This window comes from Neoarius graeffei, chromosome 18 (genome assembly GCF_027579695.1).
Source record: "Neoarius graeffei isolate fNeoGra1 chromosome 18, fNeoGra1.pri, whole genome shotgun sequence".
Lineage (NCBI taxonomy): Eukaryota > Metazoa > Chordata > Actinopteri > Siluriformes > Ariidae > Neoarius > Neoarius graeffei.
This window is the reverse complement of record NC_083586.1, coordinates 50,392,056-50,526,195: the sequence shown is the minus strand read 5'-3', so window position 1 is coordinate 50,526,195 and position 134,140 is coordinate 50,392,056. Positions and strand designations below refer to the sequence as shown.

General features: G+C 41.8%; 1 protein-coding gene, 1 long non-coding RNA gene and 1 pseudogene across 3 annotated transcripts; 2 read left to right on the top strand and 1 right to left on the bottom strand.

The window, feature by feature from the left end:
* The first annotated feature begins 1,574 nt into the window (after positions 1-1,574).
* LOC132865791 (neoverrucotoxin subunit beta-like) lies at positions 1,575-9,694 on the top strand (annotated as a pseudogene).
* Positions 9,695-36,785: 27,091 nt separating this feature from the next.
* LOC132865789 (verrucotoxin subunit beta-like) lies at positions 36,786-76,947 on the bottom strand. Its single transcript, XM_060898297.1, has 10 exons — positions 76,857-76,947; positions 56,248-58,007; positions 54,185-54,273; positions 53,844-54,033; positions 53,648-53,761; positions 45,582-45,683; positions 45,385-45,473; positions 45,070-45,265; positions 44,874-44,987; positions 36,786-37,077 (listed from the first exon to the last, which is right to left on the bottom strand). Exons 1-10 carry the CDS (start codon positions 76,945-76,947, stop codon positions 37,033-37,035), a joined length of 2,790 nt encoding a protein of 929 aa, XP_060754280.1. The 3' UTR covers positions 36,786-37,032.
* Positions 76,948-115,650: 38,703 nt separating this feature from the next.
* Positions 115,651-128,829, top strand: LOC132866287 (uncharacterized). 2 transcript variants are annotated; one of them, XR_009650556.1, is made up of 4 exons: positions 115,651-115,754; positions 117,248-117,300; positions 117,605-127,817; positions 127,953-128,829. It is a non-coding gene; the product is annotated as an uncharacterized LOC132866287 (long non-coding RNA). The 2 variants fall into 2 exon arrangements; XR_009650557.1 differs by having other exon boundaries at positions 117,245-117,300.
* The last annotated feature ends 5,311 nt before the right edge of the window (positions 128,830-134,140 follow it).

Below are 134,140 nucleotides of genomic sequence, written 5' to 3'. Positions count from 1 at the left end.
GGCTATCCCAATACGTAGGGGTTGAATTTCAAGCCCTATCCCTTGTAGCTCAGTTTCAAGGGGAAGGGCCAAGGGGAAGGGGGAGGCGAAGGGGAAGGGGGAGGGGTAGAAATTAGAATTGGGATTGGGCCTAAGCCTGCTAACCTCAATTTTTGCAAATACCTCTCCCTCTGCTCGCCCTGTAAATGCCCTATGTCGCTGGATAGTGAAGGTGTTTTCTGCATCTCGCTCCGTTTTCTTTTATGTTTTTCGTTTGTCGCCTTCCTCCCATTCAAACTGATTCGAGCCGTGCCGTCCAAAATGGCAGCATCACATGACTTGGTCACGTGAGTGAAATACCTCAATACATACACTAAGTAGCTCAGCAGAAATCGCATAATCTAGGTCGTGTAGCTCGATTCCGAGAAATCAAGTTCGATTCGATTTCAGCCGAATTAAGGTGTATACATGGCATTTTGAACTTCGATTTCAGTTGAGCAACGGCAGAAATTCGATTCTTGCCCAAATGAGGATGGGTTCCCTTTTGAGTCTGGTTCCTCTCGAGGTTTCTTCCTCATGTCATCTGAGGGAGTTTTTCCTTGCCACCGTCGCCACAGGCTTGCTCATTGGGGATAGATTAGGGATAAAATTAGCTCATGTTTTAAGTCGTTCAAATTCTGTAAAGCTGCTTTGCGACAATATTTATTGTTAAAAGCCCTATACAAATAAACTTGATTTGATTTGATTCTCTCTATGTGCATGTAAACGCACTGAATGTCTGAATACTCCTGGATGTTGATCTGGTGGTTGTAAGTGGCTGCCTGCTTAAACATGTCCCAGTCTGTGATGTTAAAGCAGTCCTGAAGTGCTGAGGAAGCACCCTCTGGCCACACCCATACCTGCTTCTGGACCGGTCTGGTGACTTTGACCTTTGGCCTGTATGCTGGCATTAGCATAACAGTGATGTGGTCTGAAGCACCGAGATGGGGGAGGGGTGAGGCCTTGTATGCTCTTCTCAGTGTTGTGTAAACCAGGTCCAGTGTGTTGTTTCCCCGTGTTGCAAAGTCAATGTGTTGATGTAACTGAGGAAACACTGTTTTGAGATTTGCATGGTTGAAATCTCCAGCTACGATGAGAAGTCCCTCTGGATGGGCTGTCTGTTGGTCACTGATGGCACAGTACAGTTCACTCAGTGCCTTGTCCCTATCGTTGTTGTTGCAGCTGGGAGGAATATAAACGGCAACAAGCAGGATGGCAGAAAACTCCCTCGGTAGATAGAAGGGCCGGCACTTGATGATTATAAACTCCACAAGAGGTGAACAGTGTCTGCAAAACTACCACAGTGTCCTGACACGAAGCATCCCTGATGTAAACACAGACCCCATCGCAGCGGGTCTCGCCTACTTCAATTACGGCTCTGTCTGCTCGGTAGCATGTTAGCCGGTCAAGCTGGATGGCGGAGTCTGGTATGCTGTCGTTGAGCCATGTTTCTGTGAACACAAAAAAACAGCACTCTCTCACAGCCTGCTGGGTCGCTCTCAGAAAGGTGTATATAGTCCAGTTTGTTATCCAAGGAGCGTACATTGGCGAGTACGATGGACGGTATAGCCAGCTTGTGTGGATTAGCCACTAGCCTGGCCCGGACACCCCCGCGCTTTCCCCACTTCTGCCTCCTCTCGCACCGCCTACGACGCTTCCTCTGCAGGTGTGCAGCAGTAGTGGGGGTCGATGTCAAAGCGGGCCGCAGGAGTAGGCCAAGGTCATGTAGCTCCTTAGCGTGTGCCAGGTTTAACTTACAGAAAAAAGTGTTGCCAATGTCAAAGAGTCCCACGGCTGTATGTGCGCCTAGGGACGGACAAACGCGACGAAAACATACAAATCACTCGAACACACCGACGAAGACAAACAAGTAAACACCACATTATCAGGACAGAGAGGGGCCGCTGCGTCCGCACGCGCCGCCATCATTTTTTACTTTTAATATGAAGTTAAAGATGAAAAAATTCAACTTACCATATTACCAAAAGCTAAAATGCACTCCATCCTGAAGACTTTCCCCATTACGTCTGACTGTTACAAACCGCTGACACTACAGACACCTTCCATAAAATTAAAGCATCTCTTCACAGAAAACATCAAAATATGAACATTTGTTCATGTGGAGCATTATTCAATACAAGTCCATGCGTGAGTTGTTGCGACACAAGCAGTACTATACAAGAACAAGCATGTTAATACAAACATGTGATTTGCAGCTGTACTACTGTCAGAGCTGCTGCTATTAGAAAATTAATCAAAACATTCTGACCGATCAGAATTCATCAGTGCTGTGGTATAAAAATAGAGCATCACAAATATCAGCAATCATTTGTCATCTCTTTCTTGTTTCAGGTGTTACTTTATGGGATGCAGAAGCAGTGCGTGAGCACATTGATGTGCATCAGACACCTAAAACACATCTGAAGTTTACTGCCTCTGACACCCTCAGCGAAAAGGCCAAGCTCCTGGATACAAGTGCTTCCCTTAAAGCCAGTTTCTTCTGTGGTTTGGTGGAGGTTGGAGGATCAGCCAAGTACCTGAATGATACCAAGTCCTCAACATGTCAGTGCAGAGTTACTATGCAGTACAGCCAGACAACAGAATTTAAACAACTCACCATGAAGGACCTTGGCAATATCACCTATCCACAAGAATTTGACCAGAAAACAGCCACTCGTGTAGTTACAGCTGTATTGTATGGTGCTCAGGCTTTCATGGTGTTTGATCATACAGCTGCAGAAAATGAGAGTAAACAGGCTGTTGAAGGAAACCTTCATGCAGTGGTCAAGAAGATCCTGACCATTTCCATTGAGGTCTCCCAAAGTCCAACCCCTCGTCCTTGTCGCGGGAGACGGAAACAGGCAAAGTAAGGGTTTGCCAGGCCGGGTGAAGTATGGTGGGTAGTTCTCCACCCGGGCCGTTACGGTTGCCATGAAGGCCGGCCTGGAATAACTCTGAAATGCGCTGGCTAAAGGGGCTCTGGTGAAGCTGGGCAGGCCAATCCCCCACTCAGTGGTAAAATTTCGATTACCGAAACATCGACTAGAAGAAGAAATCGGATCAAAGATGGGATGAAGGAGCCTTCTTTTGGAAGGGCAAGTATGACACAGTAGACAAAGCCGAAAGGAATCTATACTGCCCAGTCTTCTATCACCAGGATAGGAACGTGGAATGTAAGAATGTATGAAGGAGGTAAAGCAATTACAATCGCTAAGGAGATGAGAGAGTATAATTTGCAGGTGAAACATGATGGACTAAAGCGGGACAAACAAGGCTTGCATCAGGGGAGCCAATTCTATACTCTGGCCATATGAAGGAGAATGCACACCATACAGAGGGGGTAGGATTTATGTTATCTAGAGAGGCACAGAAAGCCCTTACCAGCTGGGAACCAATCAGTTCCAGATTCATCACAGCTCAGTTCAAGACTAAACATCGTAGGATCAAGTTAAGGGTTGTGCAGTGCTACGCCCCGACAAACGATGCCGAGGATACAGCAAAGGAAGATTTCGATAATAGATTGCAGGACATTTCAGACCGGAAGAGGGAGAGAGAAGTTACAGTACTCATGGGAGACTTTAACGCCAAAATTGGTTCCAACAACATAGGGTATGAGGAGATAATGGGTAAGCATGGGCTTGGACAGATTAACGAGAATGGGGAATTGTTTGCAGACCTTTGCGCGGATAACAGAATAGTGATCGATGGGTCCATTTTTCCCCATAAAGACGTCCACAAGGCTACATGGGTGTCCCCCGACCACAGAACAGAAAACCAGATAGATCATATTGGAATCAACAGTAAATTTCGGAGAACAATGCTGGATGTTAGAGTGAAAAGGGGAGCAGATGCAGGATCAGATCATCACTTAGTGATGGCAAAATTAAGGCTTAAGCTCAAAAGATGCAAACTGACAGCGAACACCAGGACCAAGTACAACGTCCGACTACTGCAGGAGAAAGACTATGCAGATGCCTTCCGAGTAACTTTGCGAAATAGGTTTCAAGCGCTACAGGATTTACAGGATGACGAAGAAGACAATGACAGTAACATTATAGAGAGAGACTGGAAAAACATCAAACAGGTATGGACCAAATCTTGTGAAGAGATTGTTGGAAAGAAGAAACATGACAAACCTTGGATAACACCAGAAACATTGTAGAAGATTGGGGATAGAAAGATGAAGAAAGACACACGTAACAGAAGTCGCACAAGAGCAGTGAAGTCCCAGGCCCAACAGCAATATTTGGAGTGCCATAAAGAAGTTAAAAGTTGTGTCTGACAGGATAAGAGGAGATACATCGAGGATCTTGCCAAGCATGCACAGGAGGCAGCAACACAAAAAAAACATGAAGGAGCTCTATGACACCACCAAGAAACTAGCTGGAAAATACAAACAGGATAGTGGGCCAGTGCGAGACAAGAACGGAAATATGCTGACAAATAAGGAGGATCAGCTCAAGAGATGGGCCGAACATTTTGAGGAGTTACTAAATAGACCCGCTCCTGAAGACACTGCAGAGATACTACCTGCGGAAAGCCCACTCCCGGTAAACTGTGATACACCAACCAGACAGGAAGTGCGAAGGGCCATCTTGGCGCTGAAAAATGGGAAGGCAGCTGGTCCAGATGAAATTCCAGGAGAAGCCCTGAAAGCTGCACCAGACACATCATCGCTAATGCTGGGGCATTTAATAGGAAAGATTTGGGAGGAGGAAGAGGTCCCAGATGATTGGAAGGAAGGCTCTCTTGTTAAGGTATCCAAGAAGGGCGATCAAAGTGTATGTGGCAATCATAGAGGTATTATGTTACTATCAGTGCCCGGTAAAGTACTAAACAGGATAATGTTGGAACATTTGAAAGATGCAGTGGATAAGAAGCTCAGAGATCATCAAGCAGGCTTCAGAAAGGAAAGATCATGTATTGACCAAATAGCAACACTCAGAATTATAATCGAGCAGTCAATGGAGTGGAACTCATCCTTGTATGTAGCATTTATTGACTTCCAGAAGGCTTTTGACAGCCTTGACAGAGAGACTTTGTGGAACTTATTGAGGCATTACGGAATTCCAGAAAAATTCATCAGGCTTATTAGGAACACAGACAATGGGATGTCCTGTAGGGTTATACATGAGGATAAATTAACAGATAAGTTTCAAGTAAATACAGGTGTTTGGCAGGGTTGTTTATTATCCCCCTTCTTATTTTTGCTAGCTTTGGATTGGATAATGAGGGAATGCACTGTAGGAAGGAAAAATGGCATACAGTGGACTCTGTGGAATCAGCTCGACGACCTTGACTATGCTGATGACATGGCCCTACTGTCACATAGTCGTAGTCAGATGCAAGAGATCAGGTGCTTGGAGGAGACAGCAAAAAGACTGGGGTTATATGTCAGTAAGGATAAGACAAAGTTTATGAGGATTAACAACAGCAACAAGGACCCTCTACTGCTGGAGAAAGGAAATATAGAGGAAGTTCCAACTTTTACTTATCTGGGAAGCATAGTTAGTACAAGCGGGGGCACTGAGGATGATGCTTTATGGATCAGAAACGTGGCGGACCACCAAAGCCATGCTCGGAAAAGTTCAAGCATTCATCAATAGATGTCTGAGAAGGATTCTTAGGATATGGTGGCCAGAAAAGATCAGCAATGAGGACCTATGGAGGATGACCGACCAGGAACCAGTGGGGAGGCTAATTAGCAGAAGGAAGTGGACATGGATTGGGCACACGCTTAGGATTGATTGAAACCTTTATTTAAACAACAGGGTAGTCCAGTCAGTGGCAAAATGCCTCTGCTATCAAATGGAGCCCTGTTATACACACACATACATCTTACAAAAAAAAAAACCCACAAATAATAACATTTGACTACATTATTTACAATATATATATTCAATATTCAATCTAAACAAATACAAACAAGCTAAAATATAAAAGGATTATTAAATGTATAAAAATATAATTATATTGGAATAGACCCCTCCCGAATACGCCTGGACGCCACGAAACAAAGGCCAAAAGCCGAAAGCAGAAAGACCACATTACCAGGCAGGCACTAACATGGAACCCGTCTGGTAAGCGCCGGCGTGGTAGACCCAGGAACACATGGAGGAGGAGTATAGAGACAGAGATGAGGAAGGAAGGTCTAAGTTGGGCGAAATTGGAGAAAGCTGCCCTAAATCGAAAAAGATGGAGGCTTGTGGTAGATGGCCTATGCTCCGCCAGTGAGTAACAAGGCGATAAGTAAGTAAATTTACATTGAGGGGGAAGCATCCCTAAAGATGACTGAAGAGGAAAAAACACTGAGAACATCAGTGTCACATTTTATAGCGACGTAGCACTTGAAAACCCAACCACATACAAGAAAGCCCTGGAGGTGTACAAGAAGTTACCCACTTTGATGAAGAAAGAAAACTATAAAAGGTGTACCACTGACTGTGTGGCTGTATCCTCTCATGCTTTTGGATGATAAGGCTGCAAAGTTGGTGAGAGAAATCAGCATGAACCTGGTGAATAAAACAGAGAATTTGCTGGAGGAGCTTGGAGAAGTGGAGAGAAGAGGCAATGATTTGATCAAAAAACAAATGACAGATTATTTCTCCAATGTAAAAGACAGGTTGTTGAAATTTGGGGACTTACACAATTGTTATAAGATAATGTTCCAGAAGGCATTGTCCAGAGTTTTGCCAGCTATTCGGGGTGGGACACAAGAGGGCAAGGCACTAGAGGACATCCTGAACTTCCATGACACATCACCCTTCAATGCTAGGAATGTGAACAAATGGCATTACAACTGAATTAAATATATTGAGTTCTTATACCAGTGGGCTGAAGAACCTGACAGTTGTGAACTCCCCAGCGACACTCCGTTCCATCTTCTTCGATCCTGATAATGATGTGGTGGTATGTTTGTCTTCTACATCTCTAAAGTATGAAGACTCCTACCTTGCAACTCTCCTAGACTTTGAGAGCTCTGAAGGATTTGCAAAGTTTGAGCAAACAAGTGAGAAAATTCTCTCTTGCCAAGTACCACAACCTTGGTTCACTTCTCCTGACGTTTCTGAGAGCATGAGGCAGAATCTTTCTCGCTTTACAAGTTTTTCAAAGGCCAATAAAAATTAGAAGGGAATCAAGTTCATCATTGCCTCCATCTCTGACCCCAGCAATCTAGGAAACTCCAGCCGACTTTATCAGAAAGGCTGTCTGACAGATCCTAAGTTCCAGCATGTATCCAAACCTCCTCTACCTGTGGTGGAGACCAGTGATGGGAAAGTGATCCTAAAGCTTTCAAAATCCCCAACCGGAGAGACAGTTCAACTCTCAACTGAATGCAGGATGACCTTTCCAACTGATTCAGCAGATGATGCTGATGAATCGACAGTAATAGCCACTTCAGATGCACAGCCCAGCTTTACAATGACTGGATTAAAGCCGGCAAACCAATAGTGGGTTCGATACAGAGCTGTTAGTGATGTGGAAGTGAGTGAAGCCAGCATCTCTGTCTCCTTCACCTTTCATGGCAATCTTGGTCACAGTGAGTCCAGGGCTGCCAACTTTTCAAAATTCCTTGGAGTGAGATTTTGGATTTAGTAGATGTGATTTCCTGTAGAGGTCTGCGTGGGTCGGATTTTTCAGTCCCGCTCCCGCCCGCATTGTGCAGTCCCGCTCCCACCCGCGCCCACAAAGAATTATGATTTTCAGTCCCGCTCCCGCCCGCAAATCCCGCATGATGCAGATGTTCGCGTTATTTCTCAGGAAAGTTCTTGTCTTGACACAGCGTGATGGTGCCCCGCCCCCTACTTTGAGTGGATTTGAGCATAAATATCTACAGCTCATGTTCACGTTTGTTATTATTTACCTTGTTTCTGAATTCAGCATGTAGTGTCTCTAATAATAATTAGTGCTGTCAAGCGATTAAAATATTTAATAGCGACTCGCACATTTTTGTCACATGAGAAACCATTGTAATTCTCTGATCAACATAAAGTGAATGGGCTTGCTTTGTACCAATGTTTTTTTTTTTTTTTTATTGCAAAGCAGAGCTAGCAAGAGAACCATGAGTGAACAACTCTAATCAGAGAGACAGGTTACACAGTGACGGTAGGCTTGACTCAATGCTATCCCAGAAATCCTTCCTGTAATATGCAAATTTGGCCGCCTCTGATTGGACAGCCAAATTTGCATATTACAGGAAGGATTTCTGGGATAGCATTGAGTCAAGCCTACAGTCACTGTGTAACCTGTCTCTCTGATTAGAGTTGTAGACTAACTCAAGCAGTAAATCACTTCACTCATGGTTCTCTTGCTAGCTGGGCGTGAACGGCGAGTCATTAAAGGATTTCCCGTTAGGGTGATCAATGGCAAATTTAAGATGCCATTTCTCACTCAATCTGACTCTCTCTGCAAATTTAGGCATCTTAAAATGTTTTTATTAATGCCAAATAAAATATCCAGCACAAATTATATATGATAGACATAAGTTAATAATTTATAAATTTTATTTCAAACACGTTTTTAGTTAGCGGGACTGCAGTTTATCACTGCTCGCACCCGCATATGTGCACTTCCGGTCCCGCCCGTGCCTGCAATGAGCTTTCAAAATTTGTCCCGCGCCGCACTGCTTTGCGGCGGGTCCCACGGGACTCCCGCGGGAGTGCAGGGCTCTAATTTCCTGCATTCTGGTGGATTTTTGGAGTGGCCTGCTGGAGATGTGCCATACCTACATTCCTACACACCCTGACTTGCCAGGCCTTCAGCTTGTGGCCAACAAAAGCACCAAGTTTTGGCTTAAAAGCCCCCACACTAGAAAACTACAGATGACTGCCAATGTTCCTGTAGGCCTATAGACCTGTGTTTCAGATTTAAAGGCAAGTTCATGTTTGAAAATATTTCATCAGCTAAGCCTAAACACCTTCTGAATTGAAACTAAATGTTATGTTTTTAATAACTCTTGCAAAAATAAGATTGTCCCTCACTGACTATTCATTATGCATTTAAGGGCTTTCCCCACCACTGGGTTCAGCAGAAAATTGGCATGGGAAAAAATATCAACAGCAAAAGAACATAAAATGCTTAAACAGTAAGCAAAATGTGCATGTGCTACAAGAAACATTAAAATGATCAAGTTTGAACAGTATTGAAACACAAAAAGCTGGACCTTGGCCATAGGTGGGAATATGCACACAAAGTTGGGCTTAAAAATTTTGGTCATACTTAAATAAGCTATATTAATATATTTCTTATTAATTTATTTCTTATTAGTAATAGAGCATTCATCAGGGCCTGTTATCTGACAAATGTTCTCTACCTGTCTTGCCCTCTCTGAAACCCTGTCTCCTCAGTATATTGTTCTCTGTCTTTTTTTTTTTTTTTTTTAATTATTCACAACAGCCTATACAAGTCAATGACTTAATAACCTACACGTTTTTGGTCATGTTCATGAAAAAGACACTAGCAAATATGTCCATTAATGCATTTAGGACAAATTGAGCGTGGCATATAATTTGTGCAAACTTATGTTTCTTAACTGACACCTCAATCTTTTTGGATTGACTTGAATTGAAGGAGACTATGCAATGTCGATTTCTGGCTGAATTAGACCACTTATTTGTACCAAAATGTGTTTCCCTGCGTTTTCACAGCCTTTGTGCCTATTGCATACTGTCCTTGATTGATGTTTTGAATAACTGTTGCATTCTGAAGAGCATTAGGTTGTGTCAAAAAAATTATACAAGATTAGTATTTCAGAGACATCCATTCTTCGTTCAAGGCATTTTCACACCACTGGGTTTAGCAGAACATAAAGTGCTTAAACAGTGAGCAGATGTGCTGCAAAAAACTGAATTTGAACAGTGTTTCAACAGCATGTTCACAAAAAGCTAGAGAAGTCCTAAGTTTTGTGCGCTTGATTGTACAGGCCTGTGGCCTTCTTGGAGGCCTTGATGATCATGGGCGAGGGCTCCCACTTAAAGCATGGCTCCAAGTCTGCCATCTTTACAGTCATGATTGAGGAGAGGGTACCATCTAAGGCCAAACTGTTTCTTGTCTTTGTTTTGTTGAGGCCCACCACAGAAAACACCCTTTCTGCATCTGCATTGGAATGTGGGAGGACGAGGACCAGCTTTGAAATCGCAGCAAGACTCTGAAATTGGTTTACTCCTGTCACCTGTGCCAAATGAACCAAGAACACAATGGAAATATGCCCTAATGTGATGTTTCCTTTTATCTCTTGACAAATGAGCATAGGTTGATGCACAGACCTTATCTTTTCGTGTAGCCATTTCAGCCCAGAAGCTTTCGATTTCAAATTCCCATGGGTGCTGCAGTGGTGGCAACGGCATTGTCTGGTACTCCAGAAACTCCTCTGCCAGTAGATCATGCTCCGCTGGTCCATGGTATGGGAGCAGGTGGGGAAACCTATTTATGAAAGTACAGTTACAAGTTACTTGTTTTTGATATATGGTCATCAACCAACAGCAGTAAATACATACAAACATTTAAAAAGAGATGCCACTTAGGGACAGCTCATTCTAAGAGGCAAAATTCTATGGTTAAAATGCCTTTTCATTAGCCTGGCCACAAATTCAAGATATTTTAGATAACAAGTAGTAATTACTGAAAGATCCTAACCTCTCAACAAAGTAAAGGACATCTATGTCACATTCAGACCTCTGTCGGAAATCTACAAATTTGGCATGCTTGAGCAGTGGCTCTTGGAGGGGCAGCTTCTTCAAAGCGTAGTCCACAGCGTTGATCAGAAATGCCAAAGCAGCCTCATGGAATTTCTCCATCTGCTGTGGTTTGATGTCTCCATCATCCAGTAACCTGTTGAGCTTAGCCCTGGTGGTGAAGCCAATGTTCAGCTTTCTTCCTGCCAAAGATACAACAAATCAGGTTAACAGAAATGCTGAGTTATGCTGATGATCTGCAAGAAGCTCAGTGGCTTTGAGCTAACCAGAAGCTCATTGTCGTCAATACAAGGACTAGGACAACCTTACCAGGTTTCTCCTTATGAGGCGAAAAACGCCTAGGTTCAAGGCAAAGCATCACATGAGGTTCCCCTATAGTCTGGCCTCATCACTTTGATATTAGAAATTTCAATTTTATTAATAAGAAATAATAATAATGATTAATAATCAAACACTGACCTGGTAAATGGTTGGCCTTTTCTTTATAGGGAATTTCATGAGCTGGTTCACAGCCCTGATGACACCATGTACTTCGCACACAGCTTGCAAATGAATTTTAGCATCTACAACACATGTTTATAGCTGTAAAACACTGGGTGAAACCTGCTGTACAAGCTCCCAGCAGATAGCAGCAACAAAACCCAGAATGGAAAAAAAAGACAGCAGAATCATATCCCGCTCTCCCATTGTACCTCAACATGTAACAAAAATATTGATGACTGCTCTCACTGGAGGAGGAGGTTAAATGTGGTGAAAGTTGGTATGCTGGCCTGGAAGAACAGTAGGTACACCTCAGTCATGGGGTCAGTGAACACTGCCTGAAGTCTCCTGAACCTCGCCTGCTTTTCATCTTGAATAGAACAAGCAACAAAAAACAAGGTTGTCAGTAACACAAGTGTACAGTTAACTATTCAGTAGCATTTGTAACTGCATAACAAAATGATGTAAGGCACCATACTAGCAGATTTGAAGTAGCTGGCCAGTGGTTCATAAAATCTCAGGATCCGTGTTACACAGTGCTCAAGACTTAACCAACGAACGGAGACGCGCATGAGGATCTCCATGTACTCTGTTTCATGGAGCTCACAAAACTCTGTTATAGACATTTCATTATAAATCTTATGCATCCTAATGCTCTGTATTTTCAATATTATAATTTGGTACTACCAAATGCACACCTGTCAAGTACCCTTTTCGATTTGTACTACCCTTGAACCAGTATCCGATATCGACTACCAGGTCCTCCAAATCAAAACTGGACACCTGCAATACATGAATTAAACTGTAAAAACATTGCATGTCAATGCATGTAATCAGTACAGTGAAATAAAGTTACATCCAAAGTTCCATCAGGCCAATACTCACATCAAACAAGCCTGCCCCTGCTGATTTTGCAGTGTTATGAACTACATGACACGGGCAGCCATGGATGTAAATGCCTGGGTGCTTCTCTCGGACTCTGGAGGCGATGGAGTTGTGTGGACCAATGTTCACAGCAGCATTGTCTACCGACAGACCCACACAGTACCGCCAAGGAATATCCTTCTCTTCTAGGGTGGCATTTATTTTTGAGAAAAATCACGTCAGCTGTCCCACAGCTCTTCCCGCTGGTTGTGCACATACTGAGAAAGCGATGGACAACTTTGTTGTTCATAAATATACGGACAGTTAATGGGTTCATCTTCTCTACTCCTGTAATGACAGCATGAAAGCATAAAATGCTTGCATTTTTATAGGTTTAAAAACTAAAATCAGGCAAGATCATTATGGAAGAAAAAAATATATAATATCCAATAGTTTGGGAAATACCTGTGTCATTAGTGCCATCTGTTATCAAGGTGTCGGGTGCTTCCTTCATTTTTGCCACTAACTCCTCTGTAAAGTATGGGGCCAGTGCTTCATTGACTATACACGAAGCTTTTGTTTGAGCACACCTATATTCTTGAGCTGTTTTGGAGTCTTTGAAACACTCTCTCAGTGCAGGCCCCCAGTGGTCGGAAAATGCCAGTGGGACATTGTGCTCAACTAAAGTTGCAGTCATTTTGACCTCAGCCCTCCTTGTCTGTAAGAAAAGAAGTTATTAGCACTCCTAAAAGAACATAGTTAAGTTTAAAGAGACACCAGAAAAAATAGAGCACAGGTACCCTATTGAGCTCTTAAGACGTAGAACTAAGAAAACACAACTGTAAAACATAATGCAGAGATTAAAAAAAAAAAAAAAAAAACACCCAGAATTAGTCAAAACTATCAATCATGACGATACCATGATCAACCTGACACAAACTTTTTAACCTTGACAGGACCATGACACATAGCATACCTTAACCTCTTGGTCGGACATCCCCCCAATAGAGGGAGCAGACACTGCATATTGGGATATTGAGGCTGTGGACTGAAGAGCCCGTTGCTTGTCCTGATGGCTTTTGCTTTTTATGTGGTGCACTACATCTGCCACACCCTGGTGGCAATACGTGTTCTCCACACGGCATACTGCACACCAGCAGTGCGTGTTGAGGCTCCTTCTGATAATGAATGGCCATGTAGAGGTCCACTCATTTTTAAAAGCACACTGATATGATGCTGCCCCAGACAATGCGCGACTCTTCGGGCCATGTCTGGGCTGCTGTTCTGGGGGAGATGCTGTCTGTTGCTGCTCTTCTGTCTGTCCTATCTCCTGCTCTTCTGTCTGTCCTGTTTGATGGTCTTCTGTCTGTCCTGTCTGTTCTGAATGCTGCTCTTCTGCCTGTTGCCCTTCTGTCTGTCCTGTCTGCCTTTTCTGGCTTGGCTCGACTGTCAAATAAAATAAAATATTCCGCTTTTGTCCTGCCAGTGGTCTTACCCTTCGGGACATCTTACCTTTGAAAGAATTCAAATAGTCATGTTGGTTTAATAAATCTACTCGGTCACAACAACATGCCTTTTCCTGGAGGACAAGTTTCTTGTGTTTATTCTGAATCTTACCTGATCTGAGTGGTAGGCAGACCTACAGCAAAACGGTCAAGATCTTTGATATTACAGGTGACTACGCTTTATTTACTTTAACTGAGCAATTACATACATCATAAATAATTAAAAATAAATACCCTGTAAATAAACAATAGGCATGGTGGCTAATGGCTCTTCTTGCATTTGTAATATTATCTCTTACAAAAAAGCCCAACAGCGTCTGTACTTCCTCCGCAAACTGAGGAGAGCAAGAGCCCCGGCCCCCATCATGTACACTTTCTACAGAGGCACCATCGAGAACATCCTGACCAGCTGCATCACCGTGTGGTACGGCGCCTGCACCCTGTCCTGCTGCAAGTCTCCGCAGCGCATCGTGAGAGCAGCTGAGAGGATCATTGGTGTCTCTCTCCCTTCTCTAATGGATATTTATAACTCCTGCCTCACCCGCAAAGCCATCAGGATTGCAGGTGACCCCACCCATCTCACAGCCTCTTCAGCCTGCTGCTGTCGGTGAGGAGACTGCGGAGTCTCCGGGCCAAAACCAGCAGGCTCAAGAACAGTTTCTTTCACCAGGCAGTCAGGAGGCTCAACTCCCTCCCTCCTCTGCCCCCTGCCACAGAGGGGAGGGAGTTGAGCCTCCTGACTGCCTGGTGAAAGAAACTGTTCTTGAGCCTGCTGGTTTTGGCGCGGAGTCTCCGGGCCAAAACCAGCAGGCTCAAGAACAGTTTCTTTCACCAGGCAATATCATAGTCGCCACTGAAGTCCACTCCATCCTTGTTTACCGTCAATGGATCGGTCACTCGTCAAACAGTCCGCCAGAATCCGAGTAGGGAATGGCTGAGCGTAGCTGTCAGTCAAACACAAGTTAGCCAATGGGAATGCATTCCTGGACAGCCCACCCATACGTGAAGTTTGTGCCAAAACTGCAAGCAAAAAGTCAGGGAGCGCAAACCATAGATATACATAGAAGACTAGATGCCTCGTCCCCGTTGCCCGTCAACGAAGTCGAACGTCCGCATATGGCGGCCATCTTACCTCAGACAGCTGGCTTACCCATTACATTGTGTTGGTAGCGATATGTACTTTTCAGATGACCGTAACTTCCTCAAATTTCAATCGATATTCAAACAGTTTGGTTTGTTACATTAAAATAAAAAAATGGAAGTATGTATTTATGATATTAATGATGAATAATCATTTTATGTTTAAAAAAAAATATGCTGAAATTCCTATGCTGTGAGAAGCCTAACACTGCACACTTATGGATAACTGCGGCCTTAGGACAAATAACCATACAATTTATTTCCAATTTTTAGTGAAAATATTTTTATATGTGGGCGGCACGGTGGTGTAGTGGTTAGCGCTGTCGCCTCACAGCAAGAAGGTCCTGGGTTCGAGCCCCGGGGCCGGCGAGGGCCTTTCTGTGTGGAGTTTGCATGTTCTCCCCGTGTCCGCGTGGGTTTCCTCCGGGTGCTCCGGTTTCCCCCACAGTCCAAAGACATGCAGGTTAGGTTAACTGGTGACTCTAAATTGACCATAGGTGTGAATGTGAGTGTGAATGGTTGTCTGTGTCTATGTGTCAGCCCTGTGATGACCTGGCGACTTGTCCAGGGTGTACCCCGCCTTTCGCCCGTAGTCAGCTGGGATAGGCTCCAGCTTGCCTGCGACCCTGTAGAAGGATAAAGCGGCTAGAGATAATGAGATGAGATGAGATTTTTATATGTGATAGGGCCGTAGGGGAAGCTAAAGTTAAATAAACAGCTTACTCACTTCTGAAACTTCAGAAATACTTCATCCACCTCAAAAACCTAATGCACTCACATCATAGCATAATAACAAATGCAAACTCACATCATAGCATAATAACAAATGCAAACTCACATCATAGCATAATAACAAATGCACTGCCCGAGTCAGTAATAGTATAAAACAGTGACAGCGACTCACGGTAGTTTATGACAAAAAAAGCATTTAATTAAAATCACATGTGGTTATACTTCCAAGGATAAAAAGATATCTTTACATTTACAAAAAGAACATTCAAAGCTGATTATCATGTCAAAGTCAATATATGTTAGCACAGAAGATTGAAATTTCATTTGACTAGGCTCCAGTCTGCAGTTAAAATAAAACTAAACATACTGATATAAACATCTACAATTAAAACACACACAGACACACACATCATCTTGTCATCAAAGTCAGTACTTTGATTTCCTCTAGAAATCATAATGTAAGTTGTTTTAAATTAACCAACCCGAAAATGAAAACCATGTGCAAGTGCAACTTCAGTTATTGAAAATATTATCTCATGACCTTCCATGTAAAATCACTTGGTGCTACGAGCTAGCCTAGCATGAAACACAACTTTGACAAAGCTGCAGTAAGTCGTTTTTGAAGAGAAAAGGTGCAATTTTAGCATGTTCAAGCACCCAGAATTACAACCACATTAATAATGTTTTAATAAATCAAACCATTTGTATATACATCAAAATTTCAGCGAGATAAGAGTATAAACATTTAAGCATCTCAATGGTCTTACCTCAGTGTACCGCAAATTCTGTGGAAAAGCTTGCCTGTGGTAAGATGGCCGCCCTATGCGGACGTTCTGGAATACGCGGTGAGGCATCTAGTCTTCTATGTATATCTATGGCGCAAACGAGAAAGCTGGAATCGCAACCAAAATAAATTACGTCAAACAAAACTGAGAAAGACGCGGAACAAAAATAAAAGGTTTCTGAAGAGTAATAGACTGATATTTTGCACGATTACACGAATAATTTGTTTGCCAGTCTAAAAAAATATACTTTTATTTCTTGTATTTTGATTTGTCATTTTTGTTTGATATTTTAAAAGTATTGTATGAACATTTTGGCACAAAATTGATTCCATAGTGCTCTCCCATGCTGCTTGTTGGGGAAGATAGAGGCTGTGGCACGGCAGTAGGCCGATAATGATTTAGCACGCCGAGTACACAGCTCTCGATGTGGCATTAAATATTCTCACAACACACATAGGCTAAACCGATTAAGAAACTTTATACAAGTTCATTACGCCAGTAACGCCACACATTGGTGTGCATATGTACAAACCTGTCTGAGACACCCGTGTTCAACTCGGATACCTTCTTCTCCCTCTACTGTAAGTTGACGGTAGGCAATTATCCAACTTCCGGCGGGTGCAACATCATTAGGTGCGCCACCTACCATAGGGGAGTGTGTACAGAGGGAACACCTCTCTGCCTGTTTAGCCGTGCGTAAGGCATAATTGATCGATCGCAAGTGGTTGGCGCGACGCAATGGGTAGCCTAGATCAGATAGATAAACTAGATTTTTTTTTCCAGCGTGAGAAATCGGAGGTATGGCGTGTGAAGACAGTCAAATGCGTGCGTCTCGCGACTTGGCAACCCAGCTATTAACCAGCATCCTCGCTTCCCCGTGATCGCTGATTTTTTTTTCCCCCGATTTGTAACGGGGATTCTGATTGGCTCGTGTCACACGCGCGTGCACATTTGTGCTTTTCGTCACGATAAGTGGTCCGAAGCCAAGGGAAGATGTCCGGTTTTCTATTGCTGTTGTCTGAAGAAAACTACAGCTAAAAAAAAAAAGCCTCTACTACCGGATTGCTTAGTCAGAAAGAAGCGCAGGATAGATCTACGCGGCACTTAGTTTATTAGCGGCTATGATCCGTACAAAATTCCTCAGAACGACCGGAGTGACGGTGCAGATTTGTGGCTTAGCGTTAGCATTAGCTATATGTTGGAATATACCTTCTTTTTCCCGAAGAGTCCCAACACGGAAGAACAGCTTAAAGAAAAGAGAAAAAATTACAAAAAGCAAGAAAACCTTATTTGTGTAAACACTTTCCCCCTGACATGAGCTTTTGGGAGCATCAGCCTCCTAAACGCAATGGCAAACTGAATGATAAGAAAACACTGCAGTACAGACTCCTGTTTTATAATTCATCTTTGCAATATTGCTCACCGCCTAGTGGCCAGTGTTAATTACTAACACTGGCCACTAGGCGGTGTGTATGACTGGTAATTACTAACACTGGCCACTAGGCGGAGTGTATGACTGGTAATTACTAACACTGGCCACTAGGCGGAGTGTATGACTGGTAATTACTAACACTGGCCACTAGGCGGAGTGTATGACTGGTAATTACTAACACTGACCACTAGGCGGAGTGTATGACTGGTAATTACTAACACTGGCCACTAGGCGGTGTGTATGACTGGTAATTACTAACACTAGCCACTAGGCGGTGTGTATGACTGGTGGTACACGTACACGGACAAACCACAAAAAATCGACTCGATGGGTTTACCATTTTTTCTTAGGTATGGTGCTCCACTCGGAGCTCTGGTATAATCATCCATAAACTCCTCAATAGTGCTCCCATTTTTATCCACCTTAGTACCTCCCCACAGAGTGTTATGTGCATTAAAATCTCCACACAATACTAATTTTCCATTTATCCCCCCACCACGGGCGATTGCTCTAAGACAACGAGGGAGGTTCAGCCTCCTCTAAAAATGACGAATATCATGTAGGATGAATTGCGCTAGGCTTATGTTATAGCCGACCTTATAACATTGCTATTTCAGATCCAGAATCATAGAAATATATGTGCTCAACCCAACTACAGTGCGAAATCATTCCGTTATAACTTTGTGTGCGTGAGTTTTTCCCCCTCATGACAGCGCAATGCAGCCCAGCCTCAGTGCACTTCAATGGCATTTGGGAGCTCTGCGCTTTTCAATCTCAAAATGCAAGACGATTATTGGACAAATACTGCGAAAACGCCCGCCCACGGAGTCTCACGGACTCCCAGCCTCAGTGGACTTCAATGGCATTTGGGAGCTATGCGCGTTTCAATCTCAAAATGCAAGACGGTTATTGGACAAATACTGCGAAAATGCCCGCCTACGGACTCCCAGCCTCACATGGGAGGGACATGGCCACTGGCGCCATCTGCGGGGGGCACGGACCTTTTTGACCCCCCAAAGATAAAGTTGGGGGGGCAAAAACACCCCAATAATGAAACGTGAAAAAGTAGTAAACAGTACAGATGAATTCATGTTAACTGACGATTGAAACCAACTAAACAAATAATAGCCTAGCTTTGAATGCAAAATAAGTAATCTATAGAAACGTCACCTAAAATGTTATGATCGGACATGACCCGCCCCCTTTTCCGCTTGCAATATTCCAATGGTTGGCAGTGAGTGATTGACAGGTTGCACTCCGCAAAATTTACACTTTGTAGCACTAGGCCTACGCGGCCCAGGCAAAAAAAAAAAAAACATAAATAAAATATTTCTTTGCGTAGCAACCAAGGCAGCACTACTGAGGCGAAAAGTTCTGTGTGGCCTCCCGCAGCCATTTTCACTGAACAGTGAACATAGAAATGAAGCAAAATGGACAAGTGGATTATCCGAACCAATAGGCCGGCAGCCACCAGCAATGAAGGTGATCATGTTGCGCAGAATTTGGACACTGAAGTCTGTGTTAAAGCCGATGCGGATATATGAGTTTAACGCGCTTAAGCCTTTTTATGGAGTATGGTGCACGTTTTTTTTTTTTTGCACTATTCTTGTCAGTTGTCTGCCGAATTCATCTCAAAGAAAATTGCATTAAACTAAATTTGTTTATTGAATAAATTGTGTTTCATACAATGTTTAAAGTCATGAGATTTTTTTAATGCATCATAATAAGTTATCGTTAAAATGGGCGCTTCCCACTTGCAACGGTGAATAGTAATGAATGAAAATGACTTACAACTGAGTCTTTGATATTCAACTACATACACTGCCGACGTCATGACGTCACGGTGCAAGAACATAATTCTGACCCCCCAATGTTGACATGAAGTTGGCGCCTATGGACATGGCAGTTTCCGCGAGGAGACTGGTGATTGGTGAAAGCGGCCAGATATTTTCTTTGATTGACAGCTCGTTTCAACTATAGACAGGCAGCGGTGAATCTCAGTTCAGTCCCATGCGGATTCGCAAGTGCTGTGGTGTATTGTAAGAGATCAGCTTACATTTCGATTTCATTCATTACATATGGTTTCTACCAGCTTTTTTAGTTTGTATATATTTTCATTGTAAATAAAGTGTAAATATAGTGTTGTCAAGTTTGCTATCTTAGTTCCAGAAATTTCGTTTATTTGAGTGACTGAACTTGAGCTTGAGGGGGCTAGTCAGCTAGCAAGAAAGCTGCGCACGGATGCCAAGCATTGCTGATTTAATTTTGGCGAAGCCATTTGCCAGTCTTCCTTTCGAGGAAAAAAATAAAATTAAAGAGCAGGGTAGACCAACGCCTCAAATTGACTTGGTGAAAAAGGTAGGGAATAATACTCGTTCCTTTCAGCTCTCCTGGTACGAGAAAGTGAATTGGCTAACAGCAAGTGACCCACATCAACAACAGTAAATAGGCTACTTTAGTAATATGTCATGGATGGACCAAAAATATAGAATCTATTTAAAATGTTTATGCTGAGTATATTATATTGGAATATATATTTTTCTGGATATGAATTAAACACAGCTACAATTTGGAAAACATTTTTAAACAAAAACACAGCCGAGAACATTTCACACTACAGACCTAGGTTAAAAGTTAAGGGTTATCAAAATTGTCAATAAAACATTTCTCAGTCAAAATAAGTAAAATATAGGGAAAGTGTCATTGAATGAAATGTGTGGCACCCAGCTCTACTGCTGAGGTTCCTGACAAAGAGCTGCTTTCAATAATGATCAATTTTTAAACAACATGCCACAATTTTAAAATATAAAATGTTAAAATATACCCCTCCCCCCCAACACCACCATCATGTATATTGGACAGTAGGCTAATGGGCCAAAAGAACCTGTTATTTCACAGTTTGTGATGCTGCCAACAATCAGCCAGATCAGAGGCAAGAGTATGGGCAAAATTGATGTTTTTTCTTTTAAAATCTGGAAATATCGTAACCGACCAGCCTCCCCTGTTTGAAAGACTACCAGCTGCCACTGCCCCCCACACATACCATCTAGCATCTCTCTCAAAATTCTTTTACCAGGGTTATAAGTTGACAATTTTAATCTTAGTTTTACCTACCCAAATCTCAACCAGAACTGCTTCAACCTTTTTATCTATGTTTAAAGCTCTGTAATTAATCCCTTGCTGAATAAATGTGGCCACTCCACCTCCTGCAGTATCCCTGTCTTTACGCACTGCTATGTATCCATATATTATAAAATCAAGTGATGGTTTTAACCAGGTTTCCTGTATACAGATAATGTTTGGTTTAACAACTTGTTCCTCAATCAAGTGTTTTAGTTCCTGACCATTAGCAATTAAGCTCCTGGCGTTCCACTGTAGAATAGATAAAGTCATTATTTACTGCCACATGGTGCTTGATTATCAAATACCCCAATTGTGAATGGAATCAACTGACAATTCATGAATCTCTAGATACCTTTCCACTGCTTTTTAAATTATTTTTATTCTATCAATTCTACTTGCTACTTGGGCTGAGCAATTAACCACTTCCACCATAAAAGCAATGAAATTTCTCTTATCCACAAAGTCTCTTCAGTTACTTTACAGCATTTCTGAGTCATTTGAGTTTGATTAGGGGGTAAAACTACAGGAGTCATGCTTACTTTAACCCTTGATTTTGCTTGGTTTTCTTTGTCAACCTTTTTAATAGCTTCAGCATAAGTAACGCTCTCTTTCATCTTAACATTTTGCACTTGAATTGCTCTTTTATACATCTCGCACCCTTTATAGGCCGCACTGTGTTCACCACAGTTACAGCACTTGATTTTTGTTCCTTCCTCACACTTACCATATTCATGTTCGCCTCCACATTTAGCACACCTAAGTTTTGACTTGCACACAGAAGAAATGTGTCCATATTGCTGACATTTAAAGCATCTAATTGGTGGGGGGATGCAAGGCCTCGTCATATAACTTATATATCCAATCATGATCCGCTCAGGCATCTTAACCTCATCCAACACTAACAAAACAGACGAACTTGATCCTTTAATTCCATTCCTAATTATTGGCAAACGCTTGACTTTGTTGATTTTAACTCCTTTTACATTGCTTTTAATATCGTCCTCTAACAAGTCAGTCGATACACCTGATATCACCGCCATTACTTTACCTCTTTCTTCCCAGTCTTGGGCTTTAATGTGTTTCCCCAGTAAAGTTTTAAGCTTCATTAATCCCATTCTCTGATCTCTATCTTGACAAACAACTAACAGGTTACCATCTTTTAACGTTCTGATGGAGCGAACTTCACCTACTTGCCTATAAATGGCTTCACTGACTTTCAATGGGTTTAATATACAAGGGGTTTGAAATCGGATCACAACTTTAACATCAGTCCTCAATCTTTTCGCTTCATCTTGTTGAGCTTTCACCTTTCTTTTCTTCGATGCTCTTTGAACCAAATTCCATTTACCTGACTTATCTTCACCTTCATTTATATTACTCTCACTGTCATTCTCTTCTGAAAATTCCTCCAAATCATTAGTTTCACACTTATCTAGAACTCCTTTCAATCCATGATCGCACCCCAGTCCACCAAACGCCAGTTGCACTGAATCTGGCAGCTCTTTCGCATTTCCGGAAGCACTCATCGCCCCCTACACCTTGACCTCCGAGGAGTTCACTCGGACTTCACCCAACTTTTTGTAGCACTTTCCCGAGAACAGACAGACGCTTCTGATTGGCTATCCCAAATAACAGTCCTCATACACGAATCTTCCAGAGCGGAGTTCTCAACCTCTGCATTCTTTTAATACTACTGTTCAAAGTGCAAAGACAGCACCAAGTAAACTGAACAATAATGGAAGACCATGAATGCTAAATGGTGCTACAAAGGGTTTATAATAATTTAAACACAATCCCAAAAGATGCATCACAATTCAAGTTATTTTCAATTACAAATACATTAGTTTTAACTGATTTGAGTCATGTTTTCAACATGCATGTTAGTTACTTTTAGTGATTAGTTCACACTACTGCCTACTACAGCATATCATCAATCACGACAATAGTTGTATACGATATTATATGGGAAGAGAGTTGTCTTGGTCATGCAATTTTCACACTGGCTAAACTGGTCATACAGCCTGTTGCAACTAGAGGATCTAAGACCTTTCATAATCAGTTACTACTGAAACCTCTTCCTCTCCAAAACTCAGGTGTGTTAGTGGCATTTATAGAAGGGAACACTTTTTAAGCCGATTTTAATTTGAAACAATCTTTATTCACAGAATTTTAATCTTTAGATTGGGGACAAGTAATTTTAACATCACTTTTAAACTGTACACAAACCGATAAGTCACCTGTGGGTGCCTTACTTTCCCATTGATTAGATTAGATTCAATTAGATCCAACTTTATTGTCATTGCACGTCACAGGTACAAGGCAACGAAATGCAGACTGCATCTAACCAAAAGTGCATAGCAGTAAATAACATAAGTGTAATATACATAAATATAAATGTACAGAAATTACAGGGTATGGAATGGTATGATATAGATATTTACAGTATGTACAAATGTGCGGTATGAATGTACTATAATGCAATGGTATGATATGATATAGATATTTGCAGTATATATAAAATGCGGTATGAATAAACAGTAGTGCAAATGGTGATAAGTGCAGTGATAGTAATAGTGCAATGAAGTCAGTTCAAGTCAATTCAGTTTGGTCAGGGGGGGTTGGTGAGTGTGTGTGTGTGTGTGGGGGGGGGCATCGGGGAGCGGAGTTTAGCAGTGAGACAGCAGAAGGAAAAAAACTGTTCCTGAACCTGGTGGTTTTGGTCTGAAGGCTCCTGTAGCAACTTCCAGAGGGCAGGAGAGTGAACAGTTTGTGTGCTGGGTGGCAGGAGTCTTTGTTGATGTTTATGGCTCTCCTGAGACATCGCTTCCTGTAGATATCCTCAATAGCAGGAAGTGAGGCTCCCACAACACGCTGGGCGATTTTCACCACCTTCTGCAGTGCCTTACGATCCGAGACAGAGCAGTTCCCATACCAGACTGTAATACAGTTAGTTAGGATGCTCTCAATGATACAGCAGTAGAAGTTCACCAGGATGTCTGAAGAGAGGTGGTTTTTCTTCGGAGTCCTCAAGAAAAAGAGACGCTGGTGAGCCTTCTTGACTAGGTTGGAGCAGTTGGTTGTCAAGGTGAGGTCCTGCGAGATGTGGATCCCTGGGAATTTGAAGCTGGTCACACGCTCCACTGCTGCACCATTGATGTGGATGGGTGTGGGTGTGTGTCAGCATTCCTCCTGAAGTCCACGATGAGCTCCTTGGTGGTGATGCAGAGTCGTAGTTCGTCTATTTTGTTCGCCAGAGACCGGACATTAGCAAGGAAAATGCTGGGTAAAGGGAGCCGATCCGGTGTTAGCCTTAGCTTGGCTCGTAGCCCCCCCACCTTGCTTACCCCGCCTTTGTTTACGGTCCCGACGCTGTCTATGAGCACTTCCGCCTGCCTGGAAAAAAGTGAGCAGCCTCCGGTGTTCTGGAGGTCTCTGGGGTAAGTCGAAGATTGGTGATAAAGCTGTCGGAGTTTCGTGATCCAATGTCCAAGAGCTCCTGTCTGCTGTAAGATGTTAAAGCAGTGCTGTACTGAATGAACAGTCCAGTAAGGAGCAGGTAAAACACTACTAATTTGCAAAATCTGGAGAGATGCTGAGCCTCACATTTTAAGTTTAAAATAATTAATTTCTATAACCCCTGCCAAACAATAACAAGAGAGATGCTTGAAAACATCTGTGAGGAGGGAAATCTCATCTCGTTATCTCTATCCACTTTATCCTGTTCTACAGGGTCGCAGGCAAGCTGGAGCCTATCCCAGCTGACTATGGGCGAAAGGCGGGGTACACCCTGGACAAGTCGCCAGGTCATCACAGGGCTAGGAGGGAAATCGTAGAATTATTTTTTGTGGAGACTTCAATGCACATAATGCACTATGGGGAAGCATACGAACAGATGAAAATGGGAGTACAATTGAGGAATTTATGGATGATCATGAACTAGTCTGTTTAAATGATGGAAGAGGCACCAGATTTGATGTAGTTCATGGAGCAGAATCAGCCATTGACCTTACTATATTATCAGAACAAATAGCAGGAATCAGTCAGTGGGAAGTTTATAACAATACTCTATTAGGAAGCGATCACTACCCTATTTGGACCAAGATACAAAAACAAGATGCAAGTTTGGAAGAAAATTGGTACCCTCGATGGAAAATGAGAGAAGCCAACTGGGGACTTTATAATATGAGAGCAAGTGGTAAATTTATGGAGATTATGTCAAATTTAAGTGATGATATTGAAGAGTTAAACTCCATAATTACAAATATAATGTATGAATCAGCAGAGGAGACTATAGGCAAATCTTCTGGGATAAGCGAAAAGAAAATGGTTTCATGGTGGACAGACGAACGTAAAGAAGCAGTCAAAGCCAGAAATAAAGCATTTAGAATGGTGAAAACAAATCATTATTTTAATAACTTGATATCATATAAAAAAGCACAGTCTAAAGTTAAAAGAATCATAAGAGAAACCAAAAAGAAATACTGGAGGAATTTCTGTAGTACCATTGGGGCAGAAATAAAGGTTAGTGAGGTATGGGGAATGATTAGAAAGATGGGAGGAATAAGAAGAGATCTCTCTTTACCAGTAATTAAAGACAATGATGACGAAGCAGTAACTAATGAAGAAAAAGCAGAGATGCTTGCTAGGGCTTTTGTTAAGGTGCATAGCTCTCAAAACTTATCAAATGAAGAGTTATTATGGAGAACAAAAAAGATTGAGGATAATGGTAACATACTGGGAAGGAAAGAAGTGAGAGTGCCCTTGATAAAAACTCTACATTGTTTGAACTGAAGCGAGCAATCATAGGTGTTAAGAATACATCTCCAGGTAAAGACAGAATATGCTATAAGATGATTGACCAGTTATCTGATGTGGCTAAAAAAGTGGTTATAAAGTTTGGGAGCAAGGTAAGCTGCCCGCTAGTTGGAAACACTCAATAGTTGTACCAATAGCTAAACCAGGTAAGGATAAGGTAGAGGTCAAAAGCTATAGGCCTATAGCTTTAACATCCAACTTCTCATTATCTCTAGCCGCTTTATCCTGTTCTACAGGGTCGCAGGCAAGCTGGAGCCTATCCCAGCTGACTACGGGCGAAAGGCGGGGTACACCCTGGACAAGTCGCCAGGTCATCACAGGGCTGACACATAGACACAAACAACCATTCACACTCACATTCACACCTACGGTCAATTTAGAGTCACCAGTAAACCTAACCTGCATGTCTTTGGACTGTGGGGGAAACCGGAGCACCCAGAGGAAACCCACGCGGACATGGGGAGAACATGCAAACTCCACACAGAAAGGCCCTCGCCGGCCACGGGGCTCGAACCCGGACCTTCTTGCTGTGAGGCGACAGCGCTAACCACTACACCACCATGCCGCCAACATCCAACTTATGCAAGTTAATGGAAAGGATGATAACTAAGCGATTGGTATATGAGATGAGAAAGAAGACCTCTTTTTTCTCTCGTCAGAGTGGATTTAGAAATGGTCATACAACTATGGACCCAATAGTCTGTCTGGAAAATGAAATTAGGAAAGCTCAAGTAAACAAGGAGTCAGTCTTAGCAACGTTTTTCGACATTGAAAAAGCATATGATATGCTCTGGAAAGAGGGTATTTTATTTAAATTGAATAAAATGGGAATAAACGGTAAAATGTTGAATTGGATTAGAGATTTTTTTAAAGAATAGAACAATAGAGGTAAGAGTTGGAGTAAACCATTCAAATATTTACACTGTAGAGAATGGTACCCCGCAGGGAAGTGTATGCAGCCCCACACTGTTTAATATAATGATAATGATTAATGATGTTTTTAACAACATAGACTCCAGAATCAGGAGAGCACTTTATGCAGACGATGGGGCACTGTGGGTGAGAGGCCGAAATACTAATAATCTGAGGAACAGAATACAAGCAGCAATAAACAAGGTCGAAAGATGGTGACATGAGTGGGGGTTTCATTTGTCTGTTGAGAAGACACAAGTTATCTGTTTTTCAAAAAAAAGGACTAACCCTACAGTGGACCTCAGACTACCGGTATATGGGCAGCCACCATTGAATGTGAAGGGGGCGTGTCCCCTTCACATTTCATAATTCTTCGTTTGGACCCCCCCACATTTAACATAAAATATTAGTTCACCCAGTGCCATTTCTATTGCTTCATGAAAGAATCCATTCCACTTGATTGATAAGAGAATACACATACCACTGAAAATCCACTCCGGGTTTTCCGGGCGTTACCTACAACAACTCACCGTACGCAGGTGAAGTGAATCTCAGTGTGAGCAGAGACATGTTGGTGCAGCTGCTCAAAAGTGGAGGAGGTGACGTCAGCCCCATTGCCACCTCACAATGTCTAGCTTTTGCGAAAACCTTATTCTTTTGTTATATGCCCTCAAAATAACCCTAGGCCACGTTAAATTAATGTTCAACTAAACAATAAAATAAGCTTAGCCTAATGGGGTATTCTTAGTTGATGATGAATTGTTTGCAATATTTGCTCCCTTCCCAGACACAATGGACATAAGGACATTCTTTACAAAGAAGCAGACAGTCAGTCAAAATGTCCCCACAGGACAGGTTTCTTTTGTCCCAATGGAAATGTTAGTGCAGTTAGCTGGCTAGTCAATGTTAGGAGATATATCAGCTAGCTTAATGTTAGCTATCATTTAATTCAAACCCAGTAGGCCTGCCTTACTGTAATGCCAAGAATGAGGTCAAGTCTGCTCTGAGGATATTTACTGATTCCCTGTTGTGATTTGACGAACTTGTTTTGTCTGGTCTTTGCCAGTTTTCTGGAAAGTAACATGGGAAATCAGTGTATGGGGAAGGAATAGTAGAAAGGAAAACAGTGGAGAGAGATGGATGTTATTCCACTGTGGAATTTCCACAGACATCCCAAATCTCCCGGAAGTTCCGGGAGTGTCTCCCGCATATTGATAGCGGCTCCCGGATGCCCACAAATTACATAAAATCTCACGGAATCTACAGCAAGCGAGCAATCTCCATCCCGAACCTATCGACCAGTCAGTGAGTGCATAGAGCATGAAAAAGAGCAGCACCTGCTCCAGCTGTTTTCTGGAACCCAGGAAATTAATGCATGGTACAAATCATCGGGGTTTTTTTGTTTGTTTTTTTGTAACTGATTTGGTGTTCAACTTTCACAGTTATGATAAAGCAGTGTCTCTTTGTAATCGTCGTCTTTGTAAGCTCACTTGCTCGGCAGAAGGCTCAGTAATGGCAATAAATTACTTTCACTTTCAGTGCTGGAGCTGCAGAAGCAGGTGGTGCGCAACCGTCAGGAATTTGTTCGGATTCACCTCCAAAACTAAGTCGCTCATAAAACTACAACCTTTTCTGGTTCAAACAGAACCAATTAGGACCATGCACACCCTTTCTATTTTGTGCTACAATGTTAAGTAGAGGTGTGTGTGTGTGTGTGTGGGGGGGGGGGGGGGGGTGTCAACGCGTAATTACCGTTACTTATTTATTAATTTATTTATTTTGACTAAAATCATCGTGTCTCTGCAACCATACAAGATTTTTTTTTCAAAATTCCAAATCCTATGATCTTATTGCGGTGTCCCTTTACAGAGAGCTGATTTTAAGGTGAATTGAACCTGTTTGAAATTTTAAGGTAAAGTCTCTACAATAATCATGGAACTGGAGTGAAGGAAAAAGCCATTGCAAGATTAATTTATAATTTATAAACTTCCCTGTGTATTTCTGAATCTTGTCCTTGCCTTTTTGTACAACCCCGATTCCAAAAAAGTTGGGACAAAGTACAAATTGTAAATAAAAATGGAATGCAATAATTTACAAATCTCAAAAACTGGTATTGTATTCACAATAGAACATAGACAACATATCAAATGTCGAAAGTGAGACATTTTGAAATTTCATGCCAAATATTGGCTCATTTAAAATTTCATGACAGCAACACATCTCAAAAAAGTTGGGACAGGGGCAATAAGAGGCTGGAAAAGTTAAAGGTACAAAAAAGGAACAGCTGGAGGACCAAATTGCAACTCATTAGGTCAACTGGCAATAGTCATTAACATGACTGGGTATAAAAAGCATCTTGGAGTGGCAGCAGCTCTCAGAAGTAAAGATGGGAAGAGGATCACCAATCCCCCTAATTCTGTGCTGACAAATAGTGGAGCAATATCAGAAAGGAGTTCGACAGTGTAAAATTGCAAAGAGTTTGAACATATCATCATCTACAGTGCATAATATCATCAAAAGATTCAGAGAATCTGGAAGAATCTCTGTGCATAAGGGTCAAGGCCAGAAAACCATACTGGGTGCCCGTGATCTTCGGGCCCTTAGACGGCACTGCATCACATACAGGCATGCTTCTGTATTAGAAATCACAAAATGGGCTCAGGAATATTTCCAGAGAACATTATCTGTGAACACAATTCACCGTGCCATCCGCCGTTGCCAGCTAAAGCTCTATAGTTCAAAGAAGAAGCCATATCTAAACATGATCCAGAAGCGCAGACGTCTTCTCTGGGCCATGGCTCATTTAAAATGGACTGTGGCAAAGTGGAAAACTGTTCTGTGGTCAGAGGAATCAAAATTTGAAGTTCTTTATGGAAATCAGGGACGCCATGTCATTCGGACTGAAGAGGAGAAGGACGACCCAAGTTGTTTTCAGCGCTCAGTTCAGAAGCCTGCATCTCTGATGGTATGGGGTTGCATTAGTGCGTGTGGCATGGGCAGCTTACACATCTGGAAAGACACCATCAATGCTGAAAGGTATATCCAGGTTCTAGAGCAACATATGCTCCCATCCAGACGACGTCTCTTTCAGGGAAGACCTTGCATTTTCCAACATGACGATGCCAAACCACATACTGCATTAATTACAGCATCATGGCTGCATAGAAGAAGGGTCCGGGTACTGAACTGGCCAGCCTGCGGTCCAGATCTTTCACCCATAGAAAACATTTGGCGCATCATAAAACGGAAGATACGACAAAAAAGACCTAAGACAGTTGCGCAACTAGAATCCTACATTAGGCAAGAACGGGTTAACATTCCTATCCCTAAACTTGAGCAACTTGTCTCCTCAGTCCCCAGACGTTTACAGACTGTTGTAAAGAGAAAAGGGGATGTCTCACAGTGGTAAACATGGCCTTGTCCCAACTTTTTTGATATGTGGTGTTGTCATGAAATTTAAAATCACCTAATTTTTCTCTTTAAATGATACATTTTCTCAGTTGAAACATTTGATATGTCATTTATGTTCTATTCTGAATAAAATATGAAATTTTGAAACTTCCACATCATTGCATTCCGTTTTTATTTACAATTTGTACTTTGTCCCAACTTTTTTGGAATTGGGGTTGTACACTGAAACACATGTGATGTTATATTGCATCTAAAAACACGATTTCAATATCAAATGAATGGACACGCCATCCTGTTATCTCTCTCAACTAACTCATCTGAGTTTTCTGTGTTTATAGGCTCTGAAAGAGATTCTCTCACAACATGAGCAAAATTTACGCTGTTCAATTAATACTGTATCTTCAGGTACTATTAACACATCCATCTTCCATCAAATATGTGATTTTCCGATGTGAAAATCAGCACTCTCCAGGCACAAGACAAAGCAATTCTACAGAGATGCGAGAGCATTCTACGTCAGAAGTTTTTTTTTTTAAAAAAAAAAGGAAAAATTCCCAATGAGAGATCAAATCTTGATGAATCTGTCAGTGGTCAATCCTGAGAACCATGATGATGTGAAACCAGAGCAGATTGTGACTTTGGCAGAGAGATTTCCAAATGTAATGAAGGCAGATGCCAGAGAACAACTCCATTTAGAAGTCCTGGATTATGTCTTATCTAACCTGGAAGCACTGGTGCCAAATTATAAGAATTTACCAGTTGATGAGTTCTGGGGGGGGGGATCCAGATTCAATCAGTAAGGAGCTTAATATATGGTACATTGTAGTTATCATAGTTTATGGGTTGGGGGCAGCTAAATCCCGAAGTCAGGGTGTCAGCTATGAATCTGAGTGAACTGAGTGAATTCAGGTATTGTTCATCTCCAAAAGGCCACCCCAAAATCCACCAGAATGCAGGAAATCACATCAACCAAATCCAAATTTTCTGGGGGAGTACCCCCCCCCCCCCCCCAAAAAAAATCCTTCCCCAAAGAGGGGGACCTCCCTGAAATTCATTTTGTCAGGTTGGGATGTCTGTATTCCAGGTGGATTGTGAAGGAAAGGGGGATAAAAGTTATGAAGTGGTAGAAATTGTGGTGGCACCAATGTAAGAAGGAGTTATATCTATATATCTGTTTGTTATACTAATCTGTAAATCAGTGGCGGCTGGTAGTCTTTCAAACAGGGGAGGCTGGTCGGTTACGATATTTCCAGATTTTAAAAGAAAAAAGAAAAAAACACATCAATTTTGCCCATACTCTTGCCTCTGATCTGACTGATTGTTGGCAGGGTCAGAGGTTCTTTTGGCCCATTAGCCTACTGTCCAATATACATGATGGTGTTGGGGGGGTATATTTTAACATTTTATATTTTAAAATTGTGGCATGTTGTTTAAAAATTGATCATTATTGAAAGCAGCTCTTTGTCAGGAACCTCAGCAGTAACAGCAGAGTGTTCTGGAATAGGCACAAAGACTGACCTTGGGGAGCCAAACATAGAGCTGGGTGCCACACATTTCATTCAGTGACACTTTCCCTATATTTTACTTATTTTGACTGAGAAATGTTTTATTGACAATTTTGATAACCCTTCACTTTTAATCCAGGTCTGTAGTGTGAAATGTTCTTGGCTGTGTTTTTGTTTAAAAATGTTTTCCAAATTGTAGCTGTGTTTAATTCATATCCAGAAAAATATATATTCCAATATAATATACTCAGCATAAACATTTTAAATAGATTCTATATTTTTGGTCCATCCATGACATATTACGAAAGTAGCCTATTTACTGTTGTTGATGTGGGTCACTTGCTGTTAGCCAATTCACTTTCTCGTACCAGGAGAGCTGAAAGGAACGAGTATTATTCCCTACCTTTTTCACCAAGTCAATTTGAGGCATTGGTCTACCCTGCTCTTGAATTTTAATTTTTTCCTCGAAAGGAAGACTGGCAAATGGCTTCGCCAAAATTAAATCAGCAATGCTTGGCATCCGTGCGCAGCTTTCTTGCTAGCTGACTAGCCCCCTCAAGTTCAGTCACTCAAATAAACGAAATTTCTGGAACTAAGATAGCAAACTTGACAACACTTTATTTACAATGAAAATATATACAAACTAAAAAAGCTGGTAGAAACCGTATGTAATGAATGAAATCGAAATGTAAGCCGATCTCTTACAATACACCACACCACTTGCGAATCCGCATGGGACTGAACTGAAATTCACCACTGCCTGTCTATATTTGAAACGAGCTGTCAATCAAAGAAAATATCCGGCCGCTTTCACCAATCACCAGTCTCCTCGCGGAAACTGCCATGTCCCTCCCACTGTGAGGCTCGGAGTCTATAGGCGGGCATTTTCGCAGTATTTGTCCAATAATCGTCTTGCATTTTGAGATTGAAAAGCGCATAGCTCCCAAATGCCATTGAAGTCCACTGAGGCTGGGCTGCATCGCGCTGTCACGAGGGGGAAAAACTCACGCACACATTAGGCGAACTGGGGAAAGTTATAACGGAATGATTTCGCACTGTAGTTGGGTTGAGCACATATAGTTCTATGATTCTGGATCTGAAATAGCAATGTTATAAGGTTGGCTATAACATAAGCCTAGCGCAATTCATCCTACACGATGTTCGTCATTTTTAGAGGAGGCTGAGCCTCCCTCGTTGTCTTAGAGCAACCGCCCATGCTGTAAATGTTACTGTAGTACCACCATTGCATGTAGGTTGACAAAACTGCACTTGTTCATTGTATGAAGTTCTCTTTTGTGTGTCGTTGCTTGACACGGTGTACGTAATTTTGTGCTATGAAGACTGCATGATGTCATGTCATTTTTGTTATGAGCATCACTAAATCGGAAAAAAGTAAAATGCACCCACTAAAGTCACAGTTGGTTAACAAAATTGCACCTGTTCATTGTGTGAAGTTATTTGTGTGTCACCGTTGCTTGACACAGTGTGATTTTGTGTTATGAAGTTTGCGTGATGCCATGTCATGCCTGTTCATTGTGTGAAATTATGAATATTCTTATTTTTAAATGGACAGTTGAGTGTCACTATTGCTTGGCACAGTGGCATGTTGTGTTACATCTAAAACTAAATAAAAAAGAAAACACAAAATAAAAAGTAAAATGCACCCATAAAGTCATTGTTGGTGATAAATTGTGTCACATTCATCTCATTATCTTAGGCAGAGCAGTGGGTTTAAAAACAGGCTGATGAATATATGGACTAGTTGAATGAGGACTTATTGTTGAGTCTCTAAAATAGTCATTGAATTAAGTGACTTTTGTAGGTAAAATTAGGTGTTTAACAACCTGTTAAAAATACACCAGAATACAGGAAATGGCATCTAATTAATTAAACATTTTCTGGGGGCGGACCCCCAGACCCCCTGCCAGTGTAGAACCCCCCCAATTAAAAATGCTTCTGACGCCCCTGGCAGCCACTCAAGCAAGTGGATAATTTTAAGATCCCTAGGGGTATGGTTTGATGTTAAACTTTCTTTTAAAGTACACATACAGAAGATTATTGATAAGTGTAAGAAGAGTATTAACATTTTGAAATGCTTAACAGGAAATGAATGGGGGGCATCAAGCATAAGCCTCTGCTCTTCATTTTACTCTTGATTTTTATATTTAACATTCCGTCCTTATTGCACTGCAGAAAATGGGACTGTAATTTAGTATGTACAGTGGGACCGCCATATCTTTGCACACCTGCTTTCAGTTTGGAAGTTTATTACTCGCTTTATTTAAACCCCAACTTCTGTCAGTTTCTTTGTCTTGTGTTTGTCTTTATTTTCCATGCTGATGCTGGCTGTGTTCCTCACTTCTTCTGTTGTGTTTTCATGCGTGATAGTTTTTTGTTGTTTTGACTACCCTGTGTAAATAAAATGTTTCTGCATTTGCATCCATCTCCACACCTCAACCATGATTTAAAATATTCAGTGGAAATGTCAGAATCAGTTCATGAGAGAGAGAGAGATTGATTCACATAACTTATTACAGTATATTGTTATAATTGCTTTATTTTATTATTAGTTATTGAAGTCATAGTGTGGAATTTATAAATGAAACTTTATCATATGTACATGAAAAACAAGCTTTAGATACAGTTCACTCCTATCAGCAGTTTTGGCTATCCGTGTTAGAACTTAGAACTGATCCCCTGCTGATACAGAGCTCCCATTTTAGACATTGAATTTACTGTAGGCCTAACATTGCCTTTGGTAAAATGTCATGTTTAGATATTGTGTATCCTAGTGCAAGAATGATAGTATACTGTAGTATAATTTGTGTATACTATAGTACATTACAGTAAAATTACTATAGGATGGTTCAAAGACACTACAGTATGTACGACTGTAAAATGATTCGAGAAAGACTTAAGTTCACTCTTGCACCAGCACGCTGTCTGGGTAATTCTCCTGTTGATTTGACTTGTGTAACCATGTGATCACGATCAGCTTTCAGTTCATTTGCTCTCTCTTGGCATTTTATGCAATGAAATTATGATACCTTTAAGAGAGAAGACATTCATTTTAATATCGAACATAATGTATTTATTTTGGCCAAGAAAATAAAGTTCAGACAATGCGTCAAACCTTGAGTCTATGATTATTTATTCAAAGTTTATAATCAGTACATTCTTAAAATGATGCGATCAAGAAGTAAATAATTCCCAAGTCATAATAAAAAGAACAACAAATCCTACCATCACACATTTGTGCAAGAGTAATAATTAGCCAATTCAGTGAAGCATTACAATACTGCACATGGATCATGTTTTTTTTTAGAAATGAGCAATGAGTGCTCTCTACAGGTGCAATATTGTATTTGCATCAGTATTTCACATGGAACTGACAACTTAAATAAGAATCTGTGTCAACTTCAGCCTTGTTTCTGGTGTTAGTATGAAGGGATGTGCAGAAACTTGTTTGGATTTGGCAGTATGTTTAGCCAGATTTGCATAGTGCAGACTTTGAGGGCTTTTAATCATTTTTTTAAAGAACCATCAAAACATATGAACGAGTGAACACTTGTGACAATAGCTAATTACCAGACCTTGATTGTTTTGAATTTTTGTCTGAAACCTCTATTATTGGGAAATGGGTTGATTATAAAAAAGATGTCTTTTGACAGAGTACACAGCTTATCCATTGAAACAGTAAATCTACATTCACTTACTGTGTGTGTTCGCCAAGGACTGCTCTAATTTCTGGTTCAAAGGTGTCTAGATACAGTGGGGCAAAAAAGTATTTAGTCAGCCACCAATTGTGCAAGTTCTCCCACTTAAAAAGATGAGAGGCCTGTAATTTTCATCATAGGTATACCTCAACTATGAGAGACAGAATGGGGGGAAAGAATCCAGGAAATCACATTGTAGGATTTTTAATGAATTAATTGGTAAATTCCTTGGTAAAATAAGTATTTGGTTACCGACAAACAAGCAAGATTTCTGGCTCTCACAGACCTGTAACAACTTCTTTAAGAGGCTCCTCTGTCCTCCACTCGTTACCTGTATTAATGGCACCTGTTTGAACTCGTTATCAGTATAAAAGACACCTGTCCACAACCTCAAACAGTCACACTCCAAACTCCACTATGGCCAAGACCAAAGAGCTGTCAAAGGACACCAGAAACAAAATTATAGACCTGCACCAGGCTGGGAAGACTGAATCTGCAATAGGTAAGCAGCTTGGTGTGAAGAAATCAACTGTGGGAGCAATTATTAGAAAATGGAAGACATACAAGACCACTGATAATCTCCCTTGATCTGGGGCTCCACGCAAGATCTCACCCCGTGGAGTCAAAATGATCACAAGAACAGTGAGCAAAAATCCCAAAACCCCACGGGGGGACCTAGTGAATGACCTGCAGAGAGCTGGGACCAAAGTAACAAAGGCTACCATCAGTAACACACTACGCCGCCAGGGACTCAAATCCTGCAGTGCCAGACGTGTCCCCCTGCTTAAGCCAGTACATGTCCAGGCCCGTCTGAAGTTTGCTAGAGAGCATTTGGATGATCCAGAAGAGGATTGGGAGAATGTCAGATGAAACCAAAATAGAACTTTTTGGTAAAAACTCAACTTGTTGTGTTTGGAGGAGAAAGAATGCTGAGTTGCATCCAAAGAACACCATACCTACTGTGAAGCATGGGGGTGGAAACATCATGCTTTGGGACTGTTTTTCTGCAAAGGGACCAGGACGACTGATCCGTGTAAAGGAAAGAATGAATGGGGCCATGTATCGTGAGATTTTGAGTGAAAACCTCCTTCCATCAGCAAGGGCATTGAAGATGAAATGTGGCTGGGTCTTTCAGCATGACAATGATCCCAAACACACTGCCCGGGCAACGAAGGAGTGGCTTTGTAAGAAGCATTTCAAGGTCCTGGAGTGGCCTAGCCAGTCTCCAGATCTCAACCCCATAGAAAATCTTTGGAGGGAGTTGAAAGTCCGTGTTGCCCAGCGACAGCCCCAAAACATCACTGCTCTAGAGGAGATCTGCATGGAGGAATGGGCCAAAATACCAGCAACAGTGTGTGAAAACCTTGTGAAGACTTACAGAAAACATTTGACCTCTGTCATTGCCAACAAAGGGTATATAACCAAGTATTGAGATGAACTTTTTGTTATTGACCAAATACTTATTTTCCACCACAATTTGCAAATAAGTTCTTTAAAAATCAGACAATGTGATTTTTCTGGATTTTTTTTTTCCTCATTTTGTCTCTCATAGTTGAGGCATACCTATGGTATGATGAAAATTACAGGCCTCTCATCTTTTTAAGTGGGAGAACTCGCACAATTGGTGAGTGACTAAATACTTTTTTGCCCCACTGTATAGTCTAACACAAGTCATTTTCTATCATTAAGATACAATCAAACTGTTGTAAAGAATATATAGCATTAATTTCTAACAATAAACAAATATCTCAAATCTAAGAAAGCTCAAGAGGAAAAACAATAACTGATTAATAAAAATAAACCATGCTCATGAACTGTTGTAATTCTGAAATACTTGAGCAGAATCGAATAAAAAAAATCTCTTGAATGATGTCAATGCTTTTGGGGATGATTTGAATCCTCAAATATTTGCAGGAACGGTGAATTTCAGCTTAACATCATCCACCTATTAAAAAAGGAAAGCATCTCTTAATATTATTGTTTGTTTTGATACAAATAGAACTTTTTTTTAAATTATATATTTTGTAAATTGTGACTTGCTAGATTTTATAAAAGTTGCATTTACAGTAGTATGTCCAACAGATGGGTTTCCCAAAATGTAGAATTAGTTTAGTTTATTAGTTTATTTAACAGGGGCCATGTACAGAACAAGTCCCATACCAGAGTTACCTGTACAGCTAATTTTCATCTGTGGTCCCTGGGCAGAGGGCTTAAAACAAAAAAACAATACGGACAATACATATACTACTATTGCCATTACGACTAGATATACACTAAAAACAGCAACATCATAGTAGGACAACACAACATGTAACGATGGCACAAGGACAACACACCTACACAGGACACTACCATCAATACACAAATGACAACACGTAAGGCAGCACACATCACAAAATAATAAATTAATGATCACATCTTTGATAAGCCTTCAGCCATATCTTCAAGGATTTTTTAAATTGGCTGAAACTTGTACAGTCTCTAATATGAGCTGGAATTGAGTTCCATTTTTCTACTGCACTGATAGAGAAAGCTGATCGGCCAAATGAAGTCTTCCTGAAACTCCCATAACAATCACCTCTCACTGAAGACCTAGAGACCCTTAATTTATCTCTGCAAAGTGATATGTATTGCTTGAGAGGTGGCGTTGCAAGATCATGGATAAGTTTATACATCAAGCACATATCAGCAAAACAGATAAAACTCTCAGAGGTTAGTAAGTTGTTTTGTTATGATGGCACAATGATGGTAATTTCTTGTTTTGTTTTTTTTATCAATAACTTTTATAGCCTGTTTGTAGAGGGTGGCTAAAGGTTGTAAGATAGTCACCCCTACCTGGGACCAACTTGTAGAGCAATAAGATAGATGAGAAAAAAAATCACAGAATGTAAAAACAGTTTAGCAGCAGGTAAGGGCAATTGGTGCCTGATATGCCTAAAATTAGCTAGACTAGCTCTGATACTTTTGGATATCTTTATGTGCTTTTTAAAAGTTAAGTTAGAATCAATGATAACACCCAGATACTTAAAGTTATCAACAGTATTTATCACCTCTCCTTTAACAAGGATATTGGGTTGTTGTTTTGGGTCATGCCTCTTGATGGAAAAATACATGGCTACTGTTTTGCTCACATGAAGAGTAAGACAGTTAACTGTCAGCCAATCAGACACTTTATTTAATGCTGCAGTGAGTTGTGTTGCAGCTTGTTCACTCGTTTTGGTATGTGTGTAAATAACTGTCATCTGCATACATCTGAATGTAAACTTCTGGGCATATCAAAGGTAAGTCATTGATATATAGACTAAATAAAATCAGTCCTAAAATCGACCCCTGGGGGACTCCAATGGTGCTATTAGATAGGGGAGAGCATGTGTCCATAATTCTTGTATACTGCTTTCTTGAATCTAAGTAAGATTCCATCCATGTCAGAGCGTTAGAAGAAAGATTGAACTTTGAGAGTTTGTTTCATAGAACATTGTGATTAACTGTGTCAAACGCCTTTTTAAAATCAAGGAAGACAGCACTAACAACACCTCCCCTGTCAAGTCTGGATTTAATTTGCTCAATAAAATAGTGCTGTTTCTGTTGAATGATTCTTCCTAAATCCAAACTGCATGGGGTGTAGTGGAAAATTACCATCTACAGTGCCTTGAAAAAGTATTCATACCCCTTGAACTTTTTCACATTTTTCCACCTTACAACCACAAACTTAAAAGATTTTATTGAGATTTTATGTGATCGACCAACACAGAGTAGCACATAATTGTGAAGTGAAATGAAAATGATAAATGGTCTTCAAAATTTTAAACAAATAAAAATCTGAAAAATGCGATGTGCATTAGTATTCAGCCCCCTGCGTCAATACTTTGTAGAGCCACCTTTTGCTGCAATTACAGCTGCAAGTCTTTTGTGGTATGTCTCTACCAGCTTTGCACATCTAGACACTGAAATTTTTGCCCATTCTTCCTTGCAAAATAGCTCAAGCTCAGCCAGATTGGATGGAGAGCATCTGTGAACAGCAGTTTTCAAGTCTTGCCACAGATGCTCAATGGGATTTAGGTCTGGACTTTGACTGGGCCATTCTAACACATGAATATTCTTTGATCTAAACCATTCCATTGTAGCTCTGGCTGTATGTTTAGGGCCATTGTCTTGCTGGAAGGTGAATCTCCTTCCCAGTTTCAAGTCTTTTGCAGCCTCCAACAGATTTTCTTCCAGGATTGCCCTGTATTTAGTTCCATCCATCTTCCCATCAACTCTGACCAGCTTCCCTGTCCCTGCTGAAGAAAAGCATCCCCATAGCATGATGCTGCCACCACCATGTTTCATAGTGGGGATGGTGTGTGCAGGGTGATGAACAGTGTTAGTTTTCCGCCACACACAGCGCTTTGCATTTAGGCCAAAAAGTTCAACTTTGGTCTCATCTGACCAAAGCACCTTCTTCCACATGTTTGCTGTGTCCCCTACATGGCTTCTTATGCCTGTCTTTCAACAATGGCTTTCTTCTTGCCACTCTTCCAAAAAGGCCAGATTTGTGGAGTGTACGACTTATAGTTGTCCTGTGCACAGATTCTCCCACCTGAGCTGTGGATTTCTGCAGCTCCTCCAGAGTGATCATGGGCCTCTTGGCTGCTTCTCTGACCAGTGTTCTCCTTGCTCGCTCTGTCAGTTTAGGTGGACGGCCATGTCTTGGTAGGTTTGCAGTTGTGCCTGTCAGGTTCTGTGGACATTTTAGCCTGCTGTTCATTTACCTGGCCACTAGATGTCACCATTCAGCAGTTTATTTTCTTTTACCCTTGTTTTTCTTGGGTTACACTTGGCTTCATGCTATTGGCTAATTGACTCATGGATGGCAAGTAGTTGATTGGTTGGCCTATAGAGATCTTGCGTGTGACGTCACAGCCGAGCCAGATTGTGACAGACGCCATCGTGTCGGTCAAACGCCATATTCCGCCTTCTACTTCTGCTTTTACTTCTACCTTTTCTTCTGAAAAACCCTACTATATATAATTCTACTACAACGGCTGCAAGCTCTCCCTACCTGTGCATGTTTTTTGTGTGTATTTTTGCGTGTTGTTCGTCTGTACCAGACTTCAATATCCACTACAACCGTATGGACTTACTGGACATTGGTTTCCAGCAGAAAATGACGGTTTGTAGCGATTTCCATCGCATGCACAACATTCCGGACGAGAAAAAAAAAAACACATTCCGGACGAGACAGCGAGGTCTCCGTGGATTGTTATTGGAAGCAAAGCGAAGGAGGCGGCGCCGGGAGCAGAAGCGAGGCTACAGGCAGAGCCGGCCTGTTGACTAAGCTCAGAAAACAGCTACTCAAACCTCCACCTCTCCAACGCCAGATCCATGTAAACAAGACGGACGATTTGGAATTACCTTATTCTATTCAGTAATCGGCTGGTCAGTGCTATACTCAATACTTAAGTGACTTACCCATCCAATGAGGATAGTTATTTTCTTGTTTACAAGATGCCACATCTGAGTCGCTGACAAATCCTGAATTTCTGTAAAGATAACTGTGCAGAGATTTATAAGCACGCAGTGCTTCACCACTGAACAGCGAGGGAAAGTTGATGAGGTAATCATACACGTCCGGGTATTCCGCTGGCAGTTCAAAATCCGGTCGTGAAAACTCCGTCCGGAAAGCCATAAGGGTCACAAATCTGTAGGTCGTTTATTTTAGACATATATCTAGTTATCTGTTCATTAGAAAAATGAGCCGTGTAGTCCGTCGGTTGAAATTGATCCATTCTGTACACGAGTGCAGCAGTATTCAGCGGTGTTTCTGACCGACAAGATGGGGGTTGTGTACTTTCCGGTCACGTGACTGGAAGATTTCTATATATAGGAGTCTGTTTTCTTTTCACTCTGCTGAGTTCTCCTGTGAGCCACCATGTGAGTACTTGTCCTGGTTTTTCACGATAGCTGTTTGCTCCACTGTTCTAAACTGCCTTTTTGACCTCTGCATCTGTTTTTTCTAAGAAGAGGATTGTTTTGCTTTGGACTTTCTTGATTGGACATTAACTTTGAACTCTGTCTTATTTTTTGTGGACACTTAAAAGCCTGTGACTTTTTTTCTGTTGGATGTTGTAACCTGGGACTTGATCTTTAGATTCCATGGTCTGCTGATTATAAGTTATTTTTGAACTTTTGTGCTAAAGATTTATTTTTGATCTGTTGCTCTCAGTAAAGACTTCCTTTTTTGACAACACTAATTCTCTGCATCTCTGTCCTGAATCTGTCTCCTTCCGAGGGTGGCCTTGAGGGTTAAGATGTTCAATCCCCATCTCAACCCAAACTGTGACGGTGCCATACTTTTTTCCATTTTTGAATGGATTGAACAGTGCTTCTTGAGATGTTCAGAGCTTGGGATATTTTTTTTTTATAACCTAACCCTGCTTTAAACTTCTCCAGAACTTTATCCCTCTGTCTGGTGAGTTCTTTGGTCTTCATGATGCTGTTTGTTCTTCAGTGTTCTCTAACAAACCACTGAGGCCTTCACAGAACAAGTGTATTTATGCTGAGAGTAAATTACACACAGTAAGACTCTATCTAATTAGATGACTTCTGAAGGCAATTGATTGCACTGGATTGTATTTAGAGGTATCAGAGTACAGGGGGCTGAATACTAATGCACACCACATTTTTCAGGTTTTTATTTGTTTAAAATTTTGAAGACCATTTATCATTTTCGTTTCACTTCACAATTGTGCTACGGTGTTGGTCTATCACATAAAATCTCAATAAAAAACAAGTTTGTGGTTGTAAGGTGGAAAAATGTGAAAGTTCAAAGGGTATGAATACTTTTTCAAGGCACTGTAAATAGGCTATCAACTGGTCACAGACCACTCTTTCAGCTACCTTGGAGATGGCTGGAAGAATGCTAATGGGCCTATAATTTGTAACATCAGTTACATCACCTGCTTTAAAGATGGGGGTTATTACTGCTGTCTCCCAGGCATTAGGAAAATAACTTTTTGTTTAATGGACAGATTGACCAAGTGAGTAACTGGAGAAGAGAAAACGTTTGCGTACTTCCTAACAAATGCACAATCACAGTCAAAAATATCTTTTGCCTTAGAGTTCTTAAACTGGTTTAAGATTTTAGTTAGATGATTCTGGTACTTCTACAACCCCAATTCCAAAACAGTTGGGACAAAGTACAAATTGTAAATAAAAATGGAATGCAATAATTTACAAATCTCAAAAACTGATAGTATTCACAATAGAACATAGACAATGTATCAAATGTTGAAAGTGAGACATTTTGAAACTTCATGCCAAATATTGGCTCATTTGAAATTTCATGACAGCAACACATCTCAAAAAAGTTGGGACGGGGCAATAAGAGGCTGGAAAAGTTAAAGGTACAAGAAAGGAACAGCTGGAGGACCAAATTGCAACTCAATAGGTCATTAACATGACTGGGTATAAAAAGAGCATCTTGGAGTGGCAGTGGCTCTCAGAAGTAAAGATAAGAGGATCACCAATCCCCCTAATTCTGCGCCGACAAATAGTGGAGCAATATCAGAAAGGAGTTCGGCAGTGTAAAATTGCAAAGAGTTTGAACATATCATCTACAGTGCATAATATCAAAAGATTCAGAGAATCTGGAAGAATCTCTGTGCGTAAGGGTCAAGGCCGGAAAACCATACTGGGTGCCCGTGATCTTCGGGCCCTTAGACAGCACTGCATCACATACAGGCATGCTTCTGTATTGGAAATCACAAAATGGGCTCAGGAATATTTCCAGAGAACATTATCTGTGAACACAATTCACCGTGCCATCCGCCATTGCCAGCTAAAACTCTATAGTTCAAAGAAGCCGCCGTATCTAAACATGATCCAGAAGCGCAGACGTCTTCTCTGGGACAAGGCTCATTTAAAATGGACTGTGGCAAAGTGGAAAACTGTTCTGTAGTCAGACGAATCAAAATTTGAAATTCTTCATGGAAGTCAGGGACGCCATGTCATTCGGACTAAAGAGGAGAAGGACGACCCAAGTTATCAGCGCTCAGTTCAGAAGCCTGCATCTCTGATGGTATGGGGTTGCATTAGTGTGTGTGGCATGGGCAGCTTGCACATCTGGAAAGACACCATCAATGCTGAAAGGTATATCCAGGTTCTAGAGCAACATATGCTCCCATCCATACGACGTCTCTTTCAGGGAAGACCTTGCATTTTCCAACATGACAATGCCAAACCACATACTGCATCAATTAGAGCATCATGGCTGCATAGAAGAAGGGTCTGGGTACTGAACTGGCCAGCCTGCAGTCCAGATCTTTCACCCATAGAAAACATTTGGCGCATCATAAAACGGAAGATACGACAAAAAAGACCTAAGACAGTTGAGCAACTAGAATCCTACATTAGATAAGAATGGGTTAACATTCCTATCCCTAAACTTGAGCAACTTGTCTCCTCAGTCCCCAGACGTTTACAGACTGTTGTAAAGAGAAAAGGGGATGTCTCACAGTGGTAAACATGGCCTTGTCCCAACTTTTTTGAGATGTGTTGTTGTCATGAAATTTAAAATGACCTAATTTTTCTCTTTAAATGATACATTTTCTCAGTTTAAACATTTGTCATCTATGTTCTATTCTGAATAAAATATGGAATTTTGAAACTTCCACATCATTGCATTCTGTTTTTATTTACAATTTGTACTTTGTCCCAACTTTTTTGGAATCGGGGTTGTAAGATGTTAAACAATGGTAGGTCATTATTTGGTAATATAATGACCTTCTCTCTTGGACCAAAGCCTAGTGCTAGATTTTGAACTGAATCAATAAAGTAACTATTAAACACAGAAGAAATTTAGACTTTATTTTGAACTATAGTCCCCTGCACTTGTAATTCATACCCTTTATCTCTTATTATTGTCTTTTTCTTTAAAACTCTAATACTTTGCCAAATTTTCTTGCAATTACCCTTTTATTCATTTATAATGTTAATTAAAAAATGTGCTTTAGCCTTTCTCAACTCATGTACCACTTCATTGCGCAACTGCTGAAAAATTCTCCTATCATTGGGTAATCCAGACTTAAGTGCAGTTTTCAATACATGATCCCTTCGTTTCATGAAGTTCCAAACTTGTCCACCAAGCCAAGGTAAGTGGGTTTTTTTTTTTTTTTTTTTTTTTGCTTTTTTCTGGAGTATGTAATATTTTTACTAAATTCACTTAATCAATCATGGTCATTAATCTCTCAGAAGCATCATCTAGGTCCCTAATGGAACCAATCTCGTTCCAATTCAGTTGCTTAAGCTGGTGTTCAAATTCACCAATGAGCCTCTTTGGTACAATTTTTAAGGTCCTTCTGCTTTCCTGCCGGTACAGAAACCTTTGTTTTGTTAATTTCCTTGATATCAATGTCAAATTATGATCTGATAATCCGGTCAAGAAACTGTGTTTTTAATTTAATTGAATTAAGAGTAGGACACAGCTAAACACATCGTTCTTGGTTAATAACTCGCGTTACTAAGCCTTTATGATTGAGCCCATGCTATTCTGAGGTTGACAGTTTTTGTTTTGTTCAATGTATCAAATCTGACTTAAAAAAACCTTATATATTTATCATAAAGCTCTGTTGTACATCCTGAGCAGTATCATGGTTCAATATGTGAAAACAGTTACCATAAAGTACAATAGTGAAACAATGCCATGACACGACCACAGATTTGAGAAACTACTTCATTGTAACCATGATAAAAATGACCTACTTCAATAATGCCAAATGTGTTCATGAAGACGTCTCCCCTAATGTCAAGTGTAGTCACTTTGTCGAGTGGGAAACGGTGATTGAATGTGCAGAATCCCAGGCCATTCACTATCACCTGAACAAACAAAATGTAATGGGATTTAATCCATTTGCTTAAAGTCTTGACCCTCTCACTTAATTTCTCCATAATACCACACCTCATAGCCTTCTGGCTTAATAACCATGATTATATCAAAGGCTCCTCCTTTGACAAACGGGCCTCCTGGTGTCTCAATGTAATTCTCCCATGTCCCATTCCTGCAGCTGTTAAGGACCACAGAGTGCATGCGGGGGTTGAAGTGGAGAGCGATATCATGAAGGTACTTCAGCCCGGTCTGCAAATTTATTTCAAAGCTGAAAGACATTGTTCAAACATTTTATTGACTATTCCGGATTCTAATGAGAGATGTTTAACTGACCTAGTCCCTGTTGGTTTTCATTGAAACTGTGCAGTGAAAAAACATGAAGCATACCGATTACAATCTGAAGGAACAACCCCTTGGAAGAACAATGCCACACCAGGTCTCAAGCCTCCAGGAATCGGTCCCAAATATGGTTTGCTCTGTTGTGGTTCAGCATCATTCATTTTTAATGATACATCTCAAATCATGTGATTCTCATAAAAATGTAATCGTTTGGCTTCTTCAGTTATTCTGAAAATGTTACTCACAGGGCTGCAGACTGGATGTGGCACATCAGACTGGATGCGAGAGGACTTTTTGTGTGAGACGCCAGAGTTTAGTTCCTTACCAAAGGTAGATGTGCTCCAGTTCTGAAGAGAGCAATGACAATGTTTATGAAGCTTTTCCACAATGTCTTAACGATTCTTAGGTGGGGTTTACATTAGACCGTATCAGCGGATCATCAGATTAACGTTTTTAAAACGATTAGTGTGCACACAGCAACACCAATACACGATTCGCGTGCACATAGCAACACCAATACACGGATACGCTCGGCTCCGCAGGCATCCTGCGCTCCAAATCACTCCGCCCTGAACAGCGAGTGCCCTCTGGAGGGTGCGCACTCCGGCCCTGCGCAGCTCACAGAGCGCGCGAGTGAAGTGCACAAGCAGTGATTCGGGACTGAGCCGCTGTGTGTGAGATCCCAGCGCATATCACTTACCACTTGCAAGTGGAAGGATGGCAAGCCTAAAGACAATCATAACTACACAATGGGCAGTATTTGCATCAGTATTTGCAGCATTTTCATACTTTTTATACTCTTTAATGAAAGGTGATACAAGGCGGAAGTCCGCGCCGTTTTTCAGCAGTTGCGTCACATGACCAACGCCAGCGAATCAGGAAGGTGGATGTCACAGTGACGTTGTCCAATGACGACGCCAGCTAGAGCTCAGCACAGCGTATCCGCGTATCTCAATGTTTACACAGCACCGGATCAGACACGATCTAGATTGAATACGTGGACGCTGGCGGATTCCCGTTTCTAGGCGGTTTAATGTAAACGGACAGTGCATCCACGAAGAAAACGAGACAGATACGGTCTAATGTAAACTTGGCCTTAGTGTTTTTTCCATTGCTGATGGCAGTCAAGATAGGAAAAACTAATATATGGCCCATTCTATAATTGCGGGTACATTTCAAGTGTTGATTCTGTTATCGTTAAACTGGGCAATCCATTAACAGAATTGATGATAGCAGAGTCGACATATTCCACCATTTTGTCTCTTAACTCCACATACCAACCTCAAACTAGCTACCACATGGCATGTATATGAACAATTTTATGGATTTTAATCACATGATTGTTTTTAAAAAATGAGTAAGAGATTCACTCCAATTTCACAATTACAGATTTGACAAATAATTCATCAGCTGTTGGTGTATCCTCAACATTTTGTTCAAATTAACAGGAGAAGAAACATACCTCACTGCCTTTCTGAAATTTCCCGCCAGAGGATGTGACATCTCTCGGTGCAGGTGTGATGCGTATTATTAAAAGTCTTTGTGGATTTTATGTGGTTTTATAACACGAGTTAAGATTTGACAATAAGATTGGGATGGATAAATTTTTTTTTTTGACTGAAATTTCACATAAAAAAAAGACATGTAATTTATTTTATAACAGTTAATAGAATAAGCCCCCAAAAAACGTTAGACTGAAATCACTTCATGTTTATTCGAGTTGAATGGATGAATCAGGAGTTGAAGACAGCCAATAATGTGGGGGGAGGGGTGGGAGTCATTTAGTTAATGTTTTATGGATAAATTGCATCTAAAATATACATCAAGCATTGCTCGTGGTCAGAGTTTGTCATAATTTGCATTCTCGTTTTAAAATGATTCAGTAAAGATTTCTTGTGGAAAATGACAAAGGTTTATCTCAGATGTGAAGCGTACCCCGGATTCTAGAATGACCCATCTCTCTGTCTCTCTCTGCTTTACTCATAGAGGGATATAGTGAGTGTCAGGTTGCTTCTGTCTTCAAAATTTCAAAGACGACAGTTCACAAGAACAAGGTCAAGCAGCAGACATTGAGCAAAACAAAGTTACAGGCTGGCGGAGGGTGAAAAATGACTCTCCACTGACCAGGATGATTGTCAAATCCTTCGAATTTCACTCAACATCCATAAGATGACGCCAAGTGACCAACAAAAATCATGGCAGCTGGGGTTAAGTGCACGGCAAGGACGGTTCGAAGCAGACTCCTCTGGGCAGGGTTGAAGTCATGCAGAATGAGAAAAACACCCTTCATTAATGAGAAGCAAAGAAGAGCCAGGCTGAGACTAGAGGACTGAAGTCAGGTCGTCATCTCTGAGTCCAATTTTCAGCTTTTTCCCCATCACCTGGTCATCTAATGGTTAGACGGAGTCCTGGAGAGGCTGACAAGCCACAGTGTCTTGCACCCATTGTGAAATTTGGTTGAGGATTAATGAAGATCTAGGGGTGCTTCAGCAAAGCTGGAATGGGGCAGATTTTTATTTGTGAAGGACACATGAATCACACCAGGTACAACATTATCCTGGAAGAAAACTTGCTTCCTTCTGCTCTGTTCCCTAACTCTGAGGATTGGGTTATCTAGCAGGACAATGCTCCATGCCACACAGCCAGGTCAATCAAGGTGTGGATGGAGGACCACGAGATCAAGACCTTGTCATGGCCAGCCCAATCTCCAGACCTGAACCCCACTGAAAAACCTCTGCAATGTGATGAAGAGGAAGATCAAGCCCTCAGACAGAGCTGTGCTGAGTGAATTTTTGCACCAAGAATGGCAGAAAGTCACCCAAGAGCAACGTGAAAGACTGGTGGAGAGCATGCAAAGACACATGAAAGGTGTGATTAAAATGTCAGGGTTATTCCACCAAATATTGATTTCTGAACTCATCCTAAGTTCATACATTAGTATTGTGTTTAAAATTGAAGATCTTGATTTCTATGCATTATTCAAGGTCTGAACACTTTTTTAAAATTAAGTCATTTTCAAAATAAGTGTAATTTTTCTGCAATTAAATGCTCCACGTGACAATATTTTTATGTGGAATTTGAGGGAAATGTCAGTAGTTAATGGAATAAAACAAAATTGTTCATGCTCCTCAAACACATACTGTACCTCTAAATAGTAAAACTAGAGAAACTGATAATTTTCCAGTGGTCTCCTAAAATTTTTTTTTTTTTTTTTTTTCTCCCAGAGTTCTACACTAACCCCATTTCCAGAAAAGTTGGGATATTTTCCAAAATGCAATCAAAACAGAAATTTGTGGTTTGTCAATTCACATAGCTCTTTATTGAACCAACAAAAGTACAATGAAAAGATTTTCAGTGGTCGTATTGACCAGATTAATTGCATTTTGGAAATATAAGGTTAGAATTTGATAAGTGCAGCACACTCAAAAAAAAAAAGTTGAGACGGAGGCAAAATAAGACTGAATAGTTTCTAAGATATTCCAGTCACACCTGTCAGTGACTGTGTGAGTTTGACAGCCTTCAAGCATGGCCACCACGGCCTATACCTCACAAGTGCCACAGCGCATTCCCTCTCCCGAGAACTGATTGGGAGCACACCTGTTCCATATCAAACTCCCGAAATACGGTAAGCATGCCAAACACTCCAGTACATTGCAAAATATCATTCTCCGTCTGTGTACCTGATCATACCAATCTGTTGTTGTTTTGACCTGATTCTTAGTGTTTCTGACCCCCGCTACCTTATTCTCATGACCCTGAGACTGTTATTTACCTCTGACATCCTGTTTGATGATCGACCGACCCTTAGTACGAACTTGACTGATTCTCGTCTCAAGATTTGGATTTGTTTACCAGTTTGCGGCGCACCTGATTTCCCCTGCTATTGCGTCCATAAGTGCCTGCACTTTGACAACACCATTTTAGAAGATTCCACAATAAGCAGGTTAATTGGAAACATGATTAGGTACAAAAGGAGCATGTGCCAAAGGTTCAGTCTCTGCAAACAAGGAGGGGTTGTGGCTCACTCCTTTGTGCCAAAATTCATGAGAGAATTGTTAGTCAATTCATAAAGAACATTTCTCCATGTAAGGTTTTAGGTCTTTCAAAATCTGCAGTACAGAATATTATGAAAAGATTCATGGAATTCAGAGACATCTTAGTGCGTAAAGGGTAAGGTTGGAAACCACTGTTGAATGTGCATGACTTTCGAGCCCTCACCCGGCACTGCCTGACAAACCATCATGCTAATATGACAAATATAGCCACATGGGCTCAGGAGTACTTCGGAAAACTGTACTGAACACCATCTGCCGCAGCATCCAGAAATGCAACATGAAACTGTATTATGCAAAGAGGAAGCCATTCATCAATTCCATGCAGAAACACCACTGATTTCTCTGGGCCTGAACTCATGTCAGATGGTCCAAAAGACAATGGAAACATACGGTATGCTCTGGTCAGAGGAGTACACATTTCAGCTTGTTTTTGGGAAAACCTGATGTTGAATTCTCAGAGCCAAAGGTGAACCTAGCTATCCAGTTTATCAGAGAAAGGTACAAAATCCAGCATCTATGATGGTATGGGGGCATCAGTGCCCATGGCATGGGTGAGATGCACATGTGTGAAGGTACCACTGATATTTTGGGGCACGTATTGGGACTTTAGAGAGACATTCATCAAGTCAAAGTGTCTTCCTTGGAAGTCCATGCTTATTTCATCAGGACAATGCCAGGCCTCATTCTGCATGGGCTACAACAGCGTGGCTTCATATACACAGAGTGCGTGTGCTTGACTGGCCTGCTGCCAGTCCAGATCTGTCTCTGACTGAGAATGTATGGCGCATCTTGAAGAGGAGAATCCTACAACAGTGACCACGGACTGTTGAGCAGCTAAAGGCTTGTATGAAGGAAGAATGGAAAAAAATCCAATTGCAAAACTGCAACAACGAATATCCTCAGATCCCATATGATTAAAAAGTGTTATTTAAGGGAAAGGTAATGTAACACAAATGGTAATAATGTCTCTGTCCCAACCTTTTTTGAGTGTATTGCAGATGTGAAATCCTAACTTGTTTACAAAACACAATTAAGTTGATCAGTAAAACTACTGAAAATCTTTATGTACTTTTGTCAGTTAAAGGGATAGTTCGGGATTTTTGACATGAATCTATATGGTATCCCCGTCAGCAGTGTCGTGCATCCACACTGACTTACCCCCGACAGTGTTCTGTGAGCCTAGATATTGTCCAGTGTTGGTCAGTGCACAAGTAGTTCCGGCAGGTTTCCTGGGGTCTGCAAAGTAACACCTTTTTCTTCTCAAAACAGCTCGTGTTCGAATGAGTGATTTATTAGTATAACAAAACCCTTGTAGTCCAAAAAGTCACACCTTGTAATTGCTTGGGGCTACTTTCTCTCAATAGCGATCAGTGCGCGCTGTCACTGTTAACAGTTGTGTGCGAGCTAGCCAACAACTTTCATTAGTTGTTCGACAGTGTTTAGCAGCGAGCTCAGACCAGACGCAAACGAGCTAGTTAGAGAGCTAGAAGGAGAAGTTCATCAGCTTCTACAGAAATATTCTACTGCAGGGCTCAGACTAATAAAATATTACGCCATACAATATAATTGAGCACTTGTACAGTAGGGTAATAACACTCACTCTGCAGACAACTGGCCATCGGGTCCAGCTGGTCTGGGGCGCTTCTTCCAGTTGATTTTCGGGATGTGGAAAAATGTCTCCAGGACACCCGCAGTCAGGAGCGCAGGTAAATCCTTATTGTTGGTGATGCAGACAGATGCTGACGCGTCGGCCTCCTCGTCAATCGAAACGTCTTGCATCCGTGGCATAACGAGGTCCCATTCTTGGCAACAGTAGCATTCAACCTCGGTCTGCATTACTTCGCACTTGAAACAAGTACACCACCAATTGTCCGTCACTCGAGGTCTCGCGGCTGCGGCTTCACCTTCCACCTCTCTGCTCACCATCTCTCTCTCTCTCTCTCTCTCTCTCTCTCTCTCTCTCTCTCTGCCCGTTCTACTTCCATCTGTTGAATTTCAGCATCCGTATATTTGGGTTCATAAAGATACCCCCTTGGCTGTGTGCTGAAATCAATGTCTTCATTGTCGCTGCTGTAGTCAGACATGATGCAGTCAACTTCCCAAGCACTAAACTAAGTGAATGAAACAGATAGCCTAGCTACCTGTCAACTAGCGACTGTAGCGTGCACTGATCGCTATTGAGAGAAAGTAGCCCCAAGCAATTACAAGGTGTGACTTTTTGGACTACGAGGGTTTTGATATGCTAATAAATCACTCATTTGAACACCTGCTGTTTTGAGAAGAAAAACGTGTTACTTTGCAGACCCCAGGAAACCTGCCGGAACTACTTGTGCACTGACCAACACTGGACAATATCTAGGCTCACAGAACACTGTCGGGGGTAAGTCAGTGTGGATGCACGACACTGCTGACGGGGATACCATATAGATTCATGTCAAAAATCCCGAACTATCCCTTTAAATAAAGGTTCACGTGAATGAACAAATCACAGGTTTTTGTTTTTATTGCATTTTGGAAAATATCCCAACATTTTTGGAAATGGAGTTAATTTACACACACACACACACACACACACACACACCAAAAGGTTGGACACACCTAATTCAATGTTTTTTTTTTCTTTATTTTTATTAATTAAAAGCACTTCATGTCGAAAATTAATGATGGATGTTGTGTGTCTTTACTTAGTTGAGCGGTTCTTGACATAATATGGATTACTCCAGTTGCAGAATAGGGCTATTTACTTTGTTTTTATTATTTGCTATTTACTGTTTGATCTCAAATGCATTAAGAAGGCAAAAAATTCCACTAATTAACTTTTGAAAAGGTACACCTGTTAACAAGTCGGCCCCCATCACTGACAGGTTCGCTTTACTGCACCAACCTTTAAGATAAAGAATTGGTGCTTAAATTTGTCTCACTTTCATTTTTATCTTTCATGTTTATTTACAACACTAGAAAAGCACTTGGAGAGCGCAGACCTCCGCCAAGAATCCTTTAAAAAAATCCGGGATCCAGAAGGTGATCCGGATCACCGCCAAAATTTAATGGATTGTTACTTGTGCCCAGTCACACCTCTGGGAAAAATTTTAGAGCAATCCGTTCATAACCTTTTCCGTAATGTTGCTAACAGACAAACAAACAAACCAACACTACCGAAAACATAACCTCCTTGGCGGAGGTAATAAAGAATATTTGTAGCTTTCTGTAGTGCACACACACACACACACACACACACACACTTCGCATCCACAAGTGCTGATCTGCGAGAAAATGAAATAAAGGCACAAAACAATGCAGACAAGAGTAAAGAGAGGATGTGAGATGTGAAATATCTGCTCATTTCCACCCTGTGACTTATGTATCTCTCCCTTGTTGTGACTCAGGTCCTATCTGAATTATCGTTACCAGGGGTTAACCCGTGTTGACTCACTCGGTTTGTATTGGCAAAGAAGGGTTGAACTTTGGTCACATAACCCTGGTCCAACCCCAGTCTGTTTGAAAGAAGCATCAGTTTGCATCTGAATGCCTGTTAGAATGTGGCTTGATGAGACTGTTTGCTCACTGTAGCATCAGGGACGAAGCTCGAGCTGACCACCGAGCTCACTGCTAAGTGCTTTGTGTTGTTGCAGCATTATTGTGATCGTAAGTACAGCTGTATTCACTTTGTCTTCACATACTACTTGGAAGGTCTTACTTCCCAAAGCATTATTGCTGCCTTCATGTGCTATTGGAATTATGGTAAATACGGGTTACCGACTTGGAAGTTGAACATGAATGACCCCTCAACTTGTAATCTCAAATGGTAACTTCAGAACTATTTTGGATACCCGAGTTCCTGAGTTGTGATGACCTTCAACCTTTCAGTATATTGTAGAACAGGACATTTTGCTCTTAAACATGACATAATTCAGACTTAAGTGGGAAGGAGGACCTTATGACGCATGTGAAGGCAGCATCTGTTCAAATTGTGCTATGCACAGTGACATATGGAGTCAAGGGGTATCAGAGTGCAAATTCTGTGTTAATTCTTTTGACGCGTTATTTTGGCAACTCTTGAGGAAAATGTGTTTTCATATCTACTTATAAACTAGGTTGGGAGAAACTTTAAGCTTGTTACATGGCAATGCACTTCCATATTAATGTACTGTATGCAGCCTCAAATGAAACAGCATGAGAATATACACACACCTGTAATAATTACTGTTTTTTTTCCCCTAAGCACATAACTGAAGCCATTCAGTAAAATAACTTACTCCAACAATACCAGTGGTGTTCAAGATGATGTCCCCAGAAATATGAAGTTCAGTCACTCTTTCAATTGGCATGCGGTGATTGAACTGGCAAAACCACTGTCCGTTTATATATACCTGTAAAGAACAGATATGTAAGTGTTTTAAACTTATTTACTTTATATTATTTACAAGTGTCAAATTATTTTATTCACTGTACCTCATAGCCTTCTGCTTTGGTCACAACAAAGATATCAAAGGCTGATCCTTCAGAAACAGGACACCCTGATGTCCGTTCTTCATTCTCCCACTTCCCATTCCTGAAGCTGTTACGAACCACTGAGTCACCGATAGAAAACTTGAGGTGAAAAGCGACGTCATGTGGCTTGATTTGGAGATTAATATTAAAGCTGTTTATAAAGAAACAATGAAATATAGAAATTCTGTCTTATCATACTTTTTATAAGATCCATGGTTCCATTCGTTTAAAAAAAAAAAAAAACAACCACCACAATGTCAGTTTATTTTGTGTGTCATGAAGTCAATAACATGAATACATACACCTTTCCTGTTGCAAAAACAACCCCTTGGAAGTACAAAGCCATTTCTGCTTTCAGCCCTCCAGGAATTGTGCCAATATAAGGGATGCTCTGTGATGGATATAAGCACATAACATACCTCAAATGATAGTGTTTTTACAGAAACCAAATAACACTGATTTTGCTGAAGCAATTCAATAAATTCTACTCTGCATATTCAATAAACTGTAAAGTGACAATTTAGGATATGAAGCAGAATTTTTTAGTTCATTTGACTAACTGACTCTTTCTGCATCACAATTTTTGTTTTTTCTTTAAAAAAAAAAGAAATTAATAAACTGTGTACTTGTTTTATTTCACATGTTTATGACTTTGGGCTTCATTTGTAACTTCTGCTACTCACAGGGCTGTTGTGAATATTTGTAACCTCTGACTTAATAGTCGAGGCAGACCATCGTGATAGTCCCATGCTGGTCATTAGATTTGTCCTTAGTTTCTTATAGAGGGAAGGCATGGCGAAGTCCTGTAGGAAACAAAGACTTTGTGCATCATACACTAACCGTCCACTTTATTAGCAACACCTGTACAACTGCACATTCAGGCAGTGATCTAATCAGCCAAGCAGGTGGCAGCAGCACAATTATAATAAACAAAAAAAAAAAAGCAGATACAGATCAAGAGCTTCTCATCCACAAGGCGCTTCAGCCTGCAAACTCTCGTTTCTTATTATTCGTTTGTTTTGTTTTTCACAGCATTCTGTGTGAAAATCCCGGGACATCAGCAGTTTCCAAAGTAGTCCAAGCAGTCCATATGGTACCAATGACCATGCCATGGTTAAAGTCAGTGAGGTCATATTTTTCCCCATGCTGATGGTTTATGTGAACATTAACTGAAGCTTCTTGAACAATATTTGCATCATTTTATGAAATGAGCTGCTGCTGCATGACTGGCTGATTGGATAACTGCATGAATGTGCGGGTGGTCAGGTGTTCCTAATAAAGTGGACGGAGAGTATATTTATTTTATACTGACATGCACAACTATTTATCATTTAGTTGATTTTTAATTAAAAAAAATTACCATGGGGGATATACAGTTCTCTCCACATTCCCTGGATATGAGTAATTGCGCAGTCGGTAACAATTCGTTACTCTACTAGGCTATCAGCTCATATACCGTGAATAGGAAAAACAAAATGGCAGAGCGCATCAAGTCAAATATAGATCACTTTGTAATCAAGTATTTAAAAGAAATAGAAGTAGCTAAAATATTGTACCTTTACGTTGGTTTGCCAAGCACCAAAAAATTAAAATAAAAAAAACCCTCAAGAAGAAGAAAATGGCAGAACGTATTGCTGAACCAACTGAGGAAGAAATAAAAACTCGACTCAACCCCCCCCCAAAAAAATCAACAGAATATGGAATAACAGTTATTCCTCGAAATTGACTCATACATGAGCTGATAGTTGACGAGGCGTGATGAAATTGAGTGGAATAACTTATATCCACATTCACTGGATTTTGAGAAACAGAGCATTTTTATTTTTTGCAAATTTAATAAAAACTTCGATGGGGGCGTCGTGGCCCGGGTGGATAAGGCACTATACCAGGGACCCGGGTTCGATTCCGACCCGAGGTCATTTCTCGATCCCTCCCCATCTCTCTCTCCCGCTTGTTTCCTGTCTCTACACTGTCCTATCCAATAATAAAGGTGAAAAAAGCCAAAAAAAAAAAAACCTTTGTACAAAATGTTTGACAATCATTTCCGTTTAGAATGTAAACAAACCAGTGAAAAATGCTACAATAACTCTTGAAAAAAAAGATACGTTCTTACCATCAAATACTTTTATTCCTTATTTTGTTGCTTTTTTTGTATTTTGGGGGGTTTTGTTTTCAAATCGAGTTTTTATTTCGCTCTCGGTTGGTTCAGTAACATGCTCTGCCATTTTGTTTTTATTTTTCTACTCACGGTATATGAGCTGATTGGCTACTCTACTACGAGGCTACCAGAGTGTGCAATTGCTCATATCCAGTAAATGTGGATAGAAAGAGGAATAGCGAGAAATCTAATATCATCTGAACTGACCCATTGATTCACTGTGACCTCAAGATTCCCATGAAAGGTGAAGGAGACAGAGTCGCTGGCTTCACTCACTCCCACATCACTAACAGCTCTGTATCGAACCCAGTATTGGTTTGCTGGCTTTAGTCCAGTCAGTGTAAAGCTGGGCTGTGCATCTGAAGTGTCTGTGACTGTCCATTCATCAGCATCCTCTGCTGAATCAGTTGGAGGTGTCATCCTGTCTTCAACTCTAAACTGAACCGTCTTTCCGGTCGGGGATTTTGAAAGCTTTAGGATCACTTTCTCATCACTGGTCTCCACCACAGGTAGAGGAGGTTTGGATACAGGCTGGAACTTGGGATCTGTCAGACGGCCTTTCTGATAAAGTTGGATTGAGTTTCCTGGATTGCTGGGGTCAGAGATGGAGGCAATGATGAACTTGAGTCCCTTCTCATTTTTATTGGCCTTTGAAAAACTTGTAAAGAGAGAAAGATTCTGCCTCATGCTCTCAGAAATGTCAGGAGAGGTGAACCAAGGTTGTGGTACTTCGCAAGAGAAAATTCTCTCGCTTGTTTGCTCAAACTTTGCAAATCCTTCAGAGCTCTCAAAGTCTTGGAGAGCTGCAAGGTAGGAGTCTTCATACTTTAGAGATGTAAAAGACAAACACACCACCACATCATTCTCAGGATCAAAGAGGATGGAATTGAGTGTCGCTTGTGAGTTCACAACTGTCAGGTTCTTCAGCCCACTGGTATAAGAACTTAATATGTTTAATTCAGTTGTAATGTTGTCTAGCCATTTGTTCACATTCCTAGCATTGAAGGGTGATGTGTCATGGAAGTTCAGGATGTCCTCTAGTGCCTTGCCCTCTTGTGTCCCACCCCGAATAGCTGGCAAAACTCTGGACAATGCCTTCTGGAACGTTGTCTTATAACAACTGTGTAAGTCCCCAAATTTCAACAACCTGTCTTTTACATCAGAGAAATCATCTGTCATTTGGTTTTTGAACAAATCATTGCATCTTCTCTCCACTTCTCCAAACTCCTCCATCAAATTCTCGGTTTTATTCAACAGGTTCATGCTGATTTCTCTCACCAACCTTGCAGCCTTATCATCCAAAAGCATGAGAGGATACAGCCACACAGTCAGTGGTACGCCATTATAGTTTTCTTTCTTCATCAAAGTGGGTAACGTCTTGTACACCTCCAGGGCTTCCTTGAATGTGGTCGGGTTTTCTTCAAGTGCTACGTCGCCATAAAATGTGACGCTGGTATTCTCAGCCATTTTCTTTTCCTCGTCAGTCATCTTTAGGGATGCGTCCCCCTCGATGGAAATGGTCGGGATCTTCTTGACCACTGCATAAAGGTTTCCTTCAACAGCCTGTTTGCTCTCATTTTCTGCAGCTGTATAATCAAACACCATGAAAGCCTGAGCTCCATACAATACAGCTGTAACTACATGAGTGGCTGTTTTCTGGTCAAATACTTGTGGATAGGTGATATTGCCAAGCTCCTTCATGGTGAGTTGTCTAAATTCTGTTGTCTGGCTGTACTGCATCGTAACTCTGGACTGACGTGTTGAGGACTTGGTATCATTTAGGTACTTGGCTGATCCTCCAACCTCAACCAAGCCGCTGAAGAAACTGGCTTTAAGTGAAGCGCTTATATCCAGGAGCTTGGCCTTTTCACTGAGGGTGTCAGAGCTAGTAAACGTCAGCTGTGTTTTAGGCTGCTGATGCACATCAATGTGTTTATTCACTGCTTCTGCATCCCATAAAGTAACACCTGAAACAAGAAAGAGATGAGAAATGATTGCTGCAGAAATGATCGTTGATATTTGTGATGCTCTATGATTATTTTTACACCACAGCACTGATGAATTCTGATTGGTCAGAATGTTTTGATTAATTTTCTAATAACAGCAACTGTGACCGTAGTACAGCTGCAAATCACGTTTGTATTAACATGCTTGTTCTTGTATAGTACCGTTTCTGTAACAACAACTCACGCATGGACTTGTATTGATCAATGCTCCTAAACAAATTATTAAAAAAATTTCATATTTTGATGTTTTCTTTGAGGAGATGCTTTAAATTTTATGGAAGGTGTCTGTAGTGTCAGCGGTTTGTAACAGTCAGACGTAATGGAAAGTCTTCAGGATGGAGTGCATTTTAGCTTTTGGTAATATGATAAGTTGAACTTTTTCATCTTTAACGTCACATGACAGAACAAAAGAAGGTTGGTGATGGAACAGTGTTGTGGCTTCTCTTTTCAAAATCAATGCTTTTTAATAATTTTTTTCAAGTCCTGGTCAAATAAAAACTAATCCCATATCAACACCAGAAGGAACCCAAATAAATTTAAATGTGTGATGGCCTGCAAATACCCTTCACATGATCAAAATTTGACATGTTCTACTTCATTGTTCTGAAAATGTTCTCGCATTTTAATGTTCCCCAAAAGTAAAAAAAAGATAATTCCCCACTCAAAGACGCCCCCAACTTCTACACTTAGCATAATCTACTTATGGAAAAACATTCCTGCCTAATTTTAAATCAATAGTGAATGGAGGAAAAACAGATGAGCGAAAAGAAAGGAGAAGAGTGCGGGTCACACCCGTTTGTATGTATGTGTCGGGGGAGTTGGCCTGAGGAATTAAAGGAGGTTTGGTGCGTCTACAATGAAGCATGTCTAAGCAGGACGATTCAATTCGTGAGTCCTATTCATTGTCTATGGGAAGAAAATGAAAAGAATGAGAGAATGGGTGCATCGATCCAAAAGCTGTATACAAGCACAATACACCCCTTCAGGATGGATGTTTTTGAGTTGGAATGGTGTCGCCATCTCAAAAGCTGTAGGAGGAGTAGCGGCTCCAAAAAAAAAAAAAAAAAACACGGGTGGACAGGAATAAATAAATTTTAAAAATAACTAGACTGCATTTCTGCAGAGAAAATGCAAAGTGTGCTTGCTGAGCTGTAGCAGAACAGCTAGCATGCTAAAAGCTAGCATGCCAACATGCTAATGTCAACATGCTAACAACTAGCATGCTAACAGTTAGCATACTAACATGCTAACAGCATACTAACATGCTAAAAGCTAGCATGTTAACATGCTAACAGATAACATGCTAACATGCTAATGATTAACATGCCATTTGTTAAAATTCTAACACTAAGGCTAATATGCTAAAAGATATCATGCTAACAGCTAACAGGCTAACATGCTAATGGATAGTATGTTAACTTTTAGCATGCTAACACGCCAAGGGTGACATGTTAACAGCTAACATGCTCAGGCGAACTCGCCAACAGCAAACATGCGAACTCTGCATGCTACCATGCTAATCCTAACATGTTAACAGCTCTCATGATAACATGCTAATGGTGAACATGCTAACAACTCGTGAGCTAACAGTAGGCATAATATCATAATGGGTAACATGCTAACAGCTAGCATGTTAACACGTGAAAGCTTATATGCTAATTGCTATCATGTGTGCGTGTAAGTATTCCTAATAAAGTGGCCATTGAGTTGAAGTTGATTTGCTGTCAGTCTCAAATGAGCAGATCCTTGCCAAATGCATCACCTATGGGGGAAGGGAGGAATGACTCAGTCAAGCTTCCATTGATTAGCGGCAAAATGGAGAAAAAAATGGACGGATGAAAGGCAAGACAAAGATGAGTGCGGGTCAGAACCAATATCATGTGTTTGATAGGTGATTTGGCCTGAGGTGCCATATGAAGTTTGGTGGATGTATGGTGAAGTGTTACTGAGCAAAACTCCATTCATTTGAATGGGGCCAAAAATCAATGCAGGCCTATGGAGGTAAAAAGAGATGTGTGAAAACCAAGGAAAAGAGGAGTGCAGGTCTCAGATGAGGGGATGGATCTATGCGGGGACTTGGCCTGAGGCATCAAGTGAAGTTTCTTGAAGTTTGGTCACTTGGTTAAAAAAAAAATGATGGAGAGTGAATGGTGTTTCAGGAGAAAAACTTTCATTTTCAGTGGGGCCAAAAATCAATGCAAGCCTACGGAGGAAAAAGGGATGAGTAAAAAGAAAGGAAAAATATGAGTGCGGGTCAGAACCGATTGCATGTATGTGTCGGGGGAGTTGGCCTGAAGTATCACATGAGGTTTGGTGCATCTGTGATGAAGCGTGTCCGAGTAAGAAGATTCGATTCATGAGCCCTATTCATTCTCCATGGGAAAAAAAAAAGAAAAACGACAAGAACAAGAGAATGGGCACGTTGATCCAAAAGCTGTATACAAGCACACTACACCACTTTGGGCCAGACGTCTCAGAGTTGGAACGGTGTCTCTATCTCGAACGCCCTAGGAGGAGTAATGGATCCAAAAAATGTGTCGGAATAAGGCAGAAAAAGTTAACTTAAGAACAGTAGTGTGCTTGCCTTTGGCTGCTGTGTGCTTGAGCAAGCACACTAACTAGAGTGCATTTCGGCAGAGAAAATGCAAAGTGTGCTTGCTGAGCTGTAGCAGAACAGCTATCATGCTAACTTGCTAACGTGAGTGCTAACATGCAATCAGCTAGCATGCTAACAGCTACCATAATAACATGCTAATGATAACATGCCAATAGCTAGCATGCTAGCATGGGAATGCTAACAGCTAACATCTTAACATGCTAATGGATAACATGCGACTAACAGCTAACATGTTAGCTGTTAGCATGCTAACGCTGAGGGTGGCATGTTAACAGCTAACATATGAATATGCTAACGGTGAACATGCTAAAAGTTAACAAGCTAATATGCTCAGGCGTAGACCCCGAAGCCGTTTGTTTTCAGGATAATGGCTGGCTGATGAAATTATTGGCTGGCTAGCTGACTCAGCCAAAACCTTAATGGCTGCTGCAGCCACCAAAATGTTTATGGCTACAAATGGCTGATACTGTTTCTTCACACCTATGGTCTACGTTCAATTGATTATAAGATGCAGTGTACTGGTTACACAGATACATAGGCTATTTCCACAACACAGTTTGGTTAAAAAACTGATTGTACTACAACAAATGGTGTATTTATGATAGCATTTATTGATTATAAGTTATTTATTTATTACATTTATTTATTATAAGTACTTAGATGTATTATTATTATCTCTCTCTCTCTCTCACACACACACACACACACACACACACACACATACACACGGGTCATTTAACATGAAATCATATGAATTATGAGATATTAAAATATAGTAGGCCCTAGTAGACTTTATTCTGTGCAGTGTACGGCGACGGATTCGCTTTAAATTATCTCCGACCGCCAAGTTCACTAATGTTCTGTCTGCCTTGCCTACCAGGCAAACAGAGCGGTCAGTATATTGCTAGCTGTGGTCAGACTGCAAAGTATGAATCATGAAAGAGTGTCTCTGAGGGAGTCCCGCTTAATTAATGGATGTCACTGTGTGGCATATATCCGGGCGAACGGATCAAACAAATGGTGGGAATAAAAAGCAAATTACCACAGGTCCCCTGGTCTCTTACTTCATTGTAAATATAAATCTAGCAAGATTGTAGTTCAATGCTAATAATAAGCTAATCTGGATTGTTCGAGGAAGGCATCTAGCTATCTACTCTCACTAGCAATGACCAGTGAAGGACTGGCAGCTATCTTACTATGATGAAAGTAGAGTGGTGGAGTACTTTTTTTATCAATCTCGAAGTATGTGAAACAAACAAACAAAAAAAAAACCTTTACACTTTCCCTCAGCAGCGGCAAAGAATGCAGCCATCTCGTCGATATCGGAGTCGATTGATGCTCTGGGTGGGTTCCCGGGTTCCCCAGTGTATCGTGGTAACGGTGTGAGGGGCGGGAAGCCAGACAGGTAGTCACAACGGCAAGCTTGTGGTGGCTCTCTGTGCTGTGATATCAGTTCTAAATCTCTACAGTGTATGCCTATACGTCTCTATTGTGTTACTACTAGTGTGTACAGTTGATCATGTTTGTGTCACTTTTCTTGTAGCTCATGATGTGGATAAACCCATTATTTGATGTACACAATTCTTAGTGGCTCAGCCAAATTTTATTAGATAGCGGCTCAAACTGGCTTACAAAATTATTGGCTGGCGGCGGCTCAAATTCTAAATGGCGGTTTTAGTGGCGCCTGGCGGCGGCTTCGGGGTCTACTCAGGCGAACACGCAAAAATTACCATGGCTAACTGTTAACATGCTAACATGATAATCCTAACATGCTAACAGATCTCATGATAACATGCTAATGGCGAACATGCTAACAACTTGCGAGCCTACAGTTAGCATGCTAACACGCCAATGCTTATAATGATAATTGCTATCATGTGTGCGTGCGTGCGTGCGTGCGTGCACGTATTCCTAATGAAGTGGCCATTGAGTTAAAGTTGATCTGTTGTCAAAGTCTCAAATGATCAGATCCTTGCCAAATGCATCATCACGTCTGGGAGAATGGAGTGATGACTCCGTCAAGCTTCTATTGATTAGCAGCAATATGAAGAAAAAAATGGATAGATGAAAGGCAAGACAAAGACGAGTGTGGGTCAGACCTGATATGTGTGTGATGGGTGAGTTGGCCTGATGTGCCATATGAAGTTTGGTGGATGTGTGGTGAAGTGTTACTGAGCAAAACTCCATTCAGTTGAATGGGACCAAAAATCAATGGAAGCTTGGAGGTAAAAAAGGGATGCATAAAAATGCTTCTCACTGCTTTGTGCAGCAAGCACACTAATAAAAAATACAAATTAAAAAAAAAAAGTGAAGCGCTGCTTTGTGCAGCAAGCACATTCATAAATAACTAGACTGCATTTCTGCAGAGAAAATGCAAAGCGTGCCTGCTGAGCTGTAGCAGAACACACACACACACTATATATATATCATGCTAATAGCTAGCATGTTAACATGCAAATACTCACAGCTAACATCCTAGCATGCTAATAGCTAACATGCTAATTGTTAACATGTTAATACTCTAAGGCCCTGTCCACACGGCAATGGATTCAGGTGACTCCGATACAATTGCTTATCGTTTAGGCCTGGCGTCCACACGGCACCGGCGTTTTGGGTGCCCAAAACGCAATCTTTTTGAGAACGGGTTCCAGAGTGGAAAGATCTGGCAACGTTGCCGTTGCGAAGTCGTCTGGATGAGTAGAACGGATTTGTTTACGATGACGTCACAACCACATGACTGAGTGCTTCACGCCGGGTAGAAGTGTAACGAACTCGATGCGAGTTGTCAACAAATCCTATAACTTGGTTCATGAAACGCGCTTACAAAATATTTTCACTGTGAATATTTATTGTGTAATGGTGCAAAGTGAGAGAGAGAGAGAGAGAGAGAGACTCTGCCCTTAGGGCAGAGTCAATCCCGCCAGCAAAAATAGGGGAAAAAAAGGAGCGATCTCACCTCTTCAGATGTTGATTTAAGTCCTACAATACATTCCTCAAAAAGGGCGTAGAAGAGCAAATTAATCCATCAATGTGTAGCATTCAATTTATTCCGGACCATTAAAGACGCCGCCTTCCGCGTAGAATCATACGTCATCCTCGCCGCCATATTGGATAGGTCAAAGCGGAGAATAAAGATTAGCTGCGTTTAACTGTACCAACAGGTTTGCCGTCCAAACGAGATCACATGGGATTACCTTTCACAGGTGAGACTGGAAAAATACTTTTCATTGTATTTGGTCATTATAATGTAATTTTACGAACAGATTTTCCTGACTTTGTGGCTAATATGAAGTCTCGCGCATAATAGTTTATGCATGCGTCCTTACTTCTTCTATTGTTCTGGTGTCTCCGAAGGGACCGTCTTACAGCGCCCCTAGAGGTGTAGCATGTGTATTGCATCGTTTTCAGCAAGCGTTGCGTTGCCATATGGACCTGATATTTTACTGATCGTGGCCCATTTGGACGCGATATTTTTTCAAATAACATCTCGTTGCCGTTGTCATGTGGATGTAGCCTAAGGCTAATATGCTAACAGCTAGCAGGCTAACATGTTAATTGTTAGACTGCTAACACGTTGAAGGTGGCATGCTAACAGCTAACATGCCAATATGCTAACATGCTAACAGTTAGCATGCTAACATGCGCAGGTGAACACGCTAACATACCATGGCTAACTGTTAACATGCTTATGCTGACATACTAAGGCAAATGATAATAACATGCTAAAGGAAAACATGCTAAAAACTCTTGTTGTTAGCCAGCATGCTAACACGTTAATGCTTATATGCTAACTGCTAATGTGTGTACGCGTGCAGGCAAGTATCCCTAATAAAGTGGCCACCAAGTTGAAGTTGATTTGTATCTCATAAGCTGTAGGAGTAGGAGCTCCAAAAACGGGTGCACAGGAATAATAATAATGAAAAAGAAATAAACTGAAGAACATTAGTGTGCTTGTGGCACAAAGCAGCACTGCTTTGAGCAGCAAGCACACTATTGTGCTTGTGATTTCTGATCATCAGCTGAGCAGCGATAGCGTGTAAAATATGCAAAAGTAATTGGCTAACTAAAGTCGTTTACTATTGTAAACGATCAGAAAATGGGCTCATGTGGTTGAAAATCACCATTTGTTTGTTTAAAATAAGAAAAACGGGTAGGGTAATTGTCATCTGAGTTGGCCTTTAAGAAGAATAGTGTGCTTGCTGCACAAAGCAGCACTTCTTAATAATAATAATAATGAGGAAGAAAGTAGAAAGCTCCTGAGTGAGTAACAATTTGTGCCAGCGCTGCGAGTGCAAATTAATAAGAATAATAAAGTAAACTGAAGAAGAATTTTGGTAATGGCTCAGAACAACCTTCAAACATGGATACTCTAAACTACAAACCCCAAGAACCACAGCACCCTGTCTCCTGATTATTAATCATATCACATGCATCTCATTCAATAGTCATCCCCTCGCCTATATAAGCACAGCTCTCACACTTTACAAAGTATCGTTTAGTCTTCTCTCTCTAACATACCGGGGTGTTTGATTACCTCCTGTTTATCAGCGTATGATCAGTATTCCCATTTCATCTTGACCTCATCTTATAGTCTAGTCTCTACTGCTCTGTTTGCTGATTGCTCAACCCTCGCTAGTTTCTTGACCATGCTTCCTGCACGCTGATTTGGATTACGTCTGCAGTTTGCTCTGCCCTGGTCTCCCCTGCACCTGCAATTGTAAATGCTTGCACTCTGACAGGATACTTCACCATCCATGGATGCAGCAGAGGAGTCGAAGAAAAAAAGCACTCAACACTCGGGGGTGCCTATTGGGAGAACATCAGCAGATGCTTTGTGATCTAAACACCAGGATGGCTCAACTTGCTGCTGTTGTGTTGCAGGCCATATATTGTCTACAGAAGACTGAATCAAAATCACTGTCAAAATACCCTTACTCACTACCACTCGTCCCCTCCTAGAACTGCCACCTTATTGTGGTGGAGGGGTTTGTGTGCTTGAATGATCCTAGGAGCTATGTTCTCGGGGGCATTACCGCCCCTGTTAGGGTCTCCCAAGGCAGACAGGTCCTAGGTGACAGGCCAGACCAAGAGCAGTTCACCAAAACCCTTATGGATAACAATAAATCAAGGACCGTGACATCGCCCGGTATGGCACAGCCGGGGCCCCACCCTGGAGCCAGGCCTGGGGTTGGGGCTCGTATGCGAGCGCTTGGTGGCCGGGCCTTTGTCCACGGGGCCTGGCCAGGCTCAGCCCGAAGTGGTGACATGGGCCCGACCTCCTGTGGGTTCACCACCCACAGAGGTAGCCGTAGGGGGCTAGTGCAGTGTGGATTGGGTGGCAGTCGAAGGCAGGGGCCTCGACAACCTGATCCCCAGACACAGCAGCTAGCTGTTGGGACATGGAATGTCACTTCGCTGGGGGGGAAAGAGCCTGAGCTTGTGCGGGAGGTTGAGAGGTACCGGCTAGAGATAGTCGGGCTCACCTCCATGCACAGCTTGGGCTCCGGAACCCAGCTCCTCGAGAGGGGCTGGACTCTCCACTTCTCTGGAGTCGCCCATGGTGAGCGGCGGGCTGGTGTGGGCTTGCTTATAGCTCCCCAGCTCAGCCTCCATGTGTTGGAGTTTACCCCAGTGAACGAGAGAGTCGCCTCTCTGTGCCTTCGGGTCAGGGAGAGGGCTCTTGCTGTTGTTTGTGCCTACGGGCCGAATAGCAGTATAGAGTATCCGGCCTTCTTGGAGTCCCTGGGAGAGGTACTGAGAGGTGCTTAGACTGGGGACTCCATTGTTCTACTGGGGGACTTCAACACTCACGTGGGCGATGACAGTGACACCTGGAGGGGCGTGATTGGGAGGAACGGCCTCCCCGATCTGAACCCGAGTGGTGTTTTGTTATTGGACTTCTGTGCTAGTCACGGTTTGTCCATAACAAACACCATGTTCGAGCATCGGGGTGTCCATAAGTGCACGTGGTACCAGGACACCTTAGGTCGGAGGTCGATGATCGACTTTGTTGTCGTTTCATCTGATCTCTGGCCCTATGTCTTGGACACTCGGGTGAAGAGAGGGGCTAAGCTGTCAACTGATCACCACCTGGTAGTGAGTTGGATCCGCTGGCGGAGGAGGAAGCCGGACAGACCTGGCAGGCCCAAACGTATGGTGAGGGTCTGCTGGGAACGTCTGGCCGAGCACTCCGTCGGGTAGGTCTTTAACTCTCACCTCTGGGAGAGCTTCTCCCAGCTTCCGAGGGAGGCGGGGGACATTGAGTCTGAGTGGACCATGTTCTCTACCTCCATTGTCGACGCGGCTGTTCGGAGCTGTGGCCACAAGGTCTCCGGTGCCTGTCATGGTGGCAATCCCCGAACCCGGTGGTGGACACCGGAAGTAAGGGATGCCATCAAGCTGAAGGAGTCCTATCGGGCCATGTTGGCCTCTGGGACTCCTGAGGCAGCTGACGGGTATCGGCAGGCCAGGCGTGCTGCAGCTCGGGCAGTTGCAGAGGCAAAAACTCAGAACTGGGAGGAGTTCAGTGAGGCCATGGAGGAGGACTATCGGTCAGCCTCGAAAAAATTCTGGCAAACCGTCTGGCGCCTCAGGAGGGGGAAGCAGTACTCTGCCAACACTGTTTACAGTGCGGGTGGGGAGCTGTTGACCTCGACTGGGGACATTGTCGGGCGGTGGCAGGAATACTTTGAGGATCTCCTCAATCCCACCGTCACGTCTTCCATTGAGGAAGCGGAGGCTGATGACTCAGAGGTGGACTTGTCCATTACCCAAGCCGAAGTCACTGAGGTGGTTTGCAAGCTCCTCGGTGGCAAGGCACCGGGGGTGGATGACATCCGCCCTGAGTATCTCAAGTCTCTGGATGTTGTGGGGCTGTCTTGGATGACATGCCTCTGCAACAGCGCGTGGCGGTCGGGGGCAGTGCCTCTGGAGTGGCAGACTGGGGTGGTGGTCCCTCTTTTTAAGAAAGGGGACTGGAGAGTGTGCTCCAATTATAGGGGAAATCACACTTCTCAGCCTCCCTGGAAAGGTTTACTCCAGGGCACTGGAGAGGAGAATTCGGCCAATAGTCGAACCTCTGATCCAGGATGAACAATGCGGTTTTTGTCCCGGTCGCGGAACACTGGACCAGCTCTATACCCTTCATAGGGTGCTCGAGGGTTCATGGGAGTTTGCCCAACCAGTCCACATGTGCTTTGTGGATCTGGAGAAGGCATTCGAGTGTGTCCCTCGTGGTATTCTGTGGGGGGTGCTTCAGGAGTATGGGGTTCGGGGCACTTTGCAAAGCGCTGTCCGGTCCCTGTACGAACGGAGCAGGAGTCTGGTTCGCATTGCCGGCAGTAAGTCAGACCTGTTCCCAGTGCATGTTGGACTCCGGCAGGGCTGCCCTTTGTCACCGGTTCTGTTCATAATTTTTCTGGACAGAATTTCTAGGTACAGCCAGGGGCCGGAAGGAATCCTGTTTGGGAACCACAGGATTTCATCTCTGCTTTTTGTGGATGATGTTGTCCTGTTGGCTTCTTCAAACCAGGACCTTCAGCATGCACCGGGGCGGTTTGCAGTCGAGTGTGAAGCGGCTGGGATGAGAATCAGCACCTCCAAGTCCGAGGCCATGGTTCTCGATCGGAAAAGGGTGGCTTGCCCTCTCCAGGTTGGTGGAGAAGTCCTGCCTCAAGTGGAGGAGTTTAAGTATCTCGGGATCTTGTTCACGAGTCAGGGAAGGATAGAGCGTGAGATTGACAGGCGGGTCGGTGCAGCCTCCGCAGTGATGCGGTCGCTTTACCGGTCCGTCGTGGTGAAGGAGCTGAGCCAAAAGGCAAAGCTCTTGATTTACCGGTCGATCTACATTCCGACTCTCACCTATGGTCATGAGCTTTGGGTAATGACCGAAAAACAAGATCGCGGATACAAGTGGCCGAAATGAGTTTCCTTCACAGGGTGGCTGGGCGCTCCCTTAGAGATAGGGTGAGAAGCACAGTTATTCGGGAGGAGCTCGGAGTAGAGCCGCTGCTCCCCCACATCAAGAAGAACCAGTTGAGGTGGCTCGGGCATCTCTTTCGGATGCCTCCTGGACGCCTCCCTAAGGAGGTGTTCCAGGCATGTCCCCCCGGGAGGAGGCCCCGAGGAAGACCCAGGACAAGCTGGAGGGACTATGTCTCTCAGCTGGCCTGGGAACGCCTTGGTGTTCTTCCTGAGGAGCTGGCCGAGGTGTCTGGGGAAAGGGAAGTTTGGGCTTCCATGCTCAGACTGCTGCCTCCGCGACCCGGCCCCGGATAAGCAGAAGACGACGAGATGAGACTACCACTCGTACCGTCAGCATTGGAACAACTAAGATTGGCAAGGGTTTTCTCTAAACTGGACCTCTGCAGTATCGACAACCTGGTCCGCATTCGGGAGGGAGACAAATGGAAGATGTCCTTTAGTACCACTGCTGGCCATTTTGAGCACTTGGGTCATGCCATATGGCCTTTCTTCAACTCCAAGTGTTTTCCAGTGCCTAATAAATGATGTATTGATCAGACCCTCCAGGATTTCGCGATGTTGCGATTTGCGACTTCAATGCAAATTCAACCAATCCCCGCGAATTCAGGGCGGTGTTGCAATTATATCCAATCACCACAACTTTCCCGCAAATTTGACCAATCGTTTGCGTCGTCTTGAGGTGACGTCGACAAACTACCTTCCACCTTACTTCCAGTGTTGCCAGATTGGGCGGTTTCAAGTGCATTTTGGCGGGTTTTGAACATATTTTGAGCTGGAAAACATCAGCAGTATCTGGCAACAATGCTTACTTCCGTGTTTCCATTCAAGAGAAGCAGCATGTGCGAGTCAGTGTTTATATTGGCTTAAATTCTGTTACTGAAAGTGTGTTATGTTTACAGTGAAGGACTGCGTGCACTTTACATTATTTTTTTTACTTAACACAAGAAATTAATAGATGCCAACATTTTTGCCAAAAGGGCAGCATGGTGGTGTAGTGGTTAGCGCTGTCGCCTCACAGCAAGAAGGTCCGGGTTCGAGCCCCGTGGCCGGCGAGGGCCTTTCTGTGCGGAGTTTGCATGTTCTCCCCTTGTCTGCGTGGGTTTCCTCCGGGTGCTCCGGTTTCCCCCACAGTCCAAAGACATGCAGATTAGGTTAACTGGTGACTCTAAATTGGCCGTAGGTGTGAATGTGAGTGTGAATGGTTGTCTGTGTCTATGTGTCAGCCCTGTGATGACCTGGCGACTTGTCCAGGGTGTACCCCGCCTTTCGCCCATAGTCAGCTGGGATAGGCTCCAGCTTGCCTGCGACCCTGTAGAACAGGATAAAGCGACTAGAGATAAATGAGATGAGAATGAGATTTTTGCCAAAATGGTATTTTATTTTCCATTGTTTAGGCAGCTTCAGCATCATACTGTGAGATTCTGTTCAAATTGTTGTTTTATCTTCTATGAAGCCTGAGCCATTTATTTTATTAGTTTATAATTATTGTTTAATTTAGTCTTCAGGAGAGACTGCCTGCACACAGTACTAGTATTAATAGTTTTTTTTTTCTTACATGAAAGCTGAGGCATTTATATTATATTTTAAGGTGACTTCATGTTGTGCTGTGAGGTTCTATGCACTTTAACTTTTGAACCAACAGGTGCATTTGGATAAATAAAGCCTATTTTTCTGCATTTTTGGAGTCCTAGTAATCTTTTGTATTGGTAAAGATGTTTATAGGACCATTTCTCAGTGTCTTTGTTCTTTTAGTCAATAGTTTTTCAGTAATAACTTTTAATATTTAACATATCACTCAATTTTAATCACAAAAAGAGAAAATCACAACAATTTCTCGCAACTTTCACTTCCTCCTGCAATGTAATCGCAACAAAAACCTAAAAAACACCGCAACTTTCATCGCAATTTTTTGGAAAACCCCTGCAACATCAGACATTTTAGCCCGCAACAATCACAAAAAAGGCCCGCGAAATCCTGGGGGGACTGATTGAGAGACATGCTTGGAAAATTCATCATTGCATACATCGATGACATCCTGATCTACGCCTCAAATAAGGACAGTCATGAGGCTCACGTCAGGTCCATGCTAACACACTCGCTCAAGAATCACTTCTTTGTCAAACCAGAGAAATGTGAATCCCATGTCATTCAGATCTCATTTTTGGGATACATAATCAGTTCTGAGGGAGTAAGTATGGACCAAATCAAGATCACAGTAGTCACATCCTGGCCAACCGCTCATCTGTCAAGGGGCTACAATGCTTTCTTGGCTTTGCAAATTTCTACAGGCGCTTCATCCAGGGTTTCAGCACCATTGCCAGCCCACTGACCTCCCTACTAAAAAATGGACCACATCGGCTCAAGTGGAGTCCAGTGGCTGAAGAAGCATTCAATAAACTCAAGTCAGCCTTCACCTCCGCCCCCATTCTGCAACACCCAGACCCCACCAAACCATTTATCATAGAAGTGGATGCATCTGAAACTAGAGTTGGAGGGGTGCTATCACAACATGTTGGAGAGAAGAATAAGCTGCACCCTGTAACCTTTTTTTTTTTTTTCAAATAAACTCTCACCTGTAGAAAGAAACTACGACATTGGTAACTGAGAGCTCCTGGCTATCAAGCTGGCCCTCAAGGAGTGGAGACACTGGCTGGAGGGTGCCACACACCTTTTCACAATCCTGACTGACCACAAGAACCTAGAATATCTGAAACCACCAAACAGCTGAACCCGCGCCAAGCCAGGTGAGCCCTATTCTTCACATGCCTCCAGTTCACCATATCCTACCGCCCCAGTTCCAGAAACCATCACTTGGGACATTGATAAAGAGATCCAGCAGTCACAGACCCAGAACCCACCCGAAAACCACCCTCCCGGACTCCTCCATGGTTCACCTGAAATCAGGGCAAGACTCATCACCTGGGCTCATTCCTCACCTGTCACTGGTTATCCAAGCAGCCACTGCACATACGTACCAACTCATAACAAGCAAGTACTAGTGGGAGAATATGATCTCCAACATAAATCACTTTGTCTCCTCGTGTTCAGAGTGCACCCAAGCCAAGGTACCACATGCCCCTCCTGCTGGAAAATTGTCCTCTTCCAGTACCTTAGAGACCCTGGTCACACATAGCCACTGATTTCAAACCTTCTCAAGGAAACACTGTCATCATGGTAATCATAGATCGATTCTCCAAAGTACTCTGACCCATTCCTCTACCAGGTCTGCCTACAGCTTATCAAACGGCCGAACTATTATTTAAGCATGTATTCCATTACTTTGGTATTCCAGAAGACATCATAAGTGACTGGGGTCCCCAGTTCATCTCCCAACTTTGGACCAGTTTCATGGACCATCTAGGCGTATCTGTAAGTCTCATGTCCGGGTATCATCCACAATAATTTTTTTATGTAACTTCTGTATGAGAAACCAAAGAGACTGGGCACGGTGTCTCCCATGGACCGAGTATGCACAAAACTCCCTCAAGCATTCTACCACACACTTAACACTTTTCCACTACATGCTTGGCTAACAATCCCCCCGTTTTCATGGGATGACACACCCACTCAGTTACCAGCAGTTGATACGTGGTTCCAAAGAAGCCAACAAGTGTGGGAGGAAGTACATAAGTGCCTGCACTCTGATAAAGAACACTATTCAGCAAGCACACTAATAATTGTGTGTTTAGTAAGCACACGAACAGAATGGAGTCTAATGTATTGCTTAAAGGAGCTGGGTTTTGTGCTGGAACGATTGGCCAAAAAAGCCGACCACATGAATGGAGAGCTTTCACGCTGTAGACAGACAATCTTAAATCACTGTGCACAGAACACGTTATAACGTGACAATAACCTTGCATGTTACAGTGGTGCTTGAAAGTTTGTGAACCCTTTAGAATTGTCTATATTTCTGCATAAATATGACCTAAAACATCATCAGATTTTCACACAAGTCCTAAAAGTAGATAAAGAGAACCCAGTTAAATAAATGAGACAACAATATTATACATGGTCTTTTGTTTATTGAGGAAAATGATCCAATATTACATATCTGTGAGTGGCAAAAGTATGTGAACCTTTGCTTTCAGTATCTGGTGTGACCCCCTTGTGCAGCAATAACTGCAACTAAACATTTCCGGTAAGTGTTGATCAGTCCTGCACACTGGCTTGGAGGAATTTTAGCCCATTCCTCCGTACAGAACAGCTTCAACTCTGGGATGTTGGTGGGTTTCCTCACATGAACTGCTCGCTTCAAGTCCTTCCACAACATTTCCATTGGATTAAGGTCAGGACTTTGACTTGGCCATTCCAAAACATTAACTTTATTCTTCTTTAACCATTCTTTGGTAGAGCGACTTGTGTGCTTAGGGTCGTTGTCTTGCTGCATGACCCACCTTCTCTTGAGATTCAGTTCATGGACAGATGTCCTGACATTTTCCTTTAGAATTCGCTGGTATAATTCACAGTTCATTGTTCCATCAATGATGGCAAGCTGTCCTGGCCCAGATGCAGCAAAACAGGCCCAAACCATGATACTACCACCACCATGTTTCACAGATGGGATAAGGTTCTTACTGTATGCTGGAATGCAGTTTTCCTTTCCCCAACCATAACGCTTCTCATTTAAACCAAAGAGTTCTATTTTGGTCTCATCCGTCCACAAAACATTTTTCCAATAGCCTTCTGGTTTGTCCACATGATCTTTAGCAAACTGCAGGCGAGCAGCAATGTTCTTTTTGGAGAGCAGTGGCTTTCTCCTTGCAACCCTTCCATGCACACCATTGTTGTTCAGTGTTCTCCTGATGGTGGACTCATGAACATTAACATTAGCCAATATGAGAGAGGCCTTCAGTTGCTTAGAAGTTACCCTGGGGTCCTTTGTGACCTCGCCGACTATTACACGCCTTGCTCTTGGAGTGATCTATGTTGGTCGACCACTCCTGGGGAGGGTAACAATGGTCTTGAATTTCCTCCATTTGTACACAATCTGTCTGACTATGGATTGGTGGAGTCCAAACTCTTTAGAGATGGTTTTGTAACCTTTTCCAGCCTGATGAGCATCAACAACGCTTTTTCTGAGGTCCTCAGAAATCTCCATTGTTCGTGCCATGATACATTTCCACAAACATGTGTTGTGAAGATCAGACATTGATAGATCCCTGTTCTTTAAATAAAACAGGGTGCCCACTCACACCTGATTGTCATCCCATTGATTGAAAACACCTGACTCTAATTTCACCTTCCAATTAACTGCTAATCCTAGAGGTTCACATACTTTTGCCACTCACAGATATGTAATATTGGATCATTTTCCTCAATAAATAAATGACCAAGTATAATATTTTTGTCTCATTTGTTTAACTGGGTTCTCTTTATCTACTTTTAGGACTTGTGTGAAAATCTGATGATGTTTTAGGTCATATTTATGCAGAAATATAGAAAATTCTAAAGGGTTCACAAACTTTCAAGCACCACTGTATTGTCAATGTTGGTATGACACATGGAACATGAGTCCAGTCAGTGCATTCAGGTGTCTGTTTTTTCTAGCTTATTTAACTGATAATGTCCTTTGAATAAACAGTCCATGTACATTTGATCATTCCATTTTTGTCAGTAACAGAAATTAAGCAGTAATTTTTGTTTTTGTGATCAGAAATTGCAGACAAAATTGCCTACAAAATTTAAAAGCAACCCATGGTTGTTGCTGATGGATAACTCGCATGATGTACTCAGAAACAGGAGTGGAGCAAATTTCAATGCAATATGAAATCACATGAGGTAGAACAATTTTTGTGCTGGCAGGTACAACCCTGATTCCAAAAAAGTTGGGACAAAGTATAAATTGTAAATAAAAACGGAATGCAATCATTTACAAATCTCAAAAACTGATATTGTATTCACAATAGAACATAGACAACATATCAAATGTCGAAAGTGAGACATTTTGAAATTTCATGCCAAATATTGGCTCATTTGAAATTTCATGACAGCAACACATCTCAAAAAAGTTGGGACAGGGGCAATAAGAGGCTGGAAAAGTTAAAGGTACAAAAAAGGAGCAGCTGGAGGACCAAATTGCAACTCATTAGGTCAATTGGCAATAGGTCATTAACATGACTGGGTATAAAAAGAGCATCTTGGAGTGGCAGCTGCTCTCAGAAGTAAAGATGGGAAGAGGATCACCAATCCCCCTAATTCTGCACCGACAAATAGTGGAGCAATATCAGAAAGGAGTTCGACAGTGTAAAATTGCAAAGAGTTTGAACATATCATCATCTACAGTGCATAATATCATCAAAAGATTCAGAGAATCTGGAAGAATCTCTGTGCGTAAGAGTCAAGGCCGGAAAACCATACTGGGTGCCCGTGATCTTCGGGCCCTTAGACGGCACTGCATCACATACAGGCATGCTTCTGTATTGGAAATCACAAAATGGGCTCAGGAATATTTCCAGACAACATTATCTGTGAACACAATTCACTGTGCCATCCACCGTTGCCAGCTAAAACTCTATAGTCCAAAGAAGAAGTCGTATCTAAACATGATCCAGAAGTGCAGACGTCTTCTCTGGGCCAAGGCTCATTTAAAATGGACTGTGGCAAAGTGGAAAACTGTTCTGTGGTCAGGCAAATCAAAATTTGAAGTTCTTTATGGAAATCAGGGACGCCGTGTCATTCGGACTAAAGAGGAGAAAGACGACCCAAGTTGTTATCAGCGCTCAGTTCAGAAGCCTGCATCTCTGAGGGTATGGGGTTGCATTAGTTCGTCTGGCATGGGCAGCTTACACATCTGGAAATACACCATCAATGCTGAAAGGTATATCCCGGTTCTAGAGCAACATATGCTCCCATCCAGACGACGTCTCTTTCAGGGAAGACCTTGCATTTTCCAACATGACAATGCCAAACCACATACTGCATCAATTAGAGCATCATGGCTGCGTAGAAGAAGGGTCCGGGTACTGAACTGGCCAGCCTGCAGTCCAGATCTTTCACCCATAGAAAACATTTGGCGCATCATAAAATGGAAGATATGACAAAAAAGACCTAAGACAGTTGAGCAACTAGAATCCTACATTAGACAAGAATGGGTTAACATTCCTATCCCTAAACTTGAGCAACTTGTCTCCTCAGTCCCCAGACGTTTACAGACTGTTGTAAAGAGAAAAGGGGATGTCTCACAGTGGTAAACATGGCCTTGTCCCAACTTTTTTGAGATGTGTTGTTGTCATGAAATCTAAAATCACCTATTTTTTCTCTTTAAATGATACATTTTCTCAGTTTAAACATTTGATATGTCATCTATGTTCTATTCTGAATAAAATATGGAATTTTGAAACTTCCACATCATTGCATTCCGTTTTTATTTACAATTTGTACTTTGTCCCAACTTTTTTGGAACTGGGGTTGTAAAAGCGGCTCTTTCCACTGACTACCACCGCAAGTATATTGGAGACCTGTGGGAAACACTGCACATTATCTCACTACATGCTGTTTATGTTGTCACACATTGATGGTGCAACCAAACAATAAACCTGGCAAATGATTGGCTGTTTGCCTATCACTTGTAGCAAGCAGCATTATCAAGGGGTGTGATTGGCTGTTTGTGTAAGGGAGGGCACACACTTGGGGTTTCTTCATGCAATCAAACTTTCTGTATTCACTTTGTGTTTTTCTGGCAGTTTCCATTTAATACATTGAAGTGAAACTCAAATGTTCGCTCAAACAATTTTCTTATTGCTATTAATGGTACATATCACTTTCGTTTTATCACAAGGCCTAGAACAAGTATATTAATACTTAATTACAATTATTAATGGATGTGTATACATGACGCAGTTGAGCATGACAAACACTTCATTATTTCTTGATGCATTAAGTATTAATTTATGTATTAATTATCATGAAAGCAGGAGTTCACTTCTTAATATATGCTTATTTGTCTACCTGTATTTGAAGTTTTACAAATTATTGTATTCGAGCAATAAAAACACTAAGACATCGTGTCATAAAATAACTAACACACACACACACACACACACACACACACACGCGCGTTCTAATAATACTTTAAAAAAAAAAAAAAACCCACCATTTCAGAGTTAGGTCAAACAAGTTCTGGACATATCATAACTTATTATTGATATCATTAATCACAACTATATTTACACTACAAATAACTAACTAAAAGATGATCGTGTAAATTGCACCTGGAATAAAGGAGTCCCTGCGGCAATCGTATAGCATGCCAGGATACAGAGATCTTCCCAGGGCAGGTATTTCCATGCATTTGGAATCCATTACTGTTACAAGAGAAAAGAAAAGACAAGGACAAGATAATGCATTAAACTGTGCATTAAACTGTGAAGTTGTAAGTGTGACAGTGTGGCATAGTCAGGGCTGTTGACTTAACAGAATATGGAAAATATTCTTTGATTTTCAAAAATCTTGATGTTACCACATATACAAATAATCACAGTCTACAGTGGTGCTTGAAAGTTTGTGAACCCTTTAGAATTTTCTATATTTCTGCATAAGTGATCTAAAACATCAGATTTTCACACAAGTCCTAAAAGTAGATAAAGAGAACCCAGTTAAATAAATGAGACAAAATATTATACTTGGTCATTTATTTATTGAGCAAAATGATCCAATATTACATATCTGTGAGTGGCAAACATATGTGAACCTTTGCTTTCAGCATCTGGTGTGACCCCCTTGTGCAGCAATAACTGCAGCTAAATGTTTCCAGTAACTGTTGATCAGTCCTGCACACCGGCTTGGAGGAATTTTAGCCCATTCCTCCGTACAGAACAGCTTCAACTCTGGGATGTTGGTGGGTTTCCTCACATGAACTGCTCGCTTCAGGTCCTTCCACAACATTTCGACTGGATTAAGATCAGGACTTTGACTTGACCATTCCAAAACATTAACTTTATTCTTCTTTAACCATTCTTTGGTAGAACGACTTGTGTGCTTAGGGTCGTTGTCTTGCTGCATGACCCACCTTCTCTTGAGGTGCAGTTCATGGACAGATGTCCTGACATTTTCCTTTAGAATTCGCTGGTATAATTCACAGTTCATTGTTCCATCAATGATGGCAAGCCGTCCTGGCCCAGATGCAGCAAAACAGGCCCAAACCATGATACTACCACCACCAACCGCCACCACCATGTTTCACAGATGGGATAAGGTTCTTATGCTGGAATGCAGTGGTTTTCCTTTCTCCAAACATAACACTGTTCATTTAAACCCAAAAGTTCTATTTTGGTCTCATCTGTCCACAAAACATTTTCCCAATAGCCTTCTGCTTTCCACGTGATCTTTAGCAAACTGCAGACGAGCAGCAATGTTCTTTTTGGAGAGCAGTGGCTTTCTCCTTGCAACCCTTCCATGCACACCATTGTTGTTCAGTGTTCTCCTGATGGTGGACTCATGAACATTAGCCAATGTAAGAGAGGCCTTCAGTTGCTTAGAAGTTACCTTGGGGTCCTTTGTGACATCACCAACTATTACACGCCTTGCTCTTGGAGTGATCTTTGTTGGTCAACCACTTCTGGGGAGGGTAACAATGGTCTTGAATTTCCTCCATTTGTACACAATCTGTCTGACTGTGGATTGGTGGAGTCCAAACTCTTTAGAGATGGTTTTGTAACCTTTTCCAGCCTGATGAGCATCAACAACGCTTTTTCTGAGGTCCTCAGAAATCTCCTTTGTTTGTGTCATGATACACTTCCACAAACATGTGTTAAGATCAGACTTTGATAGATCCCTGTTCTTTAAATAAAACAGGGTGCCCACTCACACCTGATTGTCATCCCATTGATTGAAAACACCTGACTATAACTTCACCTTCAAATTAACTGCTAATCCTAGAGGTTAACATACTTTTGCCACTCACAGATATATAATATTGGCTCATTTTCCTCAATAAAGAAATGAACAAGTATAATATTTTTGTCTCATTTGTTTAACTGGGTTCTCTTTATCTACTTTTAGGGCTTGTGTGAAAATCTGATGTTTTAGGTCATATTTATGCAGAAATACTGAAAATTCTAAAGGGTTCATAAACTTTTAAGCACCACTGTATTTATATAGGCTTACTACAGGTACTATAGCAGTGGCAAAGATATCAATCTGACTTATGAATTGCATGCTAGAGGTGATGCAATAACTGGTATTCTTCCTTGCTTACTGTAAGACATCAGATAATCAAAAGAAATTGTCTGCCAGATGCGGAAGATGTAATTATGTGACAGAAACTAACCTCCAACACCCTTTCAGATACCAATAAAACCCTCAACACTTCTTACTCAGCTTACTTGAGCTTCCTGCTCAGTTTTTACATTGCTGGTGCTAGCAGGCTAAAAAAAAAATAATTAAATAAATAAAAAAGTCTAACAGAATTATGTTGTTGCACACAGACAATTACATTAAAAATCAAGTTTTAGAAGAAGCCTTTGTCACATACACACTCAAGAACAGTGAAGTTCGTCCTCCGCATTTAACCTATCCGAAGCAGTGAACAGACGCATGCGCACACACAAGAGCAATGAGCACACATATACCCAGAGCAGTGGGCAGCTCTACTACAGTGCCTGGGGAGCAGTTGGGGGTTGCGTGTCTTGCCCAAAGACACTTCAGCTCAAGGCCGCCCCATGTTAACCTACCTGCATCCCTGGAGAGATAGAATGGGCAGACAGAGACAGACAGCAGTTCGATATTTGCTGTGCATATTGACTCCCTTACGGTGATGTTACACCACCATTGGTTTTATATATAAAATGTCCCTGTCCAACCTGACAGGTGCTCCAAAGCCACTAATTGATAAATCCGCATCGGTGTCCCTGGACGACAGCCACATCTCACTGAAGGCCATAATGTAGGCATCTCTGTATTTGTGTAAATAGTTTGCGTTCACTTGCAGCTCGTCACCCTTATTTTTGAGTGACTGAACGTTCGCGAGAATTATGGATGGAAGCAAAATTCGCCACAATTTTTGGTGTTTTAACCTGATCCGGATGCCACCTCTTCTTCCTCATTTTCTCTCCTTGGGAAAGTTCTTTTTGTCTCTTCCAAAAGACCTGTGCCTAGAAATCTCCTCCAATATGTCCTGAGTAACAAGCGGGTCCAGATATATATTATAGTCATGATCCGCCCCGGACTTCCACTCCGGAGATTTACTATTTCCCAGTTCAGCGCAATCCGGATCCGGGACGGGACTTCCATTTTGCCGGCATTCATTTCCTGGTCTGCTCTGCTGTGTATAAATAGGCCGTTCTCAGAAAGGGACTCTGCTATGATCTAGTACATGGAACAGAATCAGCACTTGACCTTACCTTACTTTCAGAACGATTAGCAGGAGTCAGTCAGTGGGAAGTTCTTAATAATAACCCATTAGGAAGTGATCATTACCCAATTTGGACCAAGATACAAGAGCAGAATGTTAATTTGGAAGAAAACTGGTACCCAAGATGGAAAATGAGAGAGGCTAATTGGGGGCTATATAGCATGAAGGCAAGTGGCAAACTTATGGAGAATATGTCAAACTTAAGTGATGATGTTGAATTAGTAAATTCCATAATCACAAATATATTATATGAGTCAGCAGAGGAGGTTCTGGGTGAGTCTTCTGGGATGAGGGAAAAGAAAATGGTGCCATGGTGGTCAGATGAATGTAAAAACGCGGTCAAAGCCAGAAATAAAGCATTTAGAATGGTGAAATCTAATCATTCCTTCAATAATTTAATACTATATAAAAAGGCACAGGCTCAAGCTAAAAGAGTAATAAGGGAAACTAAGAGGAATTACTGGAGGAGTTTCTGTAATAATATTGGATCAGAAGTCAAGGTCTCCGAGATATGGGGAATGATCAGAAAGATGGGAGGAATAAGAAGGGATTTCTCTTTACCAGTAATTAAAGATAGTGATGGTGAAGCAGTAAATAATGCTGAAAAAGCAGAGATGCTTGCTAGTGCCTTTTGTTAAAGTGCATAGCTCTAAAAACTTAACAAATGAAGAGTTATTATGGAGAACAAAAATGATTGAAGATAATGGAAACGTATTAGGAAAGAAAGATATAAGTGAGGGCGCACTTGATGATAATTTTACATTATTTGAACTGAAAAGAGCATTAGTGGGTGTTAAAAATACGTCTCCAGGTAAAGATAGAATTTGTTACAAAATGATTGAACAATTATCTGATGTGGCTAAAAGTGTGATTTTTAAAGTTATATAATAAAATTTGGGAGCAAGGTAAGCTGCCCTCTAGCTGGAAACATTCAGTAGTGGTACCTATAGCTAAACCAGGTAAGGATAAAGCAGAGGTCAAAAGCTATAGGCCTATAGCACTAACATCTAATCTTTGTAAGTTAATGGAAAAGATGATAACTAAGAGATTGAAAACGAGATTGAAAAAAAGAAGTCTTTTCTCTCCACATCAAAGTGGGTTTAGAAATGGCCGTACTACTATGGATACAATAATCTGCCTAGAAAATGAAATTAGGAAAGCTCAAGCAAATAAGGAGTCAGTCTTGGCAACATTCTTTGATATTGAAAAAGCATATGATATGCTCTGGAAAGAGGGTCTTTTAATTAAATTGAACAAAATGGGAATAGAAGGCAAAATGTTCAATTGGATTAGAGATTTTTTAAGGAATAGAACCATAGAGGTAAGAGCTGGAGCGAGCCATTCAAAAATCTACGCTATAGAAAATGGTACCCCACAGGGTAGCGTCTGCAGCCCAATTCTATTTAATATAATGATTAATGATGTTTTTAACAATATTGATTCCAGAATCAGTAGAGCACTTTATGCAGATGATGGAGCACTGTGGGTGAGAGGCCGAAATTCTGATAGTCTAAGGAACAGAATGCAAATAGCTATAAACGAGGTTGAAAGATGGTCACATGAGTGGGGGTTTCATTTATCTGTTGAAAAGACACAAGTTATATGTTTCTTAAAAAAAAGGGTTAACCCTACAGTGGACCTCAGGTTGTATGGGCAGCCACTCAAGCAAACGGATAATTTAAGATACCTTGGTGTATGGTTCGATATCAAACTTTCTTTTAAAAATCATGTTCAAAAGGTTATAGACAAATGTAAAAAGGGAATTAATATTCTGAAATGCTTAGCAGGGAATGACTGGGGGGCATCAAGCACATCCTTGAAAAGAATTTATAGTGCCCTAATCCGACCAGTATTGGATTATGGATGTATAGCATATAATTCAGCAGCCAAGACTTCCTTGTTAGAGCTAAACAAGATACAAGCCAAAGCCCTCCGTATATGTTGTGGTGCTTTCAGGACCTCTCCAGTCCCAGCACTTCAGGTGGAAGTAGGGGAGATGCCACTGGACCTCAGGAGACTGAAATTATCAGTATCATATTGGCTAAACCTACAGGGTCATGAAGATAATCACCCAACCAAACAGGTACTAAGGGAATGCTGGGAGTATGGTTGACCCGTACGCAGTTTTGGGTGGGATGGTAATCAGCAGGCAGATCAATTGGGGATCAGTGACATTCCTCTTTGCAAAACAATTACAAGGTCAATAATTCCCCCTTGGTTATTTTATTTCCCTATTGTAAATTTGAAAACTAAGGAGATGGCAAACCAGAATGTACAGCAGTATTTAGAAGTAATGTATGATGACACGACACAGATATATACAGATGCTTCTAAAGACGAAACTGGTAAGACAGGAACAGCAGTATTCATCCCCAGCTACAATATAAGTATTGGGAAAAAGACGTCAGATCACTTGTCAATTTTTTCAGCAGAAATGATGGCTATTATACTGGCCCTGCAGTGGGTGGAGGAGGTGAAGCCTAGTAAAGCAGTTATTTGCTCAGATTCTATGTCTTCCTTAAATAGTATCCAGAGTGGGAAATCTACATGCCGACAAGATCTCTTAGATTAAATTAACCATCTCGTATTTAAGATAAATCAACATAAAACTTTTATTCAGTTCACATGGGTTCCAGCTCATAAGGGGGTTGAGGGTAATGAGAAAGTGGATAAAATGGCCAAAGAGGCCATCAAGGCAAATGAGGTTGAGTTAGAAGTCCCATTAAGCAAGGCAGAAATTAAAGTAATAATTAAAGACAACATCAACAAAATGTGGCAGGAGAGATGGAATACAGAGGAGAAAGGAAGGCATCTATATAATTTACAAAAGGAGGTGGTGTTTAGAAGGGGTGGTGAACTGAAACGACAGGAGGAGGTTTGGTTGACGAGGCTGAGGATAGGACACACAAGTCTAAATAGTGGGTTGTATACAATAGGGAAACATCATTCTGGGGCCTGTGCACACTGTGGAGAAGTAGAAAAGGTTGAGCATGTTCTTATACACTGTACACAGTATTCCAGTGAAAGAGAGAAGATGGGGAGAACATTAAGAAAATCTGTAACTACAGACAACTTATTAAGTCAGCCATTCACACAATCAGCAGTAACAGCTCTAACACAGTATTTAAAGGACACTCAACTAGCAAATATAATTTATTTATTTATTTTATATATATATATATATATATATATATATATATATATATATATATATATATATATATAAAATCCGTATCCTCGTAATTGGTTTACAGGAAGATTTTACATCGGACTGTTACCTTGCCGTGGTGTCGCAGCTTGAGTGTCTCTAGGACCCTAAGGGCGCATGCCAGCGGGGGCCTCAACCCCTGGCAGGTTTAACCATGCCGGATCCGGTCTTAGGCGAGAGTCCAGACGAAAAACAGTCCACAGCATGCCAACACCTGGCATGCATGGAGGTACCATAACGCCCGAGGGGAAGAGCCACCATGCAGGAGGCCAACCGTCAGTTATGGAACAAGGTACTGGGCAACAATCTTAGGGGCGTAGAGACCACAGTCTATAACACCTGGATACTGGTCGAAATGGCCAAGGGCGTAGAGACTACCGCCCACTCGGGCAACAGTCGGAACGGCCAGTTTGCCTGGGTCAGCTCAAGCCGAGGTCAGCCCACTGACCCAACTAATTGACCACTTCTCCAGCTATACACATGGTGATTTGCGTCTCTTGCGAGTCCACTCTATGTGTCCACTGGCAGAAGGACGCAGGCACAGAATTGGGCAGCCTGCTTGCTAGCTGCAGCAAGGCCAGCACCCCCGCTGCAGCGAAACCACATACCCGCTACAGACCCTTCATTAAGAACCTTACACAACCAGCGTCGGTTCGACGGGCAGCGTTTTCGCAAGGATGACGGATCAAGGGTAAAGCCCTTGGGACCCCCTGACCCTGAACAGCCCAGACGCCGCCGCAGCAAATATATCTCCAAGATCAAGGTTGCATCGTGGAACGTTCGAACCATGTCAGATACATCATCACTGAAGTGCCAAGCACCTGAGCCCCGCTCCACCCTAGTAGCCTCTGAGCTGGGGAGACTTAACATCGACATTGCCTGCCTCAGTGAGTGCCGGATCCCTGGTGAAGGAGAATTCTCTGATGGAAATTACATCTTCCTACACTCTGGGAGGGATAGTGATAAGCCAAGACAGGAAGGTGTTGGAATTGCCATGAAATCATACCTCCGGCCTCTCGTGGAAAAGTGGAAGGGCATACAGTGGTGCTTGAAAGTTTGTGAACCCTTTAGAATTTTCTATATTTCTGCATAAATATGACCTAAAACATCATCAGATTTTCACACAAGTCCTAAAAGTAGATAAAGAGAACCCAGTTAAACAAATGAGACAAAAATATTATACTTGGTCATTTATTTATTGAGGAAAATGGTCCAATATTACATATCTGTGAGTGGCAAAAGTATGTGAACCTCTAGGATTAGCAGTTAATTTGAAGGTGAAATTAGAGTCAGGTGTTTTCAATCAATGGGATGACAATCAGGTGTGAGTGGGCACCCTGTTTTATTTAAAGAACGGGGATCTATCAAAGTCTGATCTTCACAACACATGTTTGTGGAAGTGTATCATGGCACGAACAAAGGAGATTTCTGAGGACCTCAGAAAAAGCGTTGCTGATGCTCATCAGGCTGGAAAAGGTTACAAAACCATCTCTAAAGAGTTTGGACTCCACCAATCCACAGTCAGACAGATTGTGTACAAATGGAGGAAATTCAAGACCATTGTTACCCTCCCCAGGAGTGGTCGGCCAACAAAGATCACTCCAAGAGCAAGGCGTGTAATAGTCGGTGAGGTCACAAAGGACCCCAGGGTAACTTCTAAGCAACTGAAGGCCTCTCTCACATTGGCTAATGTTAATGTTCATGAGTCCACCATCAGAACACTGAACAACAATGGTGTGCATGGCAGGGTTGCAAGGAGAAAGCCACTGCTCTCCAAAAAGAACATTGCTGCTCGTCTGCAGTTTGCTAAAGATCATGTGGACAAGCCAGAAGGCTATTGGAAAAATGTTTTGTGGATGGATGAGACCAAAATAGAAGTTTTTGTTTTAAATGAGAAGCATTATGTTTGGAGAAAGGAAAACACTGCATTCCAGCATAAGAACCTTATCCCATCTGTGAAACATGGTGGTGGTAGTATCATGGTTTGGGCCCGTCTTGCTGCATCTGGGCCAGGATGGCTTGCCATCATTGATGGAGCAATGAATTCTGAATTATACCAGCGAATTCTAAAGGAAAATGTCAGGACATCTGTCCATGAACTGAATCTCAAGAGAAGGTGGGTCATGCAGCAAGACAACGACCCTAAGCACACAAGTCATTCTACCAAAGAATGGTTAAAGAAGAATAAAGTTAATGTTTAGGAATGGCCAAGTCAAAGTCCTGACCTTAATCCAATCGAAATGTTGTGGAAGGACCTGAAGCGAGCAGTTCATGTGAGGAAACCCACCAACATCCCAGAGTTTAAGCTGTTCTGTACGGAGGAATGGGCTAAAATTCCTCCAAGCCGGTGTGCACGACTGATCAACAGTTACCGCAAACGTTTAGTTGCAGTTATTGCTGCACAAGGAGGGTCACACCAGATACTGAAAGCAAAGGTTCACATACTTTTGCCACTCACAGATATGTAATATTGGATCATTTTCCTCAATAAATAAATGACCAAGTATAATATTTTTGTCTCATTTGTTTAACTGGGTTCTCTTTATCTACTTTTAGGACTTGTGTGAAAATCTGATGATGTTTTAGGTCATATTTATGCAGAAATATGGAAAATTCTAAAGGGTTCACAAACTTTCAAGCACCACTGTAAATTCCCGCATCATGACCATGCGCTTACAGCTCAACAAGAACTGCTATGCCACCTTCATCAGCATCTATGCTCCCACGTTTAAAAGACCCATGGAAGAAAAGGTGCTCTTCTATAACCAACTCACAGCAGTCCTCGCAGAGGTTCCACCTAGTGACAGGCTCTTTCTCCTTGGTGACTTTAATGCCAGAGTTGGAACCAACACAGAAGCCTGGCCCAATGTCATCGGACCAAATGGCTTGGGAGACGAAAACGCACAAGGGGTGACTCTCCTAGAACTTTGTACAAGGTTCGGCCTCCTTATATCTAACACCATATTCACACACCGTGATATACACAAGGGGACCTGGAAACACCCACGCTCCCAGAAATGGCACATGATTGATTACATCATTATCAAACAACACTACAGGAGTGACCTTGCAGATTCTAGAGTACGCCGTTGCGCGGATTGCTGGACCGATCACAAGTTGGTCTGCGCAAGGCTTAACCTGCATTTTCACATTTCCACCCAGCGCAGACGCAGAGATATACCTCCCCGCCTTAATACCGCGCGCCTCGATGTACCTGAGATCAAACAACAACTGCAAGAAGCCATCGCCTCACGCCTCCCAAATATTGACTCAGTGGGCCTAGAACAACGCTGACAAGATCTGAAATCCACTCTGTATGACACCTCGAAGGAGATTCTTGGATTGCAGAAACGTAACCACCGCGACTGGTTTAACGAAAATGATCCCACCATCAAGGATTTGCTCGAGAAGAAACAACACTGTTTTGAAGCCCTCCTTCAAAATGAAACACCTGAGAACCGCAGACGGTATCGCTCAGCCTGTAACCTCTGCCAGCGTGAGCTCCGAAGGATGAAGAATCAGTGGTGGCTTGATAGAGCCGCAGAGATCGAGTCACACACACAATGCCACAACTCCAGAAGCTTCTTTGAAGCACTTCGACTTGTCTCCCAGCGAAAGCCAGGTGGCATCAACCCAGTCGACAGTTCCGAAGGAACACGCCTCACTGAGAGAGAGGACATCTTAGCAAGATGGAGAGAGCATTTCTGTACACTTCTCAACCAACCAGGCACACCAGACATGTCTGTCCTGGATGATATCCCCCAGGAAGCTGTTATACACGAGCTTGAACAAGACCCGACTATCGAGGAGGTAAACAAAGCTCTTAAACAAGGCAAAGCACCCGGCCCTGATGGCATACCCGGAGAAGTCCTAAAGGCAGGTGGCCCTGCACTAGCTGCAGAACTCCACAAACTACTAATGAACATCTGGATAGAGGAAAGAGTACCTAAGGACTTCAAGAATGGCATAATCATCAAACTTTTCAAAAAGAACTGCCGTTACACCTGTGGAAACTACCGCGGCATTACTCTGTTGGCTATAGTTGGGAAACTATATGCCCGTGTCATCCTCAACAGAGTATGGCCTTCCATTGCGCCATTCATCCCAGAAGCCCAGTGTAGTTTTCAGTCAGGCCGCTCCACTACGGACATGATGTTTGCCCTAAGACAACTACTGGAGAAGTGCGGCAAACAGCACCAAGAAGTCCACCTTGTCTTCGTGGACCTAGTCAAAGCCTTTGACACTGTAAACAGAGAGGTTTTGTGGGAGCTGTTGCTGCGCATTGGAATACCACCTAAAGTTGTCAACATAATTTGTAGCTTCCATCAGGACATGCAAGCCCAGGTCCTCATGGACGGTGAGATGACTAAACCTTTCGATGTCTCATCGGGCCTGAGGCAGGGCTGTATTCTGGCACCAACGCTCTTCATACTGTTCTTCTCTTTCATGTTGCACCACGCACACAAATCCATGGGAAACTTTGGAATTGACATCAGGTACAAGTTGGATGGCAAACTTTTCAACCTTAGATGCCTGAAGACTAAGGCTGCCAAGGAATCAAGACTGGATGACTTCCTGTATGCGGATGACGCGGCACACTGCGCAGCAACGGCACAGTCACTGCAAAGCGCAGTTAACGCCCTCAACGGAGTGTGCAACGACTGGGGACTTACAATCAGCAAGCCCAAGACTGAAGTTATGCACTTCGGATGCGAAGATCCTCCACCAAGTACTATTGAGAACCACCAACTCACCAATTCCAACCACTTCATCTATTTGGGCGGTGAACTATCCGTTGACGCTTCACTTGACGCCGAGATTAAGAGGAGAATTGCTAGAGGAGCAGCCGCATTCCACTCACTCTCGAGCAGGTGCTGGGACCGTAAAGGTCTCACCATAACCACCAAGGTTACAGTCTACAAAGCCATCGTCCTCCCATGCCTGCTATACGGCAGCAAGACCTGGAGCACTCTTGCTTCCCACATCCACCTTCTTGAGATGTTTCATCAAAGATCACTGAGACAGATTTTGAATGTAAAATGGTGGCACCATGTAACTAACACTGAGGTCCTCAGGCGAGCTAAATCAACAACAATAGAGACCATGATTCGGAGCAACCGCCTCCGTTGGCTAGGCCATGTATGCCGGATGCCAGATCATACGATACCAAAACAACTGCTCTTTAGTGAGCTCGCCAAAGGCGAAAGATCCCGCGGCCACCCAAAGAAAAGGTGGAAAGATTGTATCAAAGAGGACCTATCCATATTTGGTTTTGATGATAAATGGTATGAAGCTACAGCGGAACAACCTAAATGGAGAAACCTCATTTCCGATGGCAAAATACTGTCGGAGTTGAGACTGCAAAAACGAGCTGAAGAGTGTAGAGAACGACGACATAGAAGGGTCCCCCATTCTCACACGTGAGAGGGCCCGTAAGTAAGTAAGTTTTGTTTGGTTATCCTCGTAATTGGTTTATGGGAAGATTTTTTGTTTGGTTATCCTCGTAATTGGTTTATGGGAAGATTTTTTGTTTGGTTATCCTCGTAATTGGTTTACGGGAAGATTTTGTTTGGTTATCCTCGTAATTGGTTTACGGGAAGATTTTGTTTGGTTATCCTCGTAATTGGTTTACGGGAAGATTTTGTTTGGTTATCCTTGTAATTGGTTTACGGGAAGATTTTGTTTGGTTATCCTTGTAATTGGTTTATGGGAAGATTTTGTTTGGTTATCCTCGTAATTGGTTTACGGGAAGATTTTTTGTTTGGTTATCCTCGTAATTGGTTTACGGGAAGACTTTTGTTTGGTTATCCTCGTAATTGGTTTATGGGAAGATTTTGCTTGGTTATCCTCGTAATTGGTTTATGGGAAGATTTTGCTTGGTTATCCTCGTAATTGGTTTACGGGAAGATTTTTGTTTGGTTATCCTCGTAATTGGTTTACAGGAAGATTGTTTGGTTCATGGGACAATTTGGCTGGAGTTTCTCTAAGCTCCGGTGAGGTGGGACGAGGGCTGATAGGGCATGCCCGCCCTCTGAGTACCAATACTCGTCAAGAAGAGCAAGGATTAACTCGAGCATACATCTCTTAATATTGTTAATATTCTACTCCATTCTATTTTACTATTTCAGCGAGAAGGCTAGAATTCTTCTGTGACCTTGTGTCTCACTGTGTATTGTACTGTTATGATAACACATTGCTCGAGACATAATATTGATATCTTTTTGAACATTCTATCAGGACGTGACCTGCTCAAGGTCTGACTACAGGCTCAGTTTTGATTTATTCTCATGCAAGCATTTGCAACGATTAATATCCCTTGAGATCACACCTCAGCCCGGTAGATGGCGGTAATACACAGATTGTTAACCGCCAATAAATCGACAGAAGAAGAAGAAGAAGAAGAAGAAGAAGAGACTCTGTTAGAATGTCTTGTCTGTTTCTCACGTAGTCTCTGTACCTTTTTTTTTTTTTTTGCTTCCTGGATTTTTGCTCTCTGTTTTGCCTAGTCTTAGCCACAGTTTTTTGCACTCACGTTTTGTCAGTTTTTCATGCTTTTTGCACTACGTTTTTATCAGAACTATTTTTCATATTAGCACTTTGTCTACCTCGTTGTTGTCTGGATTATTTTTGCTATTTTTGTTCGTTGACTCATTTTGGACTTTAATTAAATACATTTTTTATTCATTGGATTTTCGGGTTTGTGTTCTGCTATTGGATCCTAACTCACCACATCTTGCCACCCCTAACAGTACATCCTATACACTAATGACTGTAGAAACCAGCATAGGGATGGGCACATCCTGAAACTTGCTGATACCATTAGTCAGTTTACTGTATAAAGATGAATTTCAGCATGGGCCAGTGGTTGATGAGTTTGTCAGATGGTGTGATGTGTAGGTACAACAGCCCATCTCTTTAAGAAACTACATTTCCCATCAACCAACTTCCGTGTTGACCTACGTCACGCCTGGGCGGGATTTCCTACGTCACATCCTCCATGAAGCCAAGTAACTGAGCAACGCTACTCTCTTTCTCTTTGGTGCTGTGAATCTTGCCGCGGACCGACGCGTTCTACAGACATAAAGGGGCCGCTCACCAGAACATCTAAAACCAAGACGTCTGCTCTGCAAGTAAGAATTCAGCGCATTTTTGTTTACCATTGGCCACGGTGAACTTCCAAAATCGCGCGATCTAACTCAGATTGAGTTATAACCGGTTTCATTTGTTTATTATAAGTAACGTTACGACTGCCGCCCAAAGCAGTTAATTTAAAGTTAGAAGCGACCGGATTCCTTCTGACTAAAGCGCTGTGCACATTGTTTGATCAGAGACTTTTCCTCACGAACGCTGAAGTTCGGACCAAGAAATTCTCTGCTTTTCCACAGAAACGACCCACGTGCTCCGGTGGACTCAGAAGTTTTGGAACATCTCTTGAATCTTGCATAGGAGTGAGATACTAAGTAAGACTGGCATTTTGGGCAGAAACTAGTCTTAGGAATTAGCTTTATGAAGTAGTGTGAATTTAAACTCAGGCATTGTTTAATTGTGCACACTGTAGACACTTAGAGTGTGAATTGATCATTGTTCTATGTTCTCTCAGTTGTTTGTTAATAGATAGGCTTTTGCATGCTCTTGCTACCCTTACTAACATCCTTAATTTCCTTATTACACATATTTTGACCTCATCAAGATTTCAGTGAATTTGGTAATGTTATAGACCCTTTTCAGTCACGTAACCTTCGTAAACGCAACCACCATTTTGGACATGTAGCGGACTTCAGCTCGAATTGGTTTGAATGCGAGGAAGGCGACAAACGGAGAACATACAAGAAAAAGGAGTGAGATGCAGAAAACACCTTCGCTATCCAGCGACGTAGGGCATTTACAGGGCGAGCAGAGGGAGAAATAACAACAGTAACGACACATTAGCAACGCCGTACAGAAATAATGGTTTATGGCACAGACCCTTTCGGTTCTCGCTCATCTAGCTGCTACAATGACTGCTTAGACTGCAACAATAATACCTAACACACATTTAAGTATCCGTCGTAAAGACGTGAAACTCGTCGAGTGACGAGTGTGTTCATTGATAAGCTAACACAATCTAAAAGTAGACATACCATCACACTGCCCTGGCGCTGTGTACAGTTTACCTTCTATGGTTTGTGCACTCACTATTTGCCATTACTTTCTCCAACCGTTGTTACAGATTACAGGGAACGGCCTGGATTTAAGAGACAAATACCTGTTCCTCTTGTTTTGAACACTTATTTGTAGGCAGTGCTTAATTTGTAAAGTGGGAGGTCCCGGAGCGCAGAGGATGAGCGGCTCCGGTGCGGAAAAAAAAGGGGGGGAGGGGGGCGCGGCGCTGCGCTTCTGGGCATGTTTTGTAATAACACTGCAAATTAAGTTCATCTGCAGATATTTTGTGGATGTCGTTTCATGAGAGAAATCACCAACAAGACAGATATCAAAATCAGACATTAACACTAAATAAACTTGCATTTTTTTATTTAAATTTTTTTTTTGTTACATAGTCAAAAGAGGTGTCGGATCACCGGATCCAGTGTAAATAGCTGCTGGAGCCAACGCCCAAGGTTCCGGAGCGCGCTCCGGCTTGCTCCCCCTCAAATTAAGCGCTGTTTGTAGGACACTGCCTCTGATCTGTCCTACAGTCTACCAACAGCAAAGGAACACAACGCTAGCTAATGTCGTTAGCTAATAGCTACTACAGAAGAACAAAGAGGTTACAATGGGTTATTTTAGCCTATTTGGTTACACACTCGCCGCCACAGAATATTAACAGCAATGTAATGCCTTTTCTGGCTAATTTTATTCGTCTTACCTCCAACAAAGTGGTCACTACACAAGCGTTGGTATGCCGCTATCCATCTTCTCCGTCGGTCAGCATCTACCGGGATCCGATAAAATGATAACCCTTGCCTTGTTTGTTGATGGTTACTACATCCAGGTGCACAACAATATAGTGGCATGATGGAAGTCTTGCTGAAAATAAACACTTTCTTTGCTGCCGTTCCTCAATGCTGGCTGTGGTGAACTACTGGTAGTACATGTCCAAAATGGCGGCCACGTTTGTCGTGACGTCACGTGAAAAGGGTCCATAGGGACTGGGTTAGCCACTACGGCTAATTCTTTTGTCTCATTAGCAATACGTGCTAATTCTTTGTTCAAGCCACGTGGTGACCCCCACACCTCAGATAACACACGCACGCACGCACGCACACCTTTCTCTCCTTCACACACAACCACACACACATACCTCAGATAAGATTCCAATCACTCTCTCTCTCTCACACACACACACACACACACACACACACCATTTATGCTTGCTTATATGTATATATCTGCTGACTTTATTGAATGTACATCATTGTTATAATAAATTCAATTATTATTGAAACTGTTTATTTGTTGCTCCCAATATTTTTGAAGTCACACAATTTCAAAGAACTCGAAAGTGTACATAAGTGCTATTGGCTGTCTTTGTAATACGGTAAGTAATACATTTAGCTGTTTGGTAATTTATTATTAAACGTCAAAATTAATGGTATTATTAATGAGACTGATTCAATGAGACTGATTCAATGAAAACGATTCACTGAGACTGATTCAATGGTATGATTCAATGATTTAATGAGACTGATTTAATGAGATTAATCACTTAAGACCAATTGCACATACATATACCCTACATTATTGGTGCCCTGTGTGAGGCAATTGTTTGTGACTTGTTGAATATTGTTGCAACAACAGATAAATTTTCAGCTTGATTAAACAACTGCCAAGGTATATTCCCAGGTGTGTTAAATGTAGGGGTGTCAAATTATCATGTTAATTGCGATTAATTAATTAGTCATATTTAGCGTGTTATGTTTTCTAATCGCGTTAATCTAATTTTTAATCTCTAACTTTACTGTTTCTGTATGCGAGTTGCCTTTTTATAAAATCCGTTTTTATGTGTTGGGCTTCGTGTGCTTGAGTTGTTGGGGGTGGAAAACAATGGTCAGTCACACCTGAAGTGGACAATGATTGGCTGTCATTGTGTTTGGGCCTAAACACAATGACAGCCAATCATTGTCCACTTCAGGTGTGACTGACCATTGTTTTCCACCCCCAACAACTCAAGCACACGAAGGGAGGACTTGGGGAGGACAGGGTGAAGAGACGTGAAAATGGAGGAGCATGTGAGAGGCTACGTTTACATTAGACCGTATCTGTCTCGTTTTCTTGCACGGATGCACTGTCCGTTTACATTAAGGGCAATTCCATGTAAATGTCAACCTCACCATGCAAAAATAAAGCAACATGTAATACATCAAAACCACTCCCAGAGATATCACCTAGGCCTGTATTTTACAGATGTGAATAAGTTGAACCAATTTGTAACCAACCTAATATGTCACTGTCAGTCTTTCTTTCTTATAATGTAAAACCCAAGCTAAAATCAACTTTGATCATGTACAATTCTACAACCCCGATTCCAAAAAAGTTGGGACAAAGTACAAATTGTAAATAAAAACGGAATGCAATGATGTGGAAGTTTCAAAATTCCATATTTTATTCAGAATAGAACATAGATGACATATCAAATGTTTAAACTGAGAAAATGCATCATTTAAAGAGAAAAATTAGGTGATTTTAAATTTCATGACAACAACACATCTCAAAAAAGTTGGGACAAGGCCATGTTTACCACTGTGAGATATCCCCTTTTCTCTTTACAACAGTCTGTAAATGTCTGGGGACTGAGGAGACAAGTTGCTCAAGTTTAGGGATAGGAATGTTAACCCATTCTTGTCTAATGTAGGATTCTAGTTGCTCAACTGTCTTAGGTCTTTTTTGTCGTATCTTCCGTTTTATGATGCGCAAAATGTTTTCTATGGGTGAAAGATCTGGACTGCAGGCTGGCCAGTTCAGTACCCGGACCCTTCTTCTACGCAGCCATGATGCTGTAATTGATGCAGTATGTGGTTTGGCATTGACATGTTGGAAAATGCAAGGTCTTCCTTGAAAGAGACGTCGTCTGGATGGGAGCATATGTTGCTCTAGAACCTGGATATACCTTTCAGCATTGATGGTGTCTTTCCAGATGTGTAAGCTGCCCATGCCACACGCACTAATGCAACCCCATACCATCAGAGATGCAGGCTTCTGAACTGAGCGCTGATAACAACTCGGGTCGTCCTTCTCCTCTTTAGTCTGAATGACACGGCATCCCTGATTTCCATAAAGAACTTCAAATTTTGATTCGTCTGACCACAGAACAGTTTTCCACTTTGCCGCAGTCCATTTTAAATGAGCCTTGGCCCAGAGAAGACGTCTGTGCTTCTGGATCATGTTTAGATACGGCTTCTTCTTTGAACTATAGAGTTTTAGCTGGCAACGGCGGATGGCACGGTGAATTATGTTCACAGATAATGTTCTCTGGAAATATTCCTGAGCCCATTTTGTGATTTCCAATACAGAAGCATGCCTGTATGTGATGCAGTGCCGTCTAAGGGCCCGAAGATCACGGGCACCCAGTATGGTTTTCCGGCCTTGACCCTTACGCACAGAGATTCTTCCAGATTCTCTGAATCTTTTGATGATATTATGCACTGTAGATGATGATATGTTCAAACTCTTTGCAATTTTACACTGTCGAACTCCTTTCTGATATTGCTCCACTATTTGTCGGTGCAGAATTAGGGGGATTGGTGATCCTCTTCCCATCTTTACTTCTGAGAGCCGCTGCCACTCCAAGATGCTCTTTTTATACCCAGTCATGTTAATGACCTATTGCCAATTGACCTAATGAGTTGCAATTTGGTCCTCCAGCTGTTTCCTTTTTTGTACCTTTAACTTTTCCAGCCTCTTATTGCCCCTGTCCCAACTTTTTTGAGATGTGCTGCAGTCATGAAATTTCAAATGAGCCAATATTTGGCATGAAATTTCAAAATGTCTCACTTTCGACATTTGATATGCTGTCTATGTTGTATTGTGAATACAATATCAGTTTTTGAGATTTGTAAATTATTGCATTCTATTTTTATTTACAATTTGTACTTTGTCCCAATTTTTTTGGAATCGGGGTTGTATATTATTGCCACAAGCCACAGAAATGTATGCTAAAATCCACAAAACAGCAAAACAATAGCCATCCTAAATATTATTTAAGAACTTTGATAGTTTTAGCTGATATTTAGAGAGTTTTTCAAAGGGTTATGGTGGTTAAATTGCTGATTTTCTAAACATATGCCATGTCTATTTCAGACGCGTCACATCCATAACGGAATTTCATCACATCCATAACGCTGACTTTTCCTTCCGAAACTCTGCATGAAATACAAAATATTTTAAATAAAGATTTTTTAATATTCACCTTGGACCCCTCTATCAAATGGATATCTTCATTTCGACATTAGGTTTACAATTTCACAGAGTTTGATAAAAATGTACAGTCACCCAAGAAAAGTGATACTTTTTCTGTCACATCCATAACACATCTTTTATTGGCGTTTTCTGGCATGCCGTAGATGTACTATGGGAATTGTTCTTGTTCTATCACTTCTCCAGTATGGTACAGCCTTAAAATATGCAACACCTGTTTAAATACTGGGAGACAATAAAACATGCACTGGGTCATTTGTTGCCATTTTGAGTTCAAGTGTCACGTCCATAACGCTGGAATTGCTCTTAAACCGCCTGGAAACGCCGGGAAACGGGAATCCGCCAGCGTCCACGTATTCAATCCAGATCGTGTCAGCTCCGGTGCTGTGTAAACATTCAGAATACGCGGATACGTTGTGCTGAGCTCTAGCTGGCGTCTCATTGGACAACGTCACTGTGACATCCACCTTCCTGATTCGCTGGCGTTGGTCATGTGACGCGACTGCTGAAAAACGGCGCGGACTTCCGCCTTGTATCACCTTTCATTAAAGAGTATAAAAGTATGAAAATACTGCAAATACTGATGCAAATACTGCCCATTGTGTAGTTATGATTGTCTTTAGGCTTGCCATCCTTCCACTTGCAAGTGGTAAGTGATATGCGCTGGGATCACACACACAGTGGCTCAGTCCCGAATCACAGCTTGTTCACTTCACTCGCGCGCTCTGTGAGCTGCGCAGGGCCGGAGTGCGCACCCTCCAGAGGGCACTCGCTGTTCAGGGCGGAGTGATTTGGAGCGCAGGATGCCTGCGGAGCCGAGCGTATCCGTGTATTGGTATTGCTGTGTGCACGCAAATCGTGTATTGGTGTTGCTGTGTGCACACTAATCGTTTTAAAAACGTTAATCTGATGATCCGCTGATACGGTCTAATGTAAACATGGGCAGAGTTGTCGGTCTAATGAACAGGAAATTTACATTTCAAAAACGCCCCGACGGCACCATCGATAAAGGTAGAGTGATATGCCTTCTTTGTAAGAAGGAATTTGCTTACCACCGAAGCAGCTCAAGTTTAGCATACCACATCAACGCAAAGCACCCAGTCGCGAGTGCAGCCACAGTTAACGTTAGCAGTGAAGACATTAGCAATTTAGCGAGCCATAGCAAAGCTCTTCGCCAAACTAAACTCGAGAACACCCCGCGTATGAGCAAGTCTGCGACCGACAGGCTGGCGAATGTTCTTGCCAAGTGGATAGCGATGAACTGCAGGCCGATAAACATAGTGGAAGATGACGGGTTAACAGAGGTGTTGCAAACCGCGTCCAATGACCAATCATACAAGCCACTGTGCAGGACTACAGTGACACCCAAAATCAGCAAGATGTACGACGGCGAAAAGAAAAACAAACTTGAGATTTTGGTGGAGGATTCACCCAACTGTGTTGCTATAACTGGAGATCACTGGACCTCAGCTGGCAACCACAGCTATTTGGGGGTGACCGGACACTTTATTGATGGTGAGTGGAACCTCAACTCATTTGCGCTGACCGTCATGAAAACAGAAACCAGGCACTTTGCTGTTGAATGCAAAAGAAAAAGCAAAAAGTTCAGTGTTCAATACTTGTATTGCTCAGAAAAGTGTTCTTACTGTTTTTTGATATGTCAACTTACAGCACTTTATATGGGCCTGATGGGCCTTTATATGGGCCTTTTTATTTTATTTTTATTTTCTAATTATTTGGAGATTGACAAAAGAACAGCAATATTCCCTCCCTGGTGGTCGAAACTAAAGGGTGCAGGCAGCACTTGAGATTAGTCTCAAATACAGCGGAATGTAAATGGCTACAACTGCATCTGTTCAAGTCTGTTAAAAACAATAAATGACTTTATAAAGCCACTTTTTTGTTATATATCAATCTTTTGATCTGCCACAATAATGTAATGAATTTAAATGAAAATACCTCAAATTGAGGGCTTTTCTCAGTAATTTTTAGGTGAGATTAAAAAAGAGATTAATTTGATCAATTAATTACAGGTCATAATTAATTAATCTCTTTTTTAATCTCACCTAAAAATTACTAAGAAAAGCCCTCAACTTGAGGTATTTTCATTTAAATTCATTACATTATTGTAGCAGATCAAAACATTGATATATAACAAAAAAGTTATATATCAATATAAAAAGAGATTAATTAGATCAATTAATTACAGGTCATAATTAATTAATCTCTCAATTTTTTAATCTCTTGACAGCACTAGTTAAACGGTTAACAGTAACATGAAATACTAATAACCTATTCTTAACTTAGGATAAGAGATCGCATTTCCAAACAAAAACAAACTTTATTGATTAATTACATAGTTAATATTAATTAATAATAATTAATTTAAAAATTAACTCATTGATTAATTAATTACCCAACATCCAACCTAAGCAAAATGGCATCCCCTCGTGTCTCAGAAATTGAAGACAACGCTCAAGACGTGTTTCTCTTTGACATCATCGCAGACCTCATTCACTGCTCTGCCTCCGAAAGAGCAAACATTAGGGACATGAGTAAGCGTGAATGCCAAATTAACAACTCAATTAAACATATGAGAGATCCAAAGAGAACAACTATTAGTGTCCAAGAGGCACTAGGTAAGCTATTCCTGCTACACTTCCGAGATACTGATTTAGAAATCGGACACCTCCGCGGACAGGTTAAAAGGCTGACCACCAGCAACGCCGAGCTGGCAGCCGATGTCAATGATTTATATAGGGAGCGTGAGCTTTTGAAAAACTCCCTTGATGATTGCGCTGAAAGGCTAGATAAAGCCGAAAAGGCTGCTAAAAGGGCTGCCAAGGAACAGACCCCCCCAGAAGGGCGCGAGGGGCGTGAAAGACCCCCAACGATGCGCCGAAGCTCAGAGCGGGAAGAGGCGTCCGAGTCGGACACCGTGAATTACCTGGTCGAGGGCCAGGCATCCCGCCAAACTACAACTCGCTACACGACTCCTTCGTCGTTTAGCCAAGGTGGAGCCATTCTGCGCTCATCCGGAGCCCAGGCCCGTAGCACACCCAGGTCAATTCATCCTCGGATGAATCAGACTACGCATTTCGTGCGAAACAGGAGCGATACCAGAGTAGCTCAGATAGTGAGTACTCAGGCAAGGCAAGGCAAGTTTATTTATATAACACATTTCATACACAGTGGCAATTCAATGTGCTTTACAGAAGTAAAAGCAGAACAGTAAACAATAGAAAATAAAATTACATAAAATAATTGGGGAAGAAAAATAATAAGAATTAAACAATAGTAGAAATAAAATAATAAAATGAAATAAAAGTTCAAAAAAGGAATCAGCCTCGAGATTAATTATTATTATGGGTTTAACTCATAAAGCGCGCTCTTCCCATGGCTCTTCCACGAGGATCACCAAAAATCGTCCCGCAGAGAAAATCTACGAGGATCACCAAATAAAATCGTCCCGCAGACAAAATCTACGAGGATCACCAAAAATCGTCCCGCAGATAAAATCTATGAGGATCACATAAAGCGCGCTCTTCCACGAGGATCACCAAAAATCGTCCCGCAGACACAATCTACGAGGATCACCAAATAAAATCTTCCCGCAGACAAAATCTACGAGGATCACCAAAAATCGTCCCGCAGACAAAATCTACGAGGATCACAGTAACAAAGAATTAAAGTAAAAGTAAAATAATTAAAATCCAAGATTAAAAAGAAATTAAAATAAAGTAAAATCATTAAAATCAAAATTAAAAGAAATTATATTAAAGGAAATTAATTACTTAGGTAAAAATTAATCAAGTGAAAGCATCTGAAAACAGCTTTGTCTTGAGCCTGGATTTAAAACTAACAACAGTAGGAGCATTTTTGATATCAACTCAGGATATTACTCAGGATTTGATATTACTCAGGAGAGCGAAGGAGGCCGCACAAGGACGTGCACCAAGCCCTCCGCATACGGTAAATTGACCTACTTGCCAAAGATGTCGAGCGATTCGATCCCGACAATAAAAGAACTAATGTAAATGATTATTTATGAGAAATTGACCGATGCCTGATGGACCTGCCAAAAGCCACAACGCGAGAGAAACTTAAACTGATCTGGAAGACCTCCAGTAGCAGCGTTCGTGCCTTTTTAGAGACGTTACCCCCAAACATTCGTGATAGTTATTCGAAACTTCGCAGTTACATGAGGGAAGAATATGCGCCGTACACGGACGAAACCTCCACGACATTGTGTGCTATACAAATCAAACAAAAACGGTCTGAGGCGCCTCGTGAATACTATAGATGGCTACGTACTGCCTATTTCCAGGGTAGCAGCGCACCAGGCTTGGAAGAAGATAGAGGCTTCAAATCCCTCTTCTTACATAACCTCCACCCAAGCGTGCGGACTCAAGTCACACTGACGTGTCGACAAGGTTTCCACTCGATGAGGGAAATTAGGCAACTAGCCCAAATGACCTGGGAGACCATTGTCAAAACCACAAACGGAAACGATGATGAACCCAGAGTCCTTAATCTCCAGGGTGAGGACAAGCCCCCGCTAGCCTTAGAAGGAGGCGAAGCTCCAAAAGGGGGACCCCCCCCTGGAGAAATCCCGGCCCGAACCGCCCCTTGCCGAGCCATCACCAGGGTGAGTGGAAGAATCGGCAAGGTAAGGCCAGGAGGGACCGAGGGCAAGGTCACAGTGACCATGGCAACCGCTCATCAGATGAAAATGGTCATAGGGAACAAGGCGGTTGGCAGCAAGATCGTCATCCCCGCTCTGGCCAGAAACGGCAGGAGCGTTCTGACCATAGCTCTAAACGTAGGGGTAGAGGTGACCGACACAGTGACTCAGACCAACCTGGTAAGTTCCGCTCAGAGCTGGATTCTTTGAAAGCCCAGTTGGCTGACATTAAAAGACCGTTACAGAGGTCAGACCCCTCAACAGATAAATAGAAGCGAGCGTAAAAGGGCAAAAGGCCTACTACGACCGAAAAGCCTCCCATCACAAATATCAAATAGGCGACAAAGTCCTATATTTCAACTTTACCAAGCCGGTAGAAGTCTCAAAAAGTTCCTACCACACTGGTCGGGACCTTTCGATCGTGGAAAGCTGCCCTCCGTCGCGTATCGCATTAGGACATCCAGGCCTAATCAAACGCCCTCATATCGATTTCCATAACAATCAAATCAAGCCTTTTGAACAATCCTCACTCCAAAAGGGGGGACGATAGTTAGGCCCATCCTGTCCACCTAGCTTGTACGCCTCGCTCACCCATAAGCGTACACTGACATTCCCAGTCACATTCACCAACCCAATACCTTTCCAGAAGATTAGGCTTACTAACCCAAGCACTAATACTTCTTTTCTTCCTTCATATATACCTCAGATAAGATTCCAATCACTCACTCTCTCTCTCTCACACACACACACACACACATACATACACACACACATAACACACACACATAACACACACACCGTTTATGCTTGCTTATATGTATATATCTGCTGACTTTATTGAATGTACATCATTGTTATAATAAATTCAATTATTATTGAAACTGTGTTTATTTGTTGCTCCCAATATTTTTGAAGTCACACAATTTCAAAGAACTCGAAAGTGTACATGAGTGCTATTGGCTGTCTTTGTAATACGGTAAGTAATACATTTAGCTGTTTGGTAATTTATTATTAAACGCCAAAATTAATGGTATTATCAATGAGACTGATTCAATGAGACTGATTCAATGAAAATGATTCAGTAAGACTGATTCAATGGTATGATTCAATGAGACTGATTCAATTCAATGATTTAATGAGACTGATTTAATGAGATTAATCACTTAAGACCAATTGCACATACATATACCCTACAGATGAGTCTTTTCTTCAGTTGAACACCTCAGAGACCAAGGACATGATCATTGATTTTAGAAGGAATTCATCTTGCTCTCCACCACAGACCTACATTAAAGGGAGTTGTATCGAGTTTGTCGACCAGTATAAATATCTGGGCACAATGATTGACAACAGGTTGAAATTCAGTGTAAATACTGAAGCCGTCTGTAGGAAAGGTCAGCAGCGTTTGTACTTTCTTAGGAAGTTATTGTTTAATGTGGACAGGGAAATGTTGTCCCGGTTTTGCAAATTTTTATAAAATCTGTTCTTACTTTCTTTTATTGCCTGGTATGGAAGCATCAGTATTAAGGACAAAAATAATCTGAGCCATATTGTAAAGGTGGCTGGTAAGTTGATAGGCACCCCACAGTCATCTTTGATGGCCATTTATGAGAAACAGGTCCTCCAAAAAGTGAGGTCTATATTAGACTGCAAAAATCACCCCCTTCACTGTAATTCTGAAGCTCTTCCTTCAGGCCGGCGACTAAGAGTCCCATTTTATAAATGCAACAGAACTAAAAACTCTTTTGTTCCTGGTGCAATACGCCTGCTTAATTCGCAAAATGTTGATTTATAGTATGTGAATAATTTTGAAAATCATCTGGCAGAAACAGACTGGTGTGATGGAATTACTTTTGTATTGTATATTGTCTACTGTTGTCATATTTCTCTCTTGTGACTGTTGTGTGTCTTTTTGTTATTCTGTGTGCCTGACTGCAAGACAAGTTTCCCTTTGGGATAATAAAGTGAACTGAACTGAAAGTTCTGCTTTTATAGACGTATAGACTGATTTTTTCCCCTTGTATATTAATCTTGTTCATTTCATTCATAATACCAGGCTGCTAATTACTTAAAATTGTGGAAGTAGGAAGAGTGTGTTTATTATTCCCCACGTGATTTCTGAATGCTGGTTTACTTTTTTTTTTTAAATAAAGATGACGTACTAAAATTTGCTGTGTTGTTGATACATGTTATTTACAAGCTGAGAGGTCTGTATCGTGAAATACCGTGACCGAGGTCTTGAAAGTACTGAGCGAGGCCCTCTGGGCCGAGGTCAGTATTCAAGGCCGAGGTCATGGTATTTCACCATACGGACTGACCTTAAGCTGGTAAATAATATTTATTTTTTTCTTTACCAAATTCTAACAGAAAACCAGAGTGCCCGAAAGGGAAAGCCGAGCCGAGCTGCCATTTTGAATCCTCATTCACAACTGTAATGCAAATTGCTTTCTCCTCGGTATACAAGTGCACTTCCATGGCGGGGGGGGACACACCACCTACATTTTGCTGCCTGTGTAGTACCCTATTTATACAAAATTGAGTCATTCAGGATTCAGCCATGTTATTGCAGTTTTTAAGCTTTCTCCTGAAATGTTTTCTTTTATTTCTTCTTCCTCAGGGTGTATACAATCTGTCTGACTATGGATTGGTGGAGTCCAAACTCTTTAGAGATGGTTTTGTAACCTTTTCCAGCCTGATGAGCATCAACAATGCTTTTTCTGAGGTCCTCACAGAAATCTTTGTTCATGCCATGATATACTTCCACAAACATGTGTTGTGAAGATCAGACTTTGATAGATCCCTGTTCTTTCAATAAAACAGGGTGCCCGCTCACACCTGATTGTCATCCCATTGATTGAAAACACCTGACTCTAATTTCACCTTCAAATTAACTGCTAATCTTAGAGGTTCACATACTTTTGCCACTCACAGATATGTAATATCGGATCATTTTCCTCAATAAATAAATGACCAAGTATAATTTGTCTCATTTGTTTAACTGGGTTCTCATTATCTACTTCTAGGACTTGTGTGAAAATCTGATGATGTTTTAGGTCATATTTTTGTAGAAATATAGAAAATTCTAAAGGGTTCACAAACTTTCAAGCATCACTGTATTCTGCTGTTCATGTTTCTTTGTCATTGGCCTTTTATGATTCTTTTTCTTTCAAGTGAAATCATTGTCAATTTGTGTCCTTCCTCTGCCTTGAAATGTATGTTTGATGCCCATCTAACCTCATTTATTGTAAATGGATAAAATCTATCACAAACTTTTTACATGGCCTTTGGGTCATGCAAGATTAAGCCATTGTGACTCAAACACACAAGTAGGTTCTTATAGAGAAAGTTTTCAGTCAGAAATGTTTACAGGGCAATTATTCTTCTGCAGTCATGAGAAAAAAGTGCACTCTCCTTAAATTCTATTTTTCTTTTGTAATCTGGGCTTCAATAAAAATTGTGTGTTTTTCAATGAGTTCTAAAAACAAATAACATCAATTATTTTTTTCGCAGTCCAAATACTGCGCTCTGATTGGCTGGCAAGCGGGTTCGTATCCTATGGTACGGACCCCAGTTACGGACCTCTGGTGACTCGCTCATTCACAACAAACATGGTAGCATTTTTTTGTCAACGTTTATCTTTTTTTTTATAAGATTTCTAAGATTATCAAAAATCGTATAAATTTTTGCCAGCATTTCTCAGGAGAATAGCATTAATTTTACAGCATGGATGGTGATAACGACAGTCTTCACAGCGAAAACGAGAATGGAGGAAATTCAAGACCATTGTTACCCTCCCCAGAAGTGGTCGACCAACAAAGATCACTCCAAGAGCAAGGCGTATAATAGTCGGCGAGGTCACAAAGGACCCCAGGGTAACTTCTAAGCAACTGCAGGCCTCACTCACTTTGGCTAATGTTAATGCTCATGAGTCCACCATCAGGAGAACACTGAACAACAATGGTGTGCATAGAAGGGTTGCAAGGAGAAAGCCACTGCTCTCCAAAAAGAACGTTGCTGCTCATCTGCAGTTTGCTAAAGCTCACATGGACAAGCCAGAAGGCTATTGGAATAATGTTTTGTGGATGGATGAGACCAAAGTAGACCTTTTTTGTTTCAATGAGAAGCATCATGTTTGGAGAAAGGAAAAACACTGGATTCCAGCATAAGAACCTTATCCCATCTGTGAAACATGATGGTGGTAGTATCATGGTTTGGGCCTGTTTTGCTGCATCTGGGCCAGGATGGCTTGCCATCATTGATGGAACAATGAATTCTGAATTATACCAGCAAATTCTAAAGGAAAATATCAAGACATCTGTCCATGAACTGAATCTCAAGAGAATATGGGTCATGCAGCAAGACAACGACCCTAAGCACACAAGTCGTTCTACCAAAGAATGGTTAAAGTTGTGGGATACAAATTTGAAACAGGAGAGAAAAATGGAGCACATGAGTGTGTGAATGAAAGGTGGAAGACCAACTACAGTAACGGAAAGCAAAAAAAGACATTATGTTGTGGAGGAAAGGAAACACAGGACCAAACTAATAAATATCAGCAGTCAGCGAGCACCTTGGTGTGGTTAGCTGTTTGTTTAGCGACAGAATGATGTAACTGTCAAAGTTGTTAAAACACAAAAACACGCATATTTTCAACCGTAGTAAGATAGACAACGAGCTACAACCTAACTTTCATCAAAATGAGCCATCCTCGGAGCCACACCAACAACATTAGTGTTTACATGCAGCCGGCTGTGAGAACAGCGCGCAGGGACCGTCTACAGAGTGCAACACCGAAAAGAGACATTACAAAAAATATTCAATAACTTCACTACGATACAGTGTAGTGTCACCAAACTCACTACACACTTCATTGATCCCCTACAGACTACACTACAACACTATTTGGATAATGCATTTCTCATAATTTCTGGGAATTTTTAATGGGAATATTAATCAATAACTTCACTATGATACAGTGTAGTGTCACCAAACTCACTACACACTTCATTGACCTCCTACAGATTACACTACAACACTTGGTTTGAAAGAAAGGCATTTTTCATAATTTCTGAGAATTTTTATTAGGAATATTAATCAATAACTTCACTATGGGCGGCACGGTGGTGTAGTGGTTAGCGCTGTCGCCTCACAGCGAGAAGGTTCTGGGTTCGAGCCCCGTGGCCGGCGAGGGCCTTTCTGTGTGGAGTTTGCATGTTCTCCCCGTGTCTGCGTGGGTTTCCTCTGGGTGCTCCGGTTTCCCCCACAGTCCAAAGACATGCAGGTTAGGTTAACTGGTGACTCTAAATTGACGGTAGGTGTGAATGTGAGTGTGAATGGTTGTCTGTGTCTATGTGTCAGCCCTGTGATGACCTGGCGACTTGTCCAGGGTGTACCCCGCCTTTCGCCCGTAGTCAGCTGGGATAGGCTCCAGCTTGCCTGCGACCCTGTAGAAGGATAAAGCGGCTAGAGATAATGAGATGAGATGAGAACTTCACTACGATACAGTGTAGTGTCACCAAACTCACTACACACTTCATTGATCTCCTACAGATTACACTACAACACTTATTTGGGCAAATAATGCCTTTTTCATAATTTCTGGGAATTTTTAATGGGAATATTAATCAATAACTTCACTATGATACAGTGTAGTGTCACCAAACTCACTACACACTTCATTGACCTCCTACAGATTACACTACAACACTTGGTTTGAAAAAATGTTTTTCATAGTTTGGGGGAAATTTTATTAGGAATTATATTCAATAACTATTACAGTGTAGTATCATAAACCTCAGGTCAACCACTCCTGTTACCTCCTTGGTACTACAGCAATTATTTTGTGAGAGATGGCTTTAGTATAATTTGGGGTATTTCAATTTTGTTACATGTGAGAATGGTGTGGTTGCCTAATTGCCACTACCATGAACCAATCAAATGAAGGATGGATAGGGTGAGTAAGAGACTGGCCAATCAAGAGCAACTTTCAATTAAGCTCTACCTGCAGTGATATTTCAGTCTGCAAAACCTCTGTCTTGGAAAAAGGAAGTGCCTATGCATATGGATCCCCTTGAAAATGTGCCTCCAGTCCTGCTCCATGGTTATATGTAAGTTATCTTTTCATTGTAGTTATTAATATATTTGCGCTATGCTTGTATACTTGTTCAGACTCAAATTTCTGCTAGATTTTGTGCATATTCTACTACTGTAACTGAAATTTTACTGGATATCAGCTCCAAACTAATGTATATTTTCTGAATCTGAATAAATAGCATAAAGAGACAGACACATGATGTCCCTAACCTATCATTAACCATATTGTGAAATAATTATGTGGAAAACTGTAAAAAAAATTTTTTTTAAAGTTCTTAGTTATGTATAGATATGTTCATGTACTGTTTGTGTGAAGTGACAACGATGGCTTTACTGTAGATTTTAGTTTTATCAAGACTTTATTACACAAACTCACTTTATTTTTCCCTTTCCCTAGGTTAGAGGCAATTTAAAGACAATGGGTAGAGTTAAAAAAAAAAAGGAAGCAGAGCTCAGAGGAAAGACTTTTGGGCGATGGCAGGTAGAATGGAAGCTATTGTCAGATCAATGAAGAGTGTTAATATTACAAACAGAGTATTCCTCAGAAATCTGGTCTGAACTATCTGTAACCCTTTTTGGTCAAGATCAGAAGAAAAACTGTCATTGGCTGTGGGTTATATGGACCAGGAATAGAAAAGGCGTGAGGGACCTGACTATTAAACAACAGGACAAGACAAAAAAGACAGAGGAAGACAGCCATGCTAGAGACCTAGTATCAGATGAGGACACAGAAGAGAATGAGGAAGAAGAAAAACAACAGGAGATGCCATTACACACAGGAGCTCAACTACAAGAAGTGACTGACGAAGACTTACATGAAGATGAGAAAGAAGACAAACAACAGGAGCCCGGCCTAAATATGGAAAGACATGTACCAGAGAACAATGGAGAAAGTTGCCAGTGGTATCAAAGAGGTTCACAATTACAGTAAACAGAAAGAAATGGCAAAAAATTGTTCCACTGCACGGCTCAACAAAACTGAGGCAACCATGGACCAACGTCTTGTACAACAGTTTCCGACAGAAAAATCCCAGTTGTACTCTTGCCTTCAAGAACCAGCATATCAAAACTTCTCACAGCCGGAAAATTAATAGTCCATATTTAAACATCAGTGCAGTTTGTACATTCCCTTCCTGTAGTACGAAATACTTCTTTAAAAGGAAAAGGGAGCCAGTGGGAGAAAACCTGGTTAAGATTTCTGTGCTCCAAAGAGGAAAAATGTCACACAAAACAAGTGAAAAAAAATTCAGGCCTGCAGCAAACACAAGAAGAGGGAAAATAGCAAGAGCTATACGCAAAGGAGTGAGCCAACTGTACTATAGTAAACTTAAAAAAAAAAAAAAAACCTGTTGCCGAGCTGATTTCAGGAAACATAACCCGAAGTCTGAACAAAAATGTTCTTAAAGTGATTAGTTCAGAGTTTAGTAAAGAGAAAAGAATTCATGATTATGTTTTCATGGAGATGTACCTCACTCACACTCAAAATATCATGAAGGAATGTGACTCCAAACTTCAGAAGATGCCTGGCTACATACAGCATTTTCAAGTTGACCCCTTTGGTGTACACATGTATACTGAAACAGGAGTAAGCATAGTTGTGCAACACCTGAAAAAGAAGATCCCGCTGACGTTATACCTAGATGCTACAGGTAATGTTGCATCCAAAGTTCCTGGGCAGACCAAAAAAGTCCTTTACTACTCTGTCACTCTTCCTGGAGGGAGTCAGAATGCACCTCCCCTCCCAGTCTGTGAAATGCTGACAAACGAACACTCTGTACCACCAATCACATTCTGGCTAATGCAGTTCTTCAGAAAACTGTCACAGTACACAAAACTAAGAGTACATCAAGTTGAAACAGATTACAGCTGGGCACTAATGCAAAGTGTTCTTCTGTCATTCAACGGGGAGAGCATTGTTAGCTACCTAGACAGGGCTTTTTCTATTTGTTCAAAACTGAAGACATGGAAGGACATCAGAATGTTTACAGTGCTACACATATGCTCTGCACACGTGCTCAAGGCTGTCACTCAGTCAATTTCAAGAAAAACAGCAGACAAAGGATTGAAGGATTTTGCAACATTTGGTTTTGCCAGGTTACAAAACACTACCTCAGTGACGGCAGCACTCAAAATCTTCCGCTCACTGTGCGCTGTACTAATTGGCAAATACAACAACGACACTGTCCTGTGTAATCTGAAGGTCATGCAGGACTTAATAAAGAAATGCAACATTCCTGACATGGAAGAAACTGAAAAATTAGATGGCAGCCCCTTAGCTCAGGAGGAAGATGATGAAGAAAGAAGAAATGCCCACACAATTGTTGGCAGATCTCCCTTCACATATGAGTTCAAGAGGGTCCTGGAGGAGGTACAGAGAAAACTCGAAAAAACAGATGCCGAGAGCCCACATGATGAGAAAAATCCATACTTCTGCCCAGGCATTGTTGATGTACTTCTTGAGAACTACCTCGGCATTTTTCCCCTGTGGAGTGGTCTGCTTTTGGGGAATTTGAAAAGGTATGCATCTGACAAAGAAGGTGACACATTTGGCCAGGGGCGCTGCCAGAAATTTTGGGCCCCATGAAAGATTAGAATTTTGGGCCCCCCAACTTTGCCCACCCTCGTCACAATTGCACTATTGTCATTATTTGACTTTTGATAGCCCATGGACCTTGAGTTTGTGACTTTATTACATTTTATGTATTAACCTACCAGGGACTAGATGAAAACTGGTCAGTTTTCTGTGCATTTACAATCACAAATGAAAATTCAAGATTTTGCCACATGCCTTCTTGTGCTAGGACAATTGGTAGTGAGGGTTGTTGTGGCAGCGGGGGCGTGGTCAAGCACCGGTCTGTGACAGGAGGGCGGAGTCAGGGAAGGTGAGTGGCAGATTCACTACACCTGAGAGCAATTAACCTGTGTTTGTGTCTTCCCAGTGACCGCGCCCTACTTAAGGAGGGAGAGCGAGAGCAGAGGGGATCTTGCTGAACCTGACGCTGAATGTGTGTGTGGCGGAAAAGTGCACATAATTATTAGACTGAAAAGTGTGATAATAAAACTAGCTGTCAAACCTGATCTCTGTCCTGCCGTCCTCTGTGCTCCACCCACGAACACTGAACCGCTACAGTGGTGCCGAAACCCGGGACCTGGAGCACAGCAGCCTCCCAGCCCCATGGAGTCCTCCCCGTTCGCGGAACTGATCCACGCCCTCGCCACGGCCCAGCAAAGCCAGCACCAGGCGCTACTCACCCTCCGAAAGTAGCAAGAAGAGCGGTTCGAGGCCCTGGTGTTGGCCCAACAAGAAGATCGCCAGGCGTTCCGGCACCTCCTCGCGTCGGCGGGGCCCACCAGCGCTCCTACCGTGGGCCCGTCTCCCCTCACTGTCACCAAGATGGGCCCGCAGGACGACCCCGAGGCGTTCATCACGCTCTTTGAGCAAATCGCCGAAGCCTCGGGGTGGCCGATGGAGCAGTGCGCGGTGCGCCTCCTCCCCCTGCTCATGGGAGAAGCACAGCTGGCCGCGCTACAGCTCCCCACCGACCGCCGGCTGGCCTACGCGGACCTCCGCCGGGCCGTCCTCCAGCGCGTGGGGTGCACTCCAGACCAGCAGCGCCAGCGCTTCCGCGCGCTGCACTTGGAGGAAGTCGGCCGGCCGTTCGCGTTTGGCCAGCAGCTCCGGGACGCCTGCTGGCGGTGGCTGAGGGCCAACAACCGCGACGCCGAAGGAATCCTCGACCAGGTGGCGCTGGAACAGTTCGTCGCGCACTTGCCAGCAGGAACCGCGGAGTGGGTCCGGTGCCACCACCCGGCGTCGCTGGATCAAGCAGTCGAGCTGGCGGAGGACCATTTGGCGGCTGTACCGGCGGCAGGACAGCAGATGGCGGCATCTCTTCTCTCCTCTTCTCTCTCTCTTCCCCTCCTCCTGTGTCCCGTCCTCTCCCCATTCCCCTTCCGCGGAGGCGGGGGCCGGCACCCCCCCAGCCGGCCCGCCGCACCCGCGGTGCCCTCCCGTTTCTCCCTTCTGTGTCTGTCTCTCCCCCACCTCAGGTGAGTGAGCCCCAGATCACCGGTGCAGAAGGAAAGCCCAGGCCGGTTTGCTGGCGCTGCGGGGAGCCGGGCCACCTTCAACAGCAGTGCATGGCAATGGCAGTGGGCGCGGTGGTTCGGATCCCCGACGTGCCAGAGGCCGCCCTCGATCGGGCCGGAGCGTATCACATACCGGTGAGTATCCAAGGGGCTACATATCAGGCGTTGGTGGATTCGGGTTGTAATCAGACCTCAATTCGCCAAAGCCTGGTTCAAAACGAGGCATTGGGGGGAGCACAAGGGGTGAAGGTGTTGTGTGTGCACGGGGATGTTCACAGCTACCCTTTGGTGTCGGTCCACATTATTTTCAGAGGGGAAAAATTTATAGTGAAGGCGGCGGTTAATCCCCGCCTTACCCATTCTCTAATTTTGGGGACTGATTGGCCGGGATTTCGGGGTTTAATGACATGCCTAATAAAGAGTGGGTCCTGCCATTTAACAGGGGGAGGTCCCGGTGCCGCTTTGGCGGGAGCAGCTGTCGCAGAGCCGTCTACGTCATCTCCGCGTCAGAGTGAGGAGCCGCCGGTTCCTCCTCTCTCTATTGGGGAATCCCTCGCGGATTTCCCATTAGAACAATCGCGAGACGAGACTCTAGGTCCAGTCTCTTTTCAATGTAAACAATCCTCACTTGGTGATTTTATGTCCTTTGAACACTTATGTGCACTTGTTACATGCTCTCCTAACATATTATTATTAACTATTTATAGGCCTCCGAGACATTCAGCCAAAGTCTTTCTTGAAGAGTTTGGTGAACTGTTATCAGTCATTTGCTTAGAGTTTGATTGTCTTATTATATCTGGGGATTTTAACTTGCATGTAGATAATACTGATAACATTTATGCCAAAGAACTACTTGCAATTATTGACAACTTCAACCTAGTACAACATGTACAGGGGCCGACCCACTCTCGTGGTCATACTCTTGACCTCGTCATCACAAAGGGTCTTACTGTTTCTAATACTGTTGTTGACCTGGCCTTATCCGAACATTTCTGTGTTTTCTTTGATGTTTCTATGTCTCCTCACATTCAGAATAGCTCAACGACTATAGGTAGGAGAGTCATAAAAGACAACACATGTGCTCTCTTTGAGCAAGCTCTCTCGCAGAAATCAACCAAAATGTCAGACTCTGTAGATGATTTACTGGAATTTTTTAATTTAAATATGACCCAAATTATGGATGATATTGCTCCATTCAAAATCAAAAGAGTCAATGATAAGCAGAAAGCACCATGGAAGCAGTACCCGGCTGTTAAACTGCTAAAGAGAGAATGTAGAAAGACTGAAAGAAAATGGCACAAATCTAAACTTCACATTCATTATCAAATCCATAAGGAGATGCTTTGTAATTATAATTATGAAATTCGTAAAGAAAGACAGTCTTTCTTCTCCAACATCATCAGCAGGAATATGAACAATGCCCGTGTGCTATTTTCAACAGTAGAGAAGCTAACTAATCCCCCACCACAATTAGCACCTGAACTTCTCTCAGTTAATAAATGCAATGAGTTTGCATCCTTTTTCAAGGGTAAAATTGATAAAATACGGCAGAATATTCCTCATAATATATCTCAGTTGCAAAAAATTGAAAAACTGCAATCACCAATGACACAGATAGATACCTTCAACACAATGTCAGAATTTTGTTTAATTGATTATGAGACTCTTGAAAAAACTGTACAAAATCTCAGTTCCTCAACATCTGAATTGGACATTCTGCCCACCAACTTTTTTAAGTCTGTTCTTCATCTTATAATTACAGATGTGCTTCAAATTATAAATACATCCCTGGAGACTGGCGTTGTTCCTGTGTCCCTAAAAAAAGCCGTTGTAAAGCCCCTTCTTAAAAAAAATAATCTGGATCCTTCAGTATTAAATAACTACAGGCCAATATCAAATTTACCATTCATTGGGAAAATCCTTGAAAAAATTGTCTTCAATCAATTAACTGCCTTCTTGATAGCAAACAGCCGTTTTGATAATTTTCAGTCAGGATTTCGTGCCAATCATAGCACTGAAACAGCGCTGATTAAAGTTATAAATGACATACGTCTTAATACTGATGCAGGCAAAACATCGGTCCTGGTATTACTGGACCTCAGTGCAGCTTTTGATACTATTGATCACAACATACTGCTATATCGACTTGAACACTGGGTTGGATTGACTGGTAAAGTTATCAACTGGTTAAATTCATACTTAAAAGATAGAAGCTTCTCTGTTACCCTGGGAAATTGTTCCTCAACATCAATGTCCTTGACCTGTGGTGTCCCCCAGGGGTCGATTCTTGGACCATTACTTTTCAACCTTTATATGCTCCCACTTGGGCAAATTATCAATAAAAATTCAATTTTGTATCACTGCTATGCAGATGACACCCAAATTTATTTCGCTCTATCACCTAATGATTATGCCCCCCTTGAATGTCTCTACCAGTGTATTGATCAAATCAATAGCTGGATGTCACAAAATTTTCTTCAGCTGAACAAAGATAAAACAGAAGTAATTCTATTTGGAAAAAAAAAGACTCAAGATTACCACTATTCTTGACACAAAAGGAATGAAAACTAAAGAAATGGTTAAAAATCTTGGTGTTTTCATTGACAGCGAGCTAAACTTTGACAGGTCACATGAAAGCAATCAGAGCAATTCCAGCGTTATGGACGTGACACTTGAACTCAAAATGGCAACAAATGACCCAGTGCATGTTTTATTGTCTCCCAGTATTTAAACAGGTGTTGCATATTTTAAGGCTGTACCATACTGGAGAAGTGATAGAACAAGAACAATTCCCATAGTACATCTAGGGCATGCCAGAAAACGCCAATAAAAGATGCGTTATGGATGTGACAGAAAAAGTATCACTTTTCTTGGGTGACTGTACATTTTTATCAAACTCTGTGAAATTGTAAACCTAATGTCGAAATGGAGATATCCATTTGATAGAGGGGTCCAAGGTGAATATTAAAAAATCTTTGTTTAAAATATTTTGTATTTCATGCAGAGTTTCGGAAGGAAAAGTCAGCGTTATGGATGTGACGAAATTCCGTTATGGATGTGACGCGTCTGAAATAGACATGGCATATGTTTAGAAAATCAGCAATTTAACCACCATAACCCTTTGAAAAACTCTCTAAATATCAGCTAAAACTATCAAAGTTCTTAAATAATATTTAGGATGGCTATTGTTTTGCTGTTTTGTGGATTTTAGCATACATTTCTGTGGCTTGTGGCAATAATATAGAATTGTACATGATCAAAGTTGATTTTAGCTTGGGGTTTACATTATAAGAAAGAAAGACTGACAGTGACATATTAGGTTGGTTACAAATTGGTTCAACTTATTCACATCTGTAAAATACAGGCCTAGGTGATATCTCTGGGAGTGGTTTTGATGTATTACATGCTGCTTTATTTTTGCATGGTGAGGTTGACATTTACATGGAATTGCCCATCACTAAAACGGCATTTTATCACCTAAAAACATTTCCAAACTAAGAGGACTTATGTCAAAAAATGATCTGGAAAAACTAATACATGCCTTCATCTCTAGTAGGGTTGATTACTGCAATGGCCTTTTCACAGGCCTGCCAAAAAAGACCATCAAACGACTTCAGCTGGTTCAAAATGCAGCGGCTAGGGTTCTCACACGAACAAAAAGAACAGAGCACATTACTCCAATTCTAAGGTCCCTTCACTGGCTTCCAGTAAGCTACAGAATTGACTTTAAAGTATTGCTGCTGGTGTACAAATCTCTAAATGGTACAGGGCCCAATTACCTCTCTGATATGTTGCAGCGGCCTAACCCAATCAGATCTACCAGATCAAAACAGAAAAATTTACTATTAAAACCAGTTGTTAAAACAAAGTGTGGTGAAGCAGCTTTTAGCTACTATGCAGTACAGCTATGGGACCAACTGCCAGAGGACATTAAAAATGCTCCTGCTGTTGGCAGTTTTAAATCTAGGTTAAAGACCAAGCTGTTTTCAGATGCTTTCTGTTAAATAATTAATATTGTCTTCTTTTTTTTAATATAATTTTTACTTTCTCTGCATGTTTTAAATTTACTTTAATTTTAAACTTTATTCTATTTTATTCTTTATTCTATTCTGCTGGTTTCTTTTTTTCTCCTCCTATTTCTACTTTATTTTATTATTTTATTTCTACTATTGTTTAATTCTTATTTTCTTTCAATTCTTTTAATTAATTGTTTTAGAATAAAAATAAAATTATTTTATGTAATTTTATTTCTCTATTTTTTACTGTTTGTTTTTACTTCTGTAAAGCACATTGAACTGCCATTGTGTATGAAATGTGCTATATAAATAAACTTGCCTTGCGCTTTTTTTTTATCATCGTGGGAATTGATTATAGCTCTAAATAAATATTGAAGTTTTTTTTAAGAATCCGTATAACTTTATTTGTACGCCCGTATACTACGTTTATTGAATCACGGAATCGATTCTTTAGAACAAACTCGTATGCGTCTGTATCGATTCGCTCGATCGAGTCATTTTTATGTTTCGTCTCGAAAAAGATCCGAATCGTTTGTGAATCTCATCACTGTTACGGAAGGAGAGAAGAGATCCTCTTCCCTCAACACAGAATGGCTGCTTCTTAATCAATTAGTTTCAGCGTTTGGTGAGTAGATCATCTGTATTTTATTTTATATTCACTGTGTGTCGATAGTCCGAAACTCGTAACTGGAAAGATACCAGTAAAGTCACGAGTGGTCCGCAAGGTGATCTACAAATGTAGTCAGCATTTTCAAGATAAGCTAGCGTATGTTTTATAACATTATTAGAAAGTTAAATTTATCCAATCTTGTTTTTAACGGCAAACAAATTGGCCTGTAATTTCATCATTATTATTACCGTATTTTTGGGACTATAAGCCGCACTTAAAATCCTTAAAAAAAATTGGCAGTACGCCATATAATCCGCCTTCTGCATCAGACCTAAAAGATATTATTAGTGTTGCCTTCGTTAGACAAACCACTTAAATTCGTAGACATGCTCGTAAAAATGTCTCGACACTGCCAGCTGGTAGGAGCAGATTATCGCTTTATTCTTCATGGTGCATGTCTAGATCCTATAAATGACGAATCAAAATTGTGATGTTACGTGTTAATAACATTAGAACTCCAGTTCCCATAATGCCTTGTGAGCTAGGCATGCGCACTAGATAAGAGAAGCAGGAAATGTTTTGTTTTGGATGCCGCTGCAGTAACGTGTAATAAAACACAAGTTTATTCAACGCACCTCATCTGTTCATCACCTAGAATAGAACAGGTATGACAAAAAACCACCACATAAAACTTGTGCTCTTATTCCGCCTCTCGTATCTAGGCAATAGTCATAAATCTCTGCCTAACAGGCAGACCTGAAAACAAGCAAACGAAAATTCTGAACATATAATAGGGTAATCCGGCTAATCCTAACTAGCTCGTGTTCGTGGCGAATTTTTAAGTCAGTTTTGAGCAGAAGACAAGTAAGTGTAATCTGTTAAATCTAAATTTTTTGTTCATTTCAGTTCATTCATGTTCCTCCTAATTTTGAACAATTTTGAACTATTGATATGAAATGTTCTGATTAACTGTTTGCTGAATTTTAAACCTCCATACTTTTGCCTTTAAAAAAAAAAAACCACGGAAAGATATGGAATGGATAGGCCTTTAATGTATTTAGTTAACCATAATTTTTTCAGCAAGAAACAGAGTTAACAAAAGTTTATTTGAAGAATGTTGAAAAAAATAATTGTCTTTCCAGTGGTGTTTATAAATCGGAGACTTGGGTTTATCTTTATTTAACCATTAAATTAAACAGACATGGTAAAAACAGAAGAAATATATTTAAGTCTTAGAGTTTGATTAATTCAGCCAAATCAAATATCACTTTCAGATTTGAAGATATTTATCAGGAATCATTTTTAAAATAGAGTAATACACCACTTCCTGTTCAAAGGTATAATAAAAGGCATCAAATATATTTACCCTACTTGTGAATGGAAATGCCGAAAAGTTTAACAACGACCTAATGTTGATCTAAAACATTTTAAAACTGATCGTGTAGTGGTATTTTTTTATTAATCATATGTAACGGTCATGCTAAATTCTAACCTTTAAATATCCTACCGTATATACTCCTGTTTCTGACGCGTTTTAGCGAGACGTGGACTTGTCTGGGAAACATGCAATTAGATCAACAGCGAGCTAACCCGCTCTTTACTTCATTTTTGACATTTTTTGAATAATTGTCGTCCTATTATAAATATATTTTGAATAATTGTTCCGTAGCAATATGATAACTACAGTCTCTGTCTCTTTTCTCAGTCAACATTGAGATAAGGGCTCCCAGACTGTTACAGATAGCAATAATATAAACAAACAACCATCCATGCCAGGACAAGGACACACAGATATCTGAAGTGTCGAAAGATTTGGGCTAAAACTACAGTCAAGTATTACTTTGATGAGAAAATCATTATTTTTGGCACTTTCTCACACAGTAATAAATTTAATATAAGTAATCTCTTTATATTACTAGGTAAATTCCATATACATAAAGTCAAAATGTCCAAGACAACCCATTCTCATTCCCATTATTTTTAATTGAATTAAAAATATATTTTGAGTCTGTCATATATTGAATCCAACAAGAAGTGCTTATCAGCTATTCAATTTTATTCAAATTACATTCAGTGAAATTGTTTGTCATTTCAACTTGCCCTGTTTTATATCTCCTTTTCTTTCTTTAAACTTATTTATCCTGTTTATGTTAAGCAGTACTCTCTCTCTGGATTGATGTCATCCTACAGTCTCTCCTCGAGCAAGGCATGGTGAGACCGTGTACCAGCTCATACAAATACACCTGTCAATCCAGTACCTAAACCTGATGGTACCTGGCGTTTTACGCAGGATTTATGTAAGATTAATGAATTGATCGTCCCTGTTGCACCCATTGTACCTGATGTTTCTCATCATTGCTGTTTTTCCGTTATTGATCTCTGTTCTGCCTTTTTTACACACGGGGAAACAGTATACTTGGACACGTTTTGCCTTAAGGTTTCATTAACTCTCCTGCTGTTTTTTTCAGCCGTAATTCAAATTCATAACGCACTCTCTGACCTCTCCCTCCCTCAGGACTCTGTGGTCTGTGTGTTCTGGTATCTGCTGAGTCACCAGAAATCTGCCAAGATGCTTCCTTACGCCTGTTCCAACATCTGGCACACAAGGGCTTTAAGGTTTCCAGGACCAAGCTGCAATATTGCATGGACACTTAAGTATTTGAACTTTTGAAGTCTTGAATTTTCTCAAGGCTGTCATCTGATCGGGTGCAGGTGCTTCTAGACACAAAACGCCCTGCAACTAAACATGCACTGATGTCTTTTCTGGATCTTATCAATTACTGCAGATAATGGATCTCTGACTGCTCTTTATATGACAAGATTCTCCGTTCTGCAATCTCTCGTCACAATCCACTGCAACATCCTTTGACCTGGACTGATGCTATGATGGACGCTTACCACTCCCTCAAAAGCGCCCTTTGTTCTGCCCCTGGGGTTACCTGATTGAAGCCAAGCCCTTCCACCTCTATGCCTATGAACACCGAGGCACAGCCTCTGCGGACCGGGAGCATGTGTCCTTGTGCGGGTTTTTATCTAAAACATTAGACAATGTTGCTCAGGGCTTACTTGCGTGTCTAAGGGCTGTCTCCACATGTGCTTTGATGGTTTTAGATGCGAAAAGAAATTGATTTTGTCTCACCCACTGATCTTTCACTCGTCACATCAAGTTAAACAGGTGTTGCAAAATTTACAGACCCAACATATGACTGTTCATTCTCTGTTCTACTAACAATTTCGAAATTCGTGCCACATCCTCTTTTGATACTGTAGGTCACGCTCTCGCACGCCTCCTTAATTCTCGGGATGACACTGATTATCTGTCTGAAATTGTACATACTACCAGTATCAGGTCTGATCTCTCCTCCAGCCCTCTAGGGATGGGGGGGGGGGGGGGGGGAGTACTCTTTGTTGATGGTTTTTGTTCTAAACCCTCAGACAGTGTATAATATTTATAATTTATCATATTTATAATACCTCTGTGGTTACTCTGTGTGTTCACTGCCTGATATTGTGCATGAGCCATACGCTCTTCCTTTCTCATTTGATTTTTGTCATCTTGATTGTGGACAAATTCTCTAAATGGGTAGAAGTTTTTTCCTGTTCTCGAGAGAACATGAAGGTAGTTACTCGTATTCTGGCAAAAGAAATAATACCAAGTTATAATAATACAACCCCGATTCCAAAAAAGTTGGGACAAAGTACAAATTGTAAATAAAAACGGAATGCAATAATTTACAAATCTCAAAAACTGATATTGTATTCACAATAGAACATAGACAACATATCAAATGTCGAAAGTGAGACATTTTGAAATTTCATGCCAAATATTGGCTCATTTGAAATTTCATGACAGCAACACATCTCAAAAAAGTTGGGACAGGGGCAATAAGAGGCTGGAAAAGTTAAAGGTACAAAAAAGGAACAGCTGGAGGACCAAATTGCAACTCAGGTCAATTGGCAATAGGTCATTAACATGACTGGGTATAAAAAGAGCATCTTGGAGTGGCAGCGGCTCTCAGAAGTAAAGATGGGAAGAGGATCACCAATCCCCCTAATTCTGCGCCGACAAATAGTGGAGCAATATCAGAAAGGAGTTCGACAGTGTAAAATTGCAAAGAGTTTGAACATATCATCATCTACAGTGCATATCATCATCAAAAGATTCAGAGAATCTGGAAGAATCTCTGTGCGTAAGGGTCAAGGCCGGAAAACCATACTGGGTGCCCGTGATCTTCGGGCCCTTAGACGGCACTGTATCACATACAGGCATGCTTCTGTATTGGAAATCACAAAATGGCCTCAGGAATATTTCCAGAGAACATTATCTGTGAACACAATTCACCGTGCCATCCGCCGTTGCCAGCTAAAACTCTCTATAGTTCAAAGAAGAAGCCGTATCTTAAACATGATCCAGAAGCGCAGACGTCTTCTCTGGGCCAAGGCTCATTTAAAATGGACTGTGGTCAGACGAATCAAAATTTGAAGTTCTTTATGGAAATCAGGGACGCCGTGTCATTCGGACTAAAGAGGAGAAGGACGACCCAAGTTGTCATCAGCGCTCAGTTCAGAAGCCTGCATCTCTGATGGTATGGGGTTGCATTAGTGCGTGTGGCATGGGCAGCTTACACATCTGGAACGACACCATCAATGCTGAAAGGCATATCCAGGTTCTAGAGCAACATATGCTCCCATCCAGACAACGTCTCTTTCAGGGAAGACCTTGCATTTTCCAACATGACAATGCCAAACCACATACTGCATCAATTACAGCATCATGGCTGCGTAGAAGAAGGGTTCGGGTACTGAACTGGCCAGCCTGCAGTCCAGATCTTTCACCCATAGAAAACATCTGGCGCGTCATAAAATGGAAGATATGACAAAAAAGACCTAAGACAGTCGAGCAACTAGAATCCTACATTAGACAAGAATGGGTTAACATTCCTATCCCTAAACTTGAGCAACTTGTCTCCTCAGTCCCCAGACGTTTACAGACTGTTGTAAAGAGAAAAGGGGATGTCTCACAGTGGTAAACATGGCCTTGTCCCAACTTTTTTGAGATGTGGTGTCATGAAATTTAAAATCACCTAATTTTTCTCTTTAAATGATACATTTTCTCAGTTTAAACATTTGATATGTCATCTATGTTCTATTCTGAATAAAATATTGAATTTTATAACTTCCACATCATTGCATTCCGTTTTTATTTACAATTTGTACTTTGTCCCAACTTTTTTGGAATCGGGGTTGTAATAATAATAATAATACATTTTATTTATAAGCGTCTTTCAAGGTACCCAAGGACACTGAACAGTAAAAAAAAAACACAAACAATAAAAGCAGAACAATAAAATAATAAGAAATCAATAATTGTTATAGTTATGGGGTTCTAGATGCCATTGACTCAAAGGTACCCCTTTTACCTCGAAAGTCACACAAAACCTTTGTAAGTATCTCTCACTAAACTGGTGTTTTCACATTCCGTACCACCCTCAATCCTCTGGTATCGTAGAACGTACTAATCGAACATTGAAAGACAAATTAATTAAGGCCATGTAGGCCACAGGTTCGAAAAAAATTGGCTCTGTAATCCGTAATTCACTCTGGCTGAAATTTGTATGAAAAGCCTAGCCTAGGGGATACTCCCCCTATGAAATTATTTTTGGAAGACCTTTCCCTCTCCCCTGGAAGAAGGGAACTCCGTCTCTGGGTACCTCTGATTTGAAAACACATATGGATGAATATTCTGCAGCCCTTATAGATAAGTTGCATAAAATTTGTACCAAGGTCAATAGTACAATATCGTCTCCACCAGCAGCACCCACACACCCCTTTCACGTGGGAGACAAGGTGCTGGTGTGACTCTTTAAACGATTTGGACAATTGGGAGAACCTATATATAGTGGGCCTGCAGACATAGTCACCATTACTTTTACTGCTGTTTTAACTGATCTTTTTCCACAGTGGATCCATGCCACACGATTGAAGAAGGCTCCATAACAAAGTTGTGTTACAATGACAAGTTTGCTACTAACGTTTTCTCTGTGTCCCTATCCAGTCTCTGTTCTGTCTCTCTATCTCTGAGCTCTACACAGATTCAACGTGACCTGTGTGCAGCCCTGGCTGACTGAGAATCCTCAGATTACCTGCAAGACGTTGTGAACAAAGAGGGGATCTCGCGCCCTGTCTGGGACCAATCACCCTCACTACAACCATGGGAGTCCTCATCACGAGCTTCGTGACCACTCTACTGCTGCTCGGAGCAGGGTTACCCGCTTGAGCTGGACCTCGAGACAACATCTTTTGGCAATTCGCTAACTGGACTGCACGAACGCACATGAATGAAAGTTATGTCTGTCATCTGATGCCGTTTTCTACTATTATTACACGTCTCTATGCTCTGAAGCTTTGTATTCTTACAGGACACTGTTCTCACTATAGGTCAATATGCTATAATTTCATTTTCCCTCACTGTTTTAGAATAAATTACTCTGAAGGAAGTAGCATGTATTTGGGACAAATTAAGAGGTTTCGAGTTTCTCTAAGCTCCGGTGAGGTGGGATGAGGGCTGATTAGGGCATGCCCGCCCTCTGAGCACCAATACATATCAAGAAGAGCAAGGATTAACTCAAGCATACATCTAATCCTAATTCTCGATGTAATCACACATAATGATCAGAATACTGGGGTGTGATACTATTATCAAAGAGGGGATTGTTAGGATTTATTCCTTTGTAAGGATAAATAATTGTAAGGATTTATTCTTATTATTGTTAAGTATTTATTCATAATACTCTATCCTATTTTACTATTTCAGCTAGAAGGCATTGAATTCTTCTGTGACCTTCTGTCTAGAACATCTTGCTTGAGACATAATATTGATATCTTTTTGAATGTTCTGCCCTTTGCTATCTCTGACCTAAGGTTGTGCGTAAGAAATGGCCTTTGATATCTGTATCATATCATAAGAACATCTTATTATTGTATACCATCGTCAAGGTTTCACTACAGTCTCTGAACCATGTCACATGTCACTCTGAAGCAATGATGTCATATATACACACACACACAGCACCAAGGTCTTCAGTGATGTCACTTCATCCACACAGATAACACCCACATATAAAATCCCCTGAATTCTCCTGTCTCATGGGGGACTTGTGAATAAACATTGCGAACTACTTTGTGGGGTTCCTGTCTTTCTTCCGCGACTCACCCCCAGACATCTGGGTGACATGGGGGGACTGATCTCGAGATGGGGTAATCGCTCTCTGGAGACTGAGGGCAAGAGGTGAAGAAACCTTTCAGTCGGCCTCGAAGAAATTCTGGCAAACCGTCCGGCGCCTCAGGAGGGGGAAGCAGTACTCTGCCAACACTGTTTACAGTGCGGGTGGGGAGCTGTTGACCTCGACTGGGGATATTGTCGGGTGGTGGAAGGAATACTTTGAGGATCTCCTCAATCCCACCATCACATCTTCCATTGAGGAAGTGGAGGCTGATGACTCAGAGGTGGACTCATCCATTACCCAAGCCGAAGTCACTGAGGTGGTTTGCAAGCTCCTCGGTGGCAAGGCACCGGGGGTGGATGAGATCCACCCTGAGCATCTCAAGTCTCTGGATGTTGTGGGGCTGTCTTGGCTGACACGCCTCTGCAACATTGCGTGGCGGTTGGGGACAGTGCCTCTGGAGTGGCAGACCGGGGTGGTGGTCCCTCTTTTTAAGAAAGGGGACCGGAGAGTGTGCTCCAATTATCGGGGAATCGCACTCTCAGCCTTCCCAGAAAGGTTTACTCCAGGGTACTGGAGAGGAGAATTCAGCTGATAGTCAAACCTCGGATCAAGGAGGAACAATGCGGTTTTCATCCTGGTCATGGAACACTGGACCAACTCTATACCCTTCATAGGGTGATCGAGGGTTCATGGGAGTTTGCCCAACCAGTCCACATGTGCTTTGTGGATCTGGAGAAGGCATTCGACCGTGTCCCTCATGGTATTCTGTGGGGGGTGCTTCGGGAATATGGAGTTCGGGGCTCTTTGTTAAGGGCTGTCCAGTCCCTGTACGAATGGAGCAGGAGTCTGGTTCGTATTGCCGGCAGTAAGTCAGACCTGTTCCCAGTGCATGTTGGACTCCGGCAGGGCTGCCCTTTGTCACCGGTTCTGTTCATAATTTTTATGGACAGAATTTCTAGGTGCAGCCAGGGGCCAGAGGGAGTCCTGTTTGGGAACCACAGGATTTCATCTCTGCTTTTTGCGGATGATGTTGTCCTGTTGGCTTCTTCAAACCAGGACCTTCAGCATGCACTGGGGCAGTTTGCAGTTGAGTGTGAAGCAGCTGGGATGAGAATCAGCACCTTCAAGTCTGAGGCCATGGTTCTCGACCGGAAAAAGGTGGCTTGCCCTCTCCAGGTTGGTGAAGTCCTGCCTCAAGTGGAGGAGTTTAAGTATCTCGGGATCTTGTTCACGAGTGAGGGAAGGATGAAGCGTGAGATCGACAGGCGGATCGGTGCAGCCTCCACAGTGATGTGGTCGCTTTACCGGTCTGTCATGGTGAAGAAAGAGCTGAGCCAAAAGGCAAAGCTCTTGATTTACCAGTCGATCTATGTTCCGACTCTCACCTATGGTCATGAGCTTTGGGTAATGACCGAAAAAACAAAATCGCGGATACAAGCGGCCGAAATGAGTTTCCTTCGCAGGGTGGCTGGGTGCTCCCTTAGATAGGGTGAGAAGCACAATCACTCGGGAGGAGCTCGGAGTAGAGCCACTGCTCCTCTACATCGAGAGGAATCAGGTGAGGTGGCTTGGGCATCTCTTTCGGATGCCTCCTGGACACCTCCCTGGGGAGGTGTTCCAGGCATGTCCCCCTGGGAGGAGGCCCCGGGGAAGACCCAGGACACGCTGGAGGGACTATGTCTCTCAGCTGGCCTGGGAATGCCTCGGTGTTCTTCCCGAGGAGCTGGCCGAGGTGTCTGGGGAGAGGGAAGTTTGGGCTTCCATGCTCAGACTGCTGCCTCCGCGACCCGGTCCCGGATAAGCGGATAAAGATGAGATGAGTCTAGTCTCAGTACCCCACAGCAACCTCATAAATTTGGCCGACCAAAGCAACATTGGATTGGGAGTGGAGCGCGCGAGCCAATGGAAAAGTCCAGGCTGCAGTTCTCACTATTTGCTAGCATTCCCTGCGCACAGACAGGTTAGTGGCATCCATTAAATTAGCAAACTCATTTTTCTGATATTTACCTAAAAGCTAAAAACACAGAAAACAGCTACAACTTCGTAAATGAAGATAAAATATAACAACTACAGACAAAAAGATCTGAACTTCAGTAAATGGAGGCGTGAATTTTTCGACAAGCATCCTGTCTGTCAGTGTTAGCTAACGGTACTTATGTCATCTGCTGCACTAAGGCATCGTGTTTAGCAGATAGTTACAACTTTGTACGACATAAATCTCATCTCATTATCTCTAGCCACTTTATCCTGTTCTACAGGGTCGCAGGCAAGCTGGAGCCTATCCCAGCTGACTACGGGCGAAAGGCGGGGTACACCCTGGATAAGTCGCCAGGTCATCACAGGGCTGACACATAGACAACCATTCACACTTACATTCACACCTACCGTCAATTTAGAGTCACCAGTTAACCTAACCTGCATGTCTTTGGACTGTGGGGGAAACTGGAGCACCCAGAGGAAACCCATAGGGAGAACATGCAAACTCCGCACAGAAAGGCCCTCGCCAGGCACGGGGCTCAAACCCGGACCTTCTTGCTGTGAGGCGACAGCGCTAACCACTACACCACCGTGCCGCCACGACATAAATCCTCATAAAATATAAAGTATGACGGACTGATAGAAAACAGTGGCGCCAATTTCTCGAGCTGAAGTCCATTAATGTTAACATTAAACGTATGATGATGCTGTGTGATGTCACACATTCTCGCAGCGCATGCGCATTCCATGATAATTCAAATGAATTTTTTTTAATTGATGGGTGTAATTCATTCATTCATTATCTCAAGCCGCTTTATCCTTCTACAGGGTCGCAGGCAAGCTGGAGCCTATCCCAGCTGACTACGGGCGAAAGGCGGGGTACACCCTGGACAAGTCGCCACGTCATCACAGGGCTGACACAGACAACCATTCACACTCACATTCACACCTACGGTCAATTTAGAGACACCAGTTAACCTAACCTGCATGTCTTTGGACTGTGGGGGAAACCAGAGCACCCGGAGGAAACCCACGCGGACACGGGGAGAACATGCAAACTCCACACAGAAAGGCCCTCGCCGGCCCCGGGGCTCGAACCCAGGACCTTCTTGCTGTGAGGCGACAGCACTAACCACTACACCACTGTGCCGCCCGGGTGTAATTCATTTTAGCTTATTTTTTTGTTGTCTAAATCATTATTGATGAACTCTCATATTGATGGTGTTTTTAGAATAGATGAAAATGAAAGATAGTATTATATTATTATAAACACTGAAGCAGAGGGAGCTCAGCTCCTGCTGGCCGTACTACCAAGGCAAGGAGGCGGAGCTGAGTTCTGGAGGGTTCCAGCCCAATTTAATCTCTAGATGTAGTAGTTTTTGTTGTGGGGTGTACTCGTTTTTGCACCATCCTTGTCATGCTCCGCCCCGGATATCCACTCCAGAGATTACGGATCTCTCACGCCAGCGCCGATCTGGAGCAGGAATTTCCTCTCACCCGTATTCACTTCCTGGTTTTCACTGCTGTGTATAAATAAGCCTTTTTCAGACTCAGGCTACGTTTACATTAGACCGTATCTGTCTCGTTTTCTTCGCAGATGCACTGTCCGTTTACATTAAACCGCCTGGAAACGCCGGGAAACGGGAATCCGCCAGCGTCCACGTATTCAATCCAGATCGTGTCAGCTCCGGTGCTGTGTAAACATTCAGAATACGCGGATACGCTGTGCTGAGCTCTAGCTGGCGTCTCATTGGACAACGTCACTGTGACATCCACCTTCCTGATTTGCTGGCGTTGGTCATGTGACGCGACTGGTGAAAAACGACGCGGACTTCCGCCTTGTATCACCTTTCATTAAAGAGTATAAAAGTATGAAAATACTGCAAATACTGATGCAAATACTGCCCATTGTGTAGTTATGATTGTCTTTAGGCTTGCCATCCTTCCACTTGCAAGTGGTAAGTGATGTGCGCTGGGATCACACACACAGCGGCTCAGTCCCGAATCACAGCTTGTTCACTTCACTCGCGTGCTCTGTGAGCTGCGCAGGGCCGGAGTGCGCACCCTCCAGAGGGCACTCGCTGTTCAGGGCGGAGTGATTTGGAGCGCAGGATGCCTGCGGAGCCGAGCGTATCCGTGTATTGGTATTGCTGTGTGCACGCAAATCATGTATTGGTGTTGCTGTGTGCACACTAATCGTTTTAGAAACGTTAATCTGATGATCCGCTGATACGGTCTAATGTAAACATGGGCTCAGACTTTGCCAGAACGTCTCGTTATGATGACACGACACAGATATATACAGATGCTTCTAAAGACGAAACTGGTAAGACAGGAGCAGCAGTATTCATCCCCAGCTACAATATAAGTATTGGGAAAAGGACGTCAGATCACTTGTCAATTTTTTCAGCAGAAATGATGGCTATTATACTGGCCCTGCAGTGGGTGGAGGAGGTGAAGCCTAGTAAAGCAGTTATTTGCTCAGATTCTATGTCTTCCTTAAATAGTATCCAGAGTGGAAAATCTACATTCCGACAAGATCTCTTAGATGAAATTAACCATCTCGTATTTAAGATAAATCAACATAAAACTTTTATTCGGTTCACATGGGTTCCAGCTCATAAGGGGGTTGAGGGTAATGAGAAAGTGGATAAAATGGCCAAAGAGGCCATCAAGGCAAATGAGGTTGAGTTAGAAGTCCCATTAAGCAAGGCAGAAATTAAAGTAATAATTAAAGACAACATCAACAAAATGTGGCAGGAGAGATGGAATACAGAGGAGAAAGGAAGGCATCTATATAATTTACAAAAGGAGGTGGTGTTTAGAAGAGGTGGTGAACTGAAACGACAGGAGGAGGTTTGGTTGACGAGGCTGAGGATAGGACACACAAGTCTAAATAGTGGGTTGTATACAATAGGGAAACATCATTCTGGGGCCTGTGCACACTGTGGAGAAGTAGAAAAGGTTGAGCATGTTCTTATACACTGTACACAGTATTCCAGTGAAAGAGAGAAGATGGGGAGAACATTAAGAAAATCTGTAACTATAGACAACTTATTAAGTCAGCCATTCACACAATCAGCAGTAATAGCTCTAACACAGTATTTAAAGGACACTCAAATAGCAAATAGAATTTAGGTTTTTTTTTAACCCTTAGATGGATAAGTGGGGTCCAAACGGACCCCAGTGGTAGTTTTGTTGCAAAATCTTTGTCATTTTACATTTATATTGTCTAACCTTCCATGTGTTCCTCAAATAGGGTGTTTTTGATATGGTCTCATTTGGATTTGTATGTATAGTTTTTTTTTCTTTTAAGTTATTTTATATTTTGTATCAATACCCAACTTTTCCATAAGTGGGGTCAAAACTGACCCCAAGCATTTTATATGGAGTTTCGGTTGATATCCCTAAGAACTTTTTATTTTTGTCACCTCTGGTTGTCAGGAATACATTTGTTGCCGATCAACACATCTACTGCTTACATTCTCACCACCCTGAAGAGCATTTTTACTCAGCAACACACATGTAAGTATTATCATCAGTTTTATTCGCCATACAATAGTCCTAAAATGTTAACTTATTTTCACCATCAATGAATCTTGTGTGATTGTGTTGTTACTGCATACTTATGTTGTTCTATACTTATTTTTATTACACTAGCTTACTGTGCTAACAGTAAAGTACGGCTTCCAAACTGCAACCTCAATGATGAGAAAACCTTGAAGAAAAAGGGAAGAGGGACATTTGATGTCAGAGTGGAGAAGAACCACAACATTTGTGCTGTGACATGGTACGACACCCATCAGGTGACACTTGTGTCATCCTTTACTGGCCCAGAACCAGTGGAAAAGGTTAAAAGTTGGGACAAAACTGCCAAAACATTTGTGGAAGTTCAGAGGCCTAACATCGTGGCGACCTACAACAAAAACATGGGGGGAGTGGATTTGCTGGACTCATTTGCAGCCAAGTACAAGTTTCCTCTCAAGTCCCATCGTTGGTACATCTACATCTTCTGGCACACAATTATTCTAGCTGTGATCAACGCTTGGCTCCTGTACAAACGGGACTGCAAGGCCTGGGCTATTCCAAAGAAAGAGATCCTGATCAGGAGACGGTTTCAGGCCCAGTTGGCATCCTCCCTTATCCTGACTGGCACATCTGTCCCAGTGCCAAAGCGAGGGCGGCCATCCTCAAGCCCTATGAGTTCTCCAGCTGCTAGGCCCTCTAAGAGGAGAAATGCACACCCACCAAGTGATGTCTGCAAAGACATGACTGGGCATTTCCCCATCAAAGCTGACAGGGGAAGGTGCAGACAGTGTGTTAAAGGCTACACTAACACTGTTTGTATGAAGTGTGATGTCCGCCTTTGTTTTTCAGAACAAAGAAACTGCTTTTTGGACTACCATAGGTAAAGAAGGGAGATGTAAAAATGCATCTTAAGTTTGTTTTCAGATTTGTACATACAGCATTCATCCAGTGTTTTTAAAGAGTGGAAATTACTTTTTTTGAATAAATTACTTGTCATAAAACAATATAACATGTCTGACTATTATTGTTGTTGTTTGTTGTGAAGATACAATCACTTCTGTGACCCTTTATCAGCAGGAAAATGAAGACAAACACACCCAGATCATTTACAGTGTGTGAATGATGCCAGTGAAATTCTGCTACCTACCCTTGAGAGCCAGCATTGTAATTTTACAACATTTCCCCAAAAAGTTGCTAAAATGTCAAAATTAAAAAAGAAACACAATTTTTGCATCAGAGCTTTCCTAGAACAACATATATTAGGTTGAAATTTTTTTTTTACACTTTTTTTCTATATTTGGGTGTTAAGGGGATAAGTAAGCATGTAAATAAAGTGCATGAGAACATCATACAACATCATACTGTTGTCATTGTGTCATTACTGTTTCTCTCATCATTCTCTCCACTGGAGAATATGTTATCCTCTGAGATACCGCTATACGGATGAGCACACACACACACAAAAATTCAACTGTACATGTACAGACATACAAAAATAAACAAACAACAAACAAATTCACACAAAACAAACAAACATACAAAGTGGTGAATGAACATGTCAAATATCAAAATATGGCATTAACAATCAACTCTGAACAACATAAAATCAGTTTCCACTCAAAAATGCCCTAATTCCAATTGGGGTCATTTTTGACCCCACTCATGGAAGAGTGTAGGTCTGGTCGTCCATGCATCAGTCTGCAATGACTTGTTTATTTGTTTATCCTCGTGAAGGGTTTCATGGGAAGATCCTCGTATCCTTGTAATTGGTTTATGGGAAGATTTTTTTGTTTGGTTATCCTCGTAATTGGTTTACGGGAAGATTTTTGTTTGGTTATCCTCGTAATTGGTTTACGGGAAGATTTTGTTTGGTTATCCTAGTAATTGGTTTACGGGAAGATTTTGTTTGGTTATCCTTGTAATTGGTTTACGGGAAGATTTTGTTTGGTTATCCTCGTAATTGGTTTACGGGAAGATTTTGTTTGGTTATCCTCGTAATTTGTTTACGGGAAGATTTTGTTTGGTTATCCTCGTAATTGGTTTACGGGAAGATTTTTGTTTGGTTATCCTCGTAATTGGTTTACGGGAAGATTTTGTTTGGTTATCATCGTAATTGGTTTACGGGAAGATTTTTGTTTGGTTATCCTCGTAATTGGTTTACGGGAAGATTTTGTTTGGTTCATGGGACCATTTGGCCGGAGTTTCTCTAAGCTCCGGTGAGGTGGGATGAGGGCTGATAGGGCGTGCCTACCCTCTGAGCACCAATACACGTCAAGAAGAGCAAGGATTAACTCAAGCATACATCTCTTAATATTGTTAATATTCTACTCCATTCTATTTTACTATTTCAGCTAGAAGGCTAGAATTCTTCTGTGACCTTGTGTCTCACTGTGTACTGTACTGTTGTGATGACACATTGCTCGAGACATAATATTGATATCTTTTTGAACATTCTATCAGGACGTGACCTGCTCAAGGTCTGACTACAGGCTCAGTTTTGATTTATTCTCATGCAAGCATTTGCAATGATTAATATCCCTTGAGATCACACCTCAGCCCGGTAGATGGCGGTAATACACATCGATTGTTAACCGCCAATAAATTGACAGAAGAAGAAGAACGTCTCGTTTGCTTCTTTATCCGTTTTTGTGCCTCTCTTACTGTTTATGGTTATTCTCTCTCGTGGCTTTTTCTTGTTCATGGTTTTTTCACTAGCACTCGTCTGGTTCATGATGTTTTTTGCACTAAGGGTTATTTCAGATTCATGGTTTCTTGCACGAAGGGCCTTTTCTTGTTCATGTTTTTTTTGCCTCTGCCTGTCTCATGTTTTTGTCAAGTTGTTTGTCTTATTTTGTCCGGACTATTTTTGCCATTTGTTTTTTTTTTTGTCCTGTTTGTTTTCTTTTTTGCCATGCCCTTTTTTCCCTGAATTAAATCATATTATTCATTGGATTACTGTCTGTGTTCTGCTTGTGGATCCTAACTTCACAACACCTCCACCCACCCTAACACCCGAATTTAAGTAAAACTGAAAAATGTGTAATCTATGTTATATTATTAACCTTACTTTCACGTTATAAGTTAAACAGATGTTATATTAAACTTTGTCTTGTCAACATTTTGGAAATTGTTCATTGAGAGATTGTTTAAAATGTTACTTTTCAAAGGGGGTGTACTCATTTAAGCTGAGCACTGTACATGCAAGTTTCATTTGTCTCAGTAATTGTTGAAAATGCAGACTTTGGCTAGACTTAATTTACAAAGAAAAATATTGAAAGGCATTGAATTATTTGCATTGCTGCATTATTTGCTTCTAGAGTGTGATTTCATCTTTATATTAGTCATGATATAAGGTCAAAGAGGTGTTTAATAAAGAATACACACCGAAGAAATTTTGTCAAGCTATTTGAGGGTAATATTGAGGAAAGCATAACCTTACCTGAAATGCTTTCTCAAGCTTCTGCTCAGTCCTGTGTTAATGCAACCAGTAGGGAGGTACAAGGAAGGGGAACAGATTTAAGAAGATATGTTGAGATGGGTGGAGAAATATGCCTGCATATATTAGCCAACAGCAATAGGCCATAAGTGACGTAGAACCAAAATGTACTTGCCCACTAGACGCATGCCTTCTGACAATCGAGAGCCAAGGCCAGGGAGCAGATGAACAGGCTAAATCAACTCTCTGCTAGCTGCACAGTCATGACTGAGGGTCCACTACATTGAGACTGTGTCTGTTCCCTGAGCTCAACAAACAAAAAAAAATAGAAATACTCAGTTTGTTCCAGTGGCGGCACGGTGGTGGAGTGGTTAGCGCTGTCGCCTCACAGCAAGAAGGTCCTGGGTTCGAGCCCCGGGGCCGGCGAGGGCCTTTCTGTGCGGAGTTTGCATGTTCTCCCTGTGTCCGCGTGGGTTTCCTCCGGGTGCTCTGGTTTCCCCCACAGTCCAAAGACATGCAGGTTAGGTTAACTGGTGACTCTAAATTGACCGTAGGTGTGAATGTGAGTGTGAATGGTTGTCTGTGTCTATGTGTCAGCCCTGTGATGACGTGGCGACTTGTCCAGGGTGTACCCTGCCTTTCGCCCGTAGTCAGCTGGGATAGGCTCCAGCTTGCCTGCGACCCTGTAGAAGGATAAAGCAGCTAGAGATAATGAATGAATGAATGATGAGTTTGTTCCAGTAACCTAATCAATATAAAATTGTGACTGTACAGCCACTACCAGCACCTTTGATCTCAAGGTGGGGCCATTAAATATTAGATCTCTTAGATCTAAAGCACTAATTGTTAATGAACTTATGACTGATCAGGAGTTTAATGTACTGTGTTTAACAGAAACATGGATTAAGCCAAATAAATACAGAGCATTAAATGAAGCGAGTCCTCCTGGATACAGTTATATACGCCAGCCTCGTCTAACTGGCAGAGGAGGAGGTATTGCGGTTATTTATAATCATTATCTCGGTGTAACACAAAAACCTAGTTATAACTTTAATACATTTGAAGTTCTTCATACTAATATAATGTATGTAGCCTCAAAAAATAAGTCTACCCAGTTAATTCCATTACTTATTATTTACAGGCCCCGGGGCCATATTCTGAGTTTCTTTCTGAATTTGCAGATTTTATCTCAGACCTGATTATTTCCTTAGACAAAGCTTTAGTTGTTGGAGATTTTAATATTCACTGTGATAACCCAGAAGACCCTTTGAAAACAGTTTGTGTCCATTTTAGATTCAGTAGGGGTTAATCAGAATGTCATAGTACCTACCCATAATGGTGGTCACACTCTCGATCTAATACTAACATTCAGATTAAATGTACGAACATTCGGGTTAAGCACAGAAAATATAGTCACACTTCCACAGTCTGAAGTTATCTCAGATCATTATCTCATCTCATTCAAAATATGTCTAAGTAATAATATATGCACTTCACCACGCTACTGTATTAAACGTACATTCATGTCAACTACTGCACAGAGCTTTATAAATGATCTCCCAGAGTTATCAACTTTGATTGGGTCACTGTCAGCCCCCGCAGAACTTGATCAGGCAACTGAATGCTTAGAGTCAACGTTCTGCGATACTTTATATAATGTAGCTCCTCTTAAAAGGAAAATGATCAGAGAGAAAAAAATTAGCACCCTGGAATAATGATGACACTTGCACTTTAAAACAGACCACTCAAAAATTGGAACGTAAATGGCATCAAACAAAATTGGTAGCATTCAGATTAGCTTGGAAGGAGAGCTTCCTGAAGTATAGAAAAGCTCTTAGTGCTGCTGGATCAACATATCTCTCCTCCCTAATAGAAGATAACAAAAATAATCCTAGATTCCTTTTTAATACTGTAGCAAAATTAACCTGGAAAAAGACCACTATAGACACATGCACACCTGCATTTTGTAGTAGCAATGACTTCATGAATTTTTTCAATGACAAAATTGAAAATATCTGACGAAAAATTCAAACTACTAAATTAAGGTCAGACAACTTAAGTGACAATTTAAGTAACCCTGTACAGAAGCAGCCGCATGTAAATTCCCGTTCCAGCCGCACGCCATGTGACTGCCATACGACTGCTGTGCAGTTCCCAGCTGAAAACCAGGGGGCTGCCAGCCAGGGCTCATAACCCCCCCCCCCCCCCCCCTCCTATTTTAATTCTAAACACGCCCATTCACTCGATTCCACGGTGTCGCCATTAGATGGCGCTTCTCTCATAAAAAAAAAAAACATTACTTGAAATCAGTGCTTAGTTTGTGAAGTGGGAGGTCCCAGATACTGTTGCCACCTGTCCCGGTTTTTCCTGATTGTCCCGGATTTTCATGGTCTGTCCCGGAAAAAAATAAATAAATCCGGGACACTGAATGTCCCGGTTTTTTGTACATAATGGGCAAAATGTGTATTTCAACTTGCGAGCCAGCTGAGAACCAGTTTGCTTTTCTGAGCTCGCCGTGCTAAGCGGAGCCACGTCATTACGTCGCTGTATACGTCAGTTACGTCGCTATGTTTGCATAAACCTTGGCGCGAATATCAAAGCAAAAACAACACGGAAGCAGCAGCAACAGCAATAATAATGATGATGGCTGACTTCGCGTTTGTACAGCTGCTGCTTCTCGTCGCTTAAAAATGGCGATCTTTCGCGGTCTTGTTATTGTTGTTGGTCTTAACAACTCCGCCCCCCCGCTGACGTAAGCGGTTCTTTCCTCTGGCCCAGCAGAGAGTTGGTGCTAGCCTGGAGCTGTTTTTTCTGGCCCCAGAGCCAGTTGTTTGTCAGTGGAAACAGAAAACCCGGTTCCAAACTAAGCACTGGCCCTGAACCA

Coding starts and splice junctions, on each gene's coding strand:
- LOC132865789 (XM_060898297.1), bottom strand. CDS start 76,947: ATGGATTCCAAATGCATGGAAATACCTGCCCTGGGAAGATCTCTGTAT. Junction 54,034..54,184: donor GTTTTTGCAACAGGAAAGGT/GTATGTATTCAT, acceptor CTTTATAAACAG/CTTTAATATTAATCTCCAAA. Junction 45,684..53,647: donor ACACCACTGGTATTGTTGGA/GTAAGTTATTTT, acceptor TGCTCTCTTCAG/AACTGGAGCACATCTACCTT.